The sequence below is a fragment of the Phoca vitulina genome, unplaced genomic scaffold (genome assembly GCF_004348235.1).
Source record: "Phoca vitulina isolate PV1807 unplaced genomic scaffold, GSC_HSeal_1.0 scaffold96, whole genome shotgun sequence".
In the NCBI taxonomy this organism is placed as follows: Eukaryota; Metazoa; Chordata; class Mammalia; order Carnivora; family Phocidae; genus Phoca; species Phoca vitulina.
In genome coordinates this window covers 2,285,031-2,425,494 of record NW_022589799.1, presented here as the reverse complement: position 1 = coordinate 2,425,494, position 140,464 = coordinate 2,285,031, and the positions used below count along the sequence as shown (strand labels likewise).

The window sequence follows — 140,464 nt, the reverse complement described above, 5'->3', positions numbered from 1 at the left end:
TGCTATTGATTAAAAGCCTTGACTACAGGGCGCCTGGGTGGCTCAGTCGTTAAGCGTCTGCCTTCAGCTCAAGTCATGATCCCAGTGTCCTGGGATCGAGCCCCGCATCGGGCTCCCCGCTCAGCGGGAAGCCTGCTTCTCCTTCTCCCACTCCCCCTGCCTGTGTTCCTGCTCTCGCTATCTCTCTCTCTGTCAAATAAATAAAATCTTTTAAAAAAATAAAAAAATAAAAAATAAAAGCCTTGACTACAAACCTAGATTTTTATTTACAGCTACTGATTTACCTGGAAAATTTTCTCTAAAACCAAGTAGACCCCTATCAAATAATTATCTGTATCTAAAGATCACACTTTCCCTAAAAATGCTTGGTGTAACAAAATAATTATTGGCACTTGATTTCCTAGATTCCAACAAGGGTGTGGCTCCTGGCCTCTAGCTGCCCTCTCTGGCGGAGCTCTGGTGTCCGCTGGGGCTGCTCCTTCCACCTCTTCTCCCCAGCGTGGCCTCAATCTCCCTCCTCCCACTTCCATTAGCAGGTCTCCTAATAAATAAAAATTAATATAGTTTTTAAGTACATAGTTCATATTTTTTAAGATTTATTTATTTATTTGAGAGAGAGAGAGAACACGTGCGCGCACAGTGGGAGGAGCAGAGGTAGAGAGAGAATCCTCAGGCCGACTCCCGGCTGAGTGCCGAGCCTGTCAGGGGCTCAATCCCAGGACCCTGAGGTCATGACCAGAGCTGAAATCAAGAGCGGGATGTTTAACCGACTGAGCTACCCAGGTGCCCCAAGTACATAGTTTAAAAGATTTTTTTATTCAATAGCAAATGAATTGACTCTTTTATATTCCTTTCTCCCAAAAGGAAAAAAAAAAAAAAAACCCTAACAATTTTTTTTAAGTAATTCAGATTCTTTTTCCCCCTTTGGGTCATATACTTTAATAGGAAACATGTTCCATTTTGCTATATCAAGTAGTGTATTGTGAAGGCTTTCAGTGTCTGGTTTTTTTCCAAGGGGGGTGAGGAGGAAGGCAGGCCAGGCTCAGGCAGGGTCCTAGGGGCAGGGAGGACCTGAGTAAGGTATTTACTCACGGCAGTGGGCAGGGAATGAAGGCAGAGGGTGAGCATAAAACTCTATTTGGAGAGGTGTGGCAGGGGTTAAGTATTAATCTAGAGAAGCAAACTCTTGTCATTAAGTCCGAGAGTCAAATTCAGAGCCAAAAATAGAAGATGACATCAGAGGTCAGGAGCCCAGTCTATTTCATTCTGTAGCACTGGACCCTTTCACCTCATACCTGCCTTAATCATTGTACTGAGTTTACTGAATCCCAGAGCTCCCTTTTATGGGATAAGCAAACATGGACTAAGCCCAGGTCAGGTTTAGTGAAAAGAGCACATGATGGCACCAGCCTGGTGGAATTCAGACTCTGGTGTTCAATGAATACTTTTCAGATGATGAAATCAATCTATTAATTAGTCGATAATACTTCTGAAAAATATGTAAGATTTATTAAAATAGGCATATTGTCAGCAAACTCAGCTTTTCTCCAAGAGAGGCAGAAGGGAGACAAAGGTGTGAATGTGGACATTTAAAATTCACCAACATTACAGACAGAGTGATTTCTCTAGACCTTTCCCTTGCCACCAAATACACCATCTAACCCAGTCATTTAGCAACAACAATTTCTTATTCAAAAATGAAGAAAAATCTAGGCTCTCTCTCTCCCCCTACCCCCACCCCCTCTCTTTTTATTATTTCTTCTGCTTCCCAGCCTGAGTCTGGAGCTCAGAATGAAAGTAATGAGTCAGGGTTAGCCCACAGTCTTCACCTGTGACAAATGCTATCAAGTCGCATGCCTGAGTCTGAAAGGCACCTAACTGATCTAGCTGAGGGAACAGCTCCGCCCTTGGTAACGAGGATGGTCTAGAAGAGCTGCATCCACACGGGCTCGCATGAGCAGAGCATGTACCTCATGTGGTTCTCAGACCAGCCACAGTACATCACCTCAAACAAAGCTCATGGAAGGGCAGACAGCAGACTTGTGGGCATAAAGAGACACCACAGGCCATCTAATGACATCTTATCACCAGGGTTCTAGAACAGACCCTGCAAACCACTAACGACAGATGGGAGAGTCTATCCTCTGGGCGAGTCATTTAGGAGTCACTCTCCATTTACCCTCAGTTTTACTCAGCTCTCTGGTATCTCACTAGATTCATCTTATGTCCAATGGTATATACTTTGAAGAACCCAAAAGAAAAAAGAAACACCTCAAGGTGGCCTGTTACTAAAGAGTCAGGAGTCTTCTCTGAAAGACCAGAACATTTTCATCGGTAGCAGCAGCTGTGGGAACAGAAGCCACAGCTAAGAACATTAGCTTCTAATAAGATTTTATTGTTGGCCATTGTTGTGGCATGAGATTTACCACAATTAAATGACAGCCGGCAGTGGGGAACTAGAAAAGACAGAGAAACTCCTCTTTCCTGGTCTCCGTTCTGAAAGCACAGTCAGGAAGTATTGACTTTAAATACGAAAAGGTATAGTAACCAGACCGAGTGACATCAACATTTCCTACTTTTTCCTACACGTGTTAGTGAGTGAAGACAGAATTTAACTTCTTTAGCTGAGAGCAATACTATTCCTTCCTAACTTTTTTTAATTGAAGTATGGTTGACACACAACGTTATAGTAGTTTCTATTCCTTCCTAGCTTTGACACATCAGTTAGTGCTCAGTGCCAGGGATATGAAAGGCAATTATTTCTCAATGGAGCACCATTATGTAGCATATTAACAGAAGCACTTTTCGAGCAATGGAATGAATATTCCATTCTACAAGTTAAATCTAGTACCTGCTTAGCTTTTCTAAGCACCCAAGCCCCTTCAAATAGAGCCATTTTCACTTTTGTTGTTAAGGATGAGACCAGGGCAAATTATAATGCCTGACGTAACAGTCTTTCTGGCAGGAGCTTGTCCCTGATTATTGCCTCTGCACTTTGGGGAATAAAGGATCTCACAGGCTTATGAGGGGACATTAGCTTAAATAGGAAGAGAACAATAAAGAGGATAAGGGATTTGAGTACAAGGTGATAAAGCCTAGGAACAGATGGCTTGATGAAGAACACTAAAGAGGTTAGAGACGTTGATCTATATGCTGTTTTCCATGCTCTTCACAAAAGCTAGAAAAATTATTCTTGATCTTTTAGGAGTTAGCCTGAATGACATTATATGACAAGAATGGTAAAGACATAAATATAGATATTTGAGAACAAATTTCTATAATTGAGGGAAATCTCTACATATGAGTGACCTCATGAAGAAGCGACTGACTGAAACCAAGGACTGAAATATTTCCAGAATTCTTTCCAGGCTTCATCATGACTTCTTCCCACATTTGAGCTTTATTCTCACCCACTACAGACTGGCTTCTTTCACACAAGAGGTAATAACAACTCCAGAGCTTCACATCTCACAATGTTCTCCACCAGAGAGCACCTGAGACCAGCTTTCCATGTCCAAGTTAAAAATCTGGAGGAAGGGCTCTGATTGGACCATATTGGGTCAAGTGACCATTGCCAGATCATTGAATTATGTCTGGTGTGGGGAATGGAGAATTATTATGTTTAGGTCAGGTGTCCAGCCCTAGACCAACAACTGTGGCCAGAGAAATAGAGTTATATAAGAACATGGAAGCCTCCGTAAGAATTATATGGTTGGACGGGGCACCTGGTACCTCAGTCAGTTAAGCGTCCAGGGTCCTGAGATCAAGCCCCAGGTTGGGCTCCAGGCTTGGTGTGGAGCCTGCTTAAGATTCTCTCTCTTCCTCTCCCTCTGCCCCTCCCCCACCACTCGCACCCTCATGCCTGCACACGCATGCTCTCTCTCTCTCTCTCTCTCAAAAAGAATTATATGGTTGGAGAAGGAGATGTGGTCAAGAGCTCATGTTCATGTATAGGGGAACAGTATAGGGGAAGCAAAGCTGGGAGAGTCTATTTATAGGGCTGCAAAGGGATCTGGAGAGCTCTGAAGCAAGAGTGGCTTTGAGTGAGAACTGATACTGCTTCCAGTGTTCCTCAAAGGGAGGTGGAGGGAATGAAGAAGTACCTGTTCCCTCCTTTTAGAACACCTCCTTGAAGTTGCACACAACATTTCTGTTTTTCATCATTGGTCAGAATTTGGTAACATGACCACATCCAGCTGCAAAGAAAGCTTATAAATATATGATTTATTCTGGGTGGCCATTTGCCAAATTAAAATGAGAGATTATTTTGCTAAGGAAGAGGGCAGAAGGAATAGTAGAAGAAAGCTAGCAATATAGGTTATCAGCCGTGGAATGAATATTTTTTGTTTTGTCTGACTATAACAGTACTTGTTTTCTTTGGAGACATTGCTGTTTCCTACTGCAACCCTGTGATTTTGGAGAGACATGCAAATAACAGTATTCCACTTCCTTGGTCACAGAGATGAGCTCCTGACCCAGATTGTTTCAAACATAACATCTCATCCACCTTGACCTCCATGATTAGTGCAAAGATGACACATAACCCAAATTTGACCTGTCAGAGCCCCTCCTTGGGATTTTCTGACTGGATTTTTCTGAGGCTATGAGGTCCTGAGGGTATAAGCTCGGGGCTACTTAAGGCTAGGGTTGAAATATGTTGACAGTAACTTAAAAGATTAAAGCTAAGACAGAGAGAGAAGCAGAGGTGAGAAGTGATGAGAAAGAAATGAGGAGATTCCAGATGATCCCAATGCTCTTGGAGCCGGTCATCTATCTAGGAGAACACTCTACTCCCACCCTTTCTGTAGTTTGGCAATATGAGCCAATACATCCCCCTTTTTTGCTTAAGTTCATTCCATTGGGATTTCTGTAATTTGCAATCAGAAGTATATTAATATTTTTAATTTATTTAAAGATACTAATTTTTTTAAATTTCTAGACAAAGCTATACTATGTGTATAACCAGTGTATGCCATTAATCATGTGATGTGTTCCTGCTTTAAATAATCTTTAACTTTCAGGCTTCAGATAAGCAAACCAAATATATTGTATTGTAAATCAAATGTATTGTATCATATTGAGTGCCTTCTATATGTGATAGGCACCCCATTAGCTAGGTTCTGGGGGTACAAGATTAGGTCATTATCCCTGACTTTAAGGTGTTCATCCTCTGAAGGGGAGGCAGAGACGAAATAAATAATTATAATACCATAGATACATGTAATAGGTAAGCCATAGCACAAAAGTAGAGTGATCAGCTCAACATTTCCAACTTCATTTATCACAGAAGATTCCTTGTAATAATTGGCTAATTGGCTACTCTACTGTATCCTTTAGTGCTAAAAGGATAAAGGCCAAGAAAAAGTGCATTCTCTTAAAATTCCAAATTGGAAATATTTCTTTTCTTTATTACTTCCTTATGAAATATATAAATTCTATGCTTATGCTATTCTATTCTATCATGGGAAATTTTAAGTCGAAAAGTAAAGAAATTTCTTCAACTACTTTGGTGAGTTCAAATTATTAAGATGATTAATTAGCTAAGACCAAAAGAATTTCCCAGACACATTTCCATACAATTTCCTGTATGGAAAGAAAAAAGCAGGATGCCTGGGTGGCTCAGTCGGTTAAGTATCTGTCTTCAGCTCAGGTCATGATAAATCTTAATAAAATCTTTAAAAAAAAAAAAAAAAGCTTTCTGAAGTAGCCAAAATAATATGTCAATGTCCAAATCACAAAACCATAGCTTGACATTGAATTCCTTGAGATGGGAAAAATCTATTAATTTATTAGGTAGCAGGTAATATTCAAAAATATTCATGTTTTCACTAAATTAGCTATACACAACCATTTTGCCCCAAAGAGTTAATTGTTTTATTTTTTTTAAAGATTTTATTTATTCATCCGACGGAGAGAGAGCACAAGCAGGGGCAGCGGCAGGCAGGAGAGGGAGAAGCAGGCTCCCCACTGAGCAGGGAGCCCGATGCGGGGCTTGATCCCGGGACCCTGGGATCATGACCTGAGCCAAAGGCAGACGTTTAACGACTGAGCCACCCAGGCGCCCCTCAAGGTTGCTTTATTTTTTAAAAAAAGATTTTATTTATTTATTTGAGAGAGAGAGAGAATTAGCGGGGGGAGGGGCAGAGGGAGAGGGGCAAAGAGAGAGGGAGAAGCAGACTCTCTTCTGAGCAAGGAGTCCGACGTGGGCCTGATCCCAAGACCCTGGGATCATGACCTGAGCTGAAGGCAGATGCTTAACCGACTGAGCCACCCAGGCGTCCCTCAAGGTTGCTTTAGATTTGTACTACCAATAGCTTATGAATGAACTTACTAAAAATTCCAGAAGTTTCAGTAGTTGAACCCACAGCAAATCTAAGAACATATTTATTTGCAGCTGCCTGCAGCAGAGGTTGTTCATTCTTTCAGGCTCCATAGTCTCTAGGGATTTGGTGGTAGCATTCTCCTGGCTTCCCATTTATCATATAATGAAACAGGGATCAGAGAGATTTAAGTAACTTATCCTCAACCATATAGCAAGGACGCCGCAATGGGTTCTCCAAAGTCAATGCTCTTTTTACTACACCACATTGTCATCTCTGAGGTCTTAAAGTCTAGTAATCCACAGCCTGCAGCAATCTATTCCTCCAGCTATTTCACCCCTGTACTCTCCACACCCGTCCTTTGCCATCAGAACCGTCTCATGTTCTAGATGTCTTCATTTCCTCTGAGTCCATCTGACTTTTCTTGGCAACACTTTCTTTCCAGGGAGACTGGGTCCCATAATGAAATTTTTTGTGCACTAGCTCCCTCTTATCTTTATTTTATATGTAATCCCTAAAAGCTGGTTTCCTTGCCACTACAATTCTAAGCACGATGGGAGAAAATTACGCCTGTGGACCATGCCAATATAAAAATTTAAATATCAACTTAAAGTTATAAAGCTTCTCTGATTCCTTCAGTCTCTATGCCCAACACTCACCACCATCTTCCCTTTATAACCATCACCTTCCTCCTTCTCAGATGACCAAACTGCCCACTTCACAGAGGAAACTGAGGCCTTGGTGTGAGTGGAAGGCATTTCCCTAACCTCCAGACCCTGCACCTATAAGCCTACATACAACTGAATCCATCCTCATCTTCCACAAGTTTCTGGTTAAAACCCTTTCCCTCTGGGCTTAGAGGAAATGCCCCTTCTATTCAAGGTTAATCCCCCTAATCCCTGCCCCTGCTATTGTACAAAGTCCCATCCCCTGCTGACTCCTCAGGGAACTTTTACTATTAGTATTCCATTTCTCTTCTGTCTTCTATACTTTTCATTTCTCTCTCTTTCCTGGATCCCTCCATGCAGCCCGTATCACCCTCATCTAAAAGCAAACAAAACCAAAACCAGCCTCACAAAACATTCACTGGACCCTGCATCTCCTTCACAGCCAAGCCTCTCAAAGTGTACACCCCATCTCTTGTTTCCACTTCTTCAACTTCCATTAACCATGCAACCCACTTAAATTTGGCTTCCATTCCCACCGGGTCGTGGGAACTGCTCTAGCAAAAGGCCACCAATATTTGCAGCATCTATAATTGTCACCCTTGTTTAATTCTTAACTATTGTTAATTTATGTAGTTTTTTTTAAGTGAACATAGTGGTTACTGCTCATTTAATTATTAGATTATGTAGATTTAGACTATTAGATTATTATATTATACTTTATGTCTGGTGGGAAAGGAATTTTTTTACTATTTCATTTTCCAAGTGGTTACTACTGGTATAGAGAAACATTATTTTTGTACGTTGATCTTGTCAGCCTGCTCTGATTGGTTTCAATAGTTTGCCCATTTGTTTTCTTTTCTATGTGGATCATCAGGTCATCTTCAGATAAAGACAATTCTCTTTTTCCAGTCTGTATATCTTTTATTGTTCTCACATTATTGCATCAGTTTGACTTCTAATAAATGTTGAATAGTGGTGATGAATTCCCCTGACCAGAAATTCTTCTAAAGTTGTACCATTAAGTATAATGTCTGCTTCTACATTAAGAACTCTTTATCGAGTTAAGAAATTTTCTCTCTATTCCTTTTTTGCTAAGGATTTTTATTATTTATTCAAGAGTGACATTGCATTTTATCAAATCCTTTTTATCCATCTCTTAAAATGATCTTTCCCTCTTTAGTATATTAATCTACTGAATTCTATGTATAGACTTTCTAATATCAAACCATTCTATAAACCTGGAATACATCTCATTGGTCATGATGAGTCTTTGACTACACCACTGATTTAATTTGCTAATATTTCAGATTTTACACATGTGTTCATTAGTTAAGAATGACCTATAATATTCTTTTGTGGAGCTAATTAGTACATTTTTATGTATCCTGGCTCTGCCAGATTATAATGTGAGCTGGGGCGTTTTCTTTCTTTTTCTTTTACTCTTTTCTTCCTTTACTCGAGACTATGTTATAATTACTTCTCTGTCTTCAATGTTGGAACGTAAACACTCTGAGGTCAGGGAATTGTGTTTGTCTCATCATTTGCTATCTTCCCAGTACTTAGAATAGTGTTTAACACCTGGCAGAGGGTCAAAGACTTTTGGGATAAATGAAGTTCCCCCTGGGGATCTAATGTATAGCATGGTGACTATAGTCAACAATACTGTATTATATTGGGACGCCTGGGTGGCTCAGTCAGTTAAGCGTCTACCTTCCACTCAGGTCCTGATCCTGGAGTCCCAGGATCGAGCCCACATCGGGCTCCCTGCTCAGCGGGGAGCCGGCTTCTCCCTCTGCTGTTGCCCCCCCCCCCCCCCCCCCCCAACGGTGCTCTGTCTCTCTCTCTCTCAAATAAACAACTAAAATCTTAAAAAAAAAAAAAAAACACCAATACTGTATTATATATTTGAAAGTCATCAAGAGAGTAGATTTTCAATATTCTTACCATATGCACAAATGGTGATTATGTGAGGTGGGGGAGCTGTTAACTAACCTTACCGTGGTAAACATTTTGCAACATATATGTGTATCAAATCATCACCTTGTATACCTTAAATTTGCACAATGTTGTATATCATTTATAGCTCAATAAAGCTGGAAAAAATAATTAAGCTCTCCCCACTTTGACTTCTCAAGGTACACAGTATCTTTTTACTGATAATGATCATATTCTAGTAGTCCCATATCTCCCTTACTAAGTTACAGGTTCCTTATATGACTTTTCATTGCACATTTGTGCCTAGCAAGGAGGAATCTAATGAATATTTGTTAATAAATTTTAAAAAAATTTATGTGACAATGAAAGTAATATATTAAATAATATTATCATATTTTAAATGAGGTATAGGGCCAGGTCCAGACAATACTTGTCTGTGGTGATAGCCACCCGCATTGCACTCATTAACCTAGTCTTGCTGTTTCTGGCTCAACGCTCTTCCGCTGTCCCACAGAGCCTGTTACTGATGTGCTCTTCCTTCCACCTCCATAAAATGTACCTGTCCTATTTTTTATTTCCTCAGGGCCTAAGGTCTCAGGTAGCAAATCAGACAAACTAATTTTCATTAATAGAGAACAGTAATTGGAGAAGCCAAAAGGAGCACAAGCCTAGGCAATAAATGTGCACTTTTCATAAAACATGGTGCTTTTTCTGATTATAAGATACATGCTCATTATAGAAAAAAAATTTTTTTTAATTTTTTAAAATATTTTATTTATTTATTTGACAGAGAGAGAGCACAAGCAGGGGGAGCAGCAGGCAGAGGGAGAGGGAGAAGCAGGCTTCCCCGCTGAGCAAGGAACCTGATGTGGGGCTCGATCCCAGGACCCTGGGATCATGACCTGAGCTGAAGGCAGACGCTTACCCGACTGAGCCACCCAGGTGCCCCTCATTATAGAAAAATTTTAACCACCAAAAAGACATAAAGAAAATAAAAGCTACACCAAAAAAACCTCAAACAAGTCAAACTTTTTTGGTTTTAATATAGCATGACTCTACTGCCTCAGTTTGAATCCCATCTCTGCTACTTTTGAGCTGTGTGACCTTGGACAGATTACTTAACCTCTCTGTGCCTCAGCTTTAGCATCTGTAAAATGGGGGTAGTGATAGTATCTATTATTGCTCTGAGGATTAAATGAGTCAACATGTGTAAGGTGCTTAAAACAATCCCTGGCACGTAGTAAGGTCTATGTAAGTGTTTGCTACTATTGTTTTGACAAATATACTCCCGCACAGATCAGACAGACCAACCAACGGAGAGGAAAGGGATATGTCTATAAACACGCATACCTTTAAAAAATATTGAAATCATCCTTTACCTGTACTTTTCTTATTTGCTTTTGGCACTTAAAAGTATAGCATGTAGGGGCACTGGATGGCTCAGTCGGTTAAGTGTCCTACTTTTGATCTCAGCTCAGGTCTTGATCTCAGGGTTGTGAGTTCAAGCCCTGCGTTGGGCTTCACACTGGGCATGGAGCCTACTTAATAGGAAGAAGGAAGGAAGGAAGGAAGGAAGGAAGGAAGGAAGGAAGGAAGAAAATTAAAAAGGATACTATGTATATTTTCGGTAATTTTTTTTTTTTTTAAGATTTTATTTATTTGAGAGAGAGAATGAGAGAGAGAGAGAGCACATGAGAGGGGGGAGGGTCAGAGGGCGAAGCAGACTCCCTGCTGAGCAGGGAGCCCGATGCGGGACTCGATCCTGGGACTCCAGGATCATGACCTGAGCCAAAGGCAGTCGCTTAACCAAATGAGCCACCCAGGCGCCCGATACTATGTATATTTTCCCACATTTTAATATTCTCCATCAGTAGCTGTTTCAAGCTTTTAAACCTGTGTGCAGAATTCAGACTTTGCCTTTTGTTGACCAGAATAGCATTGTTTTATAATTTGAATTTTAGTGCCTTCAAGTGGAGCATGAACTCTCCGGTTTAACACAGACCACTCACTAGTATCTTATACTCAGGTACATCGCATTTTTGGTTTGCTGGCTAAGCACCTGAAGGCATTTGAGATTTTTACCCCCAATATGACTTTTAGTAGTTACATATTCTTTCATTCTATGACTAGGCTATATTTTACTTAAGTAATTTCTATTATTACACATTTAACTTGTTGTTTCTATCTCACTATTATACATAATGCTGTGAAGAACATCCATAAATACAAATTTTTCTTGGGGCACCTGGGTGGCTCAGTCGTTAAGCGTCTACCTTCGGCTCAGGTCATGATCCCAGGGTCCTGGGATCGAGCCCCACATCCGGCTCCCTGCTCGGTGGGAAGCCTGCTTCTCCCTCTCCCACTCCCCCTGCTTGTGTTCCCTCTCTTGCTGTGTCTCTCTCTGTCAAATAAATAAATAAAATCTTAAAAAAAAATACAAATCTTTCTTATACATCTTGGTCCCTTTTCCTCACCGAAAGATAGGAATGCTGGGTCGAAGTTTGAATATTTTTAAGATATTTTACATATTACTAAATTGCCTGACAAAATATTGTACTATTTTATATTTCCACTGCCTCATTTCCTTGAACAGTTATGGATACTGGTATTATCACCTTTTGCCCAGAAAAGGTCTACTAATCATAATATGCATCTTTCAAATATGGCCTTTTTGAGGACTAAATATTTTTTCCTTCAGCCATCAAACATCATTATTTTCCCTGCTATCTGGACAAGTAAGTGAAATAGTTGGGGGAAGATAGGAATCCTAGCTATGTCCTCAAATGTTACTCAATATTACCCAAGTGGCTCTATGCCTCAAAGAACTTGCTCATGGTAAATAACAGAATAAGATATGAGATAGCTTTAATCTCTGCTAACCCCTATCATTAAGGTATAAAGTTAACATTGGTATAATTATTATTGTAGTTGATAACTGCAGGAACTGATATCTGCTGCACACTTTATTACGGGTAGGCACGCTTATTACATAATAAGCACTTTACTTCATTAATCCTCCCGGTAACCCATGAGATAAGTAGTATCACAAGTATTATAATAAACAAGACTGAGGGTCACGTAGGTTAAAGAAACTTCTTTCAAGTTACACGATCGTCAGTGGCAAAGCCAGAATTTAAGGCTTGACTAGTCTAAGTCCAAAACCACAATACTAAAATGTCTCTAAGCATATTATTATTATTAATAATAAATCTTTCATTTAACACTGTTCATTTCTCAGAAGGCTTTCATATACACAGTTTGGTGCTGATGATAATATGTCGTGGGATTTGATGAAGAGGTATCATGATCAATCCATAGATTAGGTAACCGAAGCAGTCCGTTGAAGTATAATGAACACAAAATCTCACAGGTCCATTGCTATCCATTAAAGTCATAATCCATACCATACTTGCAGTTAGAACTTAAAAATGACTCACATAAGCGCTTTGAGTTTGATGTAGCTGAAAGCCCCATAGATCTCCCGCACACTTAGGCTTCTCCTAGCTGCAGCCGGAATGCCAATTCAGAATTAAGACGGGAGTTCTGGCCTACTCCAACCCATCCTCGTTCAGCAAGTTTGTTCTTTTTCTGTTCTCCAGCTGACAGAGCTACTTTAAAAAAAGAAATCATTTCTGCAAACATTTGAAGTGGCTCATCCCTCTGGCTTTTAGCATAATTGGACTCTGTCAGAATAATCTAGAAATCTGTTTTCCAGTGCTTGAACGCAAGTTCTTGAGTTTTTATGTAAGTTTTATGGGGTTGTTATGGCATTTGAGCAGGCCAAAAATATAAGTATAAATGTAGGCTTTGACCTGTCAGAAATAGCATATATTAAACACTGCAATTTTATTGTTTTATATTTACTTAACTGCCTTTAAAAAATGTCAACATGATTTAACGTATTAATAAGATTCACAGCATAACTTATTTTAACAACTTTCATCATAAGATCAACATGCAATAAAAGCATCTGTTCTGGTGGCTCTCAATCTTTTTGGTCTCAGGAGCCCTTTACATTAAAAAATTATTGAGAACCCCAAAGAGTTTTGACTGGAAGGGTAATACCTATTGATATTTACCATATTAAAAATTAAAACTGAGATATTTTATTTTTTAAGATTAATTTACTTACTTGAGAGAGAATACGAGTGTGAGTGGGCAGAGGGGCAGAGGGAGAGAGAGAATCCTCAAGCAGACTCCCCACTGAGCGCCCCAAAACTGCGATATTCTAAAACTATCTATTAATTCGTTTAAAAATAAATTCATTATATGTTAACATAGATTTTAAGAAAAATAATTATATTTTCAAAAATAAAAAATTGGAAGAGGATGGCATTATTTTACATTTTGGCAAATCTCTTTAATATATGGCTTAACAGTAGATATCTGGATTTTCTGTCATATCTGCTTCTACAATCAATTTGTTGTGATATATTCTTTGAAAAGGTTGAAATATTTGAAGAAAATCCAGCCTCCAGCCTCACAAAGATATGTAGTTAGAAAGAGGAGGACTATTTTAATGGCCTTTTCAAATAATTGTGGATATTCTTTGACACTAACCCAAAACTTAACAAGTAGTAGGGTTTTTTTGTTTTTGTTTTTTGTTTTTTTAAAGATTTTATTTATTAATTTGAGAGAAAGAGTAAGAGAAAGCATGGGGGCAGGGGGAGGGAGAAGCAGACTCCCCACTGAGTAGGGAGCCCCGGATGGGGCTGGTCCCAGAACCCAGAACCCTGGGATAATGACCTAAGTTGAAGGCAGACGCTTAATCAACTGAGCCACCCAGGCATCCCAACAAGTAGTAGTGGACTCCAGGAACCAAACTGAGGTTTACAGAAGGGAGGGGGGTGGGAGGATGGGGTGACCGTGTGATGGGTATTAAGGAGGGCACGTGTGGTGATGAGCACTGGGTGTTATATGAAACTAATGAATCGCTGAACACTACATCAAAAACTAATGATATACTATATGCTGGCTAATTGAACATAATAATTTAAAAAAGAGAAAAAATAAAGTTACTATATAAAAAGATAAATAAATAAAAAATAAAAGGTTAGTTGCAATGTGGAATCTGAAAGCATATCAATGAACTTTTCATACTGTTACACTAAAACCCATTAGTCCAGGGGCACCTGGGTGGCTCAGTCAGTTAAGCATCCAACTCTTGATTTCAGCTCAGGTCATGATCTCAGGGTCCCAGGATCAAGCCCCGCCTTGGGCTCCCCGCTTATCGGGAAGTCAGATCAAGGATTCTCCCCCTTCCCCTCTGTTCCTCCCCATGCTTTCTTTCCCTCTCTCTCTCTCTAAAATAAACAAATAAATCTTTAAAAAAAAAATTAGTCCACCTTGTTCTTTGAATAGATCTTTTACTCATGCTTATTTTGTAACATCATGCGTTGATCCTTTCAAAAATATTGGGTCACTGAATTATGCAGATCTTCCAAATGTTAACACATTTCATTGTATAATAGCAAGATACTATATTTATGAATATGATCCGATTAGAAAATCTTTAAGTATTAAGAAGCTGTCAAGTTCACAATGACAGTACAATTTTTCCAAAATTCCTACATTTGTTCCAAAGCCCAGATTTTATCATTGGCAACAGATTTGGTCAGTTGTTTACCTTGAAGTGGCAGGCTCACTTTGTTCCTTTTCAAGAAAACATCCACCATATACCTGTCTCAACCATAGATTCATCAGTAGTCGTTCTTTCAAGTAAAAATGGCGTCCGTGGCCAAAAAAGTAGCTAGTTCGGGTCACCATTCAAGCAACTGCACAAATGTTTTTCCACAGGACAACCATCACACTTTGGTGTATAGCAGAAGTGTTTACGTGTTCTTATTTCATCCCCCAGAATGTCAAAAACACACCTACCCAGGGAACATTTAATAAAATAATTTCTTCTGCTTCATTAAGATCAGTCTTAAGTGAAACTGGTCTTTCTGTTTTTTATTCCTTCCTTCCTTCCTCCCTTCTTTTTTTCTCTCCTCCTTTCTCTCCTTTTCTTCTTTCTTTCCTTTCTTCCTTCTTTTTTTCTCTTTCCCCTCTCCCTTTCTTTTTACAAGTGGATGGCAGTGAAGAATACAATGACCACTGAGCAGTATAGTTTGGTGCCACTGCTTAATTTGTGTTAAGGGACTAGCAGTTTTACCTACCATTGCTTTTGCATCAATGTAATATCAATGGGACTGGGGAGGGGAGAAGGCATATCCTGTCTAAAAATTTTTTAAAAATGATTTTTAACTTTGCAACTCCCCTCAAAGGGTCTCAGGGACCATTACTCTATTTACTGCTTAGTTCAAAAGTATTTGGCTTAAGAAATCACACACTAACTCAGCACATACTTTTTGGTTATTTCATCAGAAATATTTCATCAGAATCATTCCTAAAATCTTTTCTAGCAGCTGAAATCTTTTCTTTAAAAAGCCACTTTTTTCTAATACCAGAATATTGTTTTAAGCAACTCTCTGACCCTGCTTACGTTGTCATATCTTTCTCTGACCCTCTCTTCTACCTCTTTTATCCAATTTTAAGGACCCTTGTGATTACATTGGGCCTACCTAGATAGTATTCTTGCTATCTCTTTTTAACTATAAAAATTTTATTTTTACTTTTTCCAATTTTATTGAGATGTAGTTGACATATAACGTATTAGTTTAAGGTGTAGAAAATAATGATTTGATATACATATACATTGTAAAATGATTACACAATATAAGTCAACTAATAAGTTTAGTTAACATCCATCACCTCACATAGTTACATTTTTTTCGCGTAATAAGAAATTTTAAGATCTACTCTCTTAGGAACTTTCAAATATATAATGCAGTATTATTGACTATAGTCACCAGTACTCTTTTATATCTTAGAGTCAGCTGATTAGCAACCTTAATTCCATCTGCAATCTTAATTCTCCTTTGCCATCTAACACGACATATTCACAGGTTCTAAGGATCCTAATCCTAATGTGGACATCTTTTGGGAGGGTGGCATTATTCTGCTTACAACGGGGAGCTTCACCTTTGAGTTACCATGTCAAAGGCCGCTCCTCTAAGATCTTTGTGTGCTTTGTAATTTCTCAGTGCTTGTTTTTTGTAACTCCCCAAAGTGGTTTATAATAGCATCCTTAAAATGAAAAAGGCCTGGGAGGAATGAGCAATGGGGGGACAGAGTATTCCAGTCCAGGGCTAGACTTGGGAGGGATTGAGTATCCAGGGAGAAAAAGGCAGCCTGAATCTCCGAAGCCTGAGCCTCAGAGAGAAGAACGCAGGGTGCAAGTGTGAGTGACATGGGCACCCTCACTTGCAAAATACAGTGACATTTAGAACATCTATTATCCTCTAACACAGAACAGTCAGCTGCCGTGGCTCCAGTTTCTAGAAAAGAGAAAAACAACATGCCAACTATACCCTTAGCATTGGGCCATCATATGTGTATATTTCTATCTTCCTTTAAGGTTTAAGTCTGGTTTACGGTTGCCATTGTGGTAGGTGCTCAATTAACATTACCACTGTGTGCCAAGGACTGTGCTAGGTATGGGTTTAATTCACATCTTCACAACAAACTTGCAGAGCAGCTAACAATATACCCATTGGACGGATGGGGACACTGAAGTCTAGGGAGTCAAGCCACACAATTGGTGTAGTAGTAAACCTGAGATTGAGACCTCGGTTGCTTTGGGTTCAAAGTTGGTGTCTTTCTATGACATCACACTGCCTCCCTCATGAAATATCTTTGTCTGATACTTGCTCATCTATTGTTCTCTTGTGAGACTTTACTGTGTAACTATGTTCATCATTATAACTTTTGTGACTGTTCAACATTCAAAGGAATAAATCCATCATTATGTAATCAATCATTTTTGTGTTGATCATAAATAAAGCTGTGGTGAATATGAGAAAAACTGTTTTAATGGAATGATCCGCAAGGGAATGAATCCAGAAAGAAAAAGTATGAAACTAAGATATGCTTTGGTGATTTTCATATTGATTAAAGTCATTAACTCATCTTACCTAACAAATGTTTGTCCCGCAACAATTTAACAATACCCACAAAACTGAAGAATTTGAGCTCATATGTCTTTAATTCCTTCCTAGAATTGAATTATTCATCAGGTAAGATTTAAACAGAAGCAACATAAACACTGCTGTCCAGGCCTTTAAAAATAAGAGCGAACTGCTTTTCTATTGCTCGCATACATCCTATAGACACAAAATATAATAGTTAATTTTTAAATAAAAGATTTTCTTTAGTTATGGCTATTTTCAAGCATATATGAGAAAATATGGGCTAGCAAAAATTAGGTCAGATATGGCCCAGTCAGCTCAACATTTTATGTAATGAAAATAATATTGCGGATCAGTTCCTAAGAAAGCATGCTAGCTGTCCCTGATGGATCTCAAAATATTCAAGAAGTAGCACAAAATGCCACTCCCTCTTTTTTTTTTAATAAAAGTTGTTTATCTTATTGCTCATTCCTTAATCTGAAGAAAAGGACTGTTTATAGATGGTGGATTGAACACAAGTGTTTACCTTGTGTAAACACCACTAAAGTGACAATAAAGGCATATTCCTCCAAGAACAAATAAAATGGGAGAAAAGATAACAGCAACAAAAATTTGAAAGTTGGATAATAAATATCTATTTTACCAGACTTGGCACATTATCAGTCCGATTTCAAACCTCATCATACATTTTCCTTTTTTTAGTTAAAAAATTACTTGAATATTCGCTAATTATGAAAAACTCAATATGCTGGGTATAGCCTGGACAAAATAGAGTTCTGGACAGTGTTCTTATACTATGATTGAAGCTGGCATCTGCTTCTCTTTTGTAAGCCAGATCAAATTATTGCCTCATAGTTAAGCCCATGGTCTTTATCTAAGTATTGCTCATAAATCAGATATTCCCCATCCTGAGCCAACTAAACTAAGCAGAAGATTCTACACATTTATCCATTTTAAATTCCACCTGTTTTACAAGGTACTTTAGGTATCCTGGATACTAACCCTTTCAGATGTAAACTCATACACACAACCCCCAAACATACCCCTAGCAAGTGTCTTCTAGTATGTGGCCGTTTTTCCTGTGCTTATGGGGCTTTTGTTGTAGATGGGATTTTATTTTATTTTATTTAAAGATTTTATTTATTTGAGAGAGCTAGAAAGAGAGGGAACACAAGCAGGAGGAGCGGGAGAGGGAGAAGCAGGCTTCCCGCGGAGCAGGGAGCCAGACATGGGGTCGTTCCCAGGACCCTGGGATCAAGACCTGAGCCGAAGGCAGACGCTTAACCGACTGAGCCACCCAGGCACCCCAGTGAATGGGATTTTAATGTAGTAAAATTAATCTTTCTTTTTCTTTTAAGTTTGTGCTTTCGGTGTTTGGTTTAAGAACTCATCTTTGGTTTAAGAACAAATCTTTCACATCTCAAACTCAAAATTTTAAGTTTTACTTCTTATTTTCACATTGAGGTCTTAATTCTTTTTGCCTTAGCATGTGTTGTATAGCTTTCATTTATTTTTTTTTAAGATTTCATTTATGTATTTGACAGAGAGAGACACAGAGAGAGAGGGAACACAAGCAGGGGGAGTGGGAGAGGGAGAAGCAGGCTTTCCGCTGAGCAGGGAGCCCGATGAGGGGCTCGATCCCAGGACCCTGGGATCATGACCTGAGCCGAAGGCAGCCGCTCAACGACTGAGCCACCCAGGCACCCGAGTTGTATAGCTTTTAATTCGGTTAGTGTTTGCCTGCTGTAGCTTTTCCTATAGTTTTACTTTGAAACATTCTTTGTTATTTTTTTAAATCTTTATATTTTACATGTATTGTAAACATCATACAGCTCTTTTTAAAAATCTCATAAGTTAATATTTTTTAAACATATTTTTATAATATAAATATAATATGAAAATAACATGTTTTAGGGATGGCTGGATGGCTCAGTCGGTTAAGCATCTGCCTTCGGCTCAGATCACGATCCCAGGGTCCTGGGATCGAGCCCCACATCGGGCTCTCTGCTCCACGGGAGGCCTGCTTCTCCCTCTCCCACTCCCCCCTGCTTGTGCTCTCTCTTTCTCTCTCGCTGTCTTTCTCTCTCTGATAAATAAATAAAATCTTAAAAAAAAAAAGAAAGAAAGTAAAAGAAAATAAGATGTTTTCAAACACATGAGTTTAATTCATTTAGATTTTCGTGATCACTGGTATATTTTCGTTATTTTCCACCACCATTTATTCAAAATGTCTTAAATTGTCTTTCACGAAATATTTACAGTATTTTTAATATAAGTCAGATATTTCTCGTTGGGTTTATACTCTTGTTATTCTTATCAATGGAATTTTTTCCCATTACATTTTTTCATTAGTTATTGCTAGCGTACAGGAAGATGTTGACTCGTTGATCTCCTATGGAGCCATTTTATTGCACTCTCTTATTAATTCTAAATAGTGTTTCATTAGTTGCCTTACATAATCTCAATAGGCAATCATATTGCCTGCATATAATGATTTTTGTCTCCTCTTTTCTAGTACTTATTTCCTTTTTTTTTTTTTTTTTTTTACATTGGCTAAGACCTCTAGAACACCATTGAATAGCAGCAGGTATAGCAACCATTCTTGTTTTATTCATGGAAAGGCTTTTAAAGTTTCATAATAAAGTGTGAAGTTTAATTACGTTTTTAACAGATGGCCCTCAATTAAGGCAATTTCCTTTGCCTAGGTTAGAACAACTTTTATCAGGAATGGGAGTTGCGATTTATCAAAAAAATTTTCAACATCTTATAAGATTATCTTTTTATTCTTTATTCTTCCGGCATAATAAACATATTCCCTAATGTCAACCACACATTGCACATTGCATTCCTGGAATTAAACCTATTTGGTTAACTCGACTCATTCAATTCGACAAAAATGTATGTACCTAATACATGCCAAGCACTTGGCAAGTATTAGGGAACCAGCAATGATTCCTCATGGAGCTTATGGTCTAACAGATGTCTATGATCTATTTTGCTTTTAATCCACTGCTGAATTTAAATTGCTAATATTTGATTTAGTATTTTTATATTTATATTCATAAGTGAGATTGATGTGAGTTTTCCTTTTTTGTGCTATACTTTTTCCTTTCTTTGTCTTGGTTAAGTTAACCTTATAGAAATATATTGCAAGTTTTTCCTTATTGTCCATGCTATAGGAATGTGTAAGTAACAAATGAATTAATCTCTTTCTTAAGGCTTTTCTATAACCTGCCCATAAAATCACTGAGAGCTGGGGTCTTTTCTTCTCCTTTAAAAATTTTTTCAATTGAGGTAAAAAATACATAAATAAATTTTACCGTCTCAACCATCTTTTTTTTTTTTAAAGATTTTATTTATTTATTTGACAGAGAGAGAGACAGCGAGAAAGGGAACACAAGCAGGGGGAGTGGGAGAGGGAGAAGCAGGCTTCCCGCTGAGCAGGGCGCCTGATGCGGGGCTCGATCCCAGGACTCTGGGATCATGACCTGAGCCGAAGGCAGACGCTTAACGACTGAGCCACCCAGGCGCCCCCCGTCTCAACCATCTTTAAGTGTACAGTTCAATAAAGTATATTCACATCATTGTGCTCTTTTCCTTTTAAATACATTTCTTTTACTATTCCTATTTTAAGTACATTATTTTACTATTCCTTTCACTATTCCTATTTTAAATACATTTCTTTTACTTTCTAACTGCTTCTATGGTTATTGGGCTATTAGATTCTCGACCTCTTTTTTGGGTTACTTTTGGCTTGTATTTCCCTAGAAATTCCTGTTTCGCTTAGATTTTAAAATGTATTGCTCTAAAGCAGTACACAGTAAATTCTTATGCTTCTTAAGTCTTCACTGTTTCCATGATTATGTCCCCTTTCCATCACCAACGTTGTTTTTTTGATATTTTCTCTCCTTCTCCATCTTGTTTTCTCTTTTCATGAGACTTGCCCAAGGCTTGTCTATTTTGTTGGTCTTTCCAAGAATCAGTTTGGGTACACGGATCAAGTATACTTTTGATTGTTTTCGACTTCATTATCTCTTTTCATTCCATCACTCTGCTTTTTTAGGTTTGTTGTTGATGTTCTTTGTCGAGCTTATTGAGTTCAGTGTGTGGTTCATTGATTAACATCGATAATTCGTGTTTCCTAGGAGTATTTCTAAAGCTGTATGTTTTCTTTTTAATACTACTTTCTCTATGCTTTAGGCTTTGCTATGTAATATTCTCCATGTTGTCTTTAATTTCAATTTTTCTTTTCTTTCAACCCAAAAGTTATTTATCATAAGAGTTCTGTTTACCTTACAAGCAGGTAGTATTGTGGGTTTTTTTTTTTTTTAGCTACTTCTTTTTGGCAGTAGATATATATATGGCATATGTGTATATCCTACCACCCCTCCCCTCACACTCATTTTCACCCAGAGAACCATTCCCCCCACTTCGGGGCAAACTACTCCCAAGACCTGCCCCATCTGTTGGCCTAAAGATCAGCATCTCTCCAGCCTGTGGACCTCACATTCATTTCACCCTGCCCTGCCTTGTAAGGGTCATTTTACACATTTGTCCTTGTCACCAGCTGAGGCCTTTGGGGAAGGAATTCAGAGATGTTAGTACTACATTTTGAAACAACATTTCTCAAAGGGAGGTCCAGAGGGCTTTTGCATCAGAATTACTTTGTGATACTAATTAAAAGTAAAGTTTCCAGAGCTGCATCTCAGATCTATGAAGTCAGAATCTCCATTTTTAACAAGCATCCCAAGTGCATCTATTCTAGCACAACTAACGTTAAGCAACTATTGCTCTACATGAATACCTGGTAAGCTTCAGTAAGTTCAGAGCAGGTCAGCTAGGTACGAAGGCCTTAAGAACCACGTCATATAAAGAATATTGAACAAACCTAGGATGTTTAAAGCTAGAAAAAAGACTTGGTGGGAAGAACACAAGAGATGCTGCTCCTATGAAAGATACTTTAAATGTATTTCATATAGCTTTTATTTTCTTTTTTTAAGATTTATTTATTTATTTTAGAAAGAGAGAGCAGGGGCAGGGGCAGAGGGAGAGGGAGAGACAGAATCCTCAAATAGACTCTCCACTGAGTGCATTGCCCGTCGCGGGGCTCCATACCTGAGATCATGACCCAAGCCAAAATCAAAAGTTGGCCACTGGCCACTTAACTGACTGAGTCACCCAGGCACCTCCCCCTCCCCCCCCATATAGCTTTTAAAGGGTAAGTCCAAAGGGTAAAAATTAGACGGAGACAGATCTTGGCTCTAACATAAGAAACAGATTTTTAACAGTTTGAACTCTTCAAAAATGGAATAGCTTTCTTATGAATTAGTGAGTTCACTCCTTTTTGGACATATCTAAGCAGATGATAAATGACTTTGTGTCGGAGATGAAGAGAGACTCTTACATCAGACCAGATGATTTCTACATTCCCTTCCACCTCTTAGGATTCTTCAGATTCTCTAATTTTAGGTTCATGAGCTCAATAAGAGTTATAGTCATTAAACATTTCCAGATGATACAGGAAGCCTGTTTCTTCATAGTGAAGGATCCAGATACACTTGGTGGTTTAATACAACGTATACAAAAATTGGTCTGAAAAAATAAGTCTCGCACAATTATATTTTTTCCAATTTGAGAGTTGTTAAAGGTTTAATTTAGCTCACATTTCTGTACATATATGTGATGGCTAATCCCATTCTAAGAGTTAAAAACACAAAACTTATCAAAATCAGGTGTGCAGTGACCAAATAAACTCGTTCATTGCTTACCTGAAAGTCAAGGATATGTGGCAAAGAAAACTACTTATAACAACCCAATATTACAATCTGTCATAAAATAACTCATCTACTCCTTCCAACTTCATAAAGGCGAAAAAATGCGAATTTAAAATTTGAAGCAGACCGGGCACCCGGCTGGCTCAGTCAGAAGAGTTTGCAACTCTTGATATCGGGGTGGTGAGTTTGAGCCCCATGTTGGGTGTAGAGATTACTTAAATAAAACTTTAAATAAATAAATAAACAAACAAACAAAATTTGAAGCAGAGACAAGATATATTAGCCTGTGAAAATGGTTCCTCCATTGTGTGCCTTTAAATTGATTAAAAAAAAGAAACTCAGTATCAAAATAGATAAATTATATATTACTATATTTATGTAGTAGTTGTAGCCAAGATCCCTAAACAGAAAAATATCCAGCAGTGCCAAGGAGGATCAGTAATAACATCAAGGATTTTTAGATTCAGATTTCAAATTCTCATTGAAAAAAAATTAATACTTTATTTGTTTTTAAACTAACTTCTCAAAATTAGAAATATTATTCAACAGACACATACCAAAGTTGAGGGAAATTTTAAGGGAAAGGAGACAAAAAAGCATTGCATTGTAAATTTTCTAGAGAATTCTGCTAATATTAGAATTAAATGTTTTATTTTTTTAACTCAATTAATTAACATATAATGTATTACTGGTTTCAGAGATAGAGGTCAGTAATTCATCAGTCTTATACTCATTACATCACATGCCCTCCTTAATGTCCGTCACCCAGTTACCCATTCCCCGCTCCCCTCCCCTCCAGCAACCCTGTTTATTTCCTATGATTAAGAGTCTCTTATGGTTCCTCTCCCTCTCTGATTTTGTCTTATTTTATTTTTTCCTCTCTTCCCCTATGACCCTCTGTTTTGTTTCTTAAATTCCACATATGAGTGAGATCATATAATTGTCTTTCTCTGATTGACTTATTTCACTTAGCGTGATACCCTCTAGTTCCATCCATGTCATTGCAAATGGCAAGATTTCTTTTTTTTTTTTGATGGCTGAGTAGTATGCCACATCTTCTTTATCCATTCATCTGTTGATGGACATCTGGGCTCTTTCCATAGTTAGGCTATTGTGGACATTGCTGCTACAAACATTGGGGTGCAGGTGCCCCTTCGGGTCACTATCTTTGGGGCAAATACCCAGTAGTACAATTGCTGGGTCATAGGGTAGCTCTATTTTCAATTTTTTGAGGAATCTCCATACCGTTTTCCAGAGTGACTGTACCAGCTTGCATTCCCACCAACAGTGTAGGAGGGTTCCCCTTTCTCTGCATCCTCACCGACATCTGTCATTTCCTGACTTGTTAATTTTAGCCATTCTGACTGGTGTGAAGTGGTATCACATTGTGGTTTTGATTTGTATTTCCCTGATGGCAAGTGATGTGGAGCATTTTTTCATGTGTCTATTGGCCATTTGTATGTCTTCTTTGGAGAAGTGTCTGTTCATGTCTTCTGCCCATTTCTTGATTGGATTATTTGTTCTTTGGATGTTGAGTTGGATAAGTCTTTATATCGTGAATACTAGCCCTTTATCTGATAAGACAGTTGCAAATATCTTCTCCCATTCTGTCAGTTGTCTTTTGGGTTTGTGGACTGTTTCCTTTCCTGTGCAAAAGCTTTTTATCTTGATGAAGTCCCAATAGTTCCTTTTTGCCTTTGTTTCCTTTGCCTTTGGAGACATAGAATTAAATGTTTTGATCAGATAGTAATTTAAGTGCTTTCTTCTTGTACCTTACATCATTTGTGTTGTTACAGTCCTGCATATGTTAAATAACAAAAGCAAACTAATTATATATCTTGCATAATCAGTATGTTACAACATTAAGATCAGACTAATAATACAAATCCACTCCACTGCCAATTTTTAAACTTCCTGCAATCCTACGGCAAGTCCTCAAGAATATAAAAATGTGAACAAAAAGGCTTTATAGTTATCTTACAGAAGGTATAAATATCAATTACAAAGAGATATAAGGTGATATAATTAACATGATTATAAAGCAGAGGGAATAATTATATTGCTTGTAGTTCTACTCTGAGTTTATTGAACCATTAAAAACAACTTCAAAAACAATCCAATACAAAGGCAAATCCCTATAAATGCAAGTAACCTCTTTGACATCGGCCACAGCAACTTCTTTCAAGATACATCTCCAAAGGCTAGTGAAACAAAAGCAAAAATGAACTTTTGGGACTTCATCAAGATAAAAAGCTTCTGCACAGCAAAGGAAACAGTCAACAAAACAAAGAGGCAAACCACAGAATGGGAGAAGATATTTGCAAATGACACTACAGACAAAGGGCTGATATCCAAGATCTATAAAGAACTCAAACTCAACACCCAAAAAACAAATAATCAAGTCAAAAAATGGGCAGAAGACATGAACAGACACTTCTCAAAAGAAGACATACAAGTGGCTAACAGACACGTGAAAAAATGTTCGTCATCATTAGCCATCAGGGAAATTCAAATCAAAACCACATTGAGATACCACCTTACACCAGTTAGAATGGCAAAAACTGACAAGGCAAGAAACAACAAATGTTGGAGAGGTTGTGGAGAAAGGGGAACCCTCTTATACTGTTGGTGGGAATGCAAGCTGCTACAGCCACTTTGGAAAACAGTGTGGAGGTTCCTCAAAAATTTAAAAATAGAGCTACCCTATGACCCAGCAATTGCACTACTGGGCATTTACCCCAAAGACAGATGTAGTGAAAAGAAGGGCCATATGCACCCCAATGCTCATAGCAGAAATGTCCGCAATAGCCAAACTGTGGAAAGAGCCGAGATGCCCTTCAACAGATGAATGGATAAAGAAGATGTGGTCCATATATACAATGGAATATTACTCAGCCATCAGAAAGGATGAATACCCAACTTTTACATCAACATGGACGGGACTGGAGGAGATTATGCTAAGTGAAATAAGTCAATCAGAGAAAGTCAATTATCATATGGTTTCACTTATTTGTGGAACATAAGGAATAGCATGGAGGACATTAGGAGAAGGAAGGGAAAAATGAAGTGGAGGGGGAAATTGGAGAGAAAGATGAACCATGAGAGACTATGGACTCCGAGAAATAAACTGAGGGTTTTAGAGGGGAGGGGGGGCAGGGGGATGGGTTAGCCCCGTGATGGGTATTAAGGAGGGCACGTACTGCATGGAGCACTGGGTGTTATAGGCAAACAATGAATCATGGAACAATACATCAAAAACTAATGATGTACTGTATGGTGACTAACATAACATAATAAAATTAAATTAAATTTAAAAAAATGCAAAGTATGTTTACCTTTTGAATATTGATCTAGCCTTCACTTTTCCCCCAATCTAAACAACCTGTTCTTAATTCCTATAGCACACAGGATGGATTGGAAAAGAAAGAAGGTAAAAGTTGGCCATTGCAGCATTTTAGATGTATGGCACATGCGTGATGTGGTAACAGTGGAAATGAAAGGGCAAAGGCTGCTTTTCCTCAGTTAATGGCACTTTCATCCTTCTAGTTGTTCAGGCTAAAACCCTGGCATCTTCCTGGGACTCCTGTCTCAGATATCCTTTATCCAAACCATCAGCTAATCCTGTCACGATCTCTGGGATCCAACCACTCCCTCACTATCTCCATCTCCCTGGCTAAGACCTCCTATCGCTCTCTTGGATTATTGTAAATGCTCCTAACTACTCTCCCTGCTTTTTACCTTTGCCCTCTGCAGTTTATTCTCAACCCAACAGCCAAATTGATCCTCTCCTCAAAGCCCTCTAGTGCCTTCCATCTCATTCAACATAAAAGTCGATGCCCTGACAATAGGGTCCTGTACACACTGTTCCCCATTATCTATCTTTGCCCTTCACTGTCTCAGCTCCAGTTACACTGGCCACTTTCTGCTTTGATGAAGAGGCCACTTCCACCTCAGGGGTTTTGCAATTGCTCTTCCTTTTCACTGGAAGTTACTTTATTTAGAGACCACATAGGTTATTCCTTTCACCTCCTTCAGGTTTGCATTCAATGACTACTTTTCAGTGAATGATTCCCTAACCATCCTATTTATAACTGCAAATCTTCACATCCCTATACCCACCATGTCCCTTTTTTAAATCTGTCTTGTTTTTCTCTATAGAATTTATCATCATCTAATTACCATAAATTTTACTTATTTTGTCTGATTATCCTAAGATTGTAAACCTCATGAGGTTAGGAATTTTGTCTGTTTATTCGATGCTAAATTTCATAGCTAACACATAGTAGGTGTTCAGTAAATGCTGGTTGAAAGAACGAATACCCTCCACAAATTCTCTAGTAACCAGTGTTGAGAACTAGGTGCTTCCATGGATGCACCTTTGGGGGCGGGGGGGACTTCATACCAGTGCTAAAGTAGATGCATGACATTATTAGATTTATATGAATATACTGCCCCCAGAAATGGAACAAGACATGTACAGTATGCAGATACAAAACAAAGAGAATGATTTCCATATGCAAAATCTAAAACTCACAGATTTATGAACTGAAGTTTTCTAGTCCATTCCCTTCATTTAAAAGACAGAGGTCTAGTGAGCTTAAATCATTTCTGAAGCTCACTCAGATATTAGTAGTAAAATATACTAAAAATCAGATTACCTGGCTCTCAATTCAGTGTTCTTTTCATTCTATCATGGCAAACTTGAGTGTTCCTCTGACCAGGAGTTGATAGGTCTTTAGCATCTGAATTTAAATCACTACATCACCAGGAAATAAAGTCTAATTTCCCAAAATTATTCCTAAATTAAGCCATGGTGAGTCTGAATGTTGCTGTATTCTTTCAATAATAATTGGGAAATTAAAGAGGAAAAAAAACGCAATTTCACCATTAATTGTGTATCTTGTGCCACTAACAGAGGAAACTGTCATTTTAGTATAACATTCTGGCTAGAAGTATGGATTCTGGTGTTCACACCTCCAGATTTGAATTCCACTTTTGTCACTTATTAGTGGAAATCTTCTTAATCTCCCTAGGCTTCAATTTTCTCCCTTTTAAAAAGAAGGTAACAGGGGCGCCTGGGTGGCTCAGTCAGTTGAGCGGCTGCCTTCGGCTCAGGTCATGATCCTGGGGTCCTGGGATCGAGCACCACGTCCAGCTCCCTGCTCAGCGGAGAGCCTGCTTCTCCCTCTCCCTCTGCCTGCCACTCTGCCTACTTGTGCTCTCTCTCTATCTCTCTGTCAAACAAATAAATAAAATCTTTAAAAATAAATAAATAAATAGAAGGTAACAGCACTACTTATGTCATTGAGTTGTTTGTATGAATAAGGCACAGAAAAGTACTCAGCACATCGTCTAACACATACATGTTCATATTGGCAGACCTATTGTCAACTGCAATCAGACATGAATAGAAGTTATAATCAGATTTCCACCCTTCAAATTTTCGATGTGACATTATATTTATCAAACAAATCTCCCAAATTGAATGCTTGTTGGTTTGAACCTTACAGCTTTTGCCTAGTGTCTTTAAGAAATGAAAAAATTGGAAAGCAGTCAATTTATGCAAAAATTCAATAAGATTTAAAGCCAAAACCAGATTAAACTCAACATTAAAGCATCTTCTAATCTATTTTGACCAAAACAATACATTCTCCCTCAGTCATGTAACCATTCCTCAGTGGGCCAGCATCAGATGTTAAAGAGCCTCTTTAGTTATTGATACCTTCGTGGTGGTCCAAGGGCGCCCTCTATCTGAGTACTGAAAAAATTCAAAGCTGAATTAAATGCTTTTTGAAAGCTGATGCTTTCTCAGGTAAATAATTAACCAACAATTTTATGAAGTTAATTCTCTCTAATCACTGCTAGCAGATAGAAAAAAAAAACAAAAGTCATGTCATTTGTTACTAGAGCACCAGAACAGTTAAGTCTACATCCCTGTAATTTACCTGGGAATTTGGAAAGAAAACCCATGATATTTTTCCCGGAGTTTATTCCGTATCATTCAATAAAATTATTGGCATACATCATCTGGGTCTGTATTTTGATCTCTTTGTACTGTCCATGTAAAACTCTACACTTTACTTAACATGCCATTGTAGAAGTTAGCCCAGTAATGAGTATCACCAACATTAAATATTCATTGGGTATCTTCTGTGTACAGGACTGCACTAGGTGAAAAAGGATAGAAAAAAAAAAAAAACACCTCTCTCCTCAAAGAAATGACAATCCACTTTCTAAAAATGGATGTACAGAAAGGATATGTACAAAGAAACGTGGTAAAATGCCCACTGAAAAAGATACGCTTCTCTAGGGGTTTCAGGCTGGCTCAGTCAGAAGAGCATGAAACTCTTGATCTCAGGGTTGTGAGTTCGAGCCCTACGTGGGATGTAGAGATTACTTGAATAAAATAAAACTTAAAAAAAAAAAAGGTATGCTTCTCTCAACTTGCTGCTGTGTCACCTTAGAGAAGTTATTCAACTTCTCTGAACCTCAGTTTCTCTGTAACATAGAGACAATACCTCAAAGGAAAGTTGCAAAAGCTGAGATATTTGTAAAGGACTCTGCACATAGTTAAAGCTCAGTAAAAGGTGATTGCTTTTATTAAACGGTGATTGCTTTTGGGCGCCTGGGTGGCTCAGTTGGTTAAGCGACTGCCTTCGGCTCAGGTCATGATCCTGGAGTCCCGGGATTGAGTCCCACATCGGGCTCCCTGCTCAGCAGGGAGTCTGCTTCTCCCTCTGACCCTCCTCCCTCTCATGCTCTCTGTCTCTCATTCTCTCTCTCCCAAATAAATAAAATCTTTAAAAAAAAAATTTTTTTTTAAAAAGGTGATTGCTTTTATTTATTAATATTATTACGAGATAGGACACCTGGGTGGCTCAGTCAGTTGACCGCTGGGCTCTTGATTTTGGCTCAGGTCATGATCTCAGGGTCGTGGGATTGAGCCCTGAGTTGGGCTCCGGGCTTAGTGTGGAGTCAGATTGTCCCTCTCCCTCTGCTCCTCGCCCCCCCACTAATAAATAAACAAAAATTTTTAAAAATATATTAAGAGAAATCCTGAATAAACTCCTACATTAAATTTGTTTCAAATAGATGTATAAACAAAATATTTTGTATCTTTTTTTTTTTTTTTAAAGATTTTATTTATTTATTTAATTGACAGAGAGAGAGAGAGACAGCGAGAGAGGGAACACAAGCAGGGGGAGTGGGAGAGGGAGAAGCAGGCTTCCTGCGGAGCAGGGAGCCCGATGCGGGGCTCGATCCCAGGACCCTGGGATCATGACCTGAGCCGAAGGCAGTCGCTTAACCGACTGAGCCACCCAGGCGCCCCTTGTATCTTATTTTTTAACACTATTCTTTCTAGTGAAGAAAAACAAGTAATCCTGATCAAATGCTTGATCAAGTCAATAATGAGCCATTTCTAAAGGAATTGTTTCAATATAAAAATATAATTAAAATTCCTTTACCACTAAGAAATTTAAGGATTTATAAGAACATGTATTTTCTGATACTTACTTAACATGGCTTGCCTATTCTCTTGAAACATCTAAATGTTAAAAATAATTTCATCACATTTCATGGTCATTTATGTTTCTAACAGAGAGAGTAACTCAAGAACAGCATTATGATCATAAAAGAGATCTTAGCAAAATTCTAGTTCCATCTTTTTTTTGAAATAAGAACTTATGCATCTCATTAACATTACAATTCTGAATTCATTTCAGAAGTGAATTTTAATAATTTCTCAGGGAGGCAAGCACATGAAAATGTATTTGTTCATTGCTATTTTACCTTCATTTCTTTCTTCTCTGATGTTCTTCCCTTTTTTTTTTTAATGGGAGTATCGTTGACACACATTACATTATTTCCAGGTGAACAACATAGTGAATCAACATGTCTATACCTTATGCTATGCTCACCACAAGCACAGCTACCATCTGTGTGTCAAGTAATTTTTTTTAAAGATTTTATTTATTTATTTTAGAGAGAGAGAGAGAGATATCACAAGCAGGGGGAGTGGCAGAGGGAGAGGGAGAAGCTGGCTCCCGGATGAGCAGGGAGCCCGATGCGGGGCTCAATCCCAGGACCCTGGGATCATGACCTGAGCCAAAGGCAGACGCTTAACCGACTGAGCCACCCAGGCGCCCCTGTGTGTCAAGTATTTTTATACTCAGTTTGTAGGTGGGGAAACCTATAAACAGTAAAACTTAAAACCGTTAAAAATACTCACGAAGAAAAAGTAACTAAAGCTAGGCTAACAACTACACGTATTATCTCACTTAATGCTCATCCCAGCCTGAGGTAGATGTTATTTTCTCCATCTACAAATGAGGAAACTGAGGCACTGAGTGGTTATGTAACTTGCCAAAGTCCTGCAGCTAGGATTCAGCAGAATCCATACCAGGTTGCCTGATTTCAGAGGCTGCACTCTCAACCTCTACATATCCTTCCTACTACTTAAAAGTAATTTTCTTAAATATCCATGAGTCTGACATAAATAAATGATTGAATAAATTTTAAAATGGGGGGGGGAGAGTATAGCTCTTTTTTACAGAGGAATTCCAAACAATAACTGCAGAAGAAATGAGAAAAATAATTACCATCAGGTAAACACCAATGGTTGCAGGCAAGACCCATCAATGGATTCCAGTTAAAATTAGTAGGTATAACAAGTACGATGAAGAAATAGGACATTTGCAGCACATCAAGGAATCTCTCCCTGTGATATTTTTATTTATTTTTGCTTTAGGTATACATTTTTTAATTGAAGTATAATTAACATACAATGTTGCATTAGTTTCAGGTGTACAACATATTGATTCAACAATTCTATACATTCCTCAACCCTCATAACGATAAGAATCACCGTCTGTCACCATACAACATTATTACGATATTGTTGACTATATTCTTTATGCTATACTTTTCATCTCCGTGACTTGTTTATTTTATAACTGGAAGTTTTTACCTCTTAATCCCCTTTATCTATTTGCATATATTAATTACAAGGAGAAAAATAGTTTTACAGTGGAGAAACCCACAGACACCACCTATCCAAGTGATCAAAGTTAGTATCACCATCAGAAAGATGAAACCACCCAAACTACTGAACGTGCAGACAGAACCCTTCATGCAAATAATTTTTACTTAATGGTTTAAAGCAATTCATTGTTTTTGCTACCATAAAGTTCAGTATTAAACCACCAACTGTGACAAAAGCTTAACAAACTGTTTGATTTGAGGTTGGGTAATCACTAAGCCTCTGAAGGAACTTGAAGCATATTTTTCCTAAGTTTTACCTCTGTGAAAAATATATGGTTTACAAATTATGAAGGAGCAGCCCAATTCTTCCCATCGACACTTCTATTATTATATAGTAATGCAAGATAAACATATTATAGAAATTATATTCAGAAACTGTAGTTTACAGATTCTGAAATTGATTATATTTTAAGATTTTCTTGTCAAAGAGGAATAAAATATGTCGTATGTAAAAAATAAGCTAAAATATCTACCTTTTGATTTTTTTAAAAAAGATTTTACTTATTTATTTGCCAGAGAGAAAGAGCAAGCACAAGCATGGCGAGCGGCAGGCAGAGGGAGAAGCATGTTCCCCGCTGAGTGAGGAGCTGGACATGGGACTTGATTCCAGGACTCCGAGATCATGACCTGAGCCGAAGGCAGACGCTTAACCGACTGAGTCACCCAGGTTTCTGTACCTCTTGATTTTAAATAATTAAAGCTGAGGGGCACCTAGGTGGCTCAGTCGGTTAAGCGTGGGCCTTTGGCTCAGGTCATGATCCTAGGGTCCTGAGATAGAGCCCTCGAGGTGGGCTCCCTGCTCAGCTGGGAGCCTGCTTCTCCCTCTCCCACTCCTAGCACTCGTGCTCTCTCTCACTCTCTCTCAAATAAATAAAATCTTTAAAAATAAACAAATAAGGTTGCTATTTACTGAGCATTTAGTATGTGCCAGGCACATTTTTTCTGCACATTATTTCATTTATTTCTCACAATAGGCTTGCAAACTTTAGGACTATCACAGCATTCTTTAAATTATAACTATTTTGTACAGAATGTTTACATTCTGCATCTTATCAACATACAAAATATCACTGCCACTGACATCAATGGAACTTCATGGGCAATGGAGTGAATTACTAAGCCTTGTCAAAATAGGCATTTTCCTTCTCCTCTAAAATGTTATAATTGTCCAACTATAAATAAAAGTATTATTTACATATTGATTACTGTCTAAAAAAGCACAAATTTCATAGAAAAGACTTTCTCTCCTTGTTTTTTCTAAAAAATGCATAAAGTGGAAAACAATCTTATACTGAAGTCTAAATGAGGTGAATTTTCAAATATTGATAACTTACAGGATTTGCAGGTATTTCACTGGTTCATTGTGTTCTGTATTTTAAATTGTAATGTATTTTAAATATATTAATATATTTTAAATCTTAAGTAACATTTTAAGTTAATAATAGAATTTTATATAAATTAGATTTTTCTCACGTGTATCCATTTAAAGTTCACATTTTCATTTTAATATAACTTTTCTTTCAAAACATAATTCAAAAATTGATAAAAAGCCCAATGGGAAGTTTTATTTACATGGTAGAAAAACTGAAAAGAAAATAAACACATTCCTCACAATTTCAGAGGTGACAAAAATCTACGATAGGTGGCTTCTGAGCTCCCTTAAAGGACCTGATAATTGTATATAAAGTTTTATAAAGTAATCTTAATAGCCAGTTTAACGTTAACGTGCTCTGGGTCTAGTTTTAATTGTGTACTTCTTAAAATATAACGAAAGAATGATTTGGTAATGTTGAACCTATTGATTAAAGTGACCCCAACAAACACTGGTCACTATTTTTGTGGAAATATTTACAAGCAATTGTAGTTGCTGATTTCTTGCAGTTGTTTCTTATTATCTTCCTGATTTTTCAATTCCCTAACGTAAAGGTGTGGGAAAACTAACATTTCCCCTCCTTTTCGAGAAATGGCATAAAGGAGAGAAGACCTTTGGGGTATTAAACACAAATGCAAACATTTAGAAGTTGATGGTTTTAAGACTCATTTTGTGGCTAAGTTTTTGTTGTTTCTTAAATCAAAATTTGTGAGTTTTCCCTTAAAATCCCCACGCTACTTTGCTTTAGCCCCACCGGATACGTGCCCCCTACCCATTTCTGACTAACTGGGCTCCTGCCCAAAGTTTCAGCGCCGCGGGTCCCTCGTACCCGCTCAGCGGGAGCCCGCGGAGTCCGGTCGCCCGGGGCACCAAACCCGGGGTCCCTCACGCGCCCTGCGAGTCCCAGCTGCCGACTCAGCTCCCCGCCCTCCCGGGGAGCGGATCTGAGGCCGCTCCCAAAACATCCCTCAAGGGCATTCAGAAAACCAATTCGGGCCTCACTGTCCTCGCCTTGTCAATGACACGATGAAGCGGGGGAGGACGAATCTCGACCATTTCTTAGCAAATACCTTCCCGAGCGGCCGGGAGCCATCACGCCAGCTCTCTTCCCTTAATCCTTCACTTGCCACCCAAGAAAGTGTTAATGGCAAATAGTGACCACGGCTACACTCTGCGGTTCTTGCCTCCAAGCCAGCCTGATGCCAAGTTCCTCCACGCCGCGAGCGGCTACTCTCTCCCCTAGCCAGCAGGAGAGGCTTTCGGGGGCAGCCGGGGCACCCCGGACCCACGGCCCGCCGGGGTTTGAGTCCAGGCCTCAAACACCTCCAGGCTGGACGTGGGTAGAGAATCACTTCCGAGCGTTGCGACCCGGGGTGGGTCTCAGCCGGACTTTTCCATTCAGCCGGGAGGCTCGGTCGCCGGCTCCGCGCAGCGGAACTACAACTCCCGGCACCGTAGGAGCTGCCCGGACTTCCGGAAGCCGAAGCCGGGCGGGGAGGAAGCCGCTGAGACCCGGCCAAAAGGCCGGGGGTTAATTTAGCAAGAGAAAAGGGGGCGGGAAGGGCTGTAGGGTTAACCTGTCAATTCGCCACCATGAACGTGGTTTTTGCTGTGAAACAGTACGTTTCCAAAATGATAGAGGACAGCGGACCGGGTATGAAAGTACTCCTCATGGATAAAGAGACGGTGAGTTTGCTTTTGCTCGGTATTTTGTTTGTGAGGGAACTCTCCCTCCCTTATAATAGCTACTCCCACTCCACTGTAAGATTTGGTATTTAATTAAAGATTTTGAAGCGAGGGTCAGTTCTGTGTGGAACTGAGAGGTGGTATAAAGCTTGTCTAGCAGGTTTTCAGTGTAAATGGCTCTAACTACCACCAGAGCTTTCTTCTACCCGGAACAATTTATTGGAATCAGAAGTCCTTTTCTAAATGTCTTTGGCAAGAAATAATATGTGAGACAGAACATTTGGAAGACTTTTATTTCCAGTCACCGTTGTGTTTTTAAAATAAAGCTGTTAGTGCTCAAGCTGAGATAACAGATTATTATTTGTTGGTCACAGATTTATTTAAAAAAAAACCACTCTGGGGCGCCTGGGTGGCTCAGATGGTTGGGCGTCTGCCTTCGGCTCAGGTCATGATCCCAGGGTCCTGGGATCGAGTCCCACATCGGGCTCCCTGCTCCTTGGGAGCCTGCTTCTCCCTCTGCCTCTCTCTCTCTCTGTGTCTCTCATGAATAAATAAATAAAATCTTAAAAAAAAAATTAAAAAAAAAAATAAAAAAAAACCACTCTAAGGTGATGGAAAAAATTTCTTTTTGAAATTTATGGATTGTCTGTGTTCAGAGAGAACATGCTTTTCATCCTGGTACATTACCTACATGTTCTGGATGCTCAGTAAATGTTACATATGTTAATATTTACATTATCCAGCTAAGTATTAATGAAAAAAATTTAAGTCTTAGTTGTTGCTGATTGTTTATATTATTTTTGACTAGCATAATATTAGTTAAATCTTTTTCTTTACAGACTGGCATAGTGAGTATGGTATACACACAATCAGAGATTCTTCAGAAAGAAGTGTACCTTTTTGAACGCATTGATTCTCAAAATCGAGAGATCATGAAACACCTGAAAGCAATTTGTTTTCTTCGTCCTACGAAGGTACGTACTGAGCTGTCATTTGCCCAGGCAAATACAGAACACTCTGATATGAAAGCATTAAGAAAGCAAAATAAGGGGCGCCTGGGTGGCTCAGTCGTTAAGCGTCTGCCTTCGGCTCAGGTCATGATCTCAGGGTTCTGGGATCAAGCCCCGCATCGGGCTCCCTGCTCAGCGGGAAGCCTGCTTCTCCCTCTCCCACTCCCCCCGCTTGTGTTCCCTCTCTTGCTGTGTCTCTCTCTGTCAAATAAATAAAATCTTAAAAAAAAAAAAAAAAAAGCAAAATAAATTTGTATTATCATTTATGGCATCATAATTAACCTGGTTCATCAGAGTTATAACCTTGATTCTCCTGCTTTCCACATCTCAGTTTATTCCTTACAGTTTTTCCTCCAAGATGCCTTTTAGGTTCCCAGCTACTTCCCAAGCCACTAACCATCCTAGCAGAGACCCACATCACTTAATTCCTGGATTAACATCCATACCTATCACACTGAACACCATTGCTGCTTAATCTTATATACTTATGCACCTACACCAATATCTTGAGTCTGTATCATTTTATTCATATCTATGCACAGGAACATATAATGGCTCAATTTTACTTCCATGATTAAATCAATCTTTAGTAGCCCAGTCCTTAAATCCCTCCTTTAGCTGGTTTATTCTGCCTTTATGTATCCAGCCTCCTATGTCCAATCTCTGCTCCTCCACTATTGCCAACTGCACCTTTTTATCATCCCTCTACATGCTCATTCCTCTTCTCTATTCGTTCTCTTCCCCTAATTAAAGGTTCTTTAGCCTTCTGTCCATTTTCATCCATCATTTTCTAAATCTAGCTTGAGTCCTCCTATAAAACTCCTATACTATTTCAACCTTATTTTGTATATTCTCTTTATATTCATGATCTTCAACTCCAAAGCACTCTTTTATCATGCTTGTATATTATATTTTTTCTAAAATACAAATCTGATCATGTCACCCCCACTTGAAATCCTTGAATGACTTCTCATTGTTTTTATGCTAAAGGCAAAACTCTCAATTGTGGTTCTGTGTGGTCTAGTTCCTGTCATTCCTACAGCCTTATTTCAAACCATTCCCCCTTTTGCTCTTAGCCACATTAATCTTTCAGTTCACTTTGTTCCATCATGCCACAGGACCTTTGCACAGGCGCTTCCCTCTGCTTGGAACTTCTTTACTTCCTCCCGCAAATCTTCCCTGGTTTTGCTGTCCAAGTCAAACCCCCGCTCTTATAAGCACTTACAGCACCATCTTCTTCTCCCTTTTGTTTGTCGTAGTTGAAGTTTTATATGGTTTGATTAATATCTGTCTCAACTACCAGCAGTAAGCTCCATGAAAGTAGAGATGGTATCTGTTTTTTCACACTGTTATGTCTCCAGTGCCTGCTACATGGTGGACCTCAATAAATAGTTCCTGAATTAATGAATACATTAATACTGTGTTACAGTCATTTCCAGTTTTTCACGTTTGTAGCTCATGAAAGTTTGGTGCTGAGAGGGATCTTAGAGATCATCTAGTCCATCATTTCCTAATAATTTTCATTAGAGAACCTCTTTATATATATGTGTATATATATATATATATATATATATATAAAATGTGTTCTTAAAAATGATTTTTCTTGGGGCTCCTGGGTGGCTCAGCCATTAAGCATCTGCCTTCAGCTCAGGTCATGATCCCAGGGTCCTGGGATTGAACCCCGCATCAGGCTCCCTGCTCAGCAGGAAGCCTGCTTCTCCCTTTCACACTCCCTTTGCTTGTGTTCCCTCTCTTGCCGTCTCTCTCGCTGTCAAATAAATAAATAAATCTTTTTAAAAAATCATTTTTCTTTAAGATTATGTTGTAAAGTTAATTTTAATGTATTTTTTAATCTAAATGACAATTTTAAAATTTTTTTTCCCATTTAACAAGCAATATGTATTGCTTATATTATTTTTAGTTCTTTTAGGAAATGTATGATTTTTTTAAACGTTCAAAACTGTATTTCATATCATGTTTAGACTGGGGACCAAATTCATATTGAAATTTAACTATGTGTTAATAGTATCAAAAATAGATAAAACCTGCATTATGATCTTATGTAATTGAAATTCTTATGTTTTGACCATATAAAAATCAACTTTTTTTACTTCTAAATTTCATATTTCATTTTTATTTTTTTTAAGATTTATTTATTTTATTTGAGAGAAAATGTGAGTGGGGGGAGGGGCAAAGGAAGAGGGAGAAAGAGAACCCCAGGCAGACTCCCCGCTGAGTGTGGAGCCTGACCCTGGGCTTGATCCCATGACCCATGAGATCGTGATCTGAGCCAGAATCACAAGTCAGACGCTTAACTGAATGAGCCACCCAGGGGCCCCCATATTTTGTTTTTAAATAATGTAATTGTATGAAAGGTCTTAGCCTGCTGTTTGCAAATACTTTACAAACATTACAATTGTACAGTCTTAGGTACCAATAAGTTAAAAGCCAAAGTGAATACAATTAAGTGTATTTTTTCTTGAATGTTGTTTTTAAAGAACTAGATGCATTTTGATATTCTATCTAAGAATATTGATTAGATGAATAATTTATAGATAAGCAGCCTGAGGCAAATTTGCAGAATTATTTTCAGTTTTATGTTATACTTCAACATTTGTATTTTTAATATTTTTAAATCTTAATTTGGCCAAGGTAATGCAGCTCATTAATATTATAGATGATTCCTGATCATTATATTTAATGTATCTCTTTTTCACCTTCAGCCCTCATCCCCACAACATACACTTAAATCTAGACCTCAGCACTCAGTAGACTCTCAGTAAATACTTAAATAAATCAATGAACAGTATTTATTATTTTTTCACTTAAACAATTCTTACATATTATTTATTTGTTGTTTCCTTTCTAGGAGAATGTGGATTATCTGATTCAAGAGCTCCGGAGACCAAAATACAGTATATATTTTATTTGTAAGTATATTATTTCACTTATTCCATCATGTAACTGTATCCTAGTAGTTTTTTTTTTTTTTTAAGATTTTATTTATTTATTTGACAGAGAGAGACCAGCGAGAGAGGGAACACAAGCAGGGGAAGTGGGAGAGGGAGAAGCAGGCTTCCCGCGGAGCAGGGAACCCGATGCAGGGCTCCATCCCAGGACCCTGGGACTATGACCCCAACCGAAGGCAGACGCTTAATGACTGAGCTACCCAGGCGCCCCTGGTCATAAGACTTTTAATACTTTGAAAGGACAAAAAAATCAGACTCATATAGTGACTGATTCAGTTAACTTATTGATGATATGAAGTGTCCAATAGAACAAACTAGCTAGGGGCGCCTGGGTGGCTCAGTCATTAAGCGTCTGCCTTCAGCTCAGGTCATGGTCCCAGGGTCCTGGGATCGAGCCCCGCATCGGGCTCCCTGCTCCGCGGGAAGCCTGCTTCTGCTTCTCCCTCTCCCACTCCCCCTGCTTTTGTTCCCTCTCTTGCTATGTCTCTGTCAAATAAGTAAATAAATAAATAAATCTTAAAAAAAAAAAAAGTCTTATGACCAAGCAATGTTATTTTATTTTTTTATTTTTATTTTTTTTAGGAGTCTCATGCTCTACCGACTGAGCTAGCCGGGCATCCCCTTATTTTTATTTTTTTAAAAGATTTTATTTATTTATTTGACAGAGAGAGAGAGAGAGAGAGAGAGCACAGGTAGGCAGAGAGGCAGGCAGAGGGAGAGGGAGAAGCAGGCTCCCTGCTGAGCAGGGAGCCCGACACGGGGCTCGATCCCAGGACCCTGGGATCATGACCTGAGCTGAAGGCAGCTGCTTAACCAACTGAGCCACCCAGGCGCCCCCAAGCAATGTTATTTTAGAGAGCTAAGTGGGATTTTCTATATCATTGATGGATTAGGTAAAAATTACTTTTTAAGTTTTACTTTGCCTATCAAGATTCTTTATAAGTCAAAAATTACAAGTAGCCAAATTTCACATCCCACCTCTGCAAAACAAAACAAAACAAAAAAGGTGTATACTTATTCCTATTTTATACTTTTATGAACTGAGGCATAGAAGCTGATTTCTTTACTTGGAGGAGGATATGCTTGAGTTTGTTGGAAAAGCAGAGATTTACTTACATACCAGATGAAAACATTCCATTTCTCTTTGCTACTTTATGTAATGCTTGAAAGTACAAGACATCCAGTAGGTATCTCTTTTGTACATAACTTTTTGGGGGGATAGGGGGAGGGCAGAGTTCTGGAAATAAACTAGGTTTGTGGTTACTATACATTTTATATGATTTTTCTTGATGTAATACATTCTGCTTTGGAAGTTACATCCATTCTCCTCTAGATGTCATTATTGATCTTTATGGGATTAGTAAGTCTAGTTTATTTGGTGCCATTTGCAAAACCAAGGACAAACCTTAACTCTCAGTATGTAGGGCATTTGCAAAATTTTAAAACTTACTTGAAGGCTTTGGAGTTTTAGGGTTTAGATTATACTCCAAGATACACATACTTTCTACACTATATGCTACAATTAAATAATGGTATCAAAAATTAACATTTGTGATAAGAGTATTTTATAAAGAACTTTCACATATATTATTTCATTTAGCCCTTACAGCAACCTCAAGAGGTAAAAATTGGCAATTTTATTACTTTCCTCCACGCTAGTGTTTGTTTGGGTTTTTTTCCTTTTGGCTATAGTCACAGGCTTTCTTTTATAATTTAACTTTTTATTTTGAGACAATTGTAGATTCACATATAGTTGTGAGAAATAATACAGAGATCTCATTTATTCTTAAACCCATTTCCCCCAGTGTAGCATCTCACATAACTAATAGTACAATACCACATCCAGGATATTGACACTGATACAGTTAGGATACAAAACATTTTCATCTTCATAAGGATCTCTCATATTGCCCTTTTATACCAGATCCACTTCCCTCCCACCCAGTCCCCTTATTAACCTCTGGCAACCACTAACCTGTCCTCTATTTCTATAATTTTGTCATTTCAAGAATGTTACATAAATGAAACTATACAGTATATAACCCATTGGGATTGGCTTTTTTCACTCAGCATTCTTTAGAGATTCATCCAGGTTGTGGCATGTATCAATAGTTCATTCCTTTTTATTACTGAGTAGTATTCCATGTTATGGATATACCACAATTTGTTTAACTACCCATTGGAGGATATCTGAGTTGTTTTCAGTTTTGGCCACTACAAATAAAGCTGTTATAAACATTTGTGTATAAGTTTTCGTGTGAGCCTGAGCCTTTATTTCTCTGTAGTAAATAATGTCCAGGAGAGCAATTGCTGGGTCATATGGTAGTTCCATGTTTAGTGTTTTAAGAAACTGCTAAATGTTTTCTAGAGTGACCGTACCATTTTACTTTCCACTAGCATTGTACAGGTGATCCAGTTTCTTTGCATCCTTATGAGCATTTGGTGTTGCCCTCATTTTTTGTTTTAGCCATTCTGATAAGTGTGTAGTCATTACAGTATTTTTAGTCTGATCACAAGTTAGGTACTTAGGAAAGTGTAGAAACTTTTACTTAGTGATGTGTGTGTGTGTGTGTGTGTGTGTGTGTGTGTGTAGGAATATATGAGAGATTCCCTGTGCTGTCGAATTTAAGTAGACATATAATGGAATCACTTCTTGTGCTGAGGCTCTCATTTAAAAATTGAGTAGGTCGGGGCGCCTGGGTGGCTCAGTCATTAAGTGTCTGCCTTCGGCTCAGGTCATGATCCCAGGGTCCTGGGATCGAGCCCCGCATCGGGCTCCCTGCTCAGCAGGAAGCCTGCTTCTCCCTCTTCCACTCCCCCTGCTTGTGTTCCCTCTCTAGCTGTGTCCCTCTCTGTCAAACAAATAAATAAAATCTTTAAAAAAAATAAAAATAAAAATAAAAATAAAAATTGAGTAGGTCATGAGATGAAAGACTCCTTTTTCTTCTAAAGAGAATTCTTTGAGGCAGCAGTTGAGATTAGTAACCAATAATCTAATGTCTATTCTTCTGGTTCTAAAGGTTGTTTGATCTGCACTGTGATTCTATGAAGTAGAAGAAAAAAATGATATATATTAAAGTAGCACTAAAGCCTAGGAAAAATAGACTCTTGGAACTTGGATAAAGCAATCAATTTCACAATTTTATTTGATTAAAATGAACTAAATGAGTTTGTATATAGTGATTTTATCCATTACAAATTTTCAGCACAATTTATATCAACACTAAACTGGCCTTCTGCTCATCTCATTTTTTTATAATTTTATTTTTGTATTTTTATGTCTACTAAATATATTGTATAATAGGCTCCTCCTTCCTTTGTTAAAAAAAAAAAAACCTCTATTATGGAAGTTTTCAAATATATACAAATAGTATAATAAATTCCAATGTACCCATCACCCAGTTTCAAAAGTTGCTTTGCCATGGCCTAGCTTGTTTTAGCTATACTGCCACCTACTCCCCCACCGATGTTATTTTGAAGGAGATCTAAGGCGTCATATGAGTTCATCCCTAAATATTTAAGTATGCATCTCTAAAAGATAAGGACACATTTTATAAAATAACCATTATTATACAAAACAAATAAAATAAAATACCATTATTATACATATCCAAATAATGAAAAATAATTCCTATTTTCAAATACTCAAGTGTTCAAATTTCAAATTCTCTTATGGTTTTGTTTTGGTGGTTTTCTCACTGTTTTTGTATTTGAATTATGATCATAATAAGATCCACACAAGCTGTTGATTGATATGTTGTTTAAGTTCCTTTCATCTTCTATAGGTGTTTTCTCTCTCTCTCTGCCTGTCTCTCTCGATGTCTCTCTCTCTGCAGTGCAATTTATTTATTGAGAAAACTCTATCGTTTTGTTAAAATTTCTCACAGCCTGCATCTTGCTGATTGCATCCCGATAGGGTAGTTTAACATATTCTTTGCAGTTTAAAATTTCCTGGGGCGCCTTGGTGGTGCAATCTGTTAAGCATTGACTCTTGGTTTTACTTGCTTTTTCTTTATATTTTTACCACCTAAATATGGGTCCTAAAAACAATCATTTAGGGGTTTTTGGTTGTTGGTTTTTTAAGATTTTATTTATTTATTTGAGAGAGAGCAAACGCACAAGGAGGGGGAGCAGCAGGGAGAGGGAGAAGCACGCTCCCCACTGAGCAGGGAGCCTAATACGGGTCTCCATCCCAGGCCCCTGGGATCATGACCTGAGCCAAAGGCAGACACTTAACCGACTCAGGCACCCAGGCGACCCACTAAAAATTTGTTCTTAAAAATGATTTTTCTTGGGGCGCCTGGGTGGCTCAGCCATTAAGCATCTGACTTTGGCTCAGGTCATGATGTCAGGATCATGGGATCAAGGCCCCCGTCGGGCTCTGTGCTCAGTGTGGAGTCTGCTTGAGATTCTCTCGGCCTCTCCCTGTTCCCCTCCCACTTATGCATGCTCGCTCTCTCTCTCTCTACAATAAATAAATGATTCTTATAAACAAACAAAAAACCAAATAAATGAAATATTCCTCTATCCTTTAGGAAATTGGTACTTGGATATAGAAGCTTAATTAGATTTAGATTTGATTTCTTCTTGGGAAGAATATTTCATAGTCAGTGTTGTGTGCTTTCTTTGATTGTCTCTAATTGTGATATTAGCATCAATTGATGCTCAATGCCTAGGTCCATCCATTGATTCATTAGTGGTTGATAAAAATGATGATGTTTTAATTCTATCATGATCATTCCTTCTTTGTTTTTTAGCTGGAATATTTCCATAAAGAGAAATTTCCCCTCATCTACTATTTGGTTATCTGTGGTACAGTTTGTATATAAAAGAATAAAAACTCACTTCTTTCCCTTTACTTGCTATTTTCAGCATAATGACTTGGTTCCCTGGCATCCTCCAATGCCTACGTGGTGATCTTTTTTTTAAGTATTATTATGAATTTATGGATTTAAATATATTTGTACTACTCATTTCAGTTTGAAGGTGTTTGACTTTGACATATACCACAGTGTATACCAAACTTCACTTAGTCATTAGGCTCTTTTATGTCTAATTGCAGCAAAAGTGATCTCCTTTGAGTCAGCCACAACTCATATGTCTGTTTCAGATTTCAGTAATGTGATCAGCAAGAGTGATGTGAAGTCATTAGCTGAAGCTGACGAACAGGAAGTTGTGGCTGAGGTTCAGGTAAACATATTGGTCCTCAACACATCTCCTATATTGGCCCGTTTTAAAGATTTGAGTCTAACAATAAGAAAGGTACTGTCTCAAAAGGGAGGCTATTGATCAGACATTGTAAATGTGCATTCCACCAAACTATTTATACTCATACTTAGAAAGTTTGTAAGAGGTATCAAATTGGGTGGGAACAGAATTAAAGGAGTCAGTGGGAATAAGGAGATTGGACTGGTACTGGATCCTACTGAATGGGTAGGGAGGGTTTCACAGGGTTGGGAATAGAGTCAGATATATTCTCTGCTAGTTTTATGAACCACATTATAAGAATGTTCATCTACAGGGCTATGTGGGATTGGAAAAGAATAGGAAGTAAAGGATGTGAAAGAGGTTTGTTAAAGTTCTGTTTGTGATTATCTTGCTCTGGGAGGTAAAAAGTAGACTTTTGTCATTAGGCTAAAACTTGATAACTCCTGAATATTCTGCATGCTATATAATACATCACATCAGAACATGTCATGTTACCACTTACTTCTTAAAAACTTTAGTGTTCTTGAATACATTTATCACAAATGTCTGAATACATTTATCACCTAAGTGAAGAATAGGGCAGCAAATTAACAAGTTTTGGATTTTCAGAAGGGATGTGCTAGGTGATAAATGAATAATAATAAAAAAAAATGACCTATTTTAAAGACTTTATTTATTTTTATTTGAGAGAAAGAGAATGAGAGACAGAGAGCACGAGAGGGAAGAGGGTCAGAGGGAGAAGCAGACCCCCTGCTGAGCAGGGAGCCCGATGTGGGACTCGATCCGGGGACTCCAGGATCATGACCTGAGCTGAAGGCAGTCGCTTAACCAACTGAGCCACCCAGGCGCCCAAGAATGACCTATTTTAAAACATATTCTCCCTCATGAGAATACACTGGACCAAAAAAAAAAAAAAAGAATACACTGGACAGCAAAGTTCTTTTTCATCTGTGTGTAACATTGTATATCCTATAGCAGTGTCTTATTTTTACTAATTGATAAGTGTACACAGAAGTCTCCAGAAATGTAATATACATACTTCTACAACTTTTTGTTTTTTAAACGATTATTATAATTGCTGCCATTTTATAATTTATTCTTCCACATTGACTATTGCTACTCAATTGATCAATTTTTGTATCTCTTTTACATCTGCATTTCCTCAAATTTGATTATATCACATAGTATTATATCACATATGAAAATATTACTATATGATACAGTTGGAATTTATGAAATGACTGACTTATCTTGATGCTTTGATTGCAGGAATTTTATGGTGATTATATTGCTGTGAATCCACATTTGTTTTCCCTCAATATTTTGGGTTGCTGCCAGGTATGGAAGGAAAGGATAAAAAAATAAGTTTATTTATCAGGTGGGAGTTAATTCAGCAAGTAATTGGACTTGTAAGAAAAAATTCACGTATTTTCTCTGAATATACATTTTTAACAAAAAGGGTCGAAATTGGGATCCAGCCCAGCTATCCAGAACAACTCAAGGACTGACAGCTCTCCTTTTATCTCTGAAGAAATGTCCCATGATTCGCTACCAGCTTTCATCAGAAGCAGCAAAAAGACTTGCAGAATGTGTTAAGGTATGGCTTTCCCTATCTCCAGTTCCAAAGCATGAAGACCATCCATTTCCTTATCATATTTCAGAAACTATAGCAATATTTTTTCTATAACCAAGGAGGTGACGTGTTAGTTTTACTGGCAAAGAGGGAGGTCTTTGTAATAAAAAATCAAAAGCAACAAATTAGGGCTAAAATTTTTAGGCTTAACTCCAGAAACATTTGCAAGCTAAATAAGTTAAATACTTATTTTGGTCCAATTAAGCCATTTGTAAAATAGAGTTTTAAATCCTAACCTCTTAAACAGGATGCTACCAAACTTTGTCAAGCCTTTAATCCTTTTCGGAAGGCCTATGAAGGTGCAAAGAACTGTTGTTAAATGTGTTTTTTATGTATTAATTTTCTGTTTATGTCATCTCTGTCTGCAACTAATTGGTTGACCAAACCATCTTTCTCTCACATCCACAGCAGGTAATAACTAAAGAATATGAACTGTTTGAATTCCGGCGGACTGAGGTGCCTCCATTGCTGCTTATTTTAGATCGTTGCGATGATGCCATCACCCCGTTGCTAAACCAGGTGCAGAACCCTTTATTAGCGTAATAGAAACATGATTTCAAGTGGTATTCATCAAAATGCAGATGTGGAAATGAATGGTGTCGTCCATGTATTTGCCTCCTTATTTTCAGCTTTTTTTTTTTTTTTTGCCTTGTATTTCCTGGTGTTTTGGTATCTCTATTCTTCCAACCATGGTCTTCCTTTGGCTCTTTCTTCTGCCTCATCTTTCCTGTTCCCTTCTGCCACCACCTTCACCTGATCAAGGCAACTTCTAGGTTTCGCTTCTCCTTTTCCAGTATCTATTTGCAATTTTCCATTCTTACTGCCATTACCTTTGTGTAGACCCTAATCTCTTAAAGGAATACTGAAATAGTCATCTACCGATTCCTCACTTTTATTTTTTATTTCATTTTTTTATAAGAGATCAAATCTACACTTTTATTTATTTGCTTTTCAATAAGTTTCAATCCTTGAGGGTACAGCATCACATGGGTTCTGTGTTCAGAGGCCTTAGCAGGAGGTTTCTTCAGAATTTGACATGAGTCATGCCACTGTTTCCATGAGTATGAGTTACCTTCTCCAGATTACTCTGGTTTTGTTCAGTTTGCCACCAGGAGTCACTGTGTTATTCCTTGCTTTGAACACATGAGCACATCTCTTGCCTAGATAGAACTTAGTTTTATCTTGAGCATGAACACCTTCAATTTTAAGAAGAGCTGTGTGTTCCCTCTGGTTCTGGAGATCCTGCTTATTGCCAGCAAAAAATGACCTTGAACCACAGCCTTCCAGGCATATTTATCATTTTAGGAGTCCTGCTCCCAGCAGGCCTCCACAGGCTCCAAGATGCCTGAAACAGAAAGGCCTTGATTCCCCTCTTTTAATTTCTTTCTACTCTAATGTATCTCATAGACACAATGTTGTTAAATCACTTTTCCTAAAGCACAGTTCTGATCTTACTACTCCTGACTTAAAAATCTTTACTGGGGGGCACCTGGGTGGCTCAGTCGTTGGGCTTCTGCCTTCGGCTCAGGTCATGATCCCGGGGTCCTGGGATCGAGCCCCACATCGGGCTCCCTGCTTGGCGGGAGGCCTGCTTCTCCCTCTCCCACTCCCCCTGCTTGTGTTCCCTCTCTTGCTGTGTCTCTCTCAGTCAAATAAATAAAATCTTAAAAAAAAAAAAAATCTTCATTGGTTCCCATTTGCCTACTGGCTTAGATACAGACTCCTGAACTTGGCATCCAAGAGCCTTCACAATGTGGGCCCAGCCTTAACCTACAGCTCACTACTGTGCATATATGCCGTGTGGTTTCCGGCCATCATTTTATTCCTCTTGTGACCTCTGTCTAAACGCTGGAATGTTTCGAATACCTTCTCTCCCTATCTTCACCTATCAACATTCTCCTTTAAAACCACTCTAAACATCTTGAAGCCTTTCATTCTTCTAGTCAGACATGTTCTTTTTTCCATTAAATTACTGCAGAACTTTGTATCTCTCTTATGTCTTGTGCTTCATTTGCCATGTTGTACCTTTGATTGTTTTCACACAGTCCTTCCAGGCAGACTCTCTTACCTGTGTTCTTCTGCAAGTATAAGAACAGTACCTTACAGGGGCACATGGGTGGCTCAGTCGTTAAGTGTCTGCCTTTGGCTCAGGTCATGATCCCAGGGCCCTGGGATCGGGCCCCCACATCGGGCTCCCTGCTCCGTGGGAAGCCTGCTTCTCCCTCTCCCACTCCCCCTGCTTGTGTTCCCTCTCCCGCTGTGTCTCTCTCTGTCAAATAAATAAAGTCTTTAAAAAAAAAAAAAGGAACAGTACTTTACACAAAGTAGACGCTTTATTAATAGTGACTTTGAATTCGTAGGGAAAGACATAGTTTATATTTCAGTTTCTTCCCAGCTTATAATCATGTTAATGCTAGGAGAAATCTGTGGAGTGCAGCTTCTCTATAATAGGATAGCCTTATATTCCTAAAATACAAAGTAATATCTGTTCACTAAAGAAGTTTTGATAATATAAAAAAGTAGAAAGAAAAATGATTGCCTCTAATTCTGTTACCCAGAGAAAAACAACCATTCATTCAACTAATTTCATTAAAGACCTATTATGTGCCTCCCAGGTATTGTGTTAAGTATTGGTGGGTGGCTCAGTCAGTTCAGTGTCCGACTCGTGATCTCAGCTCAGGTCTTGATCTCAGGGTCATGAGTTCAAGCCCCGTGTTGGGCTACACATCGGGTGTGCAGCCTACTTAAAAAAAAAAAAAAAAGAAGTATTAGAGGTAAAAGGCTAAAAGATGCAATCTCTGCTCTCAAAGAGTTCATGATCCAACGGGGAGAGAAGTAAACTGATCATTTTAATTATAGAGTAAGTACTAATGGTAGAAGCATGCACAGGATGCTGTCTATGGAAGCATAAATATTTTGTTATACTTATTTTACATGCCCCCACGAAACTTGCTTTTTTTTTTAAGATTTTATTTATTTATTTGAGAAAGAGAGGGAGGGGGAGGGGTCAAGACAGAGAATCTCAAGGACACCTTGCTGAGCACAGCCTGACTCTGGGCTTGATCTCACAACCCATGAGATCATGAACTGAGCCAAAACCAAGAGTCAGACACTTAACCAAATGAGCCACCCAGGTGCCCCTGAAACTTGCTTTTTTAAGGATTCATTTGGCAAGTATTTTAGGAAATGAAGCACCTTCTTTTATAACCTTAAGTTCTTTCTTAATAATTATTATCTAGATTGCTTAAGATGAAGTAAAAGTATATAAATATTTCTAGCATTTAGATTCTAGATTTAGAAAGTAATATGCTGGAAAATACTTAGTTTTGTATAATGGACCTATGACTAGAAGAAACCCATTCTCCATAAATGGTGAGAAGGCAAAATTTGGGGTTTCTCCCTTCCATTTTCACCAAATAAGTTCACATTTTGAAGAATGGAAACCAATCCTTCTTCACAATTCATATTAAGTAAAAATATGAAATAAAATGGATTCAGAGGCAAAGCTTCTGAATATGTGTGTTTTGATCAACTCACAAGGTTTGTTTCTGATAATATTAGTGTTCCCAGGATAAATATAGCACCACTCAGATCTGTAAAAACACACTTCTCATGCTGCAGAAAACCACAGAAGCGTACAGGAAATGGTACAGCTTGTAACTGCAGTACCCATGTAGCCCTATCTGCGAAGCCAAAAATATACTCTTAATTCACAGGCAAAAACTGGAGCTAATGATAGACCTAATTTGTTTTCTTTCTATCAGGAATATTAATCTTGCTGCCCTTCTTCCAAAAGTGTAAAATCTAAAAGTATTTTGACCTTTAGTTTAACCAATTACAATGAGTCTTAATGCTGAGTAGAACACAAAATATTAATAAAACTTGAACTAAATAAAGAACCTCTATGTAAAGAAGACTAGTTGCTAAGAATGTTACCAGTTTTTGTTTTCCTCAACATTTACTATTTCCATGTTTGTCAGTTACCAATTTTTTTTGTCATAATTCTTCATTTAGTGGACATATCAGGCCATGGTCCATGAACTACTGGGCATAAACAACAATCGGATTGATCTTTCCAGAGTGCCGGGGATCAGTAAAGACTTAAGAGAGGTGGTCCTATCTGCTGAAAACGATGAATTCTATGCTAACGTAGGTGGTTAAAATTTTTTTTAATTGTTTTTAGTTGTTGTTATGTAAGAAGGCCAGTATTGACTTGTTCGAATGAGAATAGTTATGGAATTTCATGTGGAAGGATGATAGAGCATCCTGTAGATAAACTGCATCTCAAAAGAAGGCGGAAGATTTGGATTCTGACCCTTTAACGGTTTTTTTTTTCTTCATAGAATTCACATATTTAGCTTTGTACTTTTAAAATTAGAACCCAATTTATTTACTTCTGTAGCCCTTTGTGAGAATAGTAATGGTATTCATCACCAGTGTCCTGGCCAATGTCCGGATTTGGTCATTATAATGGAATTTTCTTGCCCTTCAATTCTGCCTTCGGGATTCTTTTTCACTTCTTCTTTTAAATGGTCTGAAAGTCAGACTCTTCGATAGAACTGTGTTTCCAATTTCCTTTTTCACAGAATATGTACCTGAACTTTGCTGAGATTGGTAGCAATATAAAGAATCTCATGGAAGACTTTCAGAAGAAGAAACCAAAAGAACAGCAAAAACTAGAATCAATAGCAGACATGAAGGTAAATTGAACATGTTCATGGATGACTAACATGCAAGACTTTGGAACTATTCATGTAAGCAACATTTCTGGAATATTCTCAGTCTGATTTCTGCCTTGATTTTGTTTGGTTTGAGATAATTTTCTGTACTGTTTCTCTTTAGGAAACGATATAGTGAAAACTTCATAACAAGCCATGTGCTTCTTTCCATTCTTCAGTCACATTTGGACTATTTAAAAAGTCAGTCTACTGACATGTACCAGTTCTTCTCTTTTTAAGCAGAAACAAAATGCCATGGGATTGAAAGTTGTAGATGCCTTAGTCTGGGCAGAACAATTCCTGCTTATTTTTTCCCTTCATGCATGTCTGTCCTCGGTCAAGAAATAACAGAACCCCCAATTGCTGTTTTTCCCATGGCAGGCTTTTGTTGAGAATTACCCACAGTTTAAGAAGATGTCTGGGACTGTATCAAAGCATGTGACAGTGGTTGGAGAGCTGTCTCGGTTGGTCAGTGAGCGGAATCTGCTGGAGGTTTCAGAAGTTGAGCAAGAACTGGCCTGTCAAAATGACCATTCTAGTGCTCTCCAGGTATCTATTCAGTCCAATTTGATGAGCACCTACTATGTGTAAGGCACTGTGCCAGGCAGAGCAAGAGATACAAAGGCAAGTAATCCTTCTTCACCAACATGGAATTTATAATCTAACAAGGAGTTGAGACAAGAACACAGATTAGTTTTATTTAAGATAGATTCAAGAACCACAGGAGAAGAATAATGTGCAATAGCAAAGGGTTCAGACAATTAACTGAGTATTTAGGAGGGCATCGTAGTCTACTAGGAAGAATACTAGACTAAAATCAGAAGATCTGCATTTTAGCCACTTGCCACCTACTGGCTTTGTGACCTGGAGCTGTTGGCTTAATTTCTGAGCCCGTTTCCTCATCTGTAAAATAGGTGTAATGATATTTATCTCACAGTGTTGTAAGGAAGATTTTAAAGATACAATATATATTAAAATGCATTATCTAAGTTTTTTATTATTGAACACCTGCTCTTCGTTCCATGAACATGTAAATGCCTGCTACATGTACATTGTGCTGTAAGGATCCAGAGGTACAAAGAAGAAAGAGATACCATCCTTTTCCTCAAAGAGCTCACACTATATAGTAGGGAAGAAAGAAATTTAAACCAAGAATTACCATGCTATAAGTGCTATTTACTAGAGGTATTTACAAAGGGATGTGGAAATACAGAGGAAGGACAACTGTTTCCCCTAAGGATGAAGCTTCTTAAAGAAGAAGATGACATTAGATTTGGGTCTGGACAAATAAGGAGGAGGGCACCAAACAGTAGAAGTGCACCAACCAGAGAGAAGAGGGGAAATTCTTGGCAGAGAGAATGCAGGCATGGAGATGTGGAGGGAGAAAAATTAAGGGAACAGAGAATAATGCAGTGTAGCTAGTGCAGGGTACAAGATGAGGAATGGTCTTAGATAAGCCAGAAAGACAACCTGGAACCTGATTATGGACATTGAAAGGAGATTGGGCTTTAATCTTAAAATGTTGAGAGCTTCCAGAGTATTTTAGAAGAAAAGGGACATAATCAGACTCTGGCCTCAAGAAATTTACAGTATTGTTGAAGGGACAACACTAAAGCACAAGGAGCACTTAGGCGGTGTTTCAAGGTAATATTTAATTAAGTTAAAATTGTGATGCTGACTATAATTAGATTTGAGGTTATTAGGGACAGTTCCTTAGAGAAGGTGATATTAAGATGGGCCATCAAGAATGAATAGAATCTGGGGGAGGATTTCAGTCAGGGATAACAGCAAAAGCAAAGAGGCAGAAGTATGCAGAAAATAATAAACAGTGTGACCTGTTGGAGAGTGGGTGTGGAAGAGAAATAGGAGATAAAATTGAATTGGTAAACAGGAACCAGTTTATGAAGAGGCTTGTAAGAGGAATTTGCACTTGCTGAGATAAGCAGAGAGATCCATTGTAGGGCCATATGTAGAAAGTTGATACGATGAAAGCAGTATTTAAGGAAATTTAATCTAGTAAGGGTATTTTGGAGGTGAAAAACCTGACGTTGGGCTAGTAGACTCACAGTGATAGTACTAAAAATGTACAGTAAGGGCAAATCTGAGAGACAGTTCAAAGGGAGAAAACAATTTAGCAACAGGTTGGATATAAGGATAACAAGACAGAACAAATTCGATAATTCCAAGGTTCCTGAGAAATGACAGTGTGGTATCACTGGCAATAAGTCACTTGGGAATGAGCGTCCTTTGGGAGGTAGCCATTTCTAAGGCACTCACCATAAGTGCATTTCCTTATTAGTAGGACCCTATATTCTACAACTTAGTCTCTTTCTTTCCCTGCTGTAATTTGACTTGACTTTATAAAATAAAGCCAGCATGGTATAATGGAAACAACACAGGCTTTGGAGCCAGACTGTCCTGGCTTTTATCCTGTCTCTATATACCAAAGTTTTTTTGAGAAAATATTACTTATCTTGCCCAAACCTCAGGGATAAAGATTTCAAACTTCTAGATTTTTATCAGGATTCAGTGAGATATGTAAAATGCTTCACATATGATAGGTGCTTTGTAAATGTTGTTCCCTTCCTCTAAACATAATGCTTTAAATATATGGTACAACTAAAACAAAGAAATCCACCCACCTGTGGTTGCTCTAGTTATAGCGAGGTCTTTACTGGGATTTACAATTTGTTACGTTTTACTGTTTATTAAGATTTCCTCTGAAAACATCATCAGTTTGAAAATCATGAAGATTCTATTTGTTTATATTTATGAAAAGTACTTCTATCAACACTGAATTTTATCCCTGTGTTCTTAAATCCTTTCAAAGAACTTTTAGGCTGATTTTATTATTTTTTTAATTGTATTGAATTCTAATTCTTAAATAGATGATATAGGTTCCTGGTGAAAGAGGTATGTAGTAAAAACTCAGTCTGTTACTAGTCTCACATGCATCCTTACAGTTATTCTGTATATGCGCAAGTCTGTGTGAGTGTGTGTATCTCCCTCTCTCTTTTTTAAATTCAAATGATAACATACTGTACACATAGTTCTGCATTTTGCTTTTTCACTTAACCCGTGTATCTCAGAGACTGTTCCAGATCAGAACCTAAACACTCATTTTTTTTAATCACTAAGTAGTATTCCTTTATAAAGATGTATAGCAATCTGTTTAATTTGACCAACTTACTTGAAGCAGTACTTACTAATAACAGTTTGCAGTTTTGTGGGCCTAATAAAAGTATTCCTATGAAAACTTTTTATTTTTTCCAAGAAAATAAATTTTCTTTTCTTATTAAATAAAAACAAAATTTTGTCCTGTAATTAAATGTAAATTTCCTTGTTTATCTTTTATTTTTCCCTTTGAAACAATAGAACCAAACTTAACCACTAGCCAGTTTTAGTATCTTTATTTGTATTTCTCTACCATACAGAAAGCAGTTAGACAAGTTTACTATAATTCCTTGCCTGAAACCTTATTTCTTGTTCACTTTAAAAGAAAAAAATAGATACTTTAAAATATGAATTCCATTTATGATCCACTTTATATTTTAAAAAGTTATCCTCTGAAGGTTTTCTTGCCCATGTTATTAGGGTTTTACAGTGAGCCGTTGATTTGGACTCCCCCACCATAAAGGATTTCTTTGGCAACATGATTTAAATAGTCTATAAAGGGAGCTTTTGTTTGATAATGAGTACATGCCAGGGGCCTGACCCCTAGATGGGTTATAGCATTCCTTGGCTTGACCTTAGATAATACGTCATGAAATAATGAATTGAGGTTTTTGAGTAGAGATGGTGTTTGCTTTATTGAATAGTAACTATATCATGATGAAGGAAAAAAATACATATATTGCTAAAAATTAACTTATATAAATGACTGCCACTTCTAACCAGTTATCCTACAGGCTAACAAAAATTTGGTTTAGAAGAATTTTCACTAGAACCGAACTGCAATGTACTATCATTAAAACATATCTATAGCCTTGGAAAAGACTCATTTGATTAGTGAGGAGGATTTTTTTTTCATGCCATGAAGAGAAATATCTTCAGAAAGTAAGCAGTTTTCCCCCATCGTGTGTCATGTCATAGCTTTTCATTTAGAAGGAAGAACTAGTCTGTTTTTATATCCTTCTTTCCTGACCTTGGGTAAAAGGCCTCAAATCATCCTATTAAAGATATAAAGACTCAATAAATACTTCTTAGAAAAATTAAGAGGAAGAGTTCTGTTTGAAGCAGTATGGAGTACTGGCTAAGAGCTTGAGACTTTGATGGCTTGGGTTTGAAAATTATAACCACTCTTAGTCTTTTTGTCTGTAAAATGGGGAAAAATTACAGTACTTACCTTAAAGATTTTTGTGAGGGTGTAGTGAGCTAGTACATGTAAAGCACTTAATATGGCACCTGGTACTTAAAACATTCAATAAGTAATAACTGTCACATTATCCATATTATTATTTGATGATACATTCTGTTTTCTCTATGGCATCTAGGATATTGTTTTCTAATCTACTCATCACCTCGGATCTCTCTCTCTCCCAGATTTCAGAAGGGTTTTCTGCTTTTCATTAAAATCATAAGAAAATTGTTTGGGACACATTGAGGTGACAATTTTACTTTCACCAATTAAGAATAAAAATGATCATTTTCTCTCTAAACCAACATTTAGCCAGTGTTTCAGACAGTGTTGACCAGCAGAAGACCTACAGCAAAGCTAAATTTTATGTTGACAAGTCATTAAGGAAAAGAATACTGACTCAGATGTATTTACCAGTCAGTAGAATTGGGTCCTGCCTACTTTCTATAATTTTTTCTAGATAAGCTCTTTATAGTCCCATAACACTGTTCTCTCAAACTGTTAGACTCATTTTTTTTTTTAATCATATCAGCATGTTAAAGGCTTCTGCGAATTTCATCTTGCTATTCTAATCTGCTGGATTATTAATGCTAGTCATTGATGATTTTACTACATTAATGTGATAGTAGATAACAAGGTAGAGTTCCTGTTCTTTAGGTTAAATTAAAACAAAAAATAAAGACTATTTTTAGTTGCTGACTTCATCTGTAATTTATACAGTGGTATAACTAAGTCATTATAAAAATTTGTTCTTGTTGTGCTGCTTCATCATAATTTTGGTAGAAGAAAACAGAAAAGTTGCCCAAAACAATGGAAGGATCTTTAAATATCAGAAAAGAATTGTTTTTTAATTGATGTTTTTTGAGTGAACATTAGCTCCTTTTTGAAACTTGACCTTCAGAGAGAGTGTTTTTGCTTTTCTTTTCCTATTCCTTGATTAGGCATATATGAATGTTAGAATTCAGTGAATTCTGTGTTTGAATCCTATCTTCTTAAGAGGACAGTAGTTTTCTTTTGCTCTTTACTCAGCCATTGTTATGTGAAATATACTTTTCTCTCTTGAAAGTCTCAATGGTTATGGAAAATTTCATAAAATTTCATAAGAAAAGAGAAACCAGAAGTTCATTATGTAATTCACTCATATTTCCAACATATAAATACCACCGTGTAGCAGATACCTGCTGTGGAATTAGAAGTCTCTCGGATTGTTTTCTCTTCTCTGGTTAGTACCCTGGAATCTCAATATAACATATACCACCGTTGGTCAAGTTGATGAGTCAAGTAGCCATGAGTGAAATGTTCAAAATTAAATCAGAAGATAGGGCGCCTGGGTGGCTTAGTCGTTAAGCGTCTGCCTTCGGCTCAGGTCATGATCCCAGGGCCCTGGGATCGAGCCCTGCATCAGGCTCCCTGCTCAGCAGGAGGCCTGCTTCTCCCTCTCCCACTCACCCTGCTTGTAGTCCCTCTCTCGCTGTGTCTCTCTCTGTCAAATAAATAAAATCTTTTTGAAAAAAAATAGTAAGTCAGAGGATAACGTGGGATCCAGGCAGACAAAAATGCCCTTCCTCTTCAAGGACTTACATAGCTGAAAGAAGAAAGAACTCAGCTTGTACCTACATGTTTCCTTTCATGAGGAAATAGATAAGCCTAGCTGGAACGCTGACCTGAGTCATGGGTTGGGTCCTAAGGGATCAAAAGTAGCAAAGTAATCTACTCAAAGTAATCTTGGATCAGATCTGAGCCACATCCTCAAGGGAGAGCTAAGAGTCAAGCCAGGGACTCTAAATACCAGCACCAGATCTCAAGGAAGAGAAGTGGAATTCTTTAATGGGAAAGAGCCAAGAGTCAAGATGCAAGTGAAAGTAGTTAGAAAGGGAGCAAGTAGGAAGGGTACCAGCTGGTTGGGGCAGTCTTTGTCCCTATAACAATTTTGTGGTTTTATACTTGAGAATCTCAGATTTGCTGAAAAATACAGAAATTGAGTAGATTTAAGGTAAAAAGAGAGTGATCCCAAGGGCAGGAATTGAAACATTGTGCCTTTAAAAAAAAAGTGGCAACAGAGATCCCAGATGGATGTTTTAAACTTAGGCTAAGTTGATGAGAGACATAGGAAATAGGGTATTCTTATTATGGTAGAAACTAGTGGCAAATTTGAACAGGTATTCTAAATAGTCTGTATTCTGTGATTGCTCTGGAAAGGGTACTACAAAAGAAAAAAAAGTAAGGAAATTCTTATGACTGCAGGGTTTAAATCTAAAGAAGAGAAATATCTTCCCTTTTGATTCCTTAAAGATGATGCTAGTGAAATATTCACCCAGAAAAGCAACAATAGAAATCCTACCCAGAGAACTTCCTACTTGAGAGCCACCTGGGTGGTTCCCCATGTCATCATAGTCCTCTTTGGTGTGAACAGAAGAGTTCTTAAACATTAAGCCTGGTTGTTGTGAAGTATTAAAAAGATAAGGTATGTGAAAGCATCTCATAAGTTGTAAAGTTCCATTTGGATGTATGTCCTCAGACTCTAGTGCCCTCCAAGGCTCTTGCCAGTCTTTCAACTCAACCCATTTATTTCTCTGATTTCCATATTCCTGTTAAGAGCATCTCCTCTTTTAGTCTCCCAGACTAATTCTAACACTTAACTGATTCTTTAGGGCCTTTTGCATGAAGTCTTTCTTGATTCCTCAGCAACCAGATGTACTTTTCTTCACTCTGTGTCCCCTTCCCTGCATTGTGCTGATTCTCAGTTTCTGTTTCTTGTTTTGTTTTTTGCATACATATGTTTCTGTTATAATACCACATGTGTTTTCCTGAAAAACCTCCAGTTCTGCAAAATCATGTACTAAAAATAAACAAGTATTATGGGAAAATAGGATTATAAGCAGGTCACGTAAAATCCACGTAACTAAAAAAAAGTCTATATAACTTTGTAATCAAAGCCCTAATAAAAATAGTGACAATCCTAATAAAAATATTAGCACAGTTAAATCTCCACAGACATTTGTACCTAGGAATATACTCAGTCCATCCTTTGTAGCCTTCCTTACTCCTGGGGCTCACATTTTATTCTTCAAGATGTAACGTCAGAAAAACTTTTGCTTCTATACAAACTAGTTTCACCAAAATTAAAAATACAATATGGGGATATCAGTCAGTTTTTGGCTGTCATTTTGTTTGCTTTTTAACTCAGAGAAATTTCTTCACATCCTTTTCATTTGCACTTGCCCTTTCCCCAGATATCTTAATACAGTGGAAAATATAACAGCTCTTAAAGCTACAAAACCAGCTACTTCTTGCAGAAAACTCTTGTGTAGGGTTTACATCCTTTCTTCTTAACATAGTGTTAAGGCTTCCTCTTAAAGAGGAAGCTTGGCCCTATTCCCTTCTTAATACTAACATAGTGGAAAAACTACATATGAGCCATTATACCTTCTGTGTTAAACTGACACCATTCCCATATTTAATGATCTCATAGAGTTAAAGTGCATTCAAGAAACGTGCTTTGTAGCAGAATAGGCTGTAATTGTTTCATTCCCCTTCACCTCCTTGTCTGTGAACTCACTGAGGAAAGAAACTGTGTTTAACTCACCTCTATATCCTCCAGTGCCTGGCATAGTACCTTATGCTTAGAGGGGGATCACAGAGTAGTTCTTGGCTTGAATTAATTTGTTCTGCTGCATAATAAGCATAAATACATACTATGGGGAAGTTCCTTAATATGAGGATTGACAAAACCTAAATGATTTTGTCCAGCTTCCTTTGCAGTCAATACCTGCCCTCCTAAGATCACAAGTGTTCAATTTAGAGATTACACACTCATTTTCTATACATACTCATATCTCTGAAAGGCATGTGGAAACATATTGTTACATCTGATGCTTCTTGGAGATTAAGCCCAGTCCTCCTACATAAAATTCTGCCAACTTGTCTCCATTTCACTGGTCAGTCACTAACGCTAAGCAATAGTTTTGCAAGTCAACGGGTCAGTTCTGTTGTGTGCTGTGTTGATTGAAATGGTGGAAATAGTATATGTTCCTTGTTTCAGCAAGGAAACTGCAACCTTTCCCACATGAGACCATAGACCATCTCATCAAAGGAAGGAAAGAAGGAACTATCCATAGTTAAATTCATTTTTGTCCTAAAGCAATTGCAATGGGAAATTCTTGTCTTGGGCAAAGGCATTTAATTTTCTGTAGTTGAAACAATTGCTAAACCTATAATCTGTACATTGCCATTGTAGTAATCTTAGTCATGAACTCAGATGCATCACTGCCATTCATTAGACTTACTAGACTTAAGATCTTATACATCACTCAGGTGAAGGGGAGATAAATATCAGCTCTTTGTTTTTTCAGAATGTAAAGAGGCTCCTGCAGAACCCCAAAGTGACAGAGTTTGATGCTGCCCGCCTGGTGATGCTTTATGCTCTACATTATGAGCGACACAGCAGCAATAGCCTACCAGGACTAATGATGGACCTCAGGAATAAAGGTGTTTCTGAGAAGTATCGAAAGGTAATCAAATTTATATATTAATCCCACCAAACAGCTAGCAGCTCTATTATTATATTCTTAGTTCTGACAAATCATACTGCTTTTACTCAGAAATGTATAATTATGTCCTCTCATGTCTTCATTTCCTTAATAAAGGTATTTTCTTATGAAATGAGTTTCCTGATCCCCAAGCAATAAGAGGTGGTTCTCTTTTTTCCTAATAGCTTGTGTCTGCGGTAGTTGAATATGGTGGTAAACGGGTCAGAGGAAGTGACCTTTTCAGCCCCAAAGATGCTGTGGCTATTACCAAACAGTTCCTCAAAGGATTGAAGGTGTGGCATCTCCTCTATACTTTACTAAATGAGAAACAGTGGAAGCCCCTGCGGCTGAGAGTGAATAAATAAGATCTTCAGAGTAACTTCAGGATTGCTGCTAATTTAGTACTATGTCAATTAAATGAAATTAAAGCAGACATCTCCCAAAAGCTTTTTCTTCAAATGTATGGGAGCAGCATCAGCATTGGACTGAGCAGCTGAACAGGGAATAATAGAATATTTCCAGGAAATACCCCAGAGTAAAACAGACAGTTCTGTTGGTTATAGCTGTTTTACTCCATTTCTTTATCATTTAAGATTTGTTTGGTTGTTTTTCTTTGAAGGAAATTAAAGATGAAGCAAACAACTGTAGATCTTTTAAAATTACTATTTTCTTAAAATGGTAAAAAAAATTAGTTTTAATCTGCAAGCCTTTCTTATGTTTCCTGAAATGTTTTCATTTACCTGAGTGTTTCTTGACTCAAACGTGGTCGTTTCCTCTTATTTGCTCTACCTATCATATAATATTTTCACAAAAGGATAAGAATCACTGAAAAGATGATAAAGGATTTAAGCAATTCCATTTCGAAATTCTTTTATAATACCTAGGCTTAAGTTACGAAGTATTTTTATGAGATTAGAACATTTCTAATTGATGAAAAGAAAATTTTAAGTTATTTAACCAGAAAATTCCCATTTGAATCTATCCCATGAAATCCCTATTGAGTGCATGTCCTTTTCTGATGAGTATCATTAACTGTTATATTGCAAGTTCCCCCAAAATGATATAAGAATCATCTTCCCCTGTCTTAGGGAGTAGAAAATGTGTATACTCAACATCAACCTTTCCTACATGAGACCCTGGACCATCTCATCAAAGGAAAGCTTAAGGAAAACGTGTACCCTTATCTAGGCCCCAGCACTCTCAGAGACAGGTAAGGTAACTAAGATATTAATAATAAAAACCAGAAACACTAAGAAAATAGGAAATGTGGAGTGTTGTAAGAGACAACAACTAAGATGATATTGCTCTACTCCTCCTTCTGTTTTTTCAGTTCTGAGATTCTTTTGGTTTTACATGTGTCAGGGTTAGATATAAATTCACCTACTAAGCCTGCAAGATTATTTCTTTTGGAATAAAGAAACAGGTGTTTTGAAGTATCCCATATACTTGTATTCTGTCCTTTGGTATCAGATGAGTTTACTTATGCCATTTAAGGTTCAGTTCCATGGCATTTAACATTTGGAGTTTCAAAAATTAAGGCCAAAAATAGATTTGCTGCTTGGTTGCCATCCAGAGCAGGTTGTTACTATTTTTGGTGAGGACTGGACTTTGCCAAATGTGGCCAGCATACGAACTGAGACCTAATTAACAGAGGCCATTTGTTACACAGAAGCAAAGGATGGCTTGCTTTTGGGGTATTAACCGAAGGAAGGAATTAATCGTCATTTTAATCCAGTGGTCTGTTAGTTTTAATAAAAACAAAACTCGTCCAGGTCAACTTACTTAGATCAACCTGAAATTTTAAATATACACAAAGTCTACTTTGTTATAAATTATATTCTTGTGTATTTTTTACTGGGACCACATATTATAAAGAACCTAATATATGTAATGGGATAGATTGATGTGCAAATTGTTACTATTGGTAGACTTCTTCAATTATTTCAGCTAATCATAACCTAAGAGTCTTGGAAGAATAGTGTTTTATAAATATAATAAACTTCTGAAAGGAAAAAGATGACTCTTTTATATGATAAATTTTTTTTTTTTCCATTTTGTTCCTTTAAAAAAAAAAAAAACCTCTGTAATTTGGTAACAACAGAAAAGAAAGATCTTTTAAAAAATCCAAGGTTGAGAGGCAGAATATCTGGGGTTAAATTCAGACAGTACATTCATTCAGATAAAATGTTTAAGGACCTTGGCGTCAAGATTCAGAAATGTCAACTAAGTGGAAAGAATGCAAACCAGCCTAAAGCTATTTACCTATCTTAGAGGCTTTTTGAAAAACAGTATAACTCTATTAAATGGCCTTCTAATTAGTATGATAAAAGTAAAAATATTACTTTTTCATGAATTTCATATAAGAATTATCAATTAGCTATTTATTGCTAAAGAGACACCATACACCACCAGAAAAGTATATTGTATATGATTAGTTCATAACAGCAAACCTTTCTAATTTGGGTGATTCATTTCCGGACAAAGCTCAGAATGATGCTTTTCCAACAAAAGGCACATTTATCAGTTGTCAGCATCTGTTAGCATTTGTCACTATTACCTAAATACAAATATAGTTAATAATTCAATTGCTGCATCCTTTTATATAACAGATATTTATTGAGTGTCTTCAGTATGTCAAAAACTGTTGTAAATGCTGGGGAAATAAAACAGGAAAGACAAGTTACCTGCCCTTATAGGAACTTACGTGAAGGAGACAGTAAGCTAGTAAACAAATAAAGACTATGATTTGAATGAGATAAGTGCTATTGAGGAAATAAATAGTGTAATAAGCTACAAAGTAACTTTGTAGAAGTGAGGGGGGCTGTTTTAGATGGAGAGAACCTCTCTGAGGAAATGCTATTTAAAATGAGCTTTGAAGGGGCGCCTGGGTGGCTCAGTTGGTTAAGCGTCTGCCTTCGGCTCGGGTCATGATCCCAGGGTCTTGGGATCAAGCCCTGCATCGAGCCCCACATCAGGCCCTACATCAGGCTCCTTGCTCAACGGGGAGCCTGCTTCTCTCCCTCTCCCTCTACCTGCTACTCCGCCTGTCTGTGCTCTTCCTCTCTCTCTCAAATAAATAAATAATCCTTAAAAAAAAAAAAAGATGAGCTTTGAATTACAAGACAGAGCCAATCACATAACAATTAAGAGAAAAAGCATCCCAAGCAGAGGGAACACTGGAGCAAAGGCCTTGAAGAGAGAACTTGGCAAGTTCATGGAACGGAAAGAAACCCAGTGTGGTTGGGGCATAGTGAGTAAGGAGGAAATAAGTTGAAAAAAATAAGTAGGAGCTGGATTACATAGGGTCTTAAGAAGGGTTTTAAATTTTAAATGTCAAAGGAAACCATTGAAGAGCTTAGACGTAAGTGACATGAACTGAATTACTTATTAAAGGATCATCTTCTAGGGAGAATTGATTTCTTTTTTTTTTTTTTTTTGAGAATGGATATTTGAAGGCAAAAATAGAAGCAGGGAGACTACTTAGGAGGCCGTTATAATAATACAGGTAAGGAATGAAAGAGGTTTGGATAAGGAGGCTGGGAGAGAAAGAATCAATAGACTTATTTAATGGAGTCATCTACTCCACTAAAGAGGTTGTCTACTCTTACCCTCTTACCATAGAATAAGAGAGAAGTGAAGAATAACTCTCAGGTTGGGGTGGGGGGCAATCAAGTTGTTAAGTTGCAGATGCCTATAACCAAGTAGAAATGTTGGATAATAAATTGGGAGTCAACAAGATTTTGGTAATATTTAAAGCTATGGGATATAAGATATATAAGATCACTTAGGGAGAGAGCATAGAAAGAAAAGAAGAGAGCCTAGAGGATTGAGTGGAAGACATGGAGCCAGATATGGAGACTGAAGAGGAGGAGACCTAAAGATAGAAAGAAAACCAGGAGAGCATAGTGTCATACAGACGAAGAAGCCAGTGGTAACCTGAGTCTAGTCTTCTGAGAGGTAAAGGTGAAAACAGTGAAGAATCCATCAGATATGGCAACACGAAGGTCTTTGGTGACCTATTCCCAGTTTCCGGGAGATTAGAAACCAAATTAGGGTTACGGGATGTAAGATAAAATAGAGATAACAAATGTATATAACACTTTTAAAGAAATTTTGCATGAAGGTGTCAGAGAAATGGGATGGTAGCTAGGAGAGAGTGTGTACTCAAGGGAAAGAGATTCTAGAGCATATCTGATGAGATTGTAATCTAATGAGAATTACCCTAAAGAAAGAAAAGTCAAAAATGCTGAAGAGAGAGGAAGAACCGCACAAGTCTTTAAGGGATCCAGAGCATAAGCAGAGGAGCCTTTGATAGAAACAGAGGTACTTTTTTCTTTTTAACAATTTTGATGGTGAGAATATGGGGCCATGTAAGCTGATTGCTTCTATTTTCTCAGTAAAATACAATGTCAAGTTATCAACTGAGGTAGTGGGTAAAAAGAGAAAACATTGTGAAACTGTCATCTTGCAGGCCAGGAATCAGATTTACTAGGGAAATGTAAGTAGGACTTCTAGCCAAAATTGAGTGCCCATTAGAGTTTTATGGTCATTAATTTAAAATAGAGGGGCACCTTGGTGGCTCAGTCGGTTAAGCGACGGACTCTTGATTTCAGCTCAGGTCATGATCTCAGGGTCTTGAGATCAAGCCCCAAGTGGGCTCCACACTCAGTGCGGAGTCTGCTTGTCCCTCTCCCTCTGCCCCTCCCCCCTCTTTTTCTCTCCCCGCTCCCAAATAAATAAATAAATAAAACCTTTAAAATAGAGCCCATGAGCCTAGTTGTGTGGTTTTCTCCAGCAACTTTTGGCTGTACTAGATTAAATGAGGATAAGGCTGGCAGCTAGGCCCAACCTGGATTTGGGGAATTGAAAACAGAAGGAGGGTATTAGATGGTAAATAAAGTATTGTTGAGTGAATTAGTGGTCTTGATGAGGTCAAAGAATTATTATAGTAGAAGTATTAGTGTAAGTGAATTAGAAGTTGAGGAGCTTGTTGTTGGAGAAAGAGATCTTGAATGCAAGATTTCACAATGCAGATACTTAAAGTGAAAGAGTTTAGGTTATAATCATGGGTGTTGGTTATGAGGGATGGAAGAACACATCATCCTGGGTGAGAAGACCAGGATGTGAGATGAGTAATCCACATTGATGTGAAAGTCACTGAAAATCCTGAAAGGAACAGCAGTGAAAAGGAGGACAGTAAACCAGAGCTAAAATCTTCAAGGAATAAGAGAGTGACCAGGAAAGGAGGTCAGGAGAAAACAGTGCAACCGCATCATGAGCTTCTAACATAACGGAGACATGGAAGAAGGCAGAGAAGTTGGTTCCGAAACAACAGGACAGGGCACAGAAGATGCCTACACCACCTTCTGGCCCTGCTTAACTGCTAGCAGGTAGACTGCAGAGGCCTTGAAAAGACCTACTGAACATTCTGCTTCTAAAAGTTTGCTGTCTAGATATATTGTGCAAGTACAAAAAGACATATAAACAAGGATAGTTACCGAAACATTATTTGTAACAGTTAAAAAAAAAACAGAAACAGGCTAAATATCCATCAATAGAGGACTGGTTACCTAAATTACAGTACAGTGCTATGCATTCTTAAAAAATAGCATAACTCGGGCACCTGGGTGGCTCAGTCGTTAAGCGTCTGCCTTCAGCTCAGGTCATGATCCCAGGGTCCTGGGATCGAGCCCTGCATCGGGCTCCCTGCTTAGCGGGAAGCCTGCTTCTCCCTCTCCCACTCCCCCTGCTTGTGTTCCCTCTCTTGCTGTTCTCTCTCTGTCAAATAAATAAATAAAATCTTTTAAAAAAAAAATAGCGTAACTCTTCATGGGGTGATATAAAAACTTTCTAAGATATATTGGATAGAAAAGCAAAATGCTATAATATCCTTTTTGTGTAAAAAATAAAAACCCATATCTAAGCATAAATATTATTATATACACATGTGTATATAAACAAGTCTGCTCAACTATACATAGTATGTATGTAATATATATGCAAGCATGCATATCTTTATGTATAGTATACATACTTCAGGAAGAATTAACAAGAAAGGGTTAAGCGTGGTTACCTCTGGATATTGAGACAGTAGTTAGTTGTATACCTATCTGTCTGTCCCATTAGATACTGATATTGTATTAAGTATCATTTTCTTGAAGTAAGAACTATATTAGTATTTGGGTTTTTCACAATATTTAACACAGTGCTTTACAAATAGGTGTTCGATAGGTGTCAATTTCTCATGTAAGCATCTATAACAGTTGATATGACAAGATTTACAGTTGGAAAATTTAAACTAGAGAATAAATTTGGTTGATGTTACCAGAAAATTTAGATTTTTACAGTTTCCCAGTAATGCTCTACAATATTTTGGCTCTACATCCACTAGGCCTCACTCTCAGTTCTAGCCGCTGTCTTGGATCATCACATTGAGGAGAGTCATTGATTTTAGTCATCCTTGTGATAATTTAAGTCTCATCATGATAGAATTCCTTGGTTTTGTTGTTATTAGGAAGTATCAAAGGAGATGTGGCAAGAATACAACTTTGAAATCAGGAACACCTATAGAATTGTTTTAGCCCTTAGCTATTAAATATGTGGTTAACTTGTTTGGCAGTATAGCCATATCTACAAATTGAGTTTTGATCTTTCTTCTGCAGATGGGACTCCCACATATTCTATTTAGCAGCCTCATTTTTCTTTCTCACTCCAGAATTGCTCCTTGTCCCTCATAAAAACAAGTAACTTAAACATTTGGTGAGAGTGGAGCTATCTGGTCATGCATTCCACAGTCAATTCAAAAAGGAAGTACTTTTTCACGTTTACATAAATTTAGTGGAATCTTGTTGCAGCAGTTCATTTTGTTTCTATAAAGACAGCAGTCCTTTTCCATTGGCCTTTTTTCCTACAGTAAATGCTCATAAGATCCTTATTATCTCTAAGAACTCAAAAATTTGAATTTTAGCCGTAAGTGTAATGGTCCACAAAGTAGATAAAATATTGCCTCTTAAAAGCTTAAGGTTTTCTACTTAGTTTATTCATGTATAGAAGTAATGATTTCCAGAAATTCTATATGTGAAAAATGTTTATTTTTATAATAAAATAAGATGTAAATTGGTTGAGTTCTCAAGATGTCCTTGTATATCTATTTTTTTTTTTTAAAGATTTTTTATTTATTTATTTGAGACAGAGAGAATGAGAGAGAGAGAGAGCACATGAGAGGGGGGAGGGTCAGAGGGAGAAGCAGGCTCCCTGCCGAGCAGGGAGCCCGATGCGGGACTCGATCCAGGGACTCCAGGATCATGACCTGAGCCGAAGGCAGTCGCTTAACCAACTGAGCCACCCAGGCGCCCTCAAGATGTCCTTGTATATCTATATGCAGCATGAACTGGCTGCTATTCTCTATCTAATGTTTGCTGCCTGAATTAATTAATGCCTTCGGTTGCTGGAGTGAATTACAGAGCACAGGAAGATGTGTACAAAGAATTGAACTTGTGTATTCCACTTAGCTTCAATCATCATATAAAAATGATTGGACATCTACTTTTAAAATTCACCAGGGAAAGAAAAGAAAAGGAAAAATGTCAGGGTTGTATTTTTTTCCCCATCGATGTTCCTCCTTAAGCCAGCTTGAGTAAGTAGTAGGAGGTTCAGGAAAACATTTATTAATGTTTTCATAACCAAATGTAACATAGTCATCTTTTTAGGTACACAATTAAGTCAAGGTGTAAGAATCTATCCCAGTATCTAAGTTTTGTCCTTATATTAATATAACCTACACCCACAGTTACCATCTGCAACATTTTCTTCCCTCTCCAGTAATACGAAAATACTCTGGCACCCTGAAATTATCAGACTAAAGGATAGAGTTCTTGCACTCTTCTAGGAGTCTGCTTGAGTTTATTCCTTCCCAGTTCTTGCCTTTCTTTTCCACAAGAGACAGACGTACTCTTGAGGCAGATGATGGGCAGAGGGCAGCTATAGAGAAGCAGCATCTCTTTTCCTGGATGATCCTTGTTCGTCTGCTCAGCTGCTTTTTAAATTGACTTACCAGATCAGGAGCTCAAAAATGTTACTGTCCGGTTCCTCTCATCAGTCACTGTACCCCTGCAAGGGAGAAACTTCCTTCCCTTCTTCTTAATGAAATAATCTGTGCAATTAATGAGTATTTACTCAAGATAAACTGCATAATGAGTGTCAGCCTAGGGTTGCCCCTCAACATAAAGAGTATTATTGCATGTGGAATCTCCCTGTAAAAAAAAAAAATACTCATTTTCTGAGAATAGAATTTCATTTCAGCTTTGAAGATTTTATTACTTCTGAACACCACAACTACTTTTTTTTTTTCCTGTTTCTACCTAGGCTGACACCCAGATAGTTACAACATAGACCAAACAATTGGCAGAATGTCTTCTGTCTCCTCGACGGCACATTCTTGCAACATTGGATTTTTCTTCTCCACAGAACTCATTCTTCACGTCCTTTAATGAATATTAAACCAGTTATGACTATATTTGAGAAGCCATTATTATCTCAGCTCATTGGTACTCTAGAACCAATAGAGTGGGAAGAATTAAAAATTTACATTCTTTGAAATTTGGTTGAAAAGAAATTGTATCTATCCATGAGGGTAATACTATGATAAAGGTTACAGAGACTCATGTCGCTATTTAAAATTATAGCCAACTGTAGCTTAGTTGACCCCCTTATGAAATCGATTCCTAAAGAGTCTGACAAGAACTGAACTTGAGTCTTAGCTGTTCATATTCCCTTTCCCCTTCTGAAGAAAGATTAGTCAGAACCGAAACAATACCTATCAGTTGGAGAAAAGGAAGAGAACCTGTATTTTACCTGAATATTCAGTCCTTGAGTAATTAAGAGTTCATCATACTTGGTAGAAAAATATTACTGTCATAATCATGCAATGTGTCCTAAGCAAGTGACCTTTCACGGCAAGAGAAAGCTGGCCAGTAACTGGAGGCAAGGACTTGAAGGAAAGAAACCTTGATGGTGTAGAGTATTTTAGTGATTCAGGTAATGCTTTCCTGTAAGTTACAAAGAACCTCTTTCCCTGCAGCCTCTAAAGCACTAGATTAATATTGGACTAATAACTTAGTATCTACTTCTCTGTGATACTAGAGGAAATCACACATATTATAGATTAGTGCCACTACAAATTCATTGCTTCTAAACTCAGTTGGGCCTTCCCAGATACTCAAACTTTTATGCATCCTTAGTTCTTTCTCTTTGTCTCTTTCTCCACATCAGTTTTGAATGTTTTCCATTCTCTCCAAATCACCTAACCCACCCCAGCCCACAGCAGTGTTTCCTAGAGAAAAAAAAATTGAATCTGTCAGACATTAACTCCCTCAGTGTCTAGCCCCCATATTTATAAACTTATTTACATATACCTACCTTTATGTCCTTCCTCCATTCTAAAGGAAATACATCCTTTTTCCTATTTAGAGCTAATCATTCTGTCCACGCTCTAGTTTTAGACTCCTACCATCTCTTCTGAAGCCTTCCTGTATTGATTATTTGCTTGCTCCCTTTCTCTCCCTGCCTCCTATATTTTCAGCTTCTCCTTATCTAACTACTTTCCCACAGACTACAAGCATACTTGGGTTTCTCCTATTAAACAAGCAGTAAGTATAAAGCCCTTGAATCCGGGCTCTCCTCTAACCTGTCACCTTTCTTTCACAGTCAGGCTTCCTGGATGAAGTCACTGTCTTCTTCAATCCATGCACCCTGGCTTCTTACTCCACTATAATACACTAAAACTTTTCTTACAAATTCATATACAACAGCATACACAGTGGTCTCTTTCAGTCCTCACCTTATTTACCCGACTGTTCATTTCACACTGTTAAACATTCTGTTCTTCTTGAAAGTCACTTGTCCCTTGGCCTCTCCCTTCTGGTTCTCCTCCTACCTTTCTGACAGTTTCCTTCTCAGTTGCCTTTGCTGGCTATTCATCTTGCTTGTCCTGTAGTTGTTAAAAACTCTCCAAAGCTCTGTCTTCCGATTCTCTTCTCACTCTACACACTCCCTTGGTCGAACTCATCTATTTCCATGGCTTCAGCTGCCACCTGTATTCAGGGAAATCATTAGGCCTAAATGTCCAGATAATATATTTAGTGGACATCCCTACTGGGATGTTCCACAGGTATCTCCAACACATGTTTTTGTCTTTCAGGAAATCAGTCTTGCTTTTTTTCCTCAAACCTAAACCACTACACCTAGTCACCAAAACCAGAAAACTTAAAGTTATCGTGGACTGTTCCTTTATTCTCATCCTCCATATTTAACCATTGACCAAATACTGAAGAGTCCTTTTTTTTTTTTTTGTCTCCTATATCCAGTCCCTCCTCTCCACTCCTGGTATTTCTTTAGTCCCATTTTTCATCATATCTTTCTAGAAGTCTTACAGTGGCCTTTTGTTCTCCATCTTTTCCCACGTGCATCCCCCAATTCATTCTCACACAGCTGCCAAAATTGTCCAAAAAAGCAAATTTGATCTTGGTAACCTGTTATATCCCTTCAGTGATTCAGTGATTCCCCCATGAAATATAAGACTCAAGGCCTTCCACGGTCTGGCCACTGCTTATTTCTCCCTCTCTTTCTCTCACTATGTCTCTAACTTATCTGCTTCATTCCAGAGGAGTTAGGATGACTCCAAAGTTTTTATCCTAAGCAACTGAAAAGATAGACTGGCCATCAACTAAGATGAGGAAAGCTATGGGTGAAACAAGCTTGGGGGAGATGAGGAATTAGAACATTTGAATTGAGAAATTTATTAAACATCTAGTAGAAATGTGGCATTTAGGAGACAGGTCTGTCTGGGCTAGAGATAGAGATTTGGGTGTCATCAGCAGAGAGATGTATTTAAAACCATACAACTTGGGTGTGATCATCTAGGGATGATCGATAAGTTTAATAGAACTTTCTACAATGATGGAAATGTGCTCTATTAGTGCCATCTTATAAGGTAGTCATTAGCCACGTGTGACTATTGAGCACTTGAAATGTGGCTAGTTCTACTGAGGAACTGAATATTTTATTTTATTTTAATTAGTTTAAATTTAAATAGCCATATGTGGCTGATGGTAACTACATTAGGCAAAGTAGATCTAGGGAGTAAGTGTAGATGAAGAAGAAAGGAAGACCAATGACTCCACCATTAAGATGTCAGGGAGATAAGGTGAAGCCATTAAGGAACACTGAAAAAGAGCAACTAATGAAGTAAGAAAACCAAGAATGTGATGTCTTGGAAACCAAGTGAAGAAAGTATATCAAGGAGGAACAAGTGATCAACTTAATTAACTTAAAATGACCAAAAGCCTTGATAATACATGGTGCTGAAAGGATGGGGAGAAATAGGCACTTTCCTGAGTTACTGGTGGAATGACATCTGTGGAGCAACTTGGTGATATCTACCAAAATTTAAAATGCACACTAGATCCAAGATAAGGACAAGGAGCAGAACAGTGCACATAAAATGCTTTACTTGTGTATATGTATATGTGTGTGTGCTATACGTATATATACCTATATGTGTAGTGTGTATATATGTGTGTGAATATGTATTTATGCATGTAATTACTTATATATACACATAGACAATATCTCCAAAAGGACACATAAGAGGCAAGTAGTAGTGTTTGCCTCTACATTGAAACTGAAGTGCAAGAGCACTGTGGTGGGAGGGAAACTCACTTTTTTTATAGTATACCCTTTTGTATTTTATATTATATGCAAACATTTATCTAGTCAAAAATAGTATATTTTAAAATAATAGGGGCGCCTGGGTGGCCCAGTCAGATCTGCCTTCAGCTCAGGTCATGATCCCAGGATCCTGGGATTGAGCCCCACATTGGGCTCCCTGCTCAGCGGGGAGCCTGCTTCTCCCTCTGCCTCTGCCACTCCCCCTGCTTGTGTTCTCTCTAGCTCATACTCTCTCTCAAATAAATAAATAAAATCTTTTCAAAAAAAATAAAAAATAAAATAGCAAAAATGATTATAGAATATATAACAGTAGGTAACTCTTAAGCATTGTTGTGCTAAATACATTGTTTCAGGTGAGTAGTCTTAAATGCTTATTTTGTCTTAAAAAGTATGTTTGTGGGGTACTTGGGTGGCTTGGTTGGTTGGGCATCCGACTCTTGATTTCGGCTCAGGTCATGATCTCAGGGTTGTGGGATCCAGTTCCATGTTGGGCTCCATGCTGAGCATGGAGCCTGCTTGGAATTCTCTCTCTCCCTCCTCCCCCTGCCCCTGCTCATGCTCTCTCTCTCTCTCTCTCTCTCTCTCTCAGAAAAAGTAATTTTAGTGTTTAAAGCATGATTTTAAGTTCCAGGCATTTCACACAGAAATGCCATGTTTGACTCTCTACCTAGTTAATTGCAAAATAACCACCTTTTCATCATTGGGAGCCTTTTATTGGGTTTCTCTGCAATTCAGAGATTATCTGAACATATTTAATTTTAGCTGTAATATCTGATTCTGTTTCCATGAAGTGCCATAAGAATAAATACTCTCTCAGTTAATTCCTTCAAGGTTTTAGAAAGAGACAAACAGAAGGGAAATGTAGGGGGGGTTTTCCATGATTTATACATAAGCCTGTATGATTAAAGAGGTTTCTATTTAGTTTTGTGCTATAACCTCCAAAATGGATGCTTCTACTTGATGTAGTTTTAAATAATGTCCAATAAGTCATTAACAAAATTACTTGCTTGCTAAGATCAAGTAATTTTATCTTCTTTTGGTGGCATAAGAAAAGAAAAACAAGGCAAACTGTTTTGAAATGATATGGTCTCCTTCTTGTTGATATCTACGAAGCGGCCAATAGGAGGCTCTTCTGTTATGAAGCTGTTTTGATAAAGATTGGAACACAATAAAACTACACAGTGCTGCCCAAATGAGGCAAGTGGCTGGGCTGATATGTCAGTATGTCCAGTATCAAAACTATACTGAAGAGTTTTTTGTTTGTTTGTTTTCACAGGGTTTTTTTTTTTCTTGGTTTATCAAAGGATTTGAGAACAAAGATTTTAAGAAGAGGTGGAGTTCCCAGAAGTGCCATTAATTTATATGTCCCATTCTCTTTTTACACTCAAAATATTAAATGTTCCTAGTTTCCATCTTATGGGAGCATCCTAATATACTGGTACTTTCCAAAATACTTTGAAGTCCTTGGACAGAGGCCATTGTAATGACACTGTACTAAGTATTTGACAGAGGGTTTATATACGAAAGGAATTGTGTAGTACAAGTATAAATTACTGCTATATTGATATCATGGCACAGTGAAGTACTCTGCAGCCTCTTGAATATAAAAGAATATTTCTACATTTGGTTCCAGCAAACACTATTGTGCTATTCTGAAATCCACAGCACAGAAATTATAAGACATCCGCTCATAAACAGAAAGCAAATCACTATTCAGCATTTCCTGCTCTGTTTCCTGCCAATTTCAGATAATTAAAACTTTTTTAAGCCTTTTATTCTATTCTGCTTTAATTCTGCTTCCTCCACCAAAAATGAAAGATTTAGAAATTAAAACTGTGCATATAATAGTAACACCAAATCTTTGCCTTTTTCCCCTCTTATCCTATGATGTTAACTTTCTTCATTATTGCAGACCTCAGGATATCATTGTGTTTATAATTGGAGGAGCCACCTATGAAGAGGCTCTAACAGTTTATAACCTGAACCGTACCACTCCTGGAGTGAGGATTGTCCTGGGAGGAACCACAGTGCATAACACGAAAAGGTAAGGGAGAACATTCAGTCCTACGACTCTGTTCCCTTTCCTAGAGAATAAAGCTTAAATTTATAAAGCTGAATAAACTGCTGGTAGACCAAAATGCATCAGTTCATAGTGTAATAGAGATGAAGGATCTAACTCCTTTAGCTTCATAAATCAGCCAGTTAGGTCAAAGACCTGAAGAGTAAGGACCAGCCTGTACCATTAACAATTTATATTTCCTGTGTTCAAAGGAGAAATGTTATAGCCACAGACTGGCACTTTGAATATACTGAAACATAATGGTATTGAATTCTGCGAGTTTTTCTCTTTTTGTTGATTAATTATATTCATTCAATAAGTATTTAGTAAGAAGAATACAAAGATGAATAAGATTAAAATCCTACCTCAAGGAAATCATTATCTATTAGGAAAGATAGAACATAAAAAATAAAAAAATAAGTGCCTAGAGAGACAGACTAAAGAGCCATGGATTATCAGAGTGACTAAGAAAAATTAGCAAATGTTTCATGGAGAAGATAGTGCATAAGCTGAACCTTGGGTAGAAAATGGACATGAGGGAGAGAACATACTAGGCAGAGTTAACCACATGAACAAGTTACGGAAGCTGTAGACAACAAGCATAGAAAAAGGACGGCAAATAGTCAACCAGCTGGAATGTGCATAATAAGTGAGAGGGTTGACTGAATGCCCTAATTGTGAAAGGCCTTGAATTCCAGGCTGAGGAATCTTCACTTTCTTGTGTAGAAAATGAAGAATCATTGAAAGTTATTTAAGCAGTAAAATTACAAGAGGGTCACAGTATTTTAGGAAGATTAATTTGGAAACTAAGGGTAGGAAAGACAGGAGGAGGAGACTGGAGAAGCGTGGCTTGATAGTTGAATTTAATGATTAGAGACCCTGAGAGATCCATGCCGAGCCATGTACATACGCATGGATATATTGGGAGTCATTAGAGGTGTTTGTGTACTTTTTCCTTTTGTATTTTTTTTTAAGATTTTATTTATTCATTTGAGACACAGAGATACAGAGAGAGAGAGAGGGAGCATGAGCAGGGAGAGAGGCAGAGGGAGAGGGAGAAGCAGGCTTCCTGCTGAGCCAGGAGTCTGATGTGGGGCTCGATCCCAGGACCCTGGGATCATGACCTGAGCCGAAGGCAGATGCTTAACCATCTGAGTCACCCAGGTGCCCCTCCTTTTGTATTATTATTTGGCTTTTTAACATAACTTTTCCCCTTTATTATGGAAGTAGTACACATTCATTCTGAAATTCTTTTAATTCAGAAAATATAAAGAGAAAGAAAAAGCTCCCATAATCTCACCACTTTGATCTTTTCAGACCTTTTATTTCTAAGCTTGTATAAACATTTATATGAGTGTGTCAGCAGAAAAGGGATCTCTTCTACATTCTGTTTTATGACCTGAATTTTGTAGTCTATGGTGTAAATATAAACATCTTTTAGTGTTAAATATATAATCATTCATTCATTAAACAAATATTAATTGAAAAGTAAGATTACCTGGGTTGGAATCCTGACTTTCCCTCTTACTGTTTATGAATTTAGGCAAATTACTGAAACTCTTAGTTTCTTTCTTTTTTTTTTTTTTAAAGATTTCGTTTATTTATTTGACACAGAGAGAGACAGCTAGAGAGGGAACACAAGCAGTGGGAATGGGAGAGGGAGAAGCAGGCTCCTGGCTGAGCAGGGAGCTCAGTGCAAGGCTCAATCCCAGGACCCCAGGATCATGACCTGAGCCGAAGGCAGAAGTTTAATGGCTGAGCCACCCAGGCACCCCTCTTTGTCAGTTTCCAAAGATTACTGGCCATTTATATATTTCTTTTTGAATTGCCAGTTCATATTCTTTCCCATTTTGCAATTCGGGTATTCCTTTTTTTTCCAGTAATTTTATTAATTATATCTATATAATTAAGGATATTAACCATTTGTTACATATTTTTGCGAATAGTTTTCCTTGTTTGATGTTTTTGTTTTACATTATTCACAGTATTTTGTTGTATAAAGGTTTTATTTTATTTTATTTTTTACTTTTATGTAGTCAAAGCTACCAGTGATTTCTGCCTTTGGTGTCATGCTTGTTAGTTTTTTTCCAGCCAAAATTATATAAATACTAACCTCTATTTTTTCCATCATTTTTAGGACTTGTATTTAAAGTTATAGCTTCATAATCTATCAAAATTTTATTTTGTAAACTGTGCCATAGTTTCCTTTTATAATTTATAGAAATATTACATATACTTACATACTTCATTACATACAGAGAAGCATACAAATGGTAAGCAGACCACTCAATGAAATATGACAAAGTGAATATAACTATGTAACCACCACCCAAACCAAGTAGTAGAATGTTACCAGCACCTCTGGAAGTCTCCCTTATGCCTCATGTCCCCTCCTTGTCACAACTCCCGCAAAGTAATCGCCATTATGACTTCTATCACCGTAGATTAGTTTTACTTGCCTTTAAAGGATGCTTGTTGGATGAATGAAGAAACAGGTTAAAAGTAATCTATTTCTGCCTTTCTCAAATAATACAAGGATCTTGGAAGGATCCTGTGAAGGATCTCTAATCATTTCCTAAAAACATCTTAGTTTAAGTTTAGAAATCCAGGTTGATAATTTATTCTCAGCACTTAAACGTTAGAAGGCAATAGAATATTATTTTTAATTGTTGCTGTTAATAAGTCAAATAAATAAATAAAATCTTAAAAAAAAAAGAAGTCTACTCTCACTATAATTGTTTTTGGGGTTATAGGCAATATATTCTTCTCTGATTCTTTTTAAGATTATCTTTTTGTCTTTGGTGTTCTTGTTTCAGTATTATGTATCTAAATGTGGATTTATTTTTATTTATGCTACTTGGTATGCAAATTCATGTTTGGCATAATTACTGGAAATTTTCCAGTCATTATTTCTTTGAACATTGCTGCTTTTCTGTTTCCTCTGTTCTCCCTTTTTGGAACTCCTATGAGATATGTGTTAGGCCTTCATCTGTCTCTTAACCTCTCGTTTATACATCCGTATCTTTCTGTGCTGCCTTCTGTGTAATTTTTTCAGATCAGTATTCCAGTTCAATAATTCTGTCTTCATCTGTGTTTAATTTGTCCATTCAGTTTTTAACTTCAAAGGTTATATTTCTATGGCTATAAGTTCGTTTTGCCTCTTTTTCAAATTTGCCTGATGTTTTTGTTAATTTCTTCTTTCCTCGTGTTTTCGAATCCTTCATTTTTCTTTAATCACATTAGTTCTATAACCCCAAATACTTTCCGGTTGTTGAGCAATTAAATAATCTTTTATGTAAAAGTAAGAAAGTGAGGCTGCTTTGCAAAAGGTCTAGACTAGATTCTTCCAACTAGCCAGCTTTGGTATTTCTTTGTCTGACCTGACAGTATGTTAAGCAGTACCCTGAATTATGTTTGAGCCAATAGCATTAGCAATAGAAGGTTTGATAAAATCTTGAGCAGGGGGGCACCTGGGTGGCTCAGTCATTAAGTGTCTGCCTTCGGCTCAGGTCATGATCTCAGGGTCCTGGGATCGAGCCCCGCATCGGGCTCCCTGCTCAGCAGGAGGCCTGCTTCTCCCTCTCCCACTCCCCCTGCTTGTGTTCCTGCTCTCGCTATCTCTCTTTCTGTCAAATAAGTAAGTAAGTAAGTAAGTAAGTAAATAAATAAATAAATAAATAAAGTAAATAAATAAATAAATAAATAAATAAAAATCCCTGCTCAGCGGGGAGCCTGCTTCTCCCTCTCCCACTCCCCCTGCTTTGTGTTCCTGCTCTCACTATCTCTCTTTCTGTCAAATAAGTAAGTAAGTAAGTAAATAAATAAATAAATAAATAAATAAATAAATATCTTGAGCAGGATTGTTCACTGGTCCTAACCAATGAAACTTTTTAAGGAGGGAGTTACTGTGGTAATTGCCAACCTGGAAAATATTTAGTTAAAGTTTACAGTACATAAATGATCCAAAATCAGGTGTTTATCATTTATATTTACAAAGATATAACCTCTAGCTAATAGGTAAACAGTGAAATTTATCACAATCAGTAAAAAAAAAAAAATAGGGGCTCCTGGGTGGCTCAGTAGATTAAGCATCTGCTTTCAGCTCAGATCATGATCTCAGGGTCCTCTCCCTTTGCCGCTCCCCCTGCTTGTTCTCTCTCACTCTCTCTCTCTCTCTGTCAAATAAATAAAATCTTTTAAAAAAATAATAATGGAATTTGTATTTCAGAGATCAGTTATTGTAAAGGCTTAAGTAATCGAAAGTAACTTAGCTTCAGCTTTTAGTGGAAGGGCTCCATTTTCGTGATGAGTGTGGGCGACCTTGGGTATTACTAGCATATTGAGTAAGATTACAACTCTTAATATATTTTGAAATCTTAGACTCTCAGTAAGTGGAAAGGTTAATATTTTTTAAAATCAGTTTTATAACTGGATTTAGTGGGGCTACTGTGAGCTAGCAAAGAACCTTGTTTTGGGGGACAGAAAGTTTAATAATTTGTTTCTGTGAATTGTTAGGGTTTAATTTTTGTGCAGGGGGCTTATTGTACAATTCCCTATGTAATATGTGGGTTATTTCTTTTTTTTTTTTTTTTAAGATTTTTATTTATTTTTTGACAGAGAGAGACACAGCGAGAGAGGGAACACAAGCAGGGGGAGTGGGAGAGGGAGAAGCAGGCTTCCCTGCTGAGCAAGGAGCCCAATGCGGGGCTCGATCCCAGGACCCTGGGATCATGACCTGAGCCGAAGGCAGACGCTAAATGACTGAGCCACCCAGGTGCCCCTGTAATATGTGGGTTATTTCTTAAGGAAAAGTCCAAAGGAGTAAGTGCCACACAGCATTGAGCTCAAGAGCTGTACAGCACAGAAGTAGTATTTTAAGAGACTGGTGATCATGAAACAGTATACTTTTAGATGTGAGTGATGAGTGTCCTCCTTTAATACTTGGAATCATGTAAAATGTGATATGGGCTGCCCTTCAAGGATATGGATTAGTGGGATATTGGATCAGGAAAAAAAACCATGTCTTGTAGCTGGGAGTGTGATGTGCTGATATAGAAACTACTATCCCTCCAGAGTGGGAAATGCCTGTTGCAGGATATTTCTGGGATACAGGTCACTTGATTTCCCTGATTTCTTAAGTAAAACTTGAGATCACTACAGGTTTATTCTGCAGTCAGATCCCAGCACCACCACTTACTAGTTTATGATTTGGGACAAGATACTTAATGTAATGGCAGATAGGTCAAAATTGATCTCTTGCATCCTAGAAAATTACATGTGCCCCTACCTCTCGTGTAGCAATTTGAGTAACCTTCATCCTGGGATACCTTCTATTTCTAAAATACATCAAGATTGGGGGTGCCTGGTTGGCTCAATTGGTAGAGCATTTTTTTTTTAAGACTTTATTTATTTACTTGAGAAAAAGAATGAGAGAGAGAGAGCATGAGAGGGAGAAGCAGACTCCCTGCTGATCAGGGAGCCCAAAGCGGGGACTCGATCCCAGGACTCCAGGATCATGACCTGAGCCAAAGGCAGTTGCCCAACCAACTGAGCCACCCAGGCACCCGAGCATGTAACTCTTGATCTTGGGGTCATACGTTTGAGCCCCATGTTGGGCGTAGAGTTTACTTAAAAAAAATTTTTTTTTTACTAAATAAAATATATCAAGATTACTGCGTATTGAAACAAAATCTTAGTTGTAGACAAAAAATAAAGAACAGAAAGCAATTCTTTTTTCTCTCCCTTGTATATTTCCAGAAATTAATGTAATTTTTTGGTAAGAATGGGGCCTGTATATAAGTAAGCTTCATCTTAAGCCAAAAGGTATCTGAAGATGTCCCTTAAATTTCAAAAGAAGATATACATTAGTTGAATCTGAAATTCAACTTGCCGTTCAAAGTTATTTGAATTTAAGCTCCTCTTTCTTAAGTACCTTCTTTTTTAAAATTGAGGTATATTAGTTTCAGGTATACAGCATAATAATTTGATATTTATATATATTGCAAAATGATTACCACACTAAATCTAGTGAACATCCATAACCACATATAGTTACAAAAAATTTTTTTCTTGTGATGGGAACCTTTAAGGTTTACTCTCTTAGCAAAACTTTCAAATATACAATGCAGTATTATTAACTATAGTTGCCAGGCTTTACATTATATCTCCATGACTTAATTATTTTATAGATGGAAGTTTGCACCTTTCAATTCCCTTCACCCATTTCACCCAGCCCTCCACCCTCTGCCTCTGGCAAGTACCAGTTTGTTCTCTGTATCTATGAGCTTGGTTTTGTCTTATTTGTTGTGCTTGGTTTTAAAGTCCATGTATAAGTGAGATCATACAATATTTGTCTTTCTCTGTCTGATTTATTTCACTTAACATAATGCCCTCAAGGTCCATCTGTGTTTCTACAAATGGCAAGATTCCATCCTTTTTTATGGCTGAATATTATTTCATTGTGTGTGTGTATGTGTGTGTGTGGGTGTGTATATATATACACACACACCACATTTTCTTTATCCATCTATTTGTTGATGGAGCCTTAGGTTGTTTCCTTATCTTGGCTATTGAAAATAATTCTTCAATGAACATGGGGGTGTGTATATCTTTTTGAACTAGTGTTTTTGTTTTCTTTGGATAAATAGCCAGAAGTCAACTTGCTGGATCATATGGTAGTTCTATTTTGAATTTTTTTGAGGAAGCTTCATACTCTTTTCCATAGTGGCTGCACCAATTTACATTCCCTCAACAGTGCACAAGACTTCCCTTTTCTCCACATCCTTGCCAACACTTGTTATTTCTTGTCTTTTTGATAATAGCCATTCTAACAGGTATGAGGTGATAACTCATCCTGGTTTTGATTTGCATTTCCCTGATGACTGCTGATGTTGAACATCTTTTCATCTACCTGTTGGCTTCCTGTATGTCTTCTTTGGGAAAATGTCTATTCAGATCCTCTGCCCATTTTTTAATCGGATTGTTTGCGGTCTTTTTGCTATTGAGTTGTTTGAGTTCTTTATGTATTTTGGATATTAACCCTTTATTGGATATATGATTTGCAAGTATTTTCTCCCACTTAGTAGGTTTTTCATTTTGTTGATTATTTCCTTTGCTGTGCAGAAGCTTTTCTAGCTTGATGTAGTCCTGCTTGTTTATTTTTGCTTTTGTTGCCTTTGCTTTTGGTATTAAATCCAAAAAATTATCACCAAGACCAATGTCACAGAGCTTACTGCTTATGTTTTCTTCTAGGAGTTTTATGGCTTTAGATCTTACATTCAAGTCTTTAATCCATTTTGAGTTTATTTTTGTGTATAAGATAATAGTCTAGTTTCATCCTTTTGCATGTGGCTGTCCAGTTTTCCTAATACCATTTACTGAAGAGACTGGACTTTCCCCATTGTTTATTCTTGCCTCCTTTGTCATAAATTAATTGGCTGTATATGCATGAGTTTATCTCTGGGATCTCTGTTCTGTTCCACTGATCTGTCTTTGTGCTAATACTGTACTGTTTTGGTTACTATAGCTTTGTAATATAGTTTGAAATCAGGGAGCATGATGTCTCCCAACTCTTTTCTTTCTCAAGTTTGCTTTGGCTATTAGGGTCTTTTGTGGTTCCATACAAATTTTAGGATTGTTTGTTCTATGTCTATGAAAAATGCCATTGGAGGTTTTTTGTTTTTGTTTTGTTTCTTTGAAAGAGCGTGTGCACGTGCATGAGTAGGGGAAGGGGCAGAGGGAGAGGGAGAAGCAGACTCCCTGCTGAGCAGGGAACCCAATGCAGGGCTCAATCCCAGGACCCTGAGATCATGACCTGAGCCGAAGGTAGACGCTTAACTGACTGAGCCACCCAGGCACCCCACCGTTGGAGTTTTGATAGGGATTGCATTGAATATATAGATTGCTTTAGGTAGTATAGATATTTTAACAATACTAATTCTTCTAATCCATGAGCATGGAATATCTTTCCATCTATTTGTGTCTTCATTTTCTCTCATCATTGTCTTATAGTTTTCAGTGTATAGGTCTTTTCACCTCCTTCATTAAATTTATTCCTAGGCATTTTATTCTTTTTGATGCAATTGTAAATGGGGTTGTTTTCTCAATTTTTCTTTCTGATAGTTCATTATTGGTGTATAGATATGCAGTAGATTTCTGTATATTGATTTTGTATCCTGCAACTTTACTGAATTCATTTTAATATTTTTTTGGTGGAATCTTTATGGTTTTCTATATATAATATCATGTCATCTGCAAATAGTGAGTTTTACTTTTGACTTTCCAATTTGAATGCCTTTTTTTTTCTTGCTTAATTGTTCTGGGTGGGACTTCCAATGCTATGTTAAATAAAAGTGGTGAAAGTGGACATACTTGTCTTGTTCCTGAGCTTAGAGATTCAGCTTTTCACCATTGAGTATGATGTTAGGTGTGGGCTTGTCATGGTGACTATTATGTTGAAGTACATTACCTCTGTACTCAATGTTGTTGAGAATTTTTATCCAAAATGGTTGTTGAATTTTGTCAAATGTTTTTTCTGCATCTCATGAGGTGATTGACCATAGGATTTTTACCATTCATTTTGTTAATGTAGCATGTAAGTGTCTTCTTTCTTTAAAAGAGTTTTTTTGTGACAATATTTTTCAGTGATTCAAGTACTGGTTACAAAGAAGCAAAGTTCTACAGGCCTTGCAGTGTGCTATATGATTTGTTTCTATAGGGCCTGCTCTGATTAGGTGTAACTGTAATTATCTTTGTTTAGATTTAAACACCATTTAAAATAGAAGGCATGTATATGCTACTAAGACACCAAGGAATTTTCCAGAAGCTAATTACCTCCTTAGCAACATTCTTTTTTTTCTTTTTTTAAGACTTTATTTATTTATCAGAGAGAGAGAGACAGAGGCAGGCAGAGGGAGAAGCAGGCTCCCCACTGAGCAAGGAGCCCGATGTGGGACTCAATCCCAGGACCCTGGGATCATGACCTGAGCCGAAGGCAGACAGACGCTTAACCGACTGAGCCACCCAGGCGTCCCTCCTTAGCAACATTCTTAATAAAATTGCCTTCTGGATAAAGAGAGACAGTCAATATTTTCTTCTCTCCATAGCCATATGAAGTTTAATATGAATTTTGTATTGCCCCCCCTCCTTTGTACATAATGAAACACAAAGAAAAAAGATACTAACCAATCATAGGGACCTCTTTAAAGGCATAATTTTCATGGTTTTTTGAAGGCCGAGAACCTGCCCTGAAAAAGGATCTGGGTAGTGGATTTCGTAGGGCTCTGAACACATGCAGCAGGTACCTGCCCTAAGTGGTTAGTCCATTGTGCTTCTGGGGTCCATGCAGGTTTGCAGTGTGCATACCGTGGTCTCCTGTCTCAGTGCTTGCCCGCCCCCAACTTCCGTCTTCATTTGTCTCATTAGTCATACTGCCCCTCAATTGCAGAGGAGGGGGGGAGGAATACATCAAATTTCAGCTTCTAGGAATTATATATATGACATGAGTTGTTCTATAGCACGACAGATATTTTCACCAACATCTATGTGGAACAGTCAGAAGTCATTTTGCCCGAGTTACAAGTTCTAGAATACATAAGTAAATATATATTGAACACACAAGAACAGCATAAAGTTAATAGTTCATTCACTCATTCAGCAAATATTTACTGAGCATGGGATACCTCTGTGAATAAAACAAAGATCCTAACCCTTGTGAAGCTTACATTTTAATGCAGAGGGAGCCAAAAATAAACAAACTTAATAAGTAAACTTTATAGTAATTCAGAAGGTGATAAATACTGTGGAAGAAAATAGCAGAGCAAAGTAAAGGGAAATTGGTATTGCATGGGGGCTGTGGGGATAAGTTACACTACGCAGTATGGTGTCAGGAAAGGCCTCGTTCAGAGATTTGAGGAAAGACTTGAAGGAGGTGAGGAAGTGAACCAAACAGATGGAGGGAAGAACATCCCAGGCACAGCAGAGCCGTGTCCTAAGGCACAATCACGCAGTGTGTGTAAGGAGACCGGAGAGGCTGGGAAAAGGAGAGGGAGCTGCAGTGAGAGAGGTATCTGGGGCCTCACAGTGGAGAGCCTTGTCGGCTCTTGCGAGGACTGGTTTTCACTATGAGTTAGAGAGCATTGTCGGGTGTGGAGTCTGTTTGTTTTTTAACAGTTTTATCGAAATATAACTTCTGTTATGTTATATACAATTCATCCCTTTAAAGTATACAATTCAGTGGTTTGGGGTATGTACACAGATGTGTGCAACCATTACCACAGTCAATTTTAGAATATTTTCAACACCTCAGAAAGAATTTCCCTCACGCCAGGCCTAAGCAACCACTAATCTATTTTCTGTTTCTATAGATTTCCATGTTCTGAACTTTTCATGTAAATGGAACCATATAATATGTAGTCTTTTGTCAGTGGTTTCTTTTACTTAGTATAACGTTTTCCAGGTTCATCCATGTTGTAACCTGTATCCTTTTTAATCGTTCCTTTTTAATGCTGAATACATTTCATTGTATGCATATATCGTATTTTGTTTATCCATTTATCAGTGATGGACATTTGAGCTGTTTCCACCTTTTAGCTGTTATAAATAATGCTGCTATAAACACATACTAGTTTTTGTGTGTATTGTAGGTTTTTGAGCAGAATCGTGAAATCTGACATATTTTATCAGGATCATGCTGGCTATCAAAGCTAATATGCTTAAGAGAAGTATTATTTATCTTAAATGTTCAAAATAAACATGTGTTGTTATAAAAATGCAAATTCCTAGGTGTATTTAAATGAACAATACTCACTATTTATTCACCTACAATAGACTGATCTGTTATTCTAGTTGTGTTTCTGATGCACATGATCCTACCTTGCAAATAAATGAGCATCTTGGTTAGGGATTTGAGCTGGCTTGCCTTATCACTCGCAAGTCAATCAATATTAAAGAGTTCTAGTCCCTGCTGGCCGCAATTGACACTTTAAGTTAGCTATGTGAGCTGAGAGGCCAAGAACCAGATCTGTATGGATGGAATTCTTCTCCCAATAGAAGAAATCCCTCTGTCTTCTCGGAATTCAGGATAGAAGTGAAGGGGAAGAGGAAGGCTAGGTAGATGTATTAGCCAACAGTGCTGCCATTGCCTGAACCCCACCTAAACTTAGGTGAAGAGAGCACTTCAGTCTCCAGTGCTATCAGTTTAGTTACTTAAGAATTTTGACAAGGAGGAAAACATACCCTGCTAGAAGGTGACCCCAGATTAACAATCCTCTTACTGCCAGATTCCCTTTTGAACCAATAATAATGACTACACATAGTAGGTTCTCTGTAATACTCCTGGGTTCAGTTAAACTCTCTATATGCCTGCACAATAATTAATGGTCCCATTTTTCAGTTATTTTCTGAAAGCAAAGACAAATAAAGAAAAACAAGCTTTCCTCCCCCGAAGTAATTCATTGTCATTATAATAAAAAAATTAAATATTAAAGTAAAAATCTTGGGCCCCTGGGTGGTTCAGATGGTTAAGCGTCTGCCTCCGGCTTGGGTCGTGATCCCAGGGTCCTGGGATAGAGTCCCACATCGGGCTTCCTGCTCAGCAGGGAGCCTGCTTCTCCCTCTGCCTCTCTCTCTCTCTCTCTGTCTCTTATGAATAAATAAATAAAATCTTTAAAAAAAAAAGTAAAAATCTTTCATAACAGTACAACTAAAGTTAACCACTGTCAATATTTTGGCATATTCCTTCCTGTTTTTTCTTTACCTAAAGTTTTTTGAGTTTTTTCTTTTGTGTTTGGTTTGGTTTGGTTTTTATGTTTTTTGCTAAGTGCGGAGCCCAACACAGGGCTTGAACTCATGACCCTGAGATCAAGACCTGAGCTGAGATCAAGAGTTGGACACTTAACCAACTGAGCCACCCAGGCGCCCCACGTTTTATTTTGGTTTTGACATAATTAGGATCATATTGTCTATATAGTTTTCTACTTGTTTTCTTACTTTTAATTATATTGAGAATACTTTCCCATGTTATTAAAAATTATTTAAAATAGGGGCACCTGGGTGGCTCACTCATTAAGTGTCTGCCTACAGCTCGGGTCATGATCCCAGGGTCCTGGGATTGAGTCCCGCATCGGGCTCCCTGCTCAGCGGGAGGCCTGCTTCTCCCTTTCCCACTTCCCCTGCTTGTGTTCCTGCTCTCGCTGTCCCTCTGTCAAATAAATAAATAAAATCTTTAAAAAAAATTATTTAAAATAATTTTAATAGCTGTATAATTTCAACTTTAGGATTGTGTCTTTAGGGGCGTGTAGGGTGGCTCAGTTGGTTAAGCATCCAACTCTTGATTTCAGCTCAGGTCGTGATCTCAGGGTCATGAGATTGAGCCCCACATCAGGCTCCACTCTGGGCATGGAGCTTGTTTAGGATTCTCTCTCTCCCCCTCTGCCTCTCCCCCGCCACTCACTCGTGCACGCTCTCTCTCTCAAAAAAAAAAAAAAAAGTGTCTTTAACCATTACTATTAGACATTTAGATTGTTTACAATTTTTGTTTAATATGATGTCAATAAACATCTTGTATATTGATAAACCCTTGTCCCATCTCTGACTATTTCCTTAAAAGTGCAGTGAGGCAGACTCAAATATTACTACTAGAAGTATAAATTGGTATAACTTTTCTGGAAAGCAATTTGACTTTATGTATTCAAAGATGTGGGGTTGACTTCAGGGCTCTTGTTGTTGTTGAGGCAGTGCGAGTTTCCTGATTTTTTAGAAGCCCTGGCTCAGGTGATGGAAATGTTCTATATCTTGATTAAGGAAATGGTTACACAATTGTATACATTTGTCAAAATCAAACAATGCCCTTAAAATTGGTAAATTCTATATCAGTAAGAAATTAAAATTTTAAAAAACAAAGTACTATAGTATCAAACTGACACTTTTTTCTTGATACAGTCAGAAAGATAAAAAAGTAATTTAAAAAGGAATAGTTTTCTTACTGTGTAATTCAGTGTTTTTTAACGCCATTGCTCTAGAACCACCTGATATTAGCTAGCGTTCTGAGTCACATACCTGGAGAAACACTGATCCATAGCAATTCCTAAAAAGGGGATCATGATGATACCAAGGACTAAAATTTATTTAGTACATACTATGTGCTAGACACTGTTTTAACACGTTATACCTGTGCTATCCAATAAGGTAGCCACGAGTCACGTGTAGCTATTGAGCACCTGATATGTGGCTAGTCTAATTTGAGGTGTGCTACAGGTATAAAATATATATCAAATCGCAAAGACTTAGTACCAAAAAAGTGTAAAATATCTCATTAATAATTTTAGAAGTTGATAATGTTTTAGATATATGGGTTAAGTGAAATAGGCTATTAAAATTAATTTTACCTTGGGGTACCTGGGTGGCTCAGTAGGTTAAGCATCTGCCTTCGGCTCAGGTCATGATCCCAGCATCCTGGGATCGAGCCCCGCATCAGGCTCCCTGCCAGGGAGCCTGCTTCTCTCTGCCTGCCTGTCTGCCTACTTGTGATCTCTCTCTCTGTGTCAAATAAATAAATAAGATCTTAAAAAAAATTAATGTTACCTTTCTTTTTTACCTTTCTAATATAGTTATAGAACATCTAGAATTACACAGCAGCTCACATTTGTAACTTGTTTACATTTCTACTGGATTGTACTGCCTTACCCATTCAGTTTTGTTTCAGTCTCATGATGACCCAACAAAGTAGATATTTTTATTATTATCATTGATTTCATTTTTCAGATGAGGAGATTGAGGTTTTAGGGAAGTGAAAACCTTGTCCAAAGTCATAGAGCTAATAAGTGACAAAGCTGGACTTGAACTCAGTCTGTTTCCAGTCTGGGCACCTAAGCACTCAGTTGAAATAATATTTTAAAAAGATTTATCTAGCTATGATTATTTTAATCTCTTGCTTATAAATGTCACTTATAAGGTAGGCAAAATTTGTTTTTACCAAATGGACAATATATGAAGCTTTCTGCCTACTAAGAAATATTGTAAACCAAAGCAGGGGGAAAAATAGTACAAAAGTAAGGGATCATTTAGTGTTGTTTTAAGATTTTTGTTATTGAAATGTAATTAAGAATGAGATTTAAGACAATGTTGCTCTTTGAATAAAAATGGTTAACTTGATTAACTAGTTGCAGCTGTTGATGATGCCTAAGTGTTGGTAATAATATAATCCTGACAGAGTAAGTCAGTAACAATGTAGAGAGTACAGGTTTTTTTTTGTAGAGAGCACAGTTTAGGGCTTAGAAAACAGTTGGCATTTTGTATTTCTGTAAATAAATTTGAAGGTGGGAGGGGGCTGATTCATATCATCAATAGGTACTTTATAGATTTCTACTTAAGTAACACTAGAAACTTGGACCTTCTCCTGTAACCACGAGTTGGTTCGATCTCTGAATTATTTACAGAAAAAATTAGGATCCTGTAACAATTTGCATTTCAAAGGAAGAGGAATCCAGAGGACACTCTTGTTCACTTATGGGCATTTCAGGATCGGTTTTGAAACTGTTGGAATCATCACCATCTCTGTAGAAATGCTGGGGGGAGTTTACTTTCCTGCTGGGGCCAGAGTTGTGATGGAGTGTATCCCCTGTTAGTAAATGAGAGACACAGAAGCAAGAGAGTCAGAGGTAGATACCGTCTGGTCGCAGAGCAGCACTCATCCCCTTCCCAGGTCACTCCATCTCACACCCAGCCCCGTACCATTCAGTACACCTTTCTCCTTTGCGTAAACTTGGTTAAATAGTTTGTTGCTTGTAGCCAGAATGTTGCATTTTAGGACAAAGTTCTCGTCTCTTACAAGTTTATAGGATATGCTTTTTTGTGTAGTATGTAAGACCCAATACATATTTGCTTATTTGTTTCGGGCTTTCTTGGGTGAAACAATAAAAGGTTGAAAATGGAAGGAAAAGTTCAACATTGCTAACTCTGTGGAGTGACACAAAAGTGACTTGTTTCCTTCCTGTATTATCTACATTTCTATATTATCTACATTTCTATGTTTTTTAATGATAAAATACTAAGATGTTCTACAGACTTTTAAAAGTCATCAACCTGGTGTCATTGGGATTATTAAGTGCTAAGGGTAGTTGGTTATCCTCAGCACAGCCCCGAGTTGTCATTCCTCCACCAAAGCTGTATTACCTTCCCCAACCGCAAATGATGCATCCGTCAAGACACCTGTTCTTTCACTGGGATTATCATTAGAGCCTCTGGGCTGAATAGGACCTGTGATTTACAAATCACCTTTGGGTACCCTTTGGTCTTTTTTTTTATATATATCTTTTTTTTTTAATTTAAACTTAATTAACATAATGTATTATTAGTTTCAGAGGTAGAGTTTAGTGATTCATCAGTTGCAGGTAACTGGGTGATGCTCATTACATCCCGTGCCGTCCTTAATGTCCATCACCCAGTTACCCCATCCCCCCACCCACCTCCCCTCCAGCAACCCTCAGTTTGTTTCCTACAGTTAAGTCTCTTATAGTTTCTCCCCGTCTCTGATTTTGTCTGATTTTATTCTTCCCTCCCTTCCCCTATGATCCTCTGTCTTGTTTCTTAACTTCGACATAATGAGTGAGATCATATGATAATTGTCCTTCTCTGACTGACTTACTTCACTTAGCATAATACCCTCTAGTTCCATCCATATCGTTGTACATGGCAAGATTTCATTTTTTTTGGTGGCTGAGGAATATTCCATTGTGCATATATACCACACCTTCTTTATCCATTCATCTGTCGAAGGACAGCTGGGCTCTTTTGGCTGTTGCAGACATTGTTGCTCTATCGGCAAAGAAGTCAAACTTCCACTCTTGCACGTGACATGATACCCTTTGGTCTTTTGAAAGGCAGTGTGCATAGCAGTTACGAGCATGGGCCCCAGCGCCAGACTACCTTGTTAAATCCCACTTTTGCCATGTGTCCACTTGTATGACTTTATGCAAACTATTTAACCTTTTTGCACCTCCATTTCTCAGCTGTAAAAGGGAGGTCATAATAGCTCTTTCATATCATTGTTGTGATGACTGGATATAGAATATATATAAAATGCTTGGAGGAGAATCTGGCACAGTGTAAGCACTCTGTTACTCGCTGCCGCTGATACTGTTACTATTGTATTTGGGGGACACAAAGTAAAAGGGACTTTGGGTATTGTTCATCATCACCACCTCTGTCATCACCTATACTTCCAAATCATTTGCTTTGAAAACCTTTACTTTAACATAATTCAAGAGCAGAATTATATTATTATCCCAAGTAGGAATATACTGGGGCAGTGATGAAATTTACTGTGAAGGTAGCCCTGTTGCCAGATGACCTTTGTGGTCTATGAGGACAAAAATTTTTAGAAGCTCAAGTTCCATTTGCGCTCACTTCAAATGTCCCCTTTGAGGCTGCCAGAGTCAGCACCTCTGTAATTAATAGGTCTGCAGAGTCTTCAGCAGCTATGCTTGCTGCAGGTAGGTTATTTGGGGGCTTCGTTTCTTGCATTTTTTATGGTGGTCACCATTCTACTCCTATAGTTGTGGTGGCTCTGACAGATTGATGTGGTCTTGAATGTTCCCAGTGGTGAGAAAATACATCTCTAGCTCTTTTTGTTTTCAGATGATAACCTCCTTTCAGACCTCCATGTAAGTGATATTACAGGCAGTTCTGTCCCTGAGGAGTCCATCTTGTGCCCTGTGGACTAAGAGGGTAACACTTCCTCTTCACACGCGCTCCAGTGAATGATACATGCACAGTGCTGGATACATGCAGAATCCCATTGCTTGCTTTTTTGTCCTGTTTCTTCTCAGTGGGAGAAGAAATAAAGCCAAGGGCTCCTTTTTGTTTGTTTTCTTTTGCTTGGCTTTTTGTTTTGTTTTGTTTTGTTTTGTTTTGTTTTGTTTTTATAAGTCACGTGTCCAGTACTAAGGTGGGAAATGGGAAGGAGTAGCTACATTTTTTAGTAGGCAGTACATTGTTTGTCAGAAAGTGTCGTAGGACAAAGTAACCTCAGTGGAACTGGTTTATAATCAAGGAAATATTTTATGTCTTAATTCAGTGTTTCCTAAGGTCTGTCCTATAGAAAATGTGTTTGGTATTTGTTGGGTGTTGATAGGTAGCGCCTTAAAAAAGGATTCTATAGCCAACTAAGTTTAGAAAATACTGCATCCTTCTCTTGGAAAGTCACAATTCACATTAGTGTGTTGAAGATTCTGAGAAACTCCAGAGTAAAGAAACCCATTCAGCTTTTTTTCCCCTTTATTGTATTTTAATATGTTTTTATATTTATAAATAAATGTATGTAACATACAAGTTAGAAGGTATAATAATATAATGAACACTCTTGAATCCTTCACATAACCCAAGAACTAGAAAATTGCCAATAACATGGATCTGTTTGTATTCCTCTCCAATTACATCCCTTACCTCCCTACAACAGGTAAGCACTACGCTACATCTTGTGTTTAGTTCCCTTGCTTTGGTGGGAGATTTTTATTGCTTATCTATATGTTTCTAAACAATGCATTATTTAGCTTTGCTTATTTTTGAGCTTTATAAAAAATGGTTTCATTTTTTTTCACTCAACATTGCTTCTAAGATTCATCTATATTGTACCATATAACCTCTGTTCACTCATTTTTCAGTGTTATGTAACATTTTATTGTGTGAACATACCACAGTTTACTTCTCCATTCACCTGTCCATCTACCTTTAAGTTGTTGGCTTTTTGTTTAGTTTAGTCTTGTCTTGTTTACTATTATTGCTTCTATCAAAGAGCAGCAAGAGGAAATGTGAGCCACAATATTGACGGAGGTTATGATTATATTGTTTGGGAGCACAAGGAAAAATATTTCTTGAGTAGCTGCTTTATACACGGTATTATTCAAGTCAGCGTCTAAAATTCAAAGAAAATAAGATGTCCTTATCTTTGATGATCGTATGGTCCAGTGGAGGGGGATCAAAAAATTTTGTATTTCTCAAATCAGGATATAATTAGTCCCAGGGACACAAAAAAGCACAAAATAAACATGACACATCTTTTGGAGAGTCCATTTTCTTATACTTTGGGGAGATGTTCAGAGGTAGAATTAAATAACTGATTACTACCTTAAAATATGTTTATATCAAAATTTAAAAGGTCCTTTTATGAAAAATAACAAAATTTTTATGGAGTTTTAAAAAACAAAATACCAGACCTCAAAGAAAGATGTAAGGTGGTAAACCAATTTGGACTATACCCTTGAGACTAATAAATTCAGGGGTGCCTGGCTGGCTCAGTTGGTAGAGCATGTGGCTTTTGATCTCAGGGTCGTGAGTTCAAGCCCCACATTGGGCATGGAACCTACTTAAAAAATAATAATAGTAAATTCATTCTTTTCTGTTGTTAGGGGTTTTCAGGTACAAAAATTTGTGAAGTGTTACTGGCTATTTACCCCAAAGATAAAAATGTAGTGATCCGAAGGGGCACTTGCACCCCAATATTTATAGCAGGAATGTCCACAGTAGCCGAACTATGGAAAGAGCCCAGATGTCCATCAACAGGATGAATGGATAAAGAAGATATACACACACACACAATGGAATATTATGCAGCCATCAAAAAATGAAATCTTGCCATTTGCAACAACGTGGATGGAACTAGAGGGTATTATGCTAAGCGAAATAAGTCAATCAGAGAAAGACAATTATATGATCTCACTCATATATGGAATTTAAGAGATAAAACAGTATCATAGGGGAAGAAAGGGAAGAATAAAACAAGATGAAATCAGAGAGGGAGAGAAACCATAAGAGACTCTTAATCATAGGAAACAAACTGAGGGTTGCTGGAGAGCAGGGGTGGGGGGATGGGGTAACTGAGTGATGGACATTAAGGAGGGCATGTGATGTAATGAGCACTGGGTGTTATATGAGACTGATGAATCACTGACCTCTGCCTCTGAAACTAATAATAAATTCTATGTTAATTAATTGGATTTAAATAAAAAAATTTTTTTGAATTTTGAGAAGTGTTAATGCATGTAATTTAAGTAAAATATGTCCTAAATAGAAATAATTAATTCAGGCAAAGTAATCAGGAAATACTTCACAGAGGAGATAGCATCTGAGCTAGACCTTAAAGAATAAGTTGGATTTCCATAGGAAGAGCAGTCAGGGATAAGGAAACAGCATAGTTAAGGACAGGAACTTAAAAAAAAAAAAAAGAGGAACAGCACATTTGAGAAATAATGAGAAGTTCTTTATGGGTAAATCATATATCCAGTGAAGAGCTGTATATAAGATTCCTACTATTTTCAGACATCGGTGCTTGAATGCCAATGGTTTTCTTTGCTCCTGATAAAATTGCTGTTGGATATTTAGAAAATGTTTAGCATGACAGGTGACATTTAAGATAAGGTCTTAACTTTTTAAAAAAATATGAATCTGGGGGTGCCTGGGTGGCTCAGGTCCCTTTGCAGTTAAGCATCTGTCTGGCTCAGGTCATGATCCTGAAGTCCCAAGATCATGTCCCACCTCGGGCTCCCTGCTCAGTGGGGAGCCTGCTTCTCCCTCTCCCTGCCACTCCCCCTGCTTGTGCTCTCTCACTCGTGCTCTCTCGCTCTCTCTCACATAAATAAAATAAAATAGAAATACATGTCTGATTCAGGTATTCACTCAGCAAACTCTAAATGCAGCATCTATTTTTTACTGCGGATACACAGATCAAAAAGATATTACTCAAGATGTACATTAACTGGTAAGAGAAGCCATTAGAAGAGAACTCCCCAAGCTCTCACTGCCACCACCCCCTCTGCCATCTGTCCCATCCCCTGGGACCAGTGTTCGTAGCCTAGCTCACCCCCAGGTAGGCACCAGGTCTCATCCCTCACCTACTCCAGGATATCACTCCAAATTGACTCCTCTCTCCTCAATCAGTTTTTCCCATGCTAGTGGATCATTCATAGAAGCATAGAAACATACTGACTTTTACCCCGCCTTTAAAAACCCTCTATTAGCCTCCTATCTCTTTCCAGGTTCCATATCATTTCTCTGTTCTCTTTTGTAGCAAAAATTCTTGAAGAATTGTTTCTAATCATTGTCTCTGATTCCTCTCCTTCATATTCTCTTGAACCCACATATTCTTTTAAGCCTCGATCTGTTCAGGCTTTCACCCCATTGCTCTCTGGAATTGTTCTTGCTATGGTCCCCAGGGACCTCCACATGGCTAACCCCAGAGTTAGCTTTTAGCATTCATTTTACTTGACCTGTGAGCAACATTCGATGCAGTTGTTCAGTCTCTTCCCTTGGAAACACCTTCATCTCTTAGCTTCCAGAAACTATAGTCTCCTGTTCTTCCTACCTCACTGGCCATTCCTTCTCTGTCACTTTTGTTCATTTCTCCTATTTTGGGAATCCCTGGAACTCTGTCCTTAGACCACCTCTCTTCTTCTCTATCTATACCCACTTCCTTGGCAATCTCATCCAGGCTCATGGCTTTAAAATCTGTCTGCTACTGACTCCTAAATTTATATCTCTCATCCAGAGTTTTTCAGCCTCAGCACTATTAGTGTTTGGGACCAGATAATTCTTTGTTGCGGTGAACTGTCCTGTGCATTGTAGGATGTTCAGCAACATCCCTGGCTTCTACATAGTGGATGCTGGTGGCATTCCACCAGTTACGACAACCAAAAATGTTTCCAGACATTGCCAGATGTCCCCTGGGGATAAAATCACATCTCTCTCACACCCCTCCCCATTAAGAACCACTGTTTCTAGTCTGAACTTCTCCCCCAAACTCCAGATTTGTATATTCAGCTGTCTACTTGACACTTCTATTTGAATGTCTAATTACCCATATTTAACATGATCAAGACCAAGCTTCTGATATATCTTTCTAAACACGGTCCTCCCTCAGACTTTCCATCTCAGTTAATTGCATATCCATCCTTCTAGTTACGTAGGCCAAAACCTTGGTGTTTTCTTGACTGCCCTACATCCTGATTCATCAGTAAATCTTATGATCCTTTCCTTCAGAATATGTCCAGAATCTGACACCTCTCACTACTGCTGTCCTAGTCCATGATACCACCATTTCCCGCCTGGATTGTTACAATTGCCTCACCCTTAACCCTTAACCCTACAGTCTGTTCTCTGGGTCACTCTAGGGATCTGTCTAGTGATAGAGACATGCCCAGGTCACTCAGGGCAAGTCTCATCTCTGCACAAAAGCCTCCAGGGGTTACCCATCTTACTCAGAGTAAAAATCAAAATCCTTACAATAAGCTACCAGGCCTCACGTGATCTCATCTTCATACTCCCCTCCATCCCCTTCCTTAACATCTCCAGTCTTATATCTTACTACCCAATACCTTAATTACTTCACTCCAGCCACACTGGCCTCCCCTCTGTTCCCTGAACACACCCGGCCTTGGTCCCTTTGCACTTGCCCTTCCCCCAGATACCTTCCCTTGCCTCATTCAGGTCTTGGCTCAGATGTCAGTTTCTCAGTGAGGCCTTCCTTGACCACAGGATTTAAAATCTCACACCACCAGCACCACTCCAACTCTTTTTCAAACCTGCTGTATTTTTCTCCAAAGCACTTTGTTCATCTCACGTACTGTAGAGAGGCAATGCTGCGTCGTGCTTAGGAGAGCAAACTCTGGAGGCAGATGCCTGGCTTTGTATCCCGACTCTGGCACTTTCAAGATGTAAGACCTTGGCTTCTCTGAGCCTCCATTTCTTTTTAAAGTGGGATCGTTTTTATCTAATGAGAACCTCGCATACAGTGATATGAGCTCACCATTCTTATTACTGTTATGTTATTATTACTTTTTACTTACTAATTTCATTTACCTTCCCCTTCTCCCATTGGAATATAAATCCCATGAGGGAAGAATTTTTTTTTTACTTTGCTTATTGCTGTATTTATAGCTGCTAGAGCAGTGCCTGGCACATAGTAGGCAGTTAATAAATATTTGTTAATCAAATTGTTACCTCTGGAAAGAGCAATGCGGAGAAGAAAGATCCAGGAGCCTTGAGCTCTATGTGTACTATTTAAAACTTTTGCCAGAAGAATGTATTCTTGTATTACTTGTGTCCTCAAAAAGCTTATAGGCTTATGTGGAAAAAGAAATATAGGCAAATGAATTTCTAGAGGATTGATAATGTGAGAGTTGAGTTGTAACAGATGCACAGTTCAGATAAAGTACGGAAGGGATGGGGCAGCCTTCCAGACGGAGGGAATAGTGTGTGCAAAAGCAGAGGTACGAGACACAACGGCCACTCCGACAGCTGTAAGCAGTGGACATGGAGAGGGCTTGTCAGTGCTCTGGGCTGTTAAATGCTCCATCATATCCTTCTCTCTCACCCACTCCTATGTTGCAGCGTCTCCAGCTAAGTGTTTGGCTGTAATTAGAAGATTATTACTCCATTAACACAAATATTTGGGGGGTTTTTTCTCATTATTTTCCACGAAGTCTTTTTCTAGGCTCCCGCTTCCTGTAAATTCTATTCATTTTGTTTCATTTACCACTTCACATTCGATTCTAGCTTCCTTTGGTGTCTTTGGTTTTTTATTATGAAGAAACTCATAACTTCTGTCTGTGGAATAGAGTGAAAAAAAGAGGAAGATATAAGTGATTAGATAGATAGATAGATAGATATAGTCTTATACAGCTTTGTTTAGAAGCACAGTTGTTCAACCAATTACTTTAGTAATTACAATCTAAAATCCTTTGAGTGTTAGTCTCCAGTTCCTTACCAAAGACTGAAAAGTGAAGAAACTCTTTTTCCAATGCATGATACAAGAGTTTTTGAGGTTGACTTTTTTTTTTTTTTAAGATTTATTTATATATTTGAGAGAGTGCGTGCGCATATGGGCGCAAGTTGGGAGAGAGGGGGAGAGAATCTCAAACAGATTCCCCCACTGAGCGCGGAGCCAGACCAGGATCAGTCTCAGGACCCATGCAATCATGACCTGAGCCAAAATCATGAGTCAGACGCTTCACCGACTGAGCCCCCCAGGTGACCCTTGGGGTTGACTTTTTAAAATCAGGTCTCTTGGGGCGCCTGGGTGGCTCAGTTGGTGCAGTGGTGGACTCTTGATTTTGGCTCAGATCATGATTTCAGGGTTGTGAGATCGAGCCCCACATCAGGCTCCATGTTGGGCACCTGCTTAAGATTCTCTCCCTTTCCCTCTGCCTCTCCCCACCTCTAAGTAAATAAATTAATAAAATAAAATAAAATCAGGGCTTTTTCTCTGCCCACCTGGCTTCTCTCCATAAAGTTGTGAATGATGACAGCACAAACCAAGACAAGCAGTAGCATTAATCCCCTCCGTTAGCTCCTGGTACCATCTTTGTTTATATGTTGTCTCACATTGAGTTGTGATTGTGTATCTGTCTCTAAGAGTCCCTTAAAGGTAGGAAGCATAACAAGTGTTCCTTTGTACACCTAGCTCAGTGCCTGCTTGATAATGAATGTTCAGTAAAACACTTGTTAAATTGAACTGAGCTGAATTGAATTAGATTATGATATCACAGGAGAAGGGAATTTTTGAGTTTGCTTCTCAAGTGAAATTGATTTAAAACAAAGCTAGATCCGAGGATCATAGGGGAAGAGAGGGAAAACCGAATGGGAAGAAATCAGAGAGGGAGACAAACCGTGAGAGACTCTTGACTGTGGGAAACAAACTGAGGGTTGTGGAAGGGAGGTAGATGGGGGGATGGGGTAACTGGGTGGTGGGCATTAAGGAGGGCACGTGATCTGATGAGCACTGATTGTTATATGCAACTAATGAATCAATGAACACTATATCAAAAACTAATGATATACTATATGTCGGCTAATTGAATTTAAATAAATCTCTATATGCAAAAAAAAAAAGCTAGAAAACAAAAATCATTCTTTTGTTGTTGTTGTTTTTAAACATAGTCAAAATTTGGGGTATAGATACCAATATGTTCATCGCCCATAATTTTGAAAGCATTCTGCTGTGACTCATCAAAGTCCTCAAATAGATACTTTTTAGAAAGTCACAATGGCCCTAGGAAACAAAATTAGACTTGGCAAATATAAATAGTATTTTCTCTTTGCAGTCAAGAATGTGGGGTCTTGTTGATACACAGAGGAGGAGCTTGAAGTATAATTTCAGTTAAGTTACTTCTTTCCTTTGCACTGGTTGCAGAGTCTGAAGCGAAGCAAAGATCACCTGATAAATTCCTGTAGGGTTTCCCAGCACATTTGTTTCATTCTTACTATAAGTCACTGATCAAAGACTTCTTGTGTTATCTTTCAAAAAAGCAATGCTGCCTCATGACACTTGTTTTCTGCCCTCCAAGTGTCTCCAGTCCAACTGGCCAAAAGCCCAGGCCAGACAGAGGTGCCTGGATTTCAGTAGGGGAATAAATAAATTTAGCTTCTACTCATTTCCCTCTACTTCATCATTTTTTTTCTTTTGCAAAGGAGTTTGGAATTTAAATCCTCCAAGTCCAGAATCTGCCAGGTCTAAAACTGCAAAACGATGGCAATGATAAGGTACCTGGTCACCCCTCTAACCCTCCCTACAGATCTGGCTCCTGAGAGTGACTGCGGCACACTTACCATACTGCCCCCAAACGCCTGTATCATAGCGAAGGCTCTCTTGCCAATGTGTAGCTATTTTATCTTTTTTTTTTAAGACTTCATTTATTTGAGAGAGAGAGAGAGTGTGAGCAGGAGGGAGAGGGAGAGAGAATTTGAAACAGACTCCAAGCTGAGTGCAGAGCCCAGCTCGGGGCTCGATCCCACGACCGCGAGATCATGACCTGAGCCGAAACCAAGAGTTGGGTGCTTAACCGACTGCACCACCCAGGCACCCCCATGCGTAGCTATCTTGATGAGCTCATTTATTCAGTACACCATTATTGGGTCCCTACTAGATATCAGCCTATGTGCTAAGCCCTGCAGATCCAAGCTGAAGAAGGCCTAGACGCGCCCTGAGCAGCTCACCGTCTAGTGTGGCAGCAATAATAGAGAGGGTACCTGGTGAAGAACAACACGGAGCCCAAATAGCAGTAGAACAGTGAGGGTTATAGTGATGGGAGGGATCCATGCAGCCTGAAGACGTTTGAGAAGTCTTCACAGAAAAGGTGACTTTTAATCGTCAGCCTTAAAGGATAAAAAGGATTTCATCAAAGAAGGGCTGTCTGTCGTTTCAGACACAGGACAGAAGAGCACAGCATACAGGTGGGAAAGCTCAGGAGGTGTTTAGGGGAGAGCAAATGGCTGGACGCTGCTGGGCGGACAAGCGGCACTGTGCGTGGGGCCCAAGGGCGCAGGTTCCAGGGCCTGGGTTTGAATCCCAGCTAAGCCACTTACTGGCTGTGGTGAACTTGGCAAGTCACTTCACCTCTATAGCTTGGTTTCGTCATCTCTAAAATGAGAATAATAGCATCTACTTCACACATACATATACACATACACATGTGGCTTAAAACGGTCCTCAGAACAAAATAAATACAAGTATTAGTTATTATGAGGATACATTATGAAGGGCCTTGAATTTTAATCTGTACATTGTTCTGTAAGCAAAGAAAGGTTTTATTTTTTTTATTTTATTTTATTATGTTAATCACCATACATTACATCATTAGTTTTTGTTGTAGTGTTCCGTGATTCATTGTTTGCGTATAACACCCAGTGCTCCATTCAATACGTGTCGGAAGGGAAAAATGAAGGGAGGGAAATCAGAGGGGGAGATGAACCATGAGAGACGATGGACTCTGAGAAACAAACTGAGGGTTCTAGAGGGGAGGGGGTGGGGGGATGGGTTAGCCTGGTGATGGGTATTAAAAAGAAAGGTTTTAAGGCTGATGAGGTGAAAGTATGCAATGGGATATCATCTGTGTTTTAGAAAATCAACTCTGGTGCCACTTTGCAGAGTCCCCTAGCTGCAGAGGAGACTAGAGGCACAGTCCATGTTCTGAGGCCATTTTAAGAGTCAAATAAGAGGTGCTGATGTAACACAGTTCTCAATTAATGTATGGTAGCCTTGCCCTTAAAAATTCTGGGTTCTGGGGCACCTGGGGGACTCAGTCAGTTAAGCGTCAGACTCTTGATTTCAGCTCAGGTCATGATCTCAGGGTCATGAGATCCAGCCCCGCATCAGGATCCACACTCAGCATGGAGTCTGCTTGAGATTTTTCCCCCTCCCTCCACCTCCTTTTCTACTCCTCTCGCCACTTGTGCTATCTCTTCTAGATAGATAGATAGATAGATAGATAGATAGATAGATAGATAGATAGATAAAATTAAAAAAAAAAAACTGGGTTCCTAACTAGAAATTTCAAATTGGAAACTCAGTCTTAACAGATCTTCCAGGTTAGTGAGAACCCTGGGGAAGAGCACTAAGGGGCGCTCCTTCTAGTCCGGATGTTTGAGCGTTCAACTGATGCTCCTCTTCTGCACCCAAACAGCAGACCAGTACTCCTTGCATACTAATCATGCCATCCTTTAGCCAGTTACATGTCATGGGCGAGATACTCTGTTTTTGGAGATGCTTTTTTTTTCCTTTGAGTAACCTCAAATCTACTGCTCAGTTTCCTAGAGGAAGTTCTGGCTTCTGGACTGCACAGCCGAAGCAGGGAGAGCTCTCAAGTTCCATCGAGGTCAGCAAGCAGAAGATGAAATGGTGATGGCGAGGTGAAGAGAATGGCGCGACTTCCCCTCTAGGCTCTCTGCAGGCCTTCCTTGCTGGCCAGAGATGTTGGAGAAGAGCCTTGGGTTTTGTGCTTGTCGTTATAACCCATCTCCAAGTAGCCTGCTAATTCCTGAACTGTTGGCACAGACACCAAGACTCCCAGTGATGAGTTGAGAATAAGTCTATGCCCATCCCAACCCACTTTTCTCATGGTTTCCGTATTAAATAAACAGATGTATTCCTTGTATTTGACAGCACAATCACTTCAGTTTCTGATGAATTCTGTTGGGATCGTACTTAAGAAAAGGGGTATCAGAGCTCAGAGGAGTTTAAAAAGTAATCATCTGATGCACACGCTACACATCCTCTCTTCTCTTGACCCCTTTTACTTTTCATTAACCACATTCCTGCACACCTCATTTTTTGAAAACTCATCATGTTTCTGTAAAGAACCATCCAAAAATTGTTCCTACATTGCAGTTTTTTGTGGCACTGAGAAACCATGGATGACTACAATAAAAATCCATTTTGTGAAAAGATACAAGTTTTTATTTCTTTGGGGTTAATAACTATTTATGGGAATTCATGAGACGAGGCATGAGCTGGCTTTACACCAAACATAGAGAAGGCATTGCTTCTATCCAAAGGATATTTAAAGTATGTCAAGGCAAATGATAAATTCTGGTGTCAATTTCGATTCTCTTGAAAGCAGTGGAAAGTGGTGATGTCGCTAATGCCAGGAAGTTATGGCATCCTTGAATCAGCAAAAACACCACAGCACAATCCTGCCCTGGTTCTCTGTAAGTCCTTTATATATTTTTTAACCTTCTTTTTATGTTGAACATAAAATATTCTCTAGCCTCAGATAGCCTAAGTTCCAGTCTGTCACAGTTATCAGGCTTTGGGAATGCTATTTAGTCTCCTTGTGGCTCAGTGTCCTCATCTGTAAAATAAGAGTAATAGGGGCACCTGGGTGGCTCAGTCAGTTAAGCAGCCAACTCTTGATTTTAGCTTAGGTCATGATCTCAGGGTCGTGAGATTGAGCCCTGAATTGGGCTCCGTGCTCAGTGGGGAGTTGGCTTCTCTCTCTCCCACTCTCTCTCCATCCCTCTCCCTCTGCCCCTCTCCCCGCTTGCCCACTCTGTCTCTAAAATAAATAAACCTTTTGAAAAAATGAGAGTAATAAAGTACCATCCTCATAGGATTATAAGAATTTGGTAATACATATAAAGCACTTAGAACATTGCAAACACTAATAATAGACAATAAGATTGATTCCTGTCTCCAACCTGGGGATACAAAATCACTATACAGAAAGATCGGATTCCTGTCAACCCTCCCACTGCACTAATCAGCAGCTCAAGAAATAAGGGAAAAAATAAAGGTCATTCTATCCATCTCCCTTTTCCCCATTCCCTCTCCCTTTTCTCCATTGTTTCTTTAACTCATACTCATGTGAAGCCCTAAGACTGTGTCCATATTTTAGCTAAGAGCTAAGATCTAAATTCCTTTTTTTTTTTTTTTTGTGGGTCATTTTTAGGTACATTTTTACAAATTTTTCCCTTTTTTATAATAAAAAAGTGAGACTGCCTTCACTTGGGGACACATTATTTTAATTGCAGCATTTTATGAGTTACATAGTTTTTTCAAATAAACAGAAACCTCCCTCCAAGCAGGATTACCTGTGCTTCCCTTCCTCTTGGCAAGGTAATTCTTTGGAATAAGAATAATAAGAACAGAGACTTTTCGGGGTGCCTGGGTGGCTCAGTCGGTTAAGCAACCAACTCTTGATTTCAGCTCAGGTCATGATCTCAGGGTGGAGGCATCGAGCCCTGCCTTGGGCTCCCTGCTCATCGGGGAGTCCGCTTGAGATTCTCTGCCTCTCCCTCTGCCCCTCCCCCCACACTCACCCTCCCTCACTCGCTCTCTCTAAAATAAATCTTTTTAAAAAAAGGAAAAAAAGGAACAGAGACTTTTCTTATATCATTCCTCCTATTATTTGCCTGCTTCCATTGTGCCTACTCAACTAACAATACCAAGAAATCTAAAAAGTGAGCCTTACCCTCAGGATGTTTGATGCCAGAAGTTGGCATTTCTTTATTAAGGATCAAAGACTTACATACATTTTTTAATAATTTTTTAAGTATTTTTTTAGAGACAGAGAACCCGGGCATGCACGCGTGTGAGTTGCGGGGAGGGGCAGAGGGAGAGGGAGAGAATCCCAAGCAGGCTGCACAGCCGGCGCGGAGCCCAACTCGGGCACGATTTCATGACCTGAGATCATGACCTGAGCCAAAGTCAAGAGTCCGGTGCTTAACCAACTGAGCCATCCAGATGCCCCAAAGACTTACATTTTTACTTAAGATTTACAGAACTGATTACATTATCCGTGGCTCTTTATCTTTACCCTTTAAAAACAGCATTTCCCTTGAAGTCTCATGTGCTTTTAATGACCTCTCTTCCACAGACTGAAATGCCCTAGTCAAATGTCCCATTTACTCTACAAAGCCGAGGCACTGTTTTTAGCTAACCAACTGTTTGGACAGCAGTTTTTGCACGGTAAACTTGCAAGCAGCAACTCACAATCCTTATCGCTGATAGCTCCTTCCTTCCTCCCTTGCTTGGAGTGGCTTTTAAAACAGTCAATTGAAGAGTAAAATTGCTGGCAGGTGTGTCTTACCCACGGTGATGCTAGTAGGGAGGTAACCCCATCACAAGTCCTCCCAGTATCTTCTCCACCAAAGAGAAACATTGGCTTGAGTCATCTTTGTGGTTCGTGTGTACGATGGTGTCAAGCCCACTGAGGAGACAGTGCTATGACAATGTGTAAAAGCACCCATAAATTCTCACTCAGATTTCTCACTTAAGAATTGGTATTTGGAAATAGTCCTAAATCCAAAATCCCAATTCAGGTGCCATGATGTTCACCTGGTGAGAGAGAAGTGAGCTGAGGAATAGGCCCGGGAGGAGTATGGCCCAGGGAAAGAGGTGTGAGTAACAGGACCCCGGGAGGCCAAGTGAGGGCAGGTAGAGGCAGGACAGTAAGACGAGACAGTGCAGCAGTGCAGGTTAGTGAGAGAGAAACCCAGAGATTTATGTAACATCTTACGGAGCAAATAGGAAAGGTTCTCCAGCCCACATGCATCTGTTCTGGAATCTGAAAATTACTTTGGAGGGTTTTGATTTTTTAGCAGTCCCTCTGTCTGATGTTCCACAAAGCTCCAGCACGAGGACCCCACTACCTTGCATACAGCAGACACTCAAGTATTTGTTGACTTTTGAATGGAGGACAAAGGAAGAAGATGGGGCAAATGAATCTCGTCTCCCATAAGCCAGAATCTATTTAAACTGGAAATCCAAACTGCTCTCATCTGCCTGGCCAGCAAGCCCTCAAAAGAGCATGCCTGCTACTTTTTCCTCACCAGTACACTGGGACATTTTGCTTCCTTATTTATGAAGACATCCTGGATTTTCTCATTCTTTTTAAACAGAGAGTGAGAAATAGAGATGGTGGAAGGGGAGAGGAGGGTGTGTGTGTATGTGTATGTGTGTGTGTGTGTGTGTGTGTGTGTGTACACAAAGCCTAAACAGTAGACTGGAGTCAGAACACCTGGATTCTAATCCATTTAGCCAGTAACTTTGTAAATATGGCCAAGTCGATTCAGTTGCCATGCAGTTTACTCATTTTCCAAATGGGAATAATATTTATTCCATATACCTCAGAAGGTGGCACTAAAGATTTAAAGAAATTATATCTGAGAGCATTTTGAAACGATAAATTTCTGTATCAGTCTAAAATAGAGGAATTAATTACTGTGGTAAATGGAAAGAGGTTAAGAGGAATATTGTTGGATTAGGAGGACAGGGGGAGGCTGGGAAAAGAGAAAAGCCCCTCCTTCATCTGACAGATGCCAGAAAAAGCCAAGGCCACCCCATTCCTCAAACCACAAAATTGGTCAATACTTTCTTTTATCTTGAGACATCTCCAGAAAAAAAGAGTTCTTCCTTTTCCCGGCTCTTGTGTGCCAGGGATTTGTATTCATTTTTTGGTTATTGCATGTCTACCATATGCCAGGCAATGTGTTTGTTAGCTTATTATTGTTCAATAATTAGCCCTAGAGGACAATACTTGCAAATTTTTGTAGGACTTCGACAGGTGATCTCCTATATCCCACTAACTTTCCTTGTTGATGGAATTGGCAGCTCATCCCTCACCATTTAATATGTTGAGGAACAGAGTTCTAACGAAATTCAGTGACTTGGGGCGCCTGAGTGGCTCAATGGGTTAAGCTGAGTTTCTGCTCAGGTCATGATTTCAGGGTTGTAAGATGGAGCCCCGCCTGGGGCTCTGAGCTCAGTGCGGAGTCTGCTTGTCCCTCTCCCTCTGCTCCTATCTCTCTCTCTCAAATAAATAAAATCTAAAATTTATATTTAAAAAAGAAGAAGAAGAAAGAAATTCAGTGACTTGACCAAAAGCCACAAAGTCGTGATGATGAAACTAGTACCCAAACCTGGGTTTCCTGACTCCCCACCTCCCCTTAAATCTGTATTGGAAAAAAATGAAGTTACGAAGATGTTGTTCTGTAAGCTCTGAAGGAGATCTGGTGTGGGAGGCATCAGCAGAGGTTTCCCCCAGTCAGGGCATCCTCTGGGCATGGAGCCCTTCCCTCCACTGGACTCGGATGGATGTTTCCAGGTCAGTGCAGCAGGAAGATATACCCAGGTAATAGGAAGTTTAAGCCTCACCTGGAGCTTGTATTCAAAGCCACATGGTACTGTGGACAATGGCTTTGGAGACAGAGCAATCTACTCCTGCCAGTACTTAGCGTGTGTGTCTGCATATCCCTCGGCCATCCTGAGTCTCACTTTTCTCTATGTGCAATGGAGCTCATACGTATATCCACTTCATACTCAGGAGGCTCAAAGAAGGCCCGAGGCTTGGTAAACTGGTAGCAATGTGGATTACTATGAACTCCACTCCCCCCGCGTGCCCCACACACCAATACCCCCGTCCTCCGGGAACATAAAACTTTTCCCCAGCACCTGACCTACCCAGGCCACTCTCTCTACCACCCAAGGAGTGTGAATTCCAGATGCCGGTTCTCGGTAAGGCGGGCGCCCTCCCACCTCCCGCTCTTGTTTTTGTTTTTGTTTTTGTGTTGGGAGGGAGACGATCTCGATCTAGGTTATTTCGGTCTTCCTGAACCTCTCTCCATTATCCGTTCCAGCCGCCTCCGCGGGCTGTCTGGGCAGGTCCGGCGGGTCGGTGTCTCGGGCTCCACCCCCGGCTCCGGCCGCAGGTGCGAGCGTGGGTCCCGCGGACCACCCCCCGCCCCGTCCCCCGCCCCGGGAGCCGCTCTCCGGCTGGGTTTAGGTCTGTCTTCTTCACCCTCAGCGAGTCAGAAACAAAGGAGGGGGGTGGGGGAGCGCACCATCTCCGGCTCCGCGATTCGCCCTTTATTCTGAACTCGCAACGTCAGCGGGCCGGCGGATGGAACCGCGGGGCGCGGGCCGGGCCGCCCACAGCGCGCCGGGCCGGGGAGCTGGCGGCGGGGGCGCGCGGGGGCCCGGGCCGCGTGGGCGCCGGGATGGAGGGCGCCGAGGGGCGGGGAGCGGGCGTGCGTGTGTGTGCGAGTGCGAGGGAGGCCGGCCTTTAGTGTAACCGGAGCTACAAAGAAGGGGAGAGTCCGGGAGAGGGAGGGAGGAGCGGCGGCGGCGGCGCCGGGGGCAGCTCCGCCAGCCGGCCCCTTCCCCCCGCGCCCGCGCCCGCGCCCACCCGGAATGATGAAGAAGAACAATTCCACCAAGAGGGTGAGTGCGCCCGCGCCCGCCGCCGGCCGCTCCGAGGACCCCGGCCCCGCGGCCCCGGCGCCGCCGGGGGAGGGGGGCGGCTTTTGTGTGCGGACTTGGGTCGGGGGCTCGGACTTGGCTCACTTTCCGCCCGCCCCCGGCGCCCCCTCCCCCGGGCGGCCGGCCGCCGCCTGCGTGCGCGCTGCAGCGGCCCCGAGACAATGAGAAATAAAATAAAATGCCGTTAATCCCGGCGCGGCGGGGACCGAGGCTGCGGGAGGGGGCGGGGGACCTGGCGGCCAGCCGGAGGCCACCCTCCGCCCAGGCCGGCCCCGGCCCCTTCCTCTCGCACTTGGAGTTGTTGATGTGGGGGAAGCGGGAGGGCAGCGGTGGGGAGAGAGTTGCCCCGAGTGAAAACCTTCCGAGGAGTGGGGCGCGAACGCGGGGCGCCCTGAGTCCAGCCTCTGGGGGGTGGGGGGCGGTCACGGGAAAGCCGGCGAGAGGGCAGCCGAGGGGGGTCGTGAGGGCCGGAATGAGACGAGGACAAGGCGATAGCCACCTAACCGGAAGGTTCTGCTCTTGCCCTGGGGCAGGGGCTTCAGGATGGCAACCAGCCGTCCGCACCGCCTGAGAAGGTCGGCTGGGTCCGGAAATTCTGCGGGAAAGGGATTTTCAGGGAGATTTGGAAAAACCGTTATGTGGTGCTGAAGGGGGACCAGCTGTACATCTCTGAGAAGGAGGTAGGTGCCCTCTGCCTCCGCTGTCCCTGCGTCCTCACATTCCCCGTTTTGTCCCTCCACAGGGGACTCACCTACCTCCGCCTCCCGCTTCCCTCACCCCCCCCCATTTTGTTCCAAAAGCAAGTTCAGCAATTCGGTGGGTCTCTACCCCTGTCAGATCTGCAGAGAAAGGTCACCCTTTCTCCAGAAGACCCGAGTTAGAATTCCAAGTGGAGCGTGCATTTTACTTAATGATTTTTCTTGGCAAACACCTTTCTGACAACGACGACGACCCCCCCTCCCAAGGTGTCCCAAAAGTTCTAAGTGTCCCCTGCTGCCCCCTACCCTATCCTGGCAGCTAGCTGGAGGTAGGATTTTTTTTTTTTTTTCCTTTGCCACGGCTGCTGAAAAACTCTGCTCAGCTTCTTCTTCACCCCTTCCTGTGCCCCTGCTCCCAGCCAGGGGACCTCCTCGGTCCTGTCTCTCGCAGGGGGGCATATGCGGGTCATATCACAGCTGCAGCTGCCCCAGTCACAGAAAACACGTACACAACCCTGGGTCAGTCTCATATGACCTCAGGCAGAGTATCTATGAGTGGCAGTTATTTCTGTTGAAGCCAACGTTCCTAACCTGTATGCTTCCCACTCCATTAAAAAAAGAAGCAGCAGCAAGGAACCCATTCTCCACCCTCTTCATAACTTCCCCCAGTTGTATCAGAAAGGAGACAAATGGAGTCAGGAACCCCTGTCCGTCCCTGGGTAGTTAAAATGAAAACCACAGTCGGCATTCAGAACCTGAGCCCAGATCACCGAACCCACAGTCTTCTCCCTTTTATCTCTATTTCTTGAGATCAGTAACACCTGAGAAACTGACATTGCCTTCTGTGAATTGGAAGTCATTCCAGTCCCCTACTTCTGAGACTGTGTCCGCATTAGGCTAGGACACTGTCCTGTGCTCCCCTGGTTGGGTGGCCCTTCCTCCCCCAATCCTGTGCCCCCCCACCCAGCCTAACTGGGAAGTCCACCCGGAGTTCTAACCTCTTCTGCTTTCTGCAGTAGACTATATTTAGGTAAATAAATCCTTTTATGGTATTGAAACAGACACATGCGCAGTCCTAGAGAAAGTATTCATCTGAACAGAACGTGTACCTAGGCAAGTAGGGGAGAGCTGAGCTGTGCCCGGGCCCGAGCCATCCCTCTTCTGGGTGTTTCGACCTGACTATTTACACCAGGCTGGGAACTTGGTGATGGAGGGCGGTGGGAGAAGACTTTGACAGCAGGATTTCTTCTTAAGGGCCACCTCTACCCAATCCCAAATCCTATAGAAGGTTTTTCCACAGTTTGCTGGCTTTCCAGTTTAAAAAATAATAATAATAAGCAAGTGTCAAAGGGTATCTCCTGTCTTCCCCGAACTTCATAATGGCAGGAAACTCTGGTGAGCAATCAGGAAGAACTTCCCACACGTCAGAGGGGAACCATGAGAACAGTGAAAGGGTAGAAGGAACAAGACATCTTTTCTTGTTTGTATTTGTCCAAAGAAAAGAGTCTGGGAGCGAAAGAGCGTGCTTGCTCCCTGTTTGTGGATGAAGGAGTACAGAGACAGGGGGAAGGCTCGAATGACCTCAGCCTCCAAGGCTTGGTGTCCTGTGAGTCAGGAGCATCTGACTGGTCATGGGGCCCGCTGCCCCCTGCTGAGAAGGGCGCAGGAGAAGTGGGGACAAGCCTACTGTTACTCCTCTTCTTTGGAGCCCGTTTCCATGCTACGGCAGGCCTGGGCTAAGGGTGAAGCTGACAGAGGACTCTGGGCTCTATTCTGTCCACTTCCCACAAGCTCCAGAGCTAATAGGTTCAAGATTTTTTTTTTAAATGCAAAGTATAATGTTTGTAATTTATGTGTTAACGCAAGAATATCCCTAACCCTCTCCCCTCGAATTTTCAAGTCTTTTTTTGTTACCTCTCCTCATAAAGGCAGGGTCTCCCACCACCACCTCCATCAAAGAAATCCTTCTGTATTTGTTGTTATTAATCATTTTCCTCATTCTCAGTCAAAGGGCACCCTATGATCATGGGGTTGATGTATAGGAACAGGAACTAGATCTTAGGAGATCTCCTGGTAGAGGAAATTGGGTTCAGGGCATCTTTTTTGGCAAGGGAAAATCCCTTTCTGTGGGCCCAGGGGAAAGGAAGGGCTAGCTTTGGAAGATGGGTAGTTATCAATGAGACTTTGGGACAAGGGTCTCGGAGCTGTCCATCTTCCGTGGGACTGGAATCTACTCGTCCCGCCGTTTGTCTTGCCCTTTCTCCTACCACTGCCCTCTCGAGGCCTAACCTCTGTCACTGTCTCCTTCCTGGAGCTCCTTGTCAGCGTGTCTGAGGCAGAATACCCCCCTCCCTTCCCTTCCCTTCTCCCTTCCCTTCCCTTCCCTTCCTGAAAGGAAAGCAGAACAAGTAAGTCTCCTCCCCTGGCTCCATACCCACACCCAGCACTTTCCTCTCTGAGTCCTGGAGGCTGCTGATAGTCTCAAGACTGAGGAAGAAGGACAGGAGGGCTGATGCATCATCCTCCCTCCCTGCCCCACATTTCCGGGAATTGTTCTCAGACACCCCTTGCCAACACCTTCTCCGCTCCCATCCACAAGCCTCCCATCCACAAGCCTCCCGGGCCTCTGGTCACTTAGCAGCCCCAAGCCGGGGAGCCCTGGAAGGGGAAAGCCGTGGCGGAGGCACGCCGGGCCAACACAAACAGGCAGATGTATGAGCAGCCATTGACCCCAGCGAGGCTGTGTGATGAGCCCTCCGCCTCTGTGTCAGCCCCTGGCCCCAGCGGCGAGTCCGAAGGACAGGCAGATGCAAGACCAGAGATGGGCTGGGGAGTGGAAGAGAGACTCACTCCCCCACCTCAAGGCTGCTGAGAACCAGGGGAATAGATGAAGTCACCTGCAAGCACACAGTTCCTAGTTCGCGCTTGAGAAACAGTTCCAGTCAGGGAGGGTGGGTGTCCTCCAAGGGAGACAGGAGACTACTTTTATCTGTTTGTTTAGTTTTGACAAGACAAGCACTGGCGCTCTTCATCTCTCGTTCCCAGGGTCTTCCGAGCCCAGGCTCAAATGGTAGAGGGCGAAAGGGCTTTCTAATCACAGGCTGCTCGTCTGGGCCGGCGACTAAGTCCCTCTCCTCTTGTAAGCCAGAACAATCCATGAGCCACAGCTTCAGAGTCCCAGGCCTGTGGGGAACACCTCAGTGGAGAGGAGAAACAACGGAGAGGTTTCCACGAGACCTCGGCAGAAGTACTACTGGAATTTGTTTTGTGGCACTCTACAAAGGCTGGTTGGGGTCAGAGGATGGAGAGAGAACTGTGGTCTCATGAGACGTTCGGCAGGAGGGTGAAGGGCCAAATGCTGGCTAACGCTGCGAAGGGTAGAACCAGGGTGCAAGAGAGACAGCACGAGCAGGAAGGGCTCAGTTTAGACACAAAGGAGAACCAGCTCTCAAAACTGGAACCATGGAGAGAAGTAGCAGAATACAAGTCTGAAATGTCCTCCAGGGACAGTGTAAGCGCATCTTTGTCTAGGGAGAGGTGGATGACTTAAATGGCTCTCGAAGCCTGCAAGGGCCAGGCCGGGTCATCTCAGGAGCTCGGAGGGCAGGAGTAGGGCAGGAACTATAGGTGTATTTTTCAGCTTGTCTGAGCAAACTCAGCACAGGGCACTGCTGTTTCTATGGTGCTGGAGCTCCCGAAATGAAGGAGGCCGATGACTCTCTTTAGAATAATATATATTTGAGGAGGGAGTCAGGTAAGAAAGCCTGGCTGGCTCAGTCAGTGGAGCCTGTGACTCTGGATCTTGGGGTTCTGAGTTTGAGCCCCATGTTGGGTGTAGAGATTACTTAAAAAAAATAATAAAACCTTAAAAAAAAAAAAGCGACAGTGTAGGGAGTCAGTTCAGCGTCTGTCTTCGGCTCAGGTCATGATCCCAGGGTCCTGGGATTGAGCCCCGAATGCCTGCTTCTCCCTCTCCCTCTGCCACTCCCCCTGCTTGTGTTCTCTCTCTCTGACAAATAAATAAAATCTTTTTTAAAAAAATAAAATAAAGCGACAGTGTAAACATTTAATAAGATGGGGGAGACCAGAGGTAGCATTTGCCTGGAGACATCTGTGATGCTGACCCCGCTTTTATCTCCTCCCTCTGGATGATCAACAGCCACCCAGGTCTTTCTTTCTTCGGGATGATAGGATTAACCTATTAGCCGCCACATAAGCCGTGTCTTTTGAAGGACATAACGGGGGTCATAGTGAAGAGAGACATCCTGGGGCTCCGGAAACAGGAGCTGAGCCGAAGAGAGTGTGGATAAGGGGATAAGGGGCTTACATGGAAACCCACCTGAGGAGTCAGGGCTTGAGGGCTGCCCCAGGACCATGCCCACGCTCAGGCCTGTGTGGGCCTTGGGTCAGACAGCTCTCCTACCCTGTCCTCCCTCCCCTCTCCTTAGGCTCATCCTGCTTCCCAGAACCGGCCTAAATTAACAGTCTGGGGGAAGGCGTGAAGTCATCTTCTCCTCAGCACCTCACCTCTAACCCTCCCCTAGGTAAAAGATGAGAAAAATATTCAAGAGGTGTTTGACCTGAGTGACTATGAAAAGTGTGAAGAGCTCCGGAAATCCAAGAGCAGGAGCAAGAAAAATCATAGCAAGTTTACTCTTGCCCACTCCAAACAGCCCGGCAACACGGTATGTTTCTCCTGCCTCCTGGGCCCCTGGAACCGAGGCCACTTGCATGTCGGGGGCAGAGGACACCTTTGCCCTTCAGGTTCTCCCCCCCACTCTGGGCCCAGAGGCCCCGCACTTGCCCTCCTGCCAGCTTCTGTTATTTAACCTGAGAATAATGTGGCCATTGCCTTCCCTCCAGGCGAGCCAGCCTTTAAACTATCCAACCACAGAGATCAGCTCTCTCTCTCTCTCTCTCTCTCTCTCTCTCTCTCTCTCTCTCTCACACACACACACAGGCACACATACATCATACACTCTTGGAAGAAAATCACTTTTCCCTGTACCCTGATAGGTGAAGTTCTGAATCTAATTTCTCTTGTCTGAGGGGACTCAGGGAAGTTCCTGTCACTTTCTGTTTACTCAGACGTTAAAGATCTTTATTTTAGTACCTGTCCTTTATTATCTATCAAACCTCCTGTAATTATCTCCAATGACGTAGTAATATCCATCACCCTTCCTAGCTCTTCCTTGGTCATTTCTAAAACAACCTCTAAGCTGTGGCATCTTCTAGGACTAGAGGCTGGTTTCCTTAGGTTGTGGATGACTCTGGAAGCAGAATCTCTCTCCTTCTAGGAGCTGGGTCTAAGAGAATGAGATGATAATTCCTTATTTCTTCACCCTTCCTAGTGAGGCACCAACCCTAAAACGCTGGCTGAACCAAGAATCTTCCCCTCACAGGCTCCCAACCTGATCTTCCTGGCCGTGAGTCCAGAAGAGAAGGAATCATGGATCAATGCCCTCAACTCTGCTATCACCAGAGCCAAGAACCGCATCTTGGATGAGGTCAGGGGGGCTCATGTGGAGGGGAGGAGCACCAGGGCAGAGGCAGTACCCGTGACTCATGTAAAGGGGGAGGTTTGGGGGTGCACCCCACTTAACTTGCTACCCCCCACGAGCCGTACTTCTTTAGCTCCCTTTGAAAACCCCATTGTCCCACCTTCTGAGTCTTTCCGCCAATTCCTCTTTCCATGCTTTGTGGTGCCTGGGGCCAGCCTTGGAGCCCCCGCACATGCAGTAAAGGCCTTGCCCTTGGATTTTCTCAGAACCAGTCAATGGGGTGGGTTTATTTCCCAGTCCAGGCATGTTCAGGCCACAGGGGATGCTGGGTTCAGGCCACAGTCTCTGAAGAGCGCCCATGACTCACAATGCATCTCTTCAGGTCACCGTTGAGGAGGACAGCTATCTCGCACACCCCACTCGAGACAGGGCAAAAATCCAACACTCCCGCCGCCCCCCAACTCGGGGACACCTGATGGCCGTGGTACGTAAGATTGTAAGAAAGTAAAACTTGTTGAAGGGCCAACTCCATGTGGGTCCATCTCAGACAAGAGTATTCAGCCCACCAGAGGCATTTGTGGTACCAAGGTCAAAGGCTCAGGAAGTCCCTGCACCCCGTCCCCCTGCCTGATTCCTCCAAATCAGAAATACTTACTTAGCACCTACTATGAGTTCAAAAGTCCTTGCCCTCAATAAATGTATCATTCTTGGTGGAAAATGAGATCTACCCACAAGGAAAGCGAACATAGAAGAGGTGAGTGCTGTCCCACGGAGTAGAAATTAACCGCACAGCGGTGGCATCAGGCCCTGCAGTCACTTCCAGGAGGAAGGATCACCGTGACCCCCCGCAACACACCGAGTGCTGGTTCCTCTCACTGTCCGAGCTCTCGGTCTCTAGAGAGAGAGGCAGTCAGGTATAGTAGAAAGAATACAGGCTTTGGAGTCAGACAGAACCAGGTTGTAACCTAGCTTTGCAGTTTCTCTCGACTCCCTCCCTGAGGCCGCTGGTCTTCAGCAGGAAAGGGGGCAGGCGCCATGCCTACCTTGAAGGGCTGCTGTGAGGAATGAATGACTGAAACAACATATGTATCGATACACATGAGGTGCCGAATAGTACCTGTATTGTTTTGTATTATTGTAGTGTTCTGGAAATAGAACAAGTTTTACTTTAAGGCGCGGGGTTCTGAGCTCTAAAGGGCAGAGGCGGTTGGGGCGTAGGGTTCAGAGGACACAGATGGAAAAGGACAGCAGCTGTGCCATGCGGAGCATCCTGTGGGTGTCAAACCCGATTTGATGCTTAGAGTCCCCGAGACGGAGAAAAAAAGGCACTCTGCAGGAAGTTTATAGTAAAATGGAGAGTATGGGACACGAGCAGGAGAAGTTACTTTAAATCACAGAACAATAAGAGAAAAGTTCCAATCACTATCAAAGGAATGAGAAAACAGTAAGAAAGTCAAAGGGCTCAGTCAGGATGGAGGAGGAAAATGGCCAGTTTGCCTCTGTCTTTCCAACAGACAGTCACTCCTGAACCGCCTACTGATGGCAGTTCCCCCCTTCACCCCCACCCTCTCCTTCCCTAGGCTTCCACCTCTACCTCGGATGGGATGCTGACTTTGGACCTGATCCAGGAGGAAGACCCTTCCCCGGAGGAACCAGCCTCTTGCGCCGAGAACTTTCGCGTGGACCTGGACAAGTCTGTGGCCCATCTGGCCGGCAGCCGGCGGAGAGCAGACTCAGACCGCATCCAGCCCTCCTCAGACCGAGCCAGCGGCCTCCCCCGGGCTTGGGAAAAGCCAGACAAAGGGGCCACCTACACGCCCCAGGCCCCCAAGAAGCTGAGCCCCGCAGAGAAGGGCCGCTGTGCCTCCTTGGAGGAGATCCTGTCTCAGCGGGACGCTGCCCCGGCCTGCACCCTCCAGCTGCGGGCCGGGGACCCCCCAGGCCTCGTTCCTCCCCCCCCGGGGCAGCTGTCCCGGATCCAGGACCTGGTCGCCAGGAAACTGGAGAAGACTCAGGAGCTGCTGACAGAGGTTCAGGGACTGGGAGATGGGAAGCGAAAGGCCAAGGACCCCCCGGGGTCTCCTCCTGACTCTGAGTCAGAGCAGCGGCTGCTGGAGACGGAGCGGCTGCTGGGAGAGGCGTCGTCGAACTGGAGCCAAGCAAAGAGGGTGCTGCAGGAAGTCAGGGAGCTGAGGGACCTGTACAGACAGATGGACCTGCAGACCCCCGACTCCCACCTCAGACCAGCCACGCAGCACAGTCAGTACCGGAAGAGCCTGATGTGAGCGAGGGGGACGGCGGCTGAACTTGGGGGGTGGGGTACGCGGACTCTTATCTCCAAGTGTTGCAGGATAAAGCTTTTTTATTTACCTCAGTCAAAAAAAGGAAAAAAAAAAAAACCCACAAACTCGTTGCTCTTGCTGCTGCCCAACCTTCCCCCCACCCCCGTTTCCTTCCTTATCCGTGGCTGTTTCTCTGCCACCTCAGTTGCCTCAGATTTGAGGGGGTGACCCCGACAGCAGTATTAAGAAGCTCTCACCTAGACGAAGAGAGGGGGGAATAAAGGCATAGTCTGGCCACTTACACACACCACCCCTCAGACACGGCAGGGAGCGTTCTGCTGCTCCCCAGGACATGCATAAGCCAAGTTTGCGGGGGAGGCTCTTTCGCTTCCATCCCATTCCAGGTTTTCAGTCTGAGGGTGAAATTTCCGCTGTCCAGCTCTAGCCCCGGGGATATGGAAGCCACTGCCACCTGCGCACACAGAAGTGACATCTGTCCCAGGCCTGAGTAGGATTTGTGGGATCCCACCAGCCACACCAGCTTCTTGCTCATACCCTCTGATGAGCCTGAGCTGCCTGGCTATCTTGTTCGCCGTGTGTCTTCCCTTCATTTCCCCACCTTTCCCAACACCGACGCGAAGATCCAGTGCTGGACAGTTGGAATGGTGTGGTCCTTCGGGGGGGGGGGGGCCCAGGGCAGGGGAACTAGGGGCGGCTGACCCCACAGAAGAACCGCACTAAGAACGAAACTGATTTGCAATGCAAGCTGGGCAGGATTGAGGGGAAAACCAAACGTGTGGCCAGGTTCCTCTTTTGGCCAAGCTAGGTTTCCTGTAGCCTCTCCCTCGCCTTCCTCAAACCCCTCTCCCGACACTCATCAGGCCCCGACTTCAGCAAAACATCTCTGTGCTCGCGCCACCGCCCTCCTGGCCAGGCTCCCTTGCATTCTTGTCAACGGTAGATCTCACACACTCATTCTGTTTTGTTTGCTTCTTCCCTCTGAAGTTCCTAAAATCAGATTAGCAACAGTGACAGGGGCCAGAGAAGGGTTGTGAAGGCAAGAGCTGAGTGGGTTTTGACAGGAAGGGGACAGAGAGCCTCACGAATCAACTAAAGGGGTTAGAAGCCACTTGGAAGTTTATGCACCCCTTGCTAGCCCCTTGACCCTCTTCCCTAGATCTCCTCTTGCTTCCAAGAGTCAAGACCTAGCGCTCCTCTTGGGGGTGAGAGGGGAGAACGTGGGGACAGAGGCCCGTTGGTGCTGGCGGTGAGGCTGCCCCAATGTGACATTCGGGAAGATGCGGTAGGAGGGAGGAAAGGAAAATCCCCTGGGGGGAGCGCAGACCCTTCAGTTCCCGATCTTCTGCTCTGACGTTACTTGCACATCCCAAGTAAGCACGATGGGGGATGTCTCCATGGAAGAGAGGTTCTTGCACCGTGCGATCCTGCAGGTTTTCCCCAGATCTAGCCTGCAGTTCTCTAAACAAGTCTCTTCCCCGAGGAATATGTATCCTACTTGAGTGAGGGAGACGACACCAGAGTGCCACCTGAATGTCCTGCCCAGGGTCTCCTGAGGCAGCAGGTGAGGAAATCTGGGTCCACAGACTTGCCATCCTCCCGACAGGCCTCGCTCTCCTAAACTCACATGCTCAGTAGACCCACCTGTTGTCCAATCATGAAAATCAAGGTTAAAATATTTCCTTGTAGAAGTCCCCGCCTTCGTATTAATTTTATTTTACCAGCACTTTCCCTCTTCTTTTTCTTCCTGGTTGCTCCCACATAATGAAGAAAAAGACAAAAGCCGGAAGAACATGTCTGTCCCAAGGTGCCAATTCCCTGTGGCTGCCAGGGGGGCTAGAGGACACAGGGAGGCACTGGGAGGAGAAGGACAGGTGAGGGGAGCAGAAAAGAAAGATGGGGGGCCTCTGGGCGGGGAACTAAGGCCCAGGCCCCAGAACCAGGCCACAGGGGAGCGAAACGAGCCCAGCTTTGGAACCAGACAGATCTGGGTTCAGATTCCGACATTTTCCTTATGAGGCCCCAAGGCACCAGCTTTCCGACTGTCCGTTTTCTCGTCCGCAGCACGGAGAGTTCCTGTTGGGCGGGCGGGCGGGCGGGCGAAGGGGCCCGAGGGAAATGCCCGCCGCGGACACTCAGCAAACGCCTGCGGCGGCTGTGGCCAGGAGAACGACGCGCTGGGCTGGGGACAGCGCGGGCTAGGAGGCCTCGGGCCCGCGGTTGATCGCTGCCACTTAGTTGCAGTGCGGAAGCGCACTGAGCCCGCACGCCCCGCGCAGTGCCCGCGCCCTTTCTTCAAGGACAGGCAGCGCCAGGGACGGGGCTACGGCTGGAGATGGGGGGCCGCGGGGGGCGCTAGATCGCCTGTCCTCCGGAGGCGCGGGGGTCAGCACCAAGCCAGCCTTGCCCCTGGGACCCTGAAGGTGGGCGGACGGGAGGACAAGAGCACCGGGAGCCCAGCTTCCCCTCGCCCAGACCTCTCTCCCCGCATTCCATCAGCCCAATTTCTTCACCTGCCATACTGCCTCCACTCCCTCCCAGTTGCTGGGTTCTGGGGTGAATGGGTAGATTGGGCCAGGGGGCTGTGAGCCCACTCGCTTATTACACAGTTGCCAGTGGACCTGCTTCAGGATGTGTATTTTTTCTTCCTCGCCTTCCCTCTCCCACAGTTGTGCTATATTCCTTTCTTACACAAAGGAACTCCAAAAGGGAGACTCTTTTGGGAGGCCCTAGGCTGGGGAGATGGGGGAATCCAGGACGCAGAGTTGAAACGGGGTAAGGAGTGGAGACGGGTGAAGAACTAAATGCCATTGCATATTTCAGTGACCTTTTCCTCAACTTTGCCTGTTCCCCCGCACTCGCTTGTGAAGTAGCGGTCTGGGGGACAGGAGGAAAATGTCTGCGGTGTTGACCTGAAGAGCTGATGGGTTCCTGCGCATGCTATTTCGCAGAGCTGTAGGCTGTTTAGGGTGAGAAGAAAAGCGGAGAACCCCACAAGTTTCTCTAAGTCCTGCTCCAGCCTTCAGAGAGCATGCCCTGCTGAGCCTGCAACTCTGACCCTAGCTCCCAGCCCCTCTGTCACCGGTATATTCTACCAAAACCATGCCCCCAAATCTCTCCCATTTCTACACCTCACAGGCAAGCGGGGGGCCCAGCCCCATTCCACGGCCCTCGAAGCTCGAAGCTCGGCTCCAGCCCCCTCCCCTTCTCACTCCCAGCCCCTGCTCGGTACAGTTCTCTTCCTCCTTTCTTCCAAGCTCCCAGTCTCCCAAGCACAGCAGCCAATCCCCAGCCTGCTCCGGAGCCACACCATATAAGGAGAGGTTGGAAAGAAACCCGAGTAAACGCGGGAGCAAATACAACACACACACACACACACACACGCACGCACGCACGCACGCCAGCACACTCGCGCCCCAAGAGTTTGAGCGCCTTTCTGCACGTGACCCTGTGTCTCTCCGTCTGTGTGTATGACACCAGTCTCACCGGTCCCTGTCCCTGGCTCACCCCACCCACAGAACCAGGAACCTGTTTGCTATTCCCCGCCTTTATTCACGCCCCCTGAGACCATCACTCCAACCAGTTGCCTCTGACCTAGATTTTCTGCACTAATCACAAGCCTAACGAGATCTAACAAACACCCAGCTTAGCACAGCTGAGACCCTTGAGGTCAATTAGTACAACCCAGCTCAGCTCAGGAAATGAGAGATGGAGCCAGAAACTCTTGTACATGCCTCACCCCAGCCCCAGCCCAGCCCCGGCCCAACCCCGCCCTGGAAGCAGGCAGGGGGAGAATGCAAAAATTAGCAGAACCAGTTTAAAAATAGGATCTTGGAGAGTTAACAAATGTGCGGAAAACTGCGTTAAGGTTGGAAAGAATACAGATTCCCAGCTCCTCCTAAGTTATCAGGAGGGTAGAGGTTAGTGCAGTGACGGGAACGAGGCGCGTAAGGCAGTTTTCTCTTTCTTAAGGGACAATATGGAGAAGAGTAACTCCTAAAAGAGTGGGTAGCACTAGAATCTTGATCTGCACCCCAGTCTCCAACTCTTAATCCCTCTTCCTCTTTGCTTCCTGCTTTGGACAAGTTGGGGTGGTCTCCCCTGTGTTTCCAGCTGGTTTGGAATAACTCTGAAATCACCTCCTTCTTTCAGAAATGCTAGATTCAGCCTCACTCTTGCTTTCCCTTCTTCCAGATATTAAAACAATGAGAGCGAAGAGCCCCTTCTTCCTGAGAAACACAGAAAAGTGTAAAATAAAGGTGATCAGGTTTGGGTTAACAAAGTATTGTGACGACGCCCAATTACTGTCTTCTAGATGAAGGCTGAGAACAGCCAGGAGTGGTAGAATCGGGTTGCTCGTGCAGCTTTCCCACCTGGCAGGAATGCAACACAACAGAAAGAAGATGGAGCAGGGCAATGTGGTCCTCAGTTTCCTGGGTTCCTTTCTGTAGGTGGCAAAGCAAGGCAGTAGAATGCTTCCCCGTCCTCCGTCCTCTGCGTGCAGGCAAGCTGTCCTAACCTCATGCCTAGCCCTGGGGGCTCTATTGAGGTGGGAAGGGAAGGAGAAGCCTAGCGAAGTGCTCTCTGCCCGAGTGGGGAGGAGGACTTGGAGCCCCGGCAGGAACAGAAGGTTTCTCTCCCCGCCAGCCTCCCCCCAGCTCTGGCTGCAGTGGGCTGCACTCCGCTCACACCCTGCCCCATCCACAGTGCAAACTTACACAGCAACCAGGAACCGGGTGGGCAGGACAATTCACAAAAGCATCATGTCTATATGTGGATGACTCCCAAATTCACTTTCCAGGCCCAGCCCGCCTCGGAGATCAAGGCACGCACAGCCACGTGCCCTTCTGACATCTCTACTCCAGTGCCTAACAGGCGGCTTAAACTTAAATAAATGTGGAAAATCCTTAAATAATGGTCCTTGCCGAACCAGCCTCCTTCCATGCTCTTTTGCAATGTGAGTTTACTGGTCCTCTGCTCTAGAGGCGTTGCTCTTTCTCCAACTGCCATTTGCATCTGGGTTTGCCTTGTAACTTGCTTTGACCAATAGAATGTGCCATTGTGTAGGTTCCAGAGTTTAGACCCTAAAAGGTCTTGCAGTTCCCTCACTGCATGTAAGAAGCCTGGGCTTCTTAAACTTCAGTTGCATATAAGAAGCTTGGACGAGCATTCTTGAAGATGTGAGACCACGTGGGGAAGAGGTCCGGAAACCGCATAGAATCATCCCAACATCCAAGCCTCCACACAAACATGGCTAAACACAGCACACCACGCAAGACCCGAAGACCAACTGTCCGATCAAACCACAGAATTGTGAGAAATGAATAAATCATTGTTGTCTTAAGCCACTAAGTTTGGGGGTGATTTGCAATTCAGCAGTAGATACTGAAACAGAAATTGGTACGTGAAAGTGGAAGACGTCCATCATTAAAACCTAAAACACATGGCATTAGCGCTGGGCCCAGGGAGCAGACAGAGGCAAAAAGGGCAGGCAGCAAGAAAACCATTAGTACAGCTGGATGAGCAGGGAGGAAATTGCTATTGGATGCTCAGAGGAAAGGGTCATCTTTGCTATATAGCAGCGGAATAATTTATGAAACCGTCACCTGTGGTACTTGGAAAATAGAAAATGAACGTAATAAACTTGTTGGAGGTGGCTAAGGAGATTTCCAAGCAGAATGCTAACAATACCCATATGGAATCAGTTTGCAAGCAAAAGTTGAGGGAGAAATAAAAAAGAGAATGGAACAGTCTCCAGCCAGAAGAAACCGGAGAAACTGAAACCCCTGAGCACTGTTGGTAACAATGTAAAATGGTGCGTCCACTATGGAAAACAATATGGTGGTTCCTCCAAAAAATAAAAACAGAATTACCACATGATCCAGCAATCCCACTCCCAGTATATACCCAAAAGAATTGAAAGCAAGATCTGGAAGAGATACCTGCTCACCCACGTCTGTAACAGCATTATTCACAATGGGCCAGAGATGGAAGGAGTTCAAGTGTCCATCAAGGGATGAATGGATAAACAAAATGTGCTACATACATATAATGAAATAGTATTCAGCCTTTAAAAGGAAGGAAATCTGTCATATACTACAACATGAATGAACCTTGAGGACATTTTATTTTATTTTATTTTTTAAGTAGGCTCCATGCCCAGTGTGGAGCCCAACGCAAGAACCTTGAGGATATTTTGCTAAGTGAACTAAGCCAGACACACACACAAAAACCAAATACTGTATGATTCCACTTACATGAGGTATCTAAAGTAGTCAGATTCATAGAAACAGAAAGTAGAATGGTGGTTTCCAGGGGCTGGGGGGCAGGGGGAAATGGGGAGTTGTTGTTTCATGGGTACAGAGTTTCTGTATTGCAAGATGAGAAAGTTCTAGAGCTGGGTGCCCAACATTGTGGATATGCTTAACACTACTGAATTACACACTTAAAAATGGATAAGATGATAAATTTTATTATAGGTTTTTAAATCACAGTTAAATATAAAATGTTTTAAAGACACTTAAAAAACGTCATGATCCCTTGCCCAGTTCCTACATCTGAAATTGTTTTCAGACCTGAAATCTACTGAATGAAAATGTGGATGAGTCCCCAGGAGGAAGGACCCTACAGCAAGTATATATTGTAATAATTCCACCAGTCCTTCTGGCAAAGGGCCTTAACAGCCATTTACTTGGGCAACTGTGAACCAGAGGAGGGGGGTATCCAGTATGACATAGGGTCTGAAATGATCCTGATAGTGAGACCTGAAATTGTCATTGTGGACTGCTTGGTGGACTAGACTGATGGACTCCTGGCCCATCAAAATGGAGTCCTGGCTGAAGTCCATCTGAAGATGCTCCACGGGTCCATGGCCCCACCTGGTGGTCATTGCCCCATTCCTGTATGTGTAACTGGAACTGATTTTGGCTGTTGGGAAAGTCCCTATGTTGGGTCATTGGTCTATGTGACAAGAGCTATCACAGTGGGGAAGCTTCTGAAATTGTGCCTCTCTCCCCATTCTCACACCTCTAAAGCAATGTGGTAAATAAAAAACAATATCCCAAAACAAACTGGTGGTTGCCAGAGAGGAGGAGAGTTAGAGGGATGGGCAAAAAGGGTGAAGGGGTGTGTGGGGGTGGGGGGGTAGTATAGGCTTCCAATTATGGAATAAGTCATGGGGGTGAAAAGTACAGCACAGGGAATATAGTCAATGGTATTGTAATAGTGTTGTATGGTGACAGATGGCAGCTACCCTTGTGGTGAGCACAGCATACATACAGAGTTGTCCAATCACTATGTTGTATACTAAAACTCATGTAACATTGTGTCAACTACACTTCAATTTAAAATATGAGCTCCACCATGGCCCCCAAAGGTGGCTCCAAGCAGCAATCTGAGGAGGATCTGCTTCTGCAGGATTTCAGCTGCAACCTCTCAGCCAAGTCCTCCACGCTCTTCCTCGGGAACGCCTTCATCGTGTCCACCATCCCCATCTAGTAGCACAGAAGAGGGAGGATGCTGTTGCCAAAGAAGTGACTTGAAAACTTTCTGAAGCTGATAACAGAAAGATGTCTCGAAAGGAAAAAGTTGAAAGAATCTTGTGGAAGAAGAGGGAAGTTGCTGACTGTGAAGCTACAACATTTTCCATCTTCTATAACAACACCCTATTCCTGGTCTTGGTCATTGTTGCTTCCTTCTTTATACTGACGAACTTCAACCCCACAGTGAACTATATTTTGTCCGTAAGTGTTTCATCAGGCCTCCTTGTCCTCCTGTCTACTGGCTCCAAGTAGACCGTGCCAGCTTTGCATCTACACGCGGCCCATGGAATATGGAAAAGTAGCAGGGTGGTCAGGGTGAGAGACGCACAAGACATTTTTATAGTCTGTAATTGGAGGGTTTGAAAAACCCAACAAAATGTAATTCAATATTTGTTTATTGGCTCTTTTTTGACAGATTGTTTAAATTAAATTAATTGAAAGGGGGAAAATAAATTTTAAAAATTATATATATATGTATATCCCATTTTGGAAGGAAGACAGAAATCAGCACCATCCTTAAGGATCTCAAGGGGTAGTGGTCTCTATCATAACTCTGTTTAATTCTCCAGTCTGGTTCCTACAGAAAATAGATGGATCCTAGAGAATGACGGTAGACTACAGCCAGCTCAGTTCAAGCCCTGATTGCAGCCACCACACTGGATGTGGTCTCATTGCTACAGCAGATAAATATGGCTTCAAATACATGACATGTGGCCATCGATGTACATACACATTCTTCTGTATCCCAATCAGGAAAGAGGATCAGAAGCATCATTCACATGGACTGAACAACATTCATTAAGCTTTTCCCCCAGGCTATAACAACTCTCCCAATCTCTGTTGTGATATATTCAGAAAAGATCTAGACCATGCGGACATCCCAGATTGATCCACCGCATCAATGACATTGTGCTGATTGGAGAGAAGGAACAAGAAGGCCCCTGGAAGCCTTGGTAAGACACACTCACTCAAGAGGGTGTGATATAAACTCTATGAAGATTCTAAGGATCTCCCCCTGCAATAGTTTGGGGGATCCAGGGGTCAGAGGCATGCTAGGACATCTCCTATAAAGAAAAGACAAACTGCTGCATATTACATCCACAAAGGAAGCACATACCTCGTGGACCTCTTTGTTCTGGAAACAATACATTGGATACCTAGGAATACTGCTCTAGCCCATATCCTGGGTGACACGCAAGGTGGTGGCTTTGCATGGGGACTGAGACAGGGATATTGAGCCTGCCCAGCAAAAGGAGATGGAATGCTACTAAACACATGGGGCAGGAATATGTATGGAACTCGGATGATCCCCACGGGCACCTCTTGGCACTCCGTTGCCTGTGATGTGAATGGCAAACCCAGCCCAGCCTGTGAAGGGTGAGGTTACTGGGGTCTCAGACCGCCTCAAGAATAAGGGCTTGGGTTTCTCTACCAGGCAAGCCATCAGGGCCAGCAGAGATGAGAGTGGGATAATCTCTGGCAGAGAGGGACAGTGGAATTTGGAGTGGATTATGGAGCAGGGAGACAGTCATTTATCAGTTGCAGCCCCAAGACCGGCCACAGCAATAGCCTGTGGTTAATCCACAGACCATCCTTTTCTAAGTCCCTTTAGGAAGACAGCTCACTAGGACTCTGGAAGGGCTACCCCCGACCACCACCATGTGTCCGGAGAATGGATCCACGTGGTACAAGGGATGGACTGTGGTAGCCATGGGGGTGCCCCGCTTGGATCTGTCTTCAGGAGAGAGCTTGCTGATCAGCTGTAAGAAGTGCAGTCAGCTGTCAGCCTCCAGCTGGTAGAAACTTCAGGATCTGTCTCAGTTTTCAAGCCTGGGCATGCTCCTCCCAGGCAGCCCCCCACCAATGACTGAGAGCAACGTGAAGGGTCACTAGGGCCTAGACATTTCTGCCCAATGGAACCTCCTCTCACAAGACACCTTTGCCCTGAAGTTCCCCAACGGGTTGCCCAAGATTTTACCTGCATTTCAGACCGAGGCTCTCCCTGACCAATCCTGCTTCCTCTCCCCTTTCCTTTCATAGACATACCCCACCTCTGATACCTCTTACACTCCCCACTCCTCGGCATCTGCTTCCCAGAGGACCCAACACACTTTTCTTCCTCGTGCCCTCCCCAGCGCCACCGTCTAATCCACTGCAAGGCGTTTGGCTCTACTTGAAAAGCATAGCTAGTATCCGACCATTTCTCTGTCTGTCCTCCGCCAGGCCCTCACCTGAGTAACTGCATGGTCTCCTGATGACCTCTCTCTCTGCTTCAGCTCTTCCCCACTCAGCAGCTGGAATGTCTTCTTAAAGCAATTCATGTAACTTGCCTACTTAAAATCATCTAAGCTTCATATCACTCTTAAAATAAAAATCCAATAAAAATCCAAACTCCTTTTCCTGGAAAATAAGGCCCTTCATCATCTGACCCATGCATATCTCCCACCTTATGTTCTCCCAATCCAGCCACACAGACCTACTTCCTATTCTTCAAACACACCAACCTCCTTCCCACCTCAGGCGCTTTGCCCTTGCTATTCTTCTGCCTAAAAAACACTCTAGTTCTCTTCCTTAAAATCTTTATTCAAATGTCAGCTCCTCTGAGAGCTCTTTCCTGGTCACTCTGTCTCTTCCAGTGGAAGCACCCCTTCCAGTGGAATCGCTCCCTGCCATATCACTCTTTGCTTCCAACAATGACCACAGCCTAATCATTTGCCACTTTTGCCTTTTCATTCTCTCTCTCCCTGAGTAGAATACAGGCCCCACAGGGGCAGGGCCTTGACTCTTCACTCTTATCTCCCTAGCACTCTGCACACAATATAGAAACACAACAATTATTTGTGTAATGAATGATGGAATAAAATCTTGCCTATCCCACCCACATCTCTGCTACGTTCATCCCCACCATTGACGTCCATTGTGGTCATATTAATATATCTTGATGGCCCATCACAGTTTTTAAGTAGCGTATTCTTTTACACACATTAAGAATTAACTCCGTAAGGAAAATAGAACAGGGATTACCCCCAAATTAAGGGAAAAAAAAACAATCCTGAAGCTGACAGAAATAACCAAGCTAGAAAGTGCCAAAATCTAAATCTAAGATCAGGTTTTGGGAAACGCAGTGATGTCTGACCCCAGTGATACAGGTAGACGAAGTTCACAGGTGAAGGGCACAGCGCTCACAGGGTTGCCCTCGCTTCAGTCACCAGTCACGAGTTCAGGGATCCCACTACCTCCTCAAGATAATTTGCTAGAACTACTCACAGAACCCAGGAAAGCACTGTACTTACAATTAAAGGTGGTTTTTTAAAAGATTTTATTTATTTATTTGAGAGAGAGCATGAGTGGGGGGAGGGTCAGAAGGAGAAGGAGAGGAAGAAGCAGTGGAGCCCCACTAAGCGTAGAGCCCAACACGGGGCTCGATCCCAGGACCCCAAGATCATGACCTGAGCCGAAGGCAGACGCTTAACGACTGAGACACCCAGGCGCCCCACAGTGAAAGTTTTATTATAACAAAAGGATACAAGTCAGAACCAGCCAAAAGAAGAGACAGATGGGGTGAAATCTGCGGGGCCCAAACACAAAGCTTCTCGTCATCTCCCGTGGAGTCCTGGATGGCATTACCTCCTCCTGGTTACAATGTGGGACAATCCTCGAGTGCTGCCAACCAGGAACCCTTAACCAAGTCCTTGGAGTCCGGAGCTTTTACTAGGGCTCAATCACACACTGCCCACACTGCTGACCCACAGTCTTCAGCTCCTCTGGAGGCTGGAACTGATACAGCGTGTTCCAAGGCTGTCACAAATCACACCGTTAGACTGTCCAGTCGCCAGCCCCAGCCTCAGAGCAAAGACGCCCCTATGAAGTGGAACATTCTAGATGCCTAGAGATCACCTCCCGGGAGCAGAGGGCAAAAGTCATAGCTCTGCTTCCACTCTTCCCTTTTCTTTGCGTAAAGTTAATTCTTCACTATATAGAAGAGTTTTGCTCTTCTTCTTTTTTTTTTAATTCCAAATCTAGCGCTCTGAAGGCACTGTTCTGTCTAATCTTTGATCTCTAAGTCGTTGCCCCATCCCTCCTCTCTTAGAATCTGCTCCAGGTCACATTTGCCCTGGAGAACTAAGAAGGATGAGCAGACCAACAACCAATTATGGCCCCAAAATAGCAAGAGGACTTCTGTAAACAAAGTCTTCATTATCAAGCAAGAAATATGCTGTTTACAAAGGAAATTATTACAAATTCTCTTTTTTTCACATGATGTTGTGGTATCTGTTAGCAAGGAAAAGACCAAACAATGCTGGACAGTGACATCAAAGTAACAGAATACCGAAATCCACTTGACATCTTCTGCTGATACACAACACGGCAGCCTGTAATCCCCTGCCGGTCAGTATGCCAAGAAAACGCCAGTTACTTACTGGCCTGTAAAATTCAGATGATTTTCACTGATGGGGGGCAGGGTTGTGTGTGTTACACACACACGGGCATGTGTGTATGTGACTTCCTTCTCCCACTTTTTACAAAAGTCAATTGTGATTATTACCTTTTGAGGAAAAGTTGTCACCATGCTGTCATTAAAAACCATTTATTAAATCTCCAAATTGCAAAGTATGTTATATCTTTGACTGTAACTGTTTATTTACTTTTCTTGTAACTAGATGCTGACCAGTTTACCAAGGTACTCAATAAATGTTTTGTAATGAATGTCTACACAAGGTTATCTAATTTGAATTTTAGAAAAAGTTACAAATGTACAATAAAAGCATAATAAAAAGCCTAATAACATTAATGAAAGTATAAAAAGGGCATTGAAGTTGTTGACCAAAGAGTCGGGTTCCCATTCTGGCTCTGCTCCTTACTGGGTGTTTAACCTTGGGCAGGTCTCAATTCCTAAATCTATTTCCTCATTGCAAAGTGGAATTACTCCTATTTGCTCTGCTTACCTCATAGGGTTATCGTAAGAGAGAGCTCATGCTCTCTCTCTCTCTCTGACAAATAAATAGAATCTTTAATAAAATTATTTTAAAAGTGACATGCATTTTACTAGGATGTAAAATATGACTGGGGAAAACTGGGAAAACAGACACGAGAATCGCAAGCCTAGGCAGACTGAGAGCAGGGCTGTTATCTCTCACCTCATCAGTCCTGTAAGTAGTCTAGAGGAGACCTATTCCTGATCTCTGCTATTTATTATTTCTGTGTCTTCTCTGAGTCTCAGTTTCTTTATATCAATCTCTCTGAGCCTGTTGTACCGCCCACTACCTGGGAATCAAATCTGCCTTACTTACCCTGGATGGTTTCCTGGAGGCTTATATGAGACCACTGTTGCTAAGGTCTCTTTGCCAACCACAGAGTGATATACAATTTGGTAATATTTTCCTAAAGGTGATAGGTAAGAAATTTGGTAATATTTTCCAAAAGGTGATGAACTTTCAGGAATTGTTTAAATAAAGCACACAGGCTGAGGCTTACCTTGGCCACTGGCAGGCACATCCCAGGAAAGAATAGATTATGCTTCACTGTCTTGGATTGGATCACATATTGCCTTGTACAAATTCCATTCTGTGAAGGCCTTGGAAAAAGTAAAATAGGCCCATTCATATCCATTGGCTTATTAACCTTCTCAGTACTTGTGTCAACCAGGACTTATTATGCCCATTTTACTGATAGGGGAACTGAAGCTGGAGACTTTCTCAAAATCATGCAACTGGAAAATGGGTACATCCGGGATGAACTCTTCCAACAGCAGTGGGAGAGGACAAATGGGCTTAGATGAAAGGGCGTGGCCTTACACAGATGGCCCATTTCTCATTCTCCCCTGACATAAGTTTCTATTCAAGCCATCAAACCTATTTTCTGTCTTTTACAAATCCTTCATGTTTCTCACTCCGGCGAGGGTGCCCAGAGAAACAACTACGATAGCCGGCAGATTTAGATGCAATAGCCACCTGGGTGGCTCAGTTGGTTAAGCGTCTGCCTTGGCTCAGGTCATGATCCCAGGGTCCTGGGATCGAGCCCCGCATCAGTCTCCTTGCTCAGCGGGGAGCTTGCTTCTCCCTCTCCCTCTGCCGCTGCCCCTGCTTGTACTCCCTCGCTCTCTCTGTCAAATAAATAAATAAAATCTTCAAAAAAAATAGAACGCAATAGGGTGACAGCTATGGAGGGGCAAGAAGGCATTTCTATGGGAGGGGAATGTGGTCAGTGTTCACACCTCTTCCCCTGAAAGATCTCTAATTGCTGACGAAGTGGGGTACTGCCTGTTAGAAATGCCCAGCTCTTAAGTCACATTCTGATTCTACAACACAGACTCGAAGGTCTGCATAAACACCCACTGCTCTCCCACCTCTGCCCTCATAAATATATCACCTTCAGGCTTAGGCAAGTCAAGAACAGCTCCTCAGTCACAAAAATGCTAGGGGTCCCTGTTCACGTGTAAACCTCTTTTCACCACCTAGAATTCTTCCTTCGTTAATTCATGTGTCTGCTCTTATTTAAAATCTAACTCAAATATCAAAAACTGGAAACAGCCCTGAAGTCCATCAGTTTGGAAACCAATATAAATAATGATAACACATTAATTCAATGGACCATGAAGCAATCATTAAAAAGAATAAAGTAGATGTGGCAAAACTGCCAAAAGACAATGTTTCAGTGAATTAGTAAAGGGAAGAGCAGGGTGCATAGTGTGTTCCCCTTTTTATAAAAAGAGAGATATTAAATATTTTAATATTTATTTTAATACAAATAAATACTATTTTTGCAAAACTATTAAAAAGAACAGGCATACCTCTTTTTATTGTGCTTTGCAAATATTGCCTTTTTTTTTACAAATCAAAGGTTTGCAGCAACCCTGCATCGAGCAAGTCTAAGGGCACCTTTTTTCCAACAGCACTTGCTCACCTCATGTCTCTATCACATTTTGGTAATCCTCACGATATTTCAAACTTTTTCATTATTATTGTATTCGTTATGGTGATCTGTGATCAGTGATTACAACTTGCTGAAAGCTCACATGATAGCATTTTTAGCAATGAAGTATTTTTTAATTAAAGAATGTACAATTTTTGAGACACAATGTTATTGCACATTTAATAGAGTACAGTATAGTATAAACATGACTTTTAGATGCACTGGGAAACTAAAAAATTCATTTGACTCGCTTTATTGCAGTGATCTGGAACCGAACCCACAATATTTCTGAGGTATGCCTGTGTTAGAGTAGGCAGTTAGTTAGGTTCTGACAGGATACCTGGAGGTCAGCAATGAGGAAGTCATGGGCAGATACTGGGAAGGTCGGAGGCCTCTCCCCACAGCACTCCACAAGAAGCTAGATCAAACCAAACAGGCCCAAAATGGCCAATGCCCTCACAGGAAACTCCTGACCAAATTAAGAAAAAAAACTGGGAAACCCTGCCTCCCACCCCAAGTAGTAAATATTCAACCCCCTAGTTAACAACTGTCACTAAAAGATAGAAACCCAACCCCCAGGGCACACAGCTCTCATATCTCCAGAGTGCACTTTTCACTTTAACAAACTTTTCTGCTTGTGTTATTCATCCAGGTTTATGTGTCTGTTCTTGAATTCATTCTCATGACAAGACCAAGAACCTTTGGCGACTCCTTCTGGTCTGGCTGGATCAAGGCACCAGGGCCCAGGGTCTCCCCAGTTCACCCAGCAACACCTATATAAGTTTACACTGGCACAAAAAATTTCTAGAAGAGTACATAAGAACTATTAATGCCGGTTAACTTTGGTTAAGGAGACATATTTTCATTGCATATCTTTAGTATTGTTTGAATTTTACCATAGCATATATTACTCTTTCAATTAAAAAACAACTTTAAAAAATGAATTCAAAATATTTTTCCCTCAAAAGCTTTCCTTGTCCATCCTACTTCTTAAATATCTCCTAAATCTGATTACCTCCCTCCCTCACCCACCTCCATCCCAGACCAACTGCCAGGGGTTGACTGTACTTTGTTCCTGGAGACAAAAATCTAAAGGAGGTAGATTTTTTTTTTATTTACATAATTATTTTAAAAGAATAGCACTTTTAAAATAGCACTAAATATCCAGAATGTTTAGTTTAACTGAAAGTTCTTGAAAGGCACATTACCAGTCCCACCCATCTGCAGGGCAAATCTTGAATTACAGAGTTGTTTGAAGGTCAATTTTGGGATGTTTGCCCTGAGGCCCAAAAGCCCTGCTCCCAGTTCTGCCCCTACGTGGTTCAGACCATTAGTTCCCCTCACTTCAACTGCTGGAACAGTGTTGTAATTAGTCTCACTGATTCCATTGTTTCTCTTCCTCCCTTTTCCATAAGCCATCCCACACTGCAATCCGAACATTCTAAAATTTAAATGATACTAATATTCCCCATTGCCCTTGAGGTAAAATCTACATTTTTTTAAACTTTTTTGTTTTATTTCTCTTCATTTGTTTTCTAAAATGTACTTTCTTTAACGTAGCTTACAGGACCCTCTAGATCTGGATTCTTCAGCCTCAGCCTCAGCCTCTCCCTCCCCGCCCCCCTCACTAGATGCCTCAGGGCCTGCCCCCTGCTCTAAACTCCAGCCCTGCTGAGAGGCACTGAACTTCCTGCTCCCTGAGCCAGCAGTGTGCTCTCTCTGGCCTCGAACTCTCTGTATCTGATGTTTGCTCTTTGGGGACCCCCCACCCCCACCCACCAACTTGACTGCAGAGCAGTGACCACAGGCTTTCCTCTCTGATGATTACCCTTCTTCTGTTGGAACAAGCATCCTTTCTATTAAAAGTGATAAATCTCCTCTTGTTTAAGTGGCAGATGGTTCTGATTGTTACTTTTGCTTTCGGCAATCCTCTAAAAAGGGAAAGGAAACCTATATGGCATAGAGGGCGAGAAGAAATCAAATATTAAGGCCAAGAACTAACTCCTAACAGCCAAGCAGAAGTTATCGGGTGGGGGGGACATCTCAAGTTCTTTACATCCAGACTTGTACAAGGGACCCTCCTGTCATAGACCCAAAGGTCTAGCAATCTAGGTTCATCCCCAAAGGTGTGCTGGCCTTTCCAAGCTTACTCAGAAATCTGTGAATCACCTGGACTGCACTTCTTCTCCCACCCCTGACCTCCCAACCCAGCCCTGCTTTCATTTTGATCTTCGCCAGGGGAATTTCGTGGGCGCCTGTGCACCAACAGAGAGCACCTTTAAAGGCTTCGGCCTTGGACTGAAGGATGTAAATTTCTTCGTGTATGTCCCCCAACAACACAGAACAGAGACCAGATTTTTCTGGTTCTTTTGTAATGTCCGCACCATACCCAATTCCTCAAAATCTGTCATATACGTCCAGATAACTACAGTTAACAAGGCACTCTCCCCATATTCGATGGCAACTGATTATTCAATTCACACTTAATTATATATTGTCTTGAGTTGCTCTCTAACAGCTATAAAGCAGTTTCAACAATAGGTGAATGGAAAAATACCAACCTGGACGTAAAAAGATTTAGCTTCCAGAAAGTCAAGAGTCTGCCACTAACTCTTAGTGTAGTCTTGAGCAAATCACCCTTCCGGGCCTCAGTGCTCCTGCAGAATAAGTGTGGAGTACTGATCTCTAAGGATCTTCCAGGCAACGGGTCTCTGACTCTGAGCTCCTCAAAGTTAGGAGCACAAGCCGCATCCTTTCTCAAGACACAAAATGAGAGCTCTATTAAGACTTGAATGAAAGCCATTGATGAAGAGGTTGCCTGGCCCCAGCCCTTCTAGACCAAACCAACATGCCACAGATGACTGTGTCTTCCTTGAAGAGCTCTCTACGTTTACAAATGAGTCTACAACTTCACTGATACAAACCTATAACTTTTAATATCTTGTTCCACTGGAAAGTTATTTCTTACAATAAACTTAAATCTCTCCATATCATCCTTCAAGAAACCTGGGAAACTATCAATAATGGCTTAAATCATCAGCTTCAGATTTGCCTTATGTCCCCCCACTCCAGTGCTCCTTTTTGCTTGCAGCTCAGAAAACAAACACTAATGCTAGACCACTGATTTGTCAGGGTCATGGCCTTACTGCCCAGGCCCCCACGGGATTATGGGAATCATTGACTAACACCCAAAGGGCAAAGATAAACAAAAACAAACACCTTTTCAGGAATTTCATGAAAACTAAGAACAATGACCAAAAGAAAAAAAAAAAAAAACCCACACACACAAAACAAAAAACAAAAACAAACTATTTTTTAAGCTTTGGGGGATGTTGGGAGTGTGGCAGTCTCAAGAGCTGGTTTCCGAAGGGCAGCGCATACCAGACAATGTGGTACAAGAGGCTCCCGGCTGTTGTGTCAATGAAGACTTTCAGACCTCCCACACTACTTCACTTGTTCCCCTAAAGTAGTGCTTTCTGGAAGCTCAGCTCTCAGCTGGTGAGAATAGTGAACCTTGTGCCATTTGTCTATGCCCTTCTTTAAAAAGAAAAACCTCCTGTGCAGCTGCCTTGTTTTGCATTTTCTATTCTGTACTTCAGTACACATAATGACAAACAGTGGAGGCAAGGGGCTCTTTTAAAACTGTGAAGAAAGAAGAAATAAAAAAGTAGCCAGAAGTCTCTGTTTTCAGCTACTGGAGAAAAGTTTGCAACCCAGAGAAACCAGGACTAATTAAAAAAAAAAAAAGTCAGTCCTGAGCACTGGGAATCAACAATAAGGCACTCTTCAGGTTTGGGGATATAAAAAAAATTAAAAAAAAAAAAAAAAGTGGTGCATAGCCCATCCATCCTTTCCAAATCAAACAATACAGCTTTCCAAAATTTGAATGTAAAAATTGTTTTGTATGTGATTTGCAGCACAATAAATTAATTTTTTAAAGATCTTCACATGCAACCAACTCTATTGGCACTATCAGAGGAGAAGAGTTGGTGCAGATAATCCAAAGTAAATATTCCCAAAGGCATTTTTTTCCAAAAGCATCTTTTCTACATTTTTTTTTTGCAGAAATTAATGGATCCCACAGCCATTGACAGTATAAGAAAGCAGTTCAAAAGGGCACCTAAAAGAACTGAAACTAAATGTTTTCTTCAAATAATATTTAAAAAAACAAAAACTCTTAATGTTGAAAGTTGGTGTTGAAAGGAATATTATTTTAAAGGAACTATCAACACTATTCATTTAAAAAACTAACAATGTCTTAATATATCAAGAACTCAAATGAACTGATAAGAAAAACCTGAGAAAATGGCAAAGTAAATTATAATATAGAAAACAGCCATATACGAGGAAATGTTCATACTGAATAATAGCAACCAAAGAATTGATACTAAAACAATAAAATAACATTCTTGGTCTCTCGATTTAGAAAAAAAAATGAGACTGCTTCAGTGCTGGTGACTGCCATGAAATGGGCCCTTTCACACACGATGAGGTACAAATGGGACAACCCTTCTAGTATGCAATTTGTTAAAATATATCATGAACCTTAAAAATGTTTATATTCTTCAGAATGGCAGTTCCGTTTGCAGGAATTGGACCTAAAGAAAATAATCCTGCTCGGGAAAACAGTATGGAGTTTCCTCAAAAAGTTAAAAATAGAACTACCCTACCATCCAGCAATTTCACTACTAGGTATTTACCCAAAGGATACAAAAATACTGACTCAAAGGGGCACATGCACCCCAATATTTATAGCAGCACTAACAACAAAAGCCAAATTATGGAAAGAGTCTAAATGTCCATCGACTGATGAATGGATAAAGAAGATGTGGTGCAGGGGCACCTGGGTAGCTCTGCTGGCTGAGCAGTAGCCTCTGGATTTCAGCTCAGGTCGTGATCTGAGGGTGGTGGGATCGAGTCCCACCTCCAGCTCTGCACTCAGTGCAGAGTCTGCTTATCCCTCTACCTCTGCTCCTCCCCTTCCCTTCTCCCCCATCTCCTGCACTATAAATAAATAAATAAGTAAATAATAAATACTGTAAAAAAAAGAGAGATGTGGTATACACACACACACACACACACACACACACAATGGAATATTACTCAGCCAACAAAAGAATGAAATCTTACCATTTGCAATGATGTGGGTGGAGCTAGTGTATTATTATAGTAAGTGAAATAAATAAGTTAGAGAAAGACAGATGTCATATGGTGTCACTCATGTAGAATTTAAAAAACAAATGAACATAGGGGAAGGGAAAAAAAAGAGAAAGAGAGAAACCAACCATAAGAAACTCTTTTTTTTTTTTTTAAAGATTTTATTTATTTATTTGACAGAGAGAGACAGTGAGAGAGGGAACACAAGCAGGCAGAGTGGGAGAGGGAGAAGCAGGCTCCCTGCTGAACAGAGAGCCCGATGCGGGGCTCGATCCCAGGACTTTGGGATCATGACCTGAGCCGAAGGCAGACGCTTAACGACTGAGCCACCCAGGCGCCCCCAACCATAAGAAACTCTTAACTATAGAGAACAAACTGAGGGTTGATGGAGGGAGGTGGGTGGGGGATGGGCTAAATGGGTGATAGATATTAAGAAGGGCACTTGTGATGAGCACTGGGGGGTTATATGTACGTGATGAATCACTAACTTCTACAACTGAAACCAATTTTACCATATATACTAACTAAATAGAATTTAAATAAAAACTTGAAATAAAAATGAAGATTTTTATAAATAAAAACAAAGAGTATAGAGCCCCCCAAAAAAGAAAAAGAAAAAAGAAAAGAATCCTGAATATGAAAAAGAGTTTGTTTACAAACACAAGCATGCCTTCATCAACAGATGAATGGATAAAGAAGATGTGGTGTATATATATACAATGGAATGTTATGCAGCCATTAAAAAATGAAATCTTGCCATTTGCAATGACATGGATGGAACTAGAGGGTACTATGCTAAGCAAAATAAGTCATTCTGAGAAAGACAGTTACCATATGATCTCACTGATATGTGGAATTTAAGAAACAAGGCAGAGGATCATAGGGGAAGGGAGGGAAAAATGAAACAAGACGAAACCAGAGAGGGAGACAAACCATAAGAGACTCTTAATCATAGGAAACAAACTGAGGGTTGCTGGAGGGGAGGGACGGCGGGGGGATGGGGTAACTGAGTGATGGACATCGGGAGGGTATGTGTTGTAATTAACACTGGGTGTTATATAAGACTGATGACTCACAGACTTGTACCCCTGAAACCAATAATACATTATATGTTAATTTAAAAGAATATATATATATGTATATATATATTAGAATGCAGAGTAGGGGCGCCTGGGTGGCTCAGTTGGTTAAGTGACTGCCTTCGGCTCAGGGCATGATCCTGGGGTCCTGGGATCGAGCTCCATCTGCTCAGCGGGGAACCTGCTTCTCTCTCTCCCTCTGCCTGACACTTCCCCTGCTTGTGCTCTCTCTGTCAAATAAATAAATAAAATCTTTAAAAAAAAAAAAGAATGCAGAGTAAATGTTAAAATAGAAAACAGGGGCGCCTGGGTGGCTCAGTCGGTTAAGCGGCTGCCTTTGGCTCAGGTCATGATCTCAGGGTCCTGGGATCGAGCCCCGCATCGGGCTCCCTGCTCGGCGGAGAGCCTGCTTCTCCCTCTCCCTCTGTCTGCCGCTCTGCCTACTTGTGCTCTCTCTCTATCTCTGTTAAATAAATAAAAATCTTAAAAAAAAAAAAAAAAAGAAAACAAAACAAAACAAACACAGGCATACCTCATTTTATTGCACTTCACTTTATTAAGCTTCACAGATACTGAATTTTTTACAACTGTAGAATTTGTGGCAACTCTACATTGAACGAGTCCGTCGGCACCATTTTTTCAACAGCCTTTGCTCACTTCGTGTCTCTGTGTCACATTTTAGTAATTCTCAAAAAATTTCAAACCTTTTCATTATTATTATTTTTCTTATGCTGATCTGTGATGTTACTATTGTCATTGTTCAGGGCACCATGAACCATGCCCATGTAAGATGGCAAACTTAATCATAAATGTTGTAGGTGTTCTGACTGTTCTACTGACTGGCCGTTCCCCTGCCTCTCTCCCTCTCCTTGGGCCTCTCCATTCCCTGAGACACAACAATATTAAAATTAGACCAATTAATAACCCTACAATGACCCCTAAGTGTTTAAAGGAAAGGAAGAGTCACATGTCTCTCGATTTTATTTTATTTTTATTTATTTATTTTTTTTTTTATGTCTCTCGATTTTAAATCAAAAGCTAGAAATGACTGAACTTAGTAAGGAAGGCATGTTCAAAGCCAAGATAGGCCGAAAGCTAAGTCTCTGGATTCAGTTAGCCAAATTGTGAATGTAAAGGAAAAGCTCTTGAAGGCAACTAAAAGTGCTACTCCAGTGAACACACAAATGATAAAAAAGCAAAACCGCCTATTTGCTGATATGGAGAAAGTTTTAGTGGTCTGGATAGATCAAACCAGCCACAATACTCCCTTAAACCAAAGCCTGATCCAGAGCAAAGCCCTAAGTCTATTCATTCCTGGGAAGGCTGAGAGAGGCGAGGAAGCTGCAGAAGAAGAGTTTGAAGCTAGCAGAGGTTGGTTCGTGAGATTTAAGGAAAGAAGCCATTTCCATAACATAAAAGTGTAAGATGAAGTGGCAAGCGCTGATGTCAAAGCTGCAAAGTTATCCAGACGATCTAGCTAAAAAGATCATTAATGAAGGTGACTACACTAAATAACAGATTTTCAGTGTAGATTAGACAGCCTTGTGTTGGAAGAAGATGTCACCTAGAGCTTTCATAGCTAGAAGCAGAAGTCAGTGCATGGCTTCAAGGCTTCAAAACTTTAAAGGACAGGCTGATTCTCTTGTTAGAGACTAATGCAGCTGGTGACTTTCAGTTAAAGCCAATGCTCATTTACCATTCTGAAAATCCTAGACCTTTAAGAATTATGCTAAATCTACTCTGCCTGTGCTCTAGAAATGAAACAAGGCCCACCTGTGAGACCTACTGCTCAGAAAAAGGATTCCTTTCAAAATATTACTGATCCTTGACAATGCACCTGGTCACCCAAGAGCTCTGATGGAGATGTACGATGAGATTAATATTGTTTTCATGCCTGCTAACACAGCGTCCATTCTGCTGCTCATGGATCAAGGAGTCATTCCAACTTTCAAATCTTATTTAAGAAATACATTTTATAAGGATATTGTTACCACAGTGATTCCTCTGATGGAGCTGGACAAAATAAATTGAAAACCATCTGGAAAGTTTTCACTATTCTAGATGCCATAAGACATGATTCATGTCTTATGATTCGTGATTCATGGGAAGAGGTCAAGATAGTAAGATTAACAAGAGTTTGGAAGAAGTTGATTCCAACCCCCATGGATGACCTTGAGGGTTTCAAGACTTCAGTGGAGGAAGTAACTGCAGAGTAGTGGAAACTGCAAGAGAATGAGAATTAGAAGTGGAGCCGGAGATATGACTGAATTGCTGTAATCTGACGATCAAACTTGAAGGGATGAGAAGCTGCTTCTTAGGATGAGCAAAGAAAGTGGTTTCTTGGGGATGGGTTGACTGGGTGATGGACTTTGGGGAGGGTATGTGTTGTGGTGAGCATTGTGAATTGTGTAAGACTGATGAATCACAGACCTGTACCCCTGAAACAAATAATATATGTTAATTTAAAAAAATGTGGTTTCTTGAGATGGACTCTATTCCTGGTGAAGGTGCTGTGAAGATTGTTGAAATGACAACAAAGGACTTGGAATATTACATAAATGTAGTTGATAAAGCAGCAGCAGCAGGATTTGAGAAGACTGGCTCCAGTTTTGAAAGAAGTTCTGTGGGTAAAATGCTATCAAACAGAATCGCATGCTAGAGAAATCATTTGTGGAAGGAAAAGCTAATCACTACGGCAAACTACATTGTTGTCTTTTTTTTTAAGTTTTTTTTTTTTTTAAGTAATCTCTACACCCAACGTGGGGCTTGAACTTACAACCCCAAGATCAAGAGTTGCATGCTCTTCCAACTGAGCCAGGCAGGCACCCCTGTTGTCTTATTTTTAAAAATTGCCTCAGCCACCCCAGTCTTCAGCAACCACCACCCTGATCAGTCAGCAGCCGTCAACATTGCAGCAAGACCCTCCACCAGCAAAAAAGATAGTGACTTACTGAAAGCTCAGATGATGGTTAGCATTTTCAGCAATAAAGTATTTTTTAATTAAGGTATGTACATTTTTTAAAAGATTTTATTTATTTATTTGAGAGAGAGAGAGCATGAGCGGGGGGCAGGGGGGAGTGAGGGGCAGAGGGAGAGGAAGAAGCAGACTCCCCGCTGAGCACGGAGCCAGACAGAGGTGGGGCTCCATCCTAGGACCCTGAGACCAGGACCTGAGCCAGTCAGATGCTTTACCAACTGAGCCACCCAGGCGCCCTGGTATATACTTTTTTTTAGAGATAAAGCTATTGCATACTAATTAGACTACAGTATATTATAAACATAACTTTTATAGGCACTAGGAAACCAAAAAATTCATTTGACTTGCTTTATTGCAGAGCTCTGGAATCAAACCCACAATATCTCCAAAGTATACCTGTATGGAAAACTGGAATAAATGTCTAGCCATTGGGGATGGCTGAAGAAATTATGATACATCACACTATTGGCATGTAGGCATTTTAAATTATATTTGTGAACATTTTTTTTAAATGCTCATAATTTGGGGGGTGCCTGGCTAACTCAGTTGGTAGAGCATGAGACTCTTGATCTTGGGGTTGTAAATTCAAACTCCACATTGGGTGTAAGTATTGCTTAAAAATAAAAAATCTTTTAGGGTGCCTCAATGGGGAGTCTGCTTCTCTCCCTCTCCCTCTGCCCTTCCCCTTGCTCACTCACGCTCTCTCTCTAAAATACATAAATCTTTAAAAAGTAAGTAATTAAAAAAATAAAAATTTTTTTTTTAAGATTTTACTTATTTATTTGACAGAGAGAGCACAAGCAGGGGGAGGGCAGGGAGAGGGAGAGGGAAAAGCAGGCTCCCCACCAAGCAGGGAGCCTGATGCAATGCGGGGGCATGGGGCTAGATCCCAGGACCCCAGGATCATGACCCCAGCAGAAGGCAGACACTTAACTGAGCTACCCAGGTGCTGGGGTCCTGGGATCGAGCCCCACATCTGACTCTGCTCATCAGTGGGTCTTCTTCTCCCTCTCCCTCTGCCATTCCCCACCTTGTGCTCTCTGCCTCTATCTCTCTGTCAAATAAATAAATAAAATCTTTTTTTAAAAAGTGGCTCATGTTATATATTTTTTAAAGATTTATTTATTTATTTGAGACAGAGAGAGAGAGCAAGAGCGCAAGTGTGGAGGGGGATTGGGAGTTTGGGAGAGAGAGCATCTCCAGCAGACTCCCCACTGAGCATGGAGCCCAAACACAGGGCTTGATCCTACAACCCTGAGATCAAGACCCCAGCAGAAATCAAGAATCGGACGCTTAACTGACTGAGCCACCCAGGGGCCTCTCGTGTTACATTTCTATTATAAAGCTTGACTTAAAAGGATTGGACTCTAAGACTTCAAAGATCCCAGGTTTAAACAATAAAATTCTTCCAAACTGATTTCAAATATCTGCTCTGCCACTTTCTAGCTTTCTGACAGTTATTTAAGCTCTCTGTGTTTGGTTTCTTCATTGGTAAAAATGGAGATGATAATAACACCTACCTCACAGAGTTCTTACATGGATTAAAAGAGTGTATACATGTAATGCACTGTGCCTAGCACTTACTCACTAGGGTTAGCTCTTTTCATTATTATTCACCATGAAGAGCAAAGTCACAACTGTGTTTTTACTGTGTAAAAAACCTAGATGAAAAACAAGAATATCTTGATAATTCCAAATATAGTATTGCTTAGTGTTAAGTGATGTATTATAAATATCCAAGTAGTTCAATGAATTTCAAGCTTTCATCCAGATGGATTGGGTTCTATATATTCATTCATTCAATGACCAGATATTCCTTGAACATCTACTACATGCTAGGCATTTTTACAAGTATAAACAAAAACAGACAAAAATTACTGCTTTCATGGATCTAGCAGAAGGCAATAAAGCCAGTCCAGACCAATAAAGTCAGTCTGAACTACTTATGTTTTTTTAATATGACCTATTCTTGAATATTTAAAAGAGATCTTTAGGGCGCCTGGGTGGCTCAGTCGTTAAGCGTCTGCCTTCGGCTCAGGTCATGATCCCAGGGTCCTGGGATCGAGCCCCACATCGGGCTCCCCGCTCGGCAGGAAGCCTGCTTCTCCCTCTCCCTCTGCCCCTGCTTGTGTTCCTGCTCTCGTTCTCTCTCTCTGTCAAATAAATAAATAAAAAATCTTTTAAATCAATCAATCAATCAATCAATCAATCAATCAATAAAAGAGATCTTTAAGTTCAAAAATTACATGAGCCCAGGGTATCTGGATGGCTCAGTCAGTTAAATGTCTGCCTTTGGCTCAAGTTATGATCCCAGGGTCCTGGGATCGAGCCCCACATCGGGCTCCCTGCTCAGCGGGGAGCCTGCTTCTCCCTCTCCCTCTACTGCTCCCCCTGCTTGTGCTCTCTCTCTCTCCCTCTGTCAAATAAATAAATATTTTTTAAAAAATTACATGAGCCCATTATTTTCCTAGTCTTTTCTCAATTCCTAGCACCCTCTCAAAAGAAAGATAAACTTAATGGGTATTCTGTACCACTACACCAATTACTACCCTCTTCCTAGCCCCAGAAGCAACAAAAAAGATGTGTTTAAGCTCATTACTTAAACCAAATGAAAGCATAAGATTCAGAGAATTCTCTTCGTATTTAAGACTTTCAGAAAATATGCAGTCTGATGCAACAGGTTATAGGTTTTTGCATTTTTAAAAATTATATTTGGTAAAATAGCGAAAAATAAGCATGTACACAAAAACAACTATATA

General features: G+C 40.6%; 2 protein-coding genes, 1 non-coding gene and 1 pseudogene across 4 annotated transcripts; all 4 read left to right on the top strand.

Moving 5' to 3' along the window:
• The first annotated feature begins 33,292 nt into the window (after positions 1 to 33,292).
• On the top strand, positions 33,293 to 100,229 carry VPS45 (vacuolar protein sorting 45 homolog). 2 transcript variants are annotated; one of them, XM_032397035.1, is made up of 15 exons: positions 33,294 to 34,806; positions 35,646 to 35,780; positions 38,686 to 38,746; positions 43,896 to 43,975; positions 45,263 to 45,331; positions 45,453 to 45,590; positions 46,035 to 46,145; positions 49,641 to 49,775; positions 50,213 to 50,326; positions 50,726 to 50,893; positions 59,054 to 59,212; positions 59,416 to 59,523; positions 60,319 to 60,440; positions 72,870 to 73,001; positions 99,590 to 100,229. In XM_032397035.1, exons 1-15 carry the CDS (start codon positions 34,714 to 34,716, stop codon positions 99,675 to 99,677), a joined length of 1,713 nt encoding a protein of 570 aa, XP_032252926.1. In that variant the 5' UTR covers positions 33,294 to 34,713; the 3' UTR covers positions 99,678 to 100,229. The 2 variants fall into 2 exon arrangements, with proteins under 2 accessions (XP_032252927.1, XP_032252926.1); XM_032397036.1 differs by lacking the exon at positions 45,263 to 45,331 and having other exon boundaries at positions 33,293 to 34,806.
• TRNAK-UUU lies at positions 91,296 to 91,368 on the top strand. Its single transcript has one exon. It is a non-coding gene; the product is annotated as a tRNA-Lys (tRNA).
• Positions 100,230 to 105,257: 5,028 nt separating the features above from the next.
• Positions 105,258 to 114,625, top strand: PLEKHO1 (pleckstrin homology domain containing O1). Its single transcript, XM_032397126.1, has 6 exons — positions 105,258 to 105,501; positions 106,074 to 106,220; positions 110,783 to 110,923; positions 111,641 to 111,745; positions 112,122 to 112,223; positions 113,320 to 114,625. The coding sequence occupies exons 1-6, from the start codon at positions 105,472 to 105,474 to the stop codon at positions 114,022 to 114,024; spliced, it is 1,230 nt and encodes a 409-aa protein (XP_032253017.1). The 5' UTR covers positions 105,258 to 105,471; the 3' UTR covers positions 114,025 to 114,625.
• A 6,776-nt stretch (positions 114,626 to 121,401) lies between these two features.
• On the top strand, positions 121,402 to 121,832 carry LOC116627361 (annotated as a pseudogene).
• The last annotated feature ends 18,632 nt before the right edge of the window (positions 121,833 to 140,464 follow it).

Coding starts and splice junctions, on each gene's coding strand:
- VPS45 (XM_032397035.1), top strand. CDS start 34,714: ATGAACGTGGTTTTTGCTGTGAAACAGTACGTTTCCAAAATGATAGAG. Junction 49,776..50,212: donor ACGATGAATTCTATGCTAAC/GTAGGTGGTTAA, acceptor CCTTTTTCACAG/AATATGTACCTGAACTTTGC. Junction 60,441..72,869: donor CCCAGCACTCTCAGAGACAG/GTAAGGTAACTA, acceptor TCATTATTGCAG/ACCTCAGGATATCATTGTGT.
- PLEKHO1 (XM_032397126.1), top strand. CDS start 105,472: ATGATGAAGAAGAACAATTCCACCAAGAGG. Junction 106,221..110,782: donor TGTACATCTCTGAGAAGGAG/GTAGGTGCCCTC, acceptor ACCCTCCCCTAG/GTAAAAGATGAGAAAAATAT. Junction 111,746..112,121: donor AGAACCGCATCTTGGATGAG/GTCAGGGGGGCT, acceptor GCATCTCTTCAG/GTCACCGTTGAGGAGGACAG.